Source organism: Pelophylax lessonae (assembly GCF_965119305.1).
Source record: "Pelophylax lessonae genome assembly, chromosome: 8".
Lineage (NCBI taxonomy): Eukaryota > Metazoa > Chordata > Amphibia > Anura > Ranidae > Pelophylax > Pelophylax lessonae.
The window spans coordinates 181,806,259-181,938,308 of NC_138775.1; the positions used below are offsets into that span (position 1 = coordinate 181,806,259).

The window sequence follows — 132,050 nt, forward strand, 5'->3', positions numbered from 1 at the left end:
TCAGTGTAGAAGAGGGACTGCCAAAATTGGATGCCGCATAGTAAGGCTATGGGGGATGTCACCACCCAGGCTTGGAAGCCATTGATGACGATCTCTTCCCTTCATTGAAGATGAAGAGATCATGTGACCGAACCAGAGTGCCCTCAGCATAGGTAAGTATAGACAACTTTCCTTTATAGGGTTGTTAGAATAGGCTTAGAATGGGGTTGGGGGCAGGTTTAAATATAGTTAGGTTTTGACTGAACTTCTATTTTAAATTCAATTAAAATTTATAAAGAATTCGTACAGGCATTCGCCCAATCGAAGTACATGTACATCCATACTGTGCAAATGGGGCAAAAAACAAATAAGTAGGATATATCCTGTGCTGTTTGTCATTGATATAAATGAAAAAATACCACATTTTGCCACTAGATGGAGTTAAGTAATATAAGGTGGCAGACCTGATGGGGAACTACTGTGTTTCCCCAAAAAAAGGACAGGGTTATATATGAATTTTGGCTACAAAAAACACACTAGGGCTTATTTTCAGGGGATGTCTTATTTATTTACAGTATGTAACAAAAAGTTCCTTCCCCTGTCCGCTCAGGAATCAGCATTGTGAAATTCTGTAATCCCAAAAATAAACCTTAGTTAAAGACCTTGTAAAATGATGTAATCAGTTCTGTTAAAAGATCATATAAAATGCAGTGTGTCTCCTTGTGTAACTTTATTGTGGAAAATACCTTATTTACAGTGCTGCTGGGCGCTCACTCCCAGAAACTCACGCTAGGTCTTATTTTCGGTGTAGGGCTTTTTGTGGGGGAAACACGGTACTCTCAGAGTTCGCCATCCGGGTCCTCCCACCACACTACACTTGGCTAAGTGTCTTCAGTGAGCTGCACCATGTTCTACCAACTCCTAAGCCAGATTTATGTACCTGTTCCTGGAGGTGCAAAGAAATTCTAAAGGCAATTCCCCCATTTTCTAAAATAGTGGGCAACGCATACTGAAAGAATGCAACCATATGGGAAATTATCATTGGCAATGTTTTATTACTACTGTTACCACAACTATTGTTGTTACTGTTTATTTGACAATAGTTTGTAACTTTAGTCAGTAAAAACATGGCTATTGGGACAAATGGCGAACATATTGGACATATACTAGGACTACTTTTACAGGATGGTTTCTCCTTGCAAGTATATCTTACTGTATATATTACTGCTTTAAAGTTTTATGTACTTTAATTTGTACGAAAATTTTACAGCACCACAAGAGATGATGATGCTTTATAATTCATTAACAATAGTAATTAGCTCTACTTTAAACAGAAAGATGATGGAAAGAATTTTAATAACACCTATACTATATTATTTATCCTGTAATTTCAGTGCAATCTTTCCTTTAACAAGCTAATAAATATTATTACTTGTTAAAGTTACACATTCTTTTTATTTGAAATGCGGTCATTAAATAAAGCAAAAGGCATTCTGTAATTTCATGTCTCTGCATTTTTTGCAGGGATATCTGAATCAATGTACAGTACCGTTTGTTCAAAAATCAAATCACAAAGACTATCACACAGGTTCTTGTTCCTTACAGCGCAACCAAAACATACTTTTAGGGGCCCATTCACACCTGTGAGTTGCAATAATGTGCTGTAAAATACATGCATTATGTTATGTATGGTTTGTTGAAGTGCCATTCATTGTGAAAGGAACCCCAATTAAATATACAGTAGAGGTCAATGCATTGCGTACAACACCACAACTCTGCTATGCAATTAGGCCCCATTGACCACCAAAGTACCCTTCTGGCTACTACTAAACACCAGTGTACCTCATTAGCCCCCACTGATGATTGATTTACCACTTCAGCCTCCACTGACCACCAATGTACCACTCCAGTCACCACTGACCACCAATGTACTCCATCAGCCCTCACTAACCACCACTGCATCAGTCCCCCCCTCCCCCCCCAGCCCAGCCCTCACCGACCACTATACCATGGTACCCTCTTTGCCTCTGCTGATCTCCACTGTACCCCTTCAGCCCCTCTTACATCAGTGCCCCCCTCCCATTGTCACCACCTTTTTTTCCCCAATGGTCCCCTCTGACCACCAACATATTCCTGACCACTGTACTCTATATGCTGTGTGGTATGTCAGATTTCAGAATCAACCATTTTTATTAAGTTCTTTGGGCAGACTCAAAGTATTAGCGCTCTGTATTTATCCATTTTTTTTTTAAATGATTCTTTCGATTTATTTGTGTGAGACTGTCACTCGCAGCATAGTAATTTAAGTGGACCTTCACTCTCTTCCATCCTGCAGAAGTATTGTGCTGTTTTTTGTTTTACCTTTTTTTGCAAAACTTTCTGGCTCTGCCTCCCTATGCACGTGCCTTAGGTGAATAACGTGCACACTGCCCGCTGTACCTCCCGGGCAGGGCCGTTTGAAGGAATTTGGGGGCCCCAAGCAAAATGGACATGGAGGCCCCCCTGCACACACGCAAAGCCTACAGGAATGACAGCATAGCCACAGCATAGCCATACATACATTTTAAGTTCACCCACACTTTATATAAATGAGGAGGAGGATGTGATGACCGCCGCCGCGCACTCTACGCCTAGCGAGCAGGTGCCGCGTGATGTCATGCCGCTCCTCCGCTGTGCGCCCGCCTGCCGGCCTGTCACAGGCCGCCTGTGTGTTGTGAGGCCGGCCTGCGTGTGTGAGGCGCGGCGGGCGGCCGCGGCGTTTGTTTTTGGGGTTTTTGGGATAATGTCAGTCTGTGTCTTGGGGCCCCAGGCCAGCTCGGGGCCCCAAGCAATTGCTTGTTTTGCCTGCCTTGATGCGACGGGCCTGCTCCTGGGATATACATGTCACATATCCCAGTAGACATAGCCTTTTATTTAAGGAAGGGGCAGGCCTATTGGGGTGTCCTCAAGAGGCCTGCCTGCTGAACCAGGAAGAGCCGGCGGGCCTCTCAATGATATCAGAAAGAGCATTGCGGCGCTGGACAAAGCGGTGGCAGGGCATCGGGGGATCTCAACGGGACAACGCTGGATCCACTGGATGAGTTAGATTCTGACATGTGCACATACCACCTTCAAATAAGCGTGTCCAAAAGAAAAAGAAATGGGGGGCAGGGGTCAGCTGGGGGTCTGCTTTAAGCACTTTAAATTGGTATTTTTTTCTAGAAAATTACTTAGAACCACCAAACAATATATATATATATATATATATATATATATATATATATATATATATATATACAGTATATATATATATATATATACATACACCGTATTTTTCGCCGTATATAAGACGCACCCAATTTTAAAGGAGGAAAATCTAGAAAAAAAAGATTCTGAACCAAATACTGCAGTAAAATATTTTATATCAGCAGGTGAGGGTATAGGCATGGCACAGGTGATGGTATAGGCATGGCACAGGTGATGGTATAGGCATGGTACAGGCATGGCACAGGTGAGGGTATAGGCATGGCACAGGTGATGGTACAGGCATGGCACAGGTGAGGGTATAGGCATGGCACAGGTGATGGTATAGGCATGGCACAGGTGAGGGTATAGGCATGGCACAGGTGATGGTACAGGCATGGCACAGGTGAGGGTATAGGCATGGCACAGGTGATGGTATAGGCATGGGACAGGTGATGGTTTAGGCATGGCACAGGTGATGTTTTAGGCATGGCACAGGTGATGGTACAGGCATGGCACAGGTGATGTTTTTGGCATGGCACAGGTGATGTTTTAGGCATGGCACAGGCGATGGTACAGGCATGGCACAGGTGAAGTTTTAGGCATGGCACAGGTGATGTTTTAGGCATGGCACAGGTCGGCTTCACTTACCTGCTCTCCTGGGCTGCCTGCGAGACGTCCACGGCGCTGCTCCTCTCCTCTCGTCCTCTTCTTCTGACGGCGGCGGGATTCCGGGAACCGTCCACGACGCTGCTCCTCTCGTCCTCTTCTGTCTTCTTTGATGGCGGCTCTCTTGGTCTTCCGATCGGTCCGGCGGGAAGGAGATCGGGCGGTGACGGTGTGTGACTGGCGCACGCACCGGCACCGCCCCCATTGCGACGTCAGCAGGCAAAATGTGTATTTGTCGTATAAGACGCACCAACTTTTCCCCCCCAGTTTTGGGGAAGAAAAAGTGCGTCTTATACTGCGAAAAATACGGTATATATATATATATATATATATATATATATATATATATATATATAATTTTTTTTTTTTTTTTTTTAGCAGAGATCCTACAGAATAAAATGGCAATCATTGCAATATTTATTGCCACAATGTATTTGCACAGCATTCTTTAAAATGCAATTTTTTGGGGGAAAATACATTTTAATTAATTAAAAAAAAACAGTAAAGTTAGCCCAATTTGTTTGTAGAACATGAAAGATGATGTTATGCCGAGTAAATAGATACCTAACATGTCATGCTTTAAAATTGCACACGCGTGGAATGGAGACAAACTACGGTACTTTAAAATCTTCGTAGACGACGCTTTAAACATTTTTACAGGTTACCTTTTTAGAGTTAGGCCCCTTTCACACATAAGGTCCGTTCAGTTCATCAGTTCAGTCATGTCAAAATGTATCAGTTTTTCATCCGTTTCATCAGTTTTTCGTCCGTTTTCATCCGTTTTTCATCCATTTTTCATCCGTTTTTTTTTTAACATCCACTACCAATGCAAAAACGGTAGTCTGTTTACATCTGTTTTTCGTCCGATCCGTTTTTTTGACGGATGAAAAATAGGGCATTCATCCGTTCCAAAAAACGGACATTGACGGAAGCGGATGAAAACGGATGTTAACGAATGATCATCTGTTGTCATCCATTTTTACATAGAGATGCAATGATGTCCATTTTTTATCTGTCAACGGATGGATGAAAAACGGACAAACGGACCGTATGTGCGAAAGGGGCCTTACAGAGGAGGTCCAGTGCTAGAATTATTGCTACTGCACATGTGTGGTTTGAACACCGTTTAGATATGCGGCACGACTTACGTATGTGTTCGCTTCTGCACATGAGCACGGAGGGACGAGCTCTTTACATTTTTTGTTTTTGCTATTTATTTAACTTTTTTTTTTAACACTATCCCTTTAATATATATATATATATTTTTTTTATCACTTTTATTCCTATTACAAGGAATGAAAACATCCCTTGTAAAAGAAAAAAGCTTGATAAGTCCTCTTTTTTGAGAGATCTGGGGTCAAAAAGCTATCTTGCCCTCACTCGACTTCTTGCCCAGGCATCAGAGGGATCGGATTGGCTCTGGGCTTACCGATGGATCCGGTAAGCTCAGAGAGGACCAGGAAGCAACGGGAGGGTGGGGGGGGGGGGCACCTCTCCTGCCGCCTCCAAAAAGTGTCGCCGTGGCAAATCCAAATCCCCTGCTGGGACCACTTTTGTCAGACGCAGAATCGCCCACAGTACAAAATAATACTGGGGTTATGGCAGTTAGCTGCTGCCATAACAATTGTACTTAACCTCAAAGTAATTACGTAAATGTACTGTGTGCGGATAAGTCCACCTTATCCTTTATTCAGGGTGTAACATGTCACAAATGTACCAGCCCCCGATCCCCCGCTTTGGCAGCAAGCAGGCGATCTTCTCTCCCCTCTCACTGCCACAATCTAAAGAAAACGTGTCTATGCGGGGCTCCACCCACCAGGCTGCGTCATTCATTCACAGTCTTCTGTGAATGGGAAAACTACAATTCCCGACAGACTTTGCGGCTCTCAATGACCTGCCATGGCACTGTTGAGCGCTGTGGTAGTTCATTGATTCTTCCTGTCAGTGTAAAAATGCCATTCCATACAATGTACGGGCCAAAAGCTTACATTGACGGTCTGCAGGAGACCTGCATGTCATCAGTAATCTGCTGATTGCTGGTGCAATGCTTTCTAGCTTTCTAAAACAAAAAATAGTATATGCACATTTTTTTTACCTGCAAAAAAAAAAATGTTCATGTATTACTTTTGTTAAAAAGTAAACTTTATCCATTAAAGTGTTACTAAACCCACAACAGTAAAAATCAGTATGTATATGCAGTAAAGCATGCTTGGTAACTCACTGTAGAACCTAGGGGCTTAATCCTGCGCATTGTGTAAAAAGGCTGTTTAATCTTGTCTTCACTGACCCTCCCCTCCTTCCACTGTCCCCAATCCATCTGCTGATAGTACAGAGCCTTGGGGGGGACTCTGCACATGCTCAGTTTGGTGTGTATTGCTAGAGAGCACAGGGCCAATCAGCACTATCCAGACAGAGGGTCAGGGGTCATGCAGCTCTATAGGACAGTCAGAGGAGAATGGAAACTCCTCCTACAAGCTTTACCCAGCCTCAGCCAAACACTGATAGAAGTCACAGGACTGCTATATACTGTGCTGATGAGAAAAGGTATTTAGCAGTTTGTATTTACTAAAATAATTGTATTTCCATGTTCTGTGTGCTGTGGGAGACCAGATATAGTGAATGCGGTTCTGGGTTTAGTAACACTTTAAGGGGTATTTTGTGGGTACGTGGACTGTGCGCAGTATATACTAAAGCTATGTAGTGTAATGTTCCGGTACCTTTGGTACCCTAAATTACACTTTCCACAAGTGTATGCGCCCTACCATTTACTTTTGGAAAGGTGCGCATACACCTTTAAGACTGGAGCTGTCATCACTCAGCGCCGGACTAGATGGCTATTTAAGGCGTCGGTTCTCACTCACATGTGTTCGTTCAAACACCTTTACCTGGATGCTAACCTTGCTTGAAGCTTCCATGCTTGCAAGCTTACTTCGCTGACGGAACCTCGCTGCGCTGATCCCTGTATCCCTCTACTGGATCATCCGCCTCTCCTGAACCACCCTTCGGCTGTATCGCTAATAGTGCTAAGTACCCCGCAGGGGAATTCTCTATAAACTTATACTAAGCTTACACTATCTAGCTCTGCATAGTAAAGACTGTTTATCACATCTGCATAACTAGATTGCTAGCTCTTGAGACTACTGCTACTTTTCTGCACTGGGTTGATCTCTTTTGTATGTCCACCTGCTATCCTATCATCTGCTATCATACAACATTGCTAAACCTTCCTGCATCCATCTGCTACTGTCTCACCTTCAAGTGTCTATCACCTACCACCTCCACTCAACCTATCCCTCAACCTTCATCATTGTGTTACCACATACATAAAGTCACTCTAGGAACCAGCTTGCTAATTGTGTGTATTTACTGGCTGAAATAAGACCTTCCACACATGATGAGTCATTGAGGTTGGGAATGGTATCTCAGCATATCTCTTACATGACTACTGACGTGGAACTATTTCTGCAGCTGAAAATCCACACCATATAAGAAACGCAGAAGCGTTACATGTAGTGACTATAACCATGCTCTTTTAAGCCACACCCAATATTTAGACTAATGTAGCCACACCCATTTTCACAGCGGTGCACAACATGTGTTGAATATCTTCTCCCCCCCCCCCCCAAGGTATCTCTCTATAAGTTCCAAATTTGGGAGGTATGGCTTCAATACTAAGCCCAATCATTGACCCTGAACAAAATGAGCTGCCAGCTTTTTTCAGAAACAAGTCAAAAATGGCATTCCCTCTTCTTTTTTCATGACAAATTTGCTTTCAGAGTTTTATTGAAAGCCTCTCCAGCTTGTTACGCATATGGTATTTAAAACAATTGCAAAGTATTGCTCACAGTAATTTGATGAGCAGCATAGCATTCTATACAGTATAGCACATGAATATGTATACTTACTAAATTTGCTTGCATAATAATAAACCTGTTTTTCTTGATTATGTACAATATAATAATATCAGTTTTGCTTCCTGTTTTGGAATAGCTCTGGATTAGATCCAGTTCATGAATTGTAATGTTATCTTCTATGCACAGGATTAGACTTCCACGGATTTCTTGTTAAATAGTCCAGAACAGATTTTAGAGACATCTGAAGTTCACCTTTTGAGCTAATTAAAGCATATATATATATAATCAAAATATAAAATCATATATTCATTTCCACATCATATTTCAATTCATTCTAGCCTACTCCTGTTAATCTGAAAGATGCTAAAGTTTGTAAAATGTATGGTTTAAAGTTCCCAACAATTTTAATCTCTTGAATTCTATGACACAAGTTGTATTATTTATTTATTACAAGTACTTATATAGCACCGTCAATTTTCGCAGCGCTTTACATATACAGGCGCATCTCATAAAATTAGAATATCATCAAAAAGTTAATTTATTTCAGTAATTCAAAAAGTGAAACTCATATATTTTATATAGATACATTATACACAGAGTGATATATTTCAAGCATTTTCTTATAATTTTAATGATTAGAGCTTACAGCTAGTGAAAACCCAAAATTCATTATCTCAGAAAATTAGAATATTACGTAAGACCAATAAAAAAAAGGATTTTTTATACAGAAATGTTGGCTTACTGAAAAGTAGGGCTATGCACTGTATAGTATGCACTCAATACTTGGTCGGAGCTCCTTTTGCATGAATTACTGCATCAATGCAGTATGGCATGGAGGCGATCAGCCTGTGGCACTGCTGAGGTGTTATGGAAGCCCAGGTTGCTTTGATAGCGACCTTCAGCTCGTCTGCATTGTTGGATCTGGTGTCTCTCATCTTTCTCTTGACAATACCCCACAGATTCCCTATGGGGTTTAGGTCAGGTGAGTTTGCTGGCCAATCAAGCAAAGTGATACCATGATAATTTAACCAGATATTGGCACTTTTGGCAGTGTGGACAGGTGCCAAGCAGTGTTGCCAACCGTCCGTATATTTACGGACAGCCCGTAAAATCAGGGCACTTTTCTCCTGCCCGTAAATGCCCGTAGCAGGAGAAAAGTGCCCGTGAAATACGGCAGCAATCGGCTCGGGTCGGAACTGCGCATGTGCAGTTCCGGAAATGCCCGAGATGACCCGATCATTTCCTGTATTCGGGCGGGCGGGCGGGCGGAGCCCTGGCCAGGGGGGTGGGTCTGGCTGCTGTAAGGCTCAGGAGAGTCAGAACGAAGCTGTGAGTGCGGCACGCCGGCACGCCTACTGACTTGTGATGACAAGGCGCCGGCGCCGCAAGTGCTGCTGAGCTGATTGGATCATCGGATGTCATCGTCATGGCGCATTTCCCGAATCCCGCCACACCACCGCCAGGGCCAGGCCAGGCGGCAGAATTTAAAAATCAGGAGCCAGCCATCCGAGCCAAGCTGAGCTTGAAGTTCAGCAGGCGGCGGCGGAATATGGACACCCATGTGAGAAGGGGACACACACAGTGACAGGACAGTACTATGGGAGGGGAGGGGGGGGGGCTGAAGGGGACACAGTGACAGGACAGTAGTACTATGGGGGCTGAAGGGGACACAGTGACAGGACAGTAGTACTATGGGGGCTGAAGGGGACACAGTGTCACAGTGACAGGACAGTACTATGGGGGCTGAAGGGGACACAGTGACAGGACAGTACTATGGGGGCTGAAGGGGACACAGTGACAGGACAGTACTATGGGGGCTGAAGGGGGCACAGGACAGTGACAGGACAGTACTATGGGGGCTAAAGGGGACACAGGACAGTACTATGGGGGCTAAAGGGGACACAGGACAGTACTATGGGGGCTGAAGGGGACACAGGCAGTACTATGGGGGCTAAAGGGGACACAGTGACAGGACAATACTATGGGGGCTGAAGGGGACACAGTGACAGGACAGTACTATGGGGGCTGAAGGGGGCACAGGACAGTGACAGGACAGTACTATGGGGGCTAAAGGGGACACAGGACAGTACTATGGGGTCTGAAGGGGACACAGGACAGTACTATGGGGTCTGAAGGGGACACAGGACAGTACTATGGGGGCTGAAGGGGACACAGGACAGTACTATGGGGGCTGAAGGGGACACAGGACAGTACTATGGGGGCTGAAGGGGACACAGAAGGACAGTACTATGGGGGCTGAAGGGGACACAGAAGGACAGTACTATGGGGTCTGAAGGGGGCACAGAAGGACAGTACTATGGGGTCTGAAGGGGGCACAGAAGGACAATACTATGGGTTCTGAAGGGGGCACAGAAGGACAGTGCTGTAGAGGGTATATGAAGGTGGGCAGAGGAGGACTCTGCTGTGGGAGGGTGATGTAAAAGGTGGCAGAGGTGGACACTGATGTGGAGGGTGAAGGGGGGCAGATTAGGACACTACTGTTGGGGGGTGTCTGCAGCCTCTCAATACCTCCTGTACCATGTCCGCGCAGCCTCTGACCATCTCCTGTAGAACGTCTGCAGTCTCTGACCTCCTCCGGTATGATGTCCACAGCATCTGACCACCTCCCGTATCATTTCCGCAGCGTCTGACCACCCTCAGGTAAGTGACAGCGCTGCCAGGACAGTCTAAGGGGGGGGTCACTGATGTAAGGGCTGGGTGAATACAATAATGTAAGGGGGAACTGATATAAAGGTTTCCCCCTTATAGCAGGGAACCCCCCCCCTTACCTTAGTGTAATTAATCTGTGGAAGGTGGTCTCTGGTCACCAGAGTCCCCCCACCCCCCTATCAGAGTTCCTGGTATTCCTCTCTACATCAGAGTCTGCAGGATTCCCCCTTACAGTGCAAAGGGGGAACTCTGCAGACCCTGATGTAAAAGGGAACTCTGATGTAAAGGGGAATGCAGTGGACTCTGATATAAGGCGGTTTCTGGTCACCAGAGCACCCACTTAAATCAGAGTTCCTGCTTAAATCAAGATCTGCAGCATTCCTCTTTACGTCAGAGTTACACTGTAAGGGAATCCTGCACACTCTGATATATGGGGGAACGCTGTGCTGGCTGGGTTATATTAATCTGATCTTCTTGTAAATGGAGAAATATGGTTTTTGACTTTTGTTTAACTTAAACACATTGCTAATAGCACTATCTACATGTTTATAGTTTAAGTATTGATATTTGCACGGTTTAGCACTGAAAACAGCCTGTTTATGTACATTTTTGCAATGCCAGTAAAAAATTTGTGCCGTCCGTAAATTTTGGACGTTCTGCCAGTAAATTTCCCTCCGGTGGGTTGGCAACACTGGTGCCAAGTCCTGCTGGAAAATGAAATCAGCATCTCCATAAAGCCGGTCAACAGAGGGAAGCGTGAAGTGCTCTAGAATTTCCGGGTAGAGGGCTGCGCTGACTTTGGACCTGATAAAACACAGTGGACCAACACCAGCAGATGACATGGATCCCCAAATCATCACTGACTGTGGAAACCTTACACTGGTCCTCATGCAACTTGGATCTTGGATTTTGTGCCTCTCCACTCTTCCTCCAGACTTTGGGACCTTGATTTTTTTAATGAAATGCAAAATTTTCCACAGTCAGTGATGATTTGGGGAGCCATGTCATCTGCTGGTGTTCGTCCACTGTGTTTTATCAAGTCCAAAGTCAGCGCAGCCCTCTAGCAGGAAAGGGGGAATAAGAAAGGGGGAGTTTTGGGACTTTAAATGAGGCATATGACCCATAGATTGGAGAAATGTATTGACATGGTTATTGATGTGGACATAAGGCATAACATATTGCAAATTGTACATACAAAAATGGTGGTTTATTTTAAATATATATATACACAGAAGTACAATAAAAGCATAAAATCATATATATATATACACCTAAATCATACTAAGCACATTATTGTACCTGTTAATGTAAGCCAATAGTATTGTATGGTCAAGTAAAACAAAACAGTCATTTGAAAAAATAGACTATATGTTAAAAACATGGCTGCATCCAATAAGCTTGACGCATTTCGTGGATAAGTTCAACTTCCTCAGAAGCGGACGCAGACCATATCTGTAAAAGACAACAATGAATACCTAAGGAAGTGGAGTATGATATTAGGCTAATGATATGCCACTTGTAAAACCATGCCCAATTTAAGTGAATGCCCCACCCCAAACGCAACTCCATTTTCTTTTTTTTTTTTTCAGTAGATTTCATATATGAGTATTGCCGGTTGTAGGAGGCAGCACATGGAGAAAAAGTCATTACCTGCAAACCAATGACAAATCTTTGAAACTTTTTTCCTAAGCAAAGCCTATGAAGATGTTTTGTATTTTTTTTTTTTTTTTTTTCTCAGAGTTTTTTTTTCATTGATCAATTCTGCAGTAATTTATTTAAAAAATATGGTACTGAAATACTGTATCCCAAAAAGCTATTTACCACTTTCTGGATAAACTTTTAATTCACAAGCCAGCTCTAGTTATCTATGTATTAGCGCCACCTAGTGGACATTAACAGTTCAAATTCCTGTTTCTACTTTTATATGTTATTCATACTAGCAACAGAAAAGTTTTTTTTTTTTTTTCCTTATTCCTTCTTACTGTGGTGCTGAGAAAGCTTCATATTTATAATTGAATTAACCACTTCAATACAGTGCACTTTCACCCCCTTCCTGCCCAGGCCAATTCTCAGCTTTCAGCGCTGTAACACTCATTTTTCTCCTTCACTGATGTGCGCTGATGAGGTGGCACATTTGGGCACTGATGAGGTGGCACTGATGAGGAGGTACTAATATGCCGCACTGATGGGTACTGATAGGTGGCACTGATAGGCAGCACTGATGAGCACTGATAGGCGGCACTGCTGGGCACTGAGAGGTGGCACTGAGAGGGGGCACTGACGGGCGGCACTGATGGGCACTGACGGTGGCACTGATGAGCACTGATGGGCAGCACCATCAGTGCCCACAATCAGTGCCCATAGTGCTGCCAGTCAGTGTCCATCAGTGCCTAGATGAGCAAGCACTGATGGGCACTGACTGGCAGCACTATGGGCACTGATGGTGGGCACTGATTGGCACTTTATTTAAATTTTCTGTAATCAGGGCACTGATGATCGGTGCCTGATTACCTGTCTTTGTCTCCCCTGTGAGGAGGAGCTGACTGGCTCTCCTCGCCTCACACACTGACAGTGTGAGGCGAGGAGAGCCGAAAAACGGTACTTCCTCATTTACATGTGACCAGCTGTGATTGGACACAGCCGATCACATGGGTAAAGAGTCATGTCATTGACACGATCGCCGCTCTGCGCACCCCCGCAGGCGCACGAGAGAGGCAGTTCTGATGAGCCGTCATATGACGGCGTCCCAGAACAATGGATGCACCGCTCTGCCGTTATTTGACGGCGGGCGGGTAAGAAATGGATAATAATAATTAAAAAAATACTAATAAAAAAAAATACCAATAAATGACTTATCACCTAGAGCCCCACATTGTACTAAATCCGATACCTGAAAAGTATCTGTAGTGTGTAGTGGGTCCTTTGAAGACGCTGTGTGTGACGGCGAAACGCGTTGACGCACTTCCGGTTGCGGACGTAACGTCATTTCTGGTTGGGAACTTCCTGTATGTGGAACGCACGCTACGAGCGGCGCCACTTGCTTTGTTTGATACATGCATTTTTAACCTTTTTATCCTGTAAGTATTGAATCGCTTTTTGGGGAAATAAAATATATCTATGTACTTCACGATGTATGGCCCTTTTTTCTTTTAATGGTGACATCGGAAGACGATTTCAACTTGGAGGTCACATCGGAGGAACCCCACATCAGATCCTGGGCAAATGTGCAATAAAACCAAGGGCTTTTTTACAATCTTAATCCGGTGAGTGGGGAACCAAGAGGGCACCTTCACCTATAAGCATCTTTATTCACTTGGCACTTTGGCACCTATTGGATCATCAATAAGGACTTTTTTCACCAAATTATTTATTTATGCACTTCTTCACTTGAAAATTATATTCAAAATTTTTTTAGTTTATCATGCACTTTATATAATTATTGCAGTAATCTTATGCACTTAATGTGATTGATACAATATATTATTATTCTTTGAATTTATATGATATAGATTGTTTTTATCATAATTTCATATTTTCACTTATTTATTGCTAGCGCTGCATAAATTTGTTTTTATTCAATATAAAAGGCAAATACGGAGATGAAAGCAGGTACCAAGAGGAACCATGGAGCTCTGTATGAAACTATTGGTTTATTAGCTCACATGTGTGAGAATGTTTTCTTGGTTTAGTTATAAAGCAATGTTCACTTTGAATACCCAATCGTCTGCAAGAAAAATTAAAAGGGGAGCTATACTCATATGCGGCGGGCAGTCCATTACTGGCTGTATATACGCTGACCCCTATGTGTTATATATACACTGATCCCCCCATCACCCCATGTATTATATATACACTGACCACCAATATATTATAAATACACTGACCCCCTTATATAATATATATATTCACTGACCCCCACGTAATATGTATTCACTGACCCCCATTGTATTATATATACATTGATCCCCATTGTATTATACAGTATATAAAATGACCCACAAATATTATATATACACTGACCCCCATATATGATATATACAATGACCCCCCCCCCCCGTGTATGATATAAACATTGACCCCCCATGTATGATAGATACACTGACCCCCCATGTATTATATATTTACTGACTGATCTATCATGTATGAAGCACAGAGCAGACAGAAAGCTCTGGGTGAATGTTGGTAATGATGATTTCCCGGTCTGTGTGAATGATGAGTGTATGTGTCCCCGTGTGACCTGTCCCCCTCCCTGGATGTATAGTGAGGTGTCCCAGATGTGGTAGAACTAGAAGTGCTGCACTCAAATGAACTTCCTCTCTCATCTCATTCCATTCCAGCCTGGCAGAAACCGTGCTACCCAGGCCCGGATTGGCTAATCGGGAGCACCGGGAGAATTCCGGGTGGGCTGGTCGGTATTTTTGGCCGCGAGGGCCGTTGTCATGGCAGTGGGTTGATGCTGTCCCTAGGCTGCCTGCACTCACAGCATCCCCACACTTTTTTTATTTATTATATAACCACAGCGGCGCCGGCACAGCCCCACATCTCCCAGGGTGAAAGAGACCAGTGACCCGAGTGTTCGGCTCAGGTTATCTCGGGTCAGCCGTCACCTTCCAGCGGGCGGCGCTCGGCCAGTAGTAGGTAAGCTGTGCCGTGTCTCTCCTTACGGCGATGTTTGCAGCAGCGGCGTGGGCAGTGTGAGGATAGGAGAGACCGGCTGGATCCCGGACTGTGTGTGTGAGTGTGTGCGGCTCCTCTCCTCTCCCCGGCCGCCTCCCTCCTTCCTCACCATGGACTATGACAGTATGACTTCAAGCTGAAGCTGACCGGAGAGCGGGAGCGGGTGGAGGACCTGTGTTCAAAGCCAAGAGGAAAGATGGGTAAGTGACTGATGGCCCTGATCAGGCCGGGGGCCCCTGGTGAGCCATGGACGGGCCTGACCCATGTGCAGGGGGCCACACTGAGCCCCAGGAAGGGGGAGTGGTAGAAGGACATCTCCATATTTTTTCATATATACCCCATCATTATATATATATATATATATATATATATATATATATACACATACAATTCTCCATAACACCCCATCATTATAGCTACACCCCACTATACATACATCAAATTATGCCCCACTGTACCCATTATACCACATAGTTATATATATATATATATATATATATATATATATATATATACACCCACTATAGAAAAACACCCCATAATAATATATATACACACCAATACACATAACACCCCATGATTATATGATTATATGTATCCTACTATATACAACTAATAACCCGTATATATCTACACGCCACTATATACATAACCCACAGTGATATATACCTCACTATACATAATGCCCCAAAGTGTGTGCCTGGGCATCAGGCTTTTATTTTTGTTTCCTACTATATACGTAATACCCCATGGTGTTCCTGGACATTAGGGGGGATATTGTATTATATATTTTCACACCACATGCATGCATACATTGCTATTCCACTATTTTTTTTTTTTTTTTTACATACTATCCTATAATTGGTTTGAACACAGAACTGGTATATATCCCTCTACATATTCATGATGCCCCATTGTGTGCCAAGACAGACAGACAGTGACAGAACTGGCATATATTATATATACACCATCCCCTATAGTGTAACTGGGCACAGAGCTAGCATACTGTATATCCTACAATATTAAGATCTAGTGCCTTGTGGTGTACTTGAGACACACATCTGGGGAATATATTCCATTATAGAATGCCCTTTATTGTGTCCGGGCACAATGGTTGCATATATCCTACAATACTGTGTATACATAATGCCCCCAACTTGACACTGTGCTGGTGCATACACACAGAAAACTAATTCCTAAAGAAAATAGATTGTAACACTGTACTGTTATTTTCTGTTCTAATAAATCTTCACTGTGAAGCAAAACTTTGGGCTCTTTCACACAGGCGATCCGATCAGATCCGCCTGTCAGTTTTTTAGGAGGATCTGATCGGATCCTCCATGCAGCTCTATGGGGCAGCGGATGTCAGCGGAGACACCTCCGCTGCCATCCGTATCCGATCCTGTCCGTGAAATCTGGACGGATGGAAACCCTATTTTTCCATCCGTTCAGTAATCGGAGCGTATCTGATGAGAGCGGACAAGCGGTCCGCTCTCATCCGATCCCCCATAGAGGGCAGCGGGGGCTGAGACACCTCCCTCTCCGCTCTGCAAGCGGAGACGGAGCTGTCATCCGCCGGCTCAGCGGGGATCGCGGATCGATCCCCGCTGAGTCAACACGGATCCGTCTACGGAGGCGGACCGTGTGAAAGAGCCCTTAGGCTGATGATATTTTTTGAAAAATACAATGAATTACAAGGCTGTAGAGAACAGTGCACCATTGCAAACTTATATGCTGCGGTTTTTAATTACATTATTTTAATATAGTCAGTCATGAACTAAAGTGGGCCAGTCTAAGGCATGAAACTCCAGGGCTGAAAATGAGTCCCACTCCGGCCCTGGTGCTACCCCAGATGTAAATCCCGCCATCCCCATCCTACCTGATCTGATCATCTCACACAAAGGACCAGCGCTGTCTGGGCAGCATGTACACAGAAAACTTCTGCAACTCGGAAAGGAGGAGGGCAGAGAGACTCTACACGGCATGTGCCTGCTCGCCTGCTGCCCTTTGATAATTTTTAGGTCTTGTTGAAGATGCTTCACTGCTGCTGCCACATAATTTGCATGTCTGCATATTGTGGTCCCCTGGCCCTGCCGAGCTGTACATGTGACCATGGGCTCTTGTGCAGTGAGGCAGAAGGACCTGGTCAGGCCAGTCACCGGCCGGCAGGCCCGGATTGGCCAATCGGGAGAACCGGGAGAATTCCCGGTGGGCTGGTCGGGTTGAGGGCCGGTGTCACCGGTGTTCTAAAATTTAGAACACAGCTGACAGAGAGGAGGCAGGACTGGTTGCTTAATGCTTAGCAGAGAGGAGGCGGCACGGATAGAATACATCCTCGGGTCTGAGAGGAGGCGGGGCTGAGGCGGGACAAACTGCTTAGCTGGGAGGAGGCGGGACGGAGGTAGAGAAAAAATGTAATCAGCAAGCTCTGCATTATTACAATTATGCTCGACCTCCGTCCCGCCTCCTCCTAGCTAAGCAGTTCGTCCCGCCTCCGCCCCGCCTCCTCTCAGACCCGAGGATGTCTTCTCTCCCTCCCACCTCCTCCCAGCTAAGCACTTCGTCCCGCCTCCGCCCCGCCTCCTGTCTCAGCTAAGTAATCTGTCCCGCCTCCTCTGTCAGCAGTGACCTAATGACGCTGGGGGGGGCGCCATTTTTAAATCGAAAGAAAAAAACTGCAGTGGCCCAGCAGTGGCGCTCGCCTCTCATCACGGCCAGGTAAGACCCCTCCACAGCCTCTAACCATCTCCCCTTGTACCATGCCCACAGCCTCTAACCATCTGCCCCTGTACCATGCCCACAGCCTCTAACCATCTGCCCCTGTACCATGCCCACAGCCTCTAACCATCTGCCCCTGTACCATCCCCACAGCCTCTAACCATCTGCCCCTGTACCATGCCCACAGCCTCTGACCATCTCTCCCTGTACCATGCCCACAGCCTCTAACCATCTCTCCCTGTACCATGCCCACAGCCTCTAACCATCTCTCCCTGTACCATGCCCACAGCCTCTAACCATCTCTCCCTGTACCATGCCCACAGCCTCTAACCATCTCTCCCTGTACCATGCCCACAGCCTCTAACCATCTGCCCCTGTACCATGCCCACAGCCTCTAACCATCTGCCCCTGTACCATGCCCACAGCCTCTGACCATCTCTCCTTGTACCATGCCCACAGCCTCTGACCATCTCTCCCTGTACCATGCCCACAGCCTCTGACCATCTCTCCCTGTACCATGCCCACAGCCTCTGACCATCTCTCCCTGTACCATGCCCACAGCCTCTAACCATCTCCCCTTGTACCATGCCCACAGCCTCTAACCATCTCTCCCTGTACCATGCCCACAGCCTCTGACCATCTCTCCCTGTACCATGCCCACAGCCTCTGACCATCTCTCCCTGTACCATGCCCACAGCCTCTGACCATCTCCCCCTGTACCATGTCCACAGCCTCTGACCATCTCTCCCTGTACCATGCCCACAGCCTCTGACCATCTCTCCTTGTACCATGCCCACAGCCTCTGACCATCTCTCCCTGTACCATGCCCACAGCCTCTGACCATCTCTCCCTGTACCATGCCCACAGCCTCTGACCATCTCTCCTTGTACCATGCCCACAGCCTCTGACCATCTCTCCCTGTACCATGCCCACAGCCTCTGACCATCTCTCCTTGTACCATGCCCACAGCCTCTGACCATCTCCCCCTGTACCATGCCCACAGCCTCTGACCATCTCTCCTTGTACCATGCCCACAGCCTCTGACCATCTCTCCCTGTACCATGCCCACAGCCTCTAACCATCTCTCCTTGTACCATGCCCACAGCCTCTGACCATCTCCCCCTGTACCATGTCCACAGCCTCTAACCATCTCTCCCTGTACCATGCCCGCAGCCTCTGACCATCTCTCCCTGTACCATGACCACAGCCTCTAACCATCTCCCCCTGTACCCCATAGACATGCATTATGTCCGTATATCATCCGCAAACGGATAGGATGATATGCAGACATACGGACCGGATGACACAAGTGTCATCCATGTCCGTAAAAAAAAAAAAAAAAATTGCCACAGCGGACAAAAAAACCGGAGCGGCCGTGTGAAAGTGGCCTTATGCCCCATACACACGTGCAGATTATCTGCAGACTTTTGTCTGGAGACTTGCCAAAACCATATAATATGAGGTCAAACCTAAACACTTTCAATTTGTATGCAATCCGGCAGGCCCTTGCACTACATAGAAAAGGTAAGTCTGCAGACAAAAGTCTGCAGATAATCTGCACGTGTGTACGGGGCATTAGGCTACTGAATTTGCACTGAATTGTAAATATTTTTTGAAAAATACAATGAATTACAACGCTGTAGAGAATAGAGAACAGTGCACCTTTGCAAACTTATATTCTGAGGTTTTAATTACATTATTTTAATATAGTCAGTCCTGAACTAAAGTGGGCCGGTCTAAGTCATGAAACTCCAGGGCTGAAAATGAGTCCCACTCCGGCCCTGCCGGCCGGTATTATCATACCAGCAGCAGTGCGGCCGCTTTATGGGGGCGCCAGACAGATTTTCCTCCCGACCCAGTCCACCCCTCAAGACTTAAGGACATCTTTTGCTGCCCCCCCACAAAGTGCCGTCCTAGGCCTGGGCCTTGTCGGCCTAGGCCAAAATACAGCATTGTGAAAACTGCTCCGCAGCGGTCCCAGAGCTATGTGAACCGGCTCTATTGAGAGCCGGTCACAGTCTCCTGACGTGCGAATTGGATGCGTGAAAACCCGCATCCAACTCGCACAAGTGTCAACCCAGCCTTAAGGTGGAAGTGATACCGGAATGCTATCTTACTGAGTACATTTATCTAGAGACTGTGTTTTCATTGACAACAGTGGCCTACATGAGAATATTGTTATTTATAGACATTGAATCTATATGCGCACAGTGTTTGAGGGAGCGCTGCTAATGCTTTGAAGATTTTCTTTAGAAATTGGAATTTCCCCTAAAATGGGACTTTATAGGCACCACAGACTAAATATATGCAAGAATATATGAATTTTATTAAACAAATATACAAAGAATTTTTGTGAAGATTAAAAGTATTGCAAGCAAAAATAAACAACACAGTGTCAAACCATATAATACAGAAACCAAGACCCAACGCGTTTCGAAGACTTTAGATCTTCTTCCTCGGGGGAGGTTCTGAATAATGTTCTGTTGACATAAAAGTGTAGTCAAAACATCATATATTTAGTACATAGAATACAATTTTAACACTCCAAATCAAAATTGGATAATTCAAACCGATACAATGTGCTTAAACACTTACAAGGTTAACTGTGTGTGAGATATATAGCGCTTGCAAAGGATTAAAATCAACAGGTTAGCCGTGGTCCAATTTGCAATGTCCCCTTAATCATAGAGGTATGTCTGCCCAATGATCAAATTTAGTAGTTTGTCAGAAGATGAAGCCAGCCAGGTGCCTCCTAATATAGACAACTGAAGTCCGATTATGGTAGATGCTTACGCTGGATTATGGCCATAGAATACTAAAGAAAAAGGTAAAAAAATATAGAATGAGGTATTCAAGGAACAAACTATATCGGAATAGTATGTCCAATTTAGTCTATCCTAGCATTGAAACAATATGGTAAATTGCCTCAATTAGAATATAAAGTATAGATTGGATCTTATTTACTGACATAGGCAAGCTTTTATGGGGGTGATGAAAAACCAACAATAGAAGCAAACTATATAATATATGAATATAGTTTAAATGTTTTAACCAGATCATATAGATAGTAATAGTAAGGACACCCCAAAAGCAAATGCCTGGTACATATAACGATCCCTTGCTATGTCAAGACGATAAAAAGTCACCCGCCAGCCTCACCTTTACAGACAGAGAGCGTTTTCCAAAAGAACTCTCGTGGCTTCCAACCAGCAAGATGTATGCTGCGGAACGCCATGAGTGCTGTTTAAATAATACCTTAAATTGAGATAATTGGAGTATATGGCCAGCAGCTGGCCTCCACAGCGGGCTTCCTGGATCGGAGGGGCCGGGTCCGCCCTCACAGTGCTACGTATGCCATACGGCATGACGTAATGGGGGCGGAGCCGGCGTCTGCGTTCCACCGGCACGGAAGAAGATCCGAGACCGTGGAGCGCAGACGGATCTAACTGGCCATTGCAAAACACTCCCATATGAAGGGTGTGTTGCATAGATGAAGAGCAGGCCAATCGTGGGCGTCGATGGGACACGGCGCCTCTCACCGTGCCGGGATGGCCATAAAGGGGACACCTACGGGCATACATCAAAAACTGACACTTTGTACAGCATAACACTGCATATGAATACTACGGTCATTGATTATGCCAGACAGAGGGCAATATCAGCAATAATGATATCGAACAATATAATATTAACCATTTAATGTAATGGACACTGCAATGGACCACGGTATATCTGTTGGACTGACAAAAACAAAAAGGGCATACATGGCACAATATACACTGGGGGGGGGGGGGGGGTCAGGTGCACAAGTTTGGGACCTGAGAAAAGGAGGATTGAGGCTACTCTGTGCAAAACCATTACACAGAGCAGGTAAGTATAACATGATTGGTCATAGTAATCACATAATTACAATGTTAACAAAACAGTCATGAATGACTTCCATTCATGACTGTTTTGCTTAGTAATGTGATGCTGCAATTGGCCCACAGCTATCTCATGGTACCTGGTCTAGTCACAGCACCCTGTACTATGTGATTAGCTCAGAGCACAGATCACAATAGTAATCAAGCTGTCATGTATGAAAGCCAGCTAAAACTATTGCTTATAAGAGTGATCATCACAGTTATAGCCAATAATAGTGTAAAAAAATCCCTGATCCCCCCCAGAGTAGTACATTGTCATTATGGTGACACTGAACTACTCGAATGACAGGATTTTTAAATAATAAAAAGAAAATATATATATTTAACACTAGTCATACAGTCATTTAAAGACGATGTACTGCCCTGGTGACAGTATGTAAAAAAAAAAAAATGTAAAGGGTAACTCCACTTTCTTGGGGAAAAAATAGCAGATAGAGAAAAAAAAAATAGCGTATACAATTTCAACACAAATCATAATTTAATTGAATGTTATTAAAAATTACCTTTCCTTTTCAATCTGCAGCTGTTGTAATTGTCTGAAAATCCAAAGCAATATGGCTACCTGGAGCTGTTCTGTGCACAGAATGTGTACTGAACTCACCCCAGAAACATCAATTCCTGCTTGTGTGATTGGCTCACCAATTTTCCCAGAAATCTGCCTAAGATACAAGTCAGATCTCTGGCATCCCTGCAACAAAAATGTGATTTTTGGTGAGATACTCCCAATAGGAACACGTCTAAAGGGATGCAGACCCAGCAGCTTTCCTCGTTAGAGCCCTGCAGCTGCCACAGCTGACAGATAATTATGAAACCACTCCCATTAGACCCACTCAGCACAGAGGCACAGAAGAACAAACAATGATTTCTTCAGAATAACAAAAAGTAGGAATCTGCAACAAAGTTTGTTAAAAATCGGTTGTAATGTACAGAGATCACCCAGAGGGGAATGTTTTTTTCTCAACAAAAGTGGAGATACGCTTTAAGCTCTTCAATTTCTGAAAAATTATAACAAAAAATTACAACTTCAAATAAATTCAAATAAAACTCGGCATGCCTCTTACTATATACCATGGACTGTCTACTTTCCAAAAAAGTGGGGTTATTTGGGGGGTATTTGTACTGTCCTGACATTTTAGATGATGACAGTCAGTACATGAGATGTTTCCAGGCCTGTGGCCTGATGTGGGTCTGCCATTGTTACCGGTTACCTCTCCAGCCCATGTGAGCTGCGACCCTGGGTGTGAGAACTGAGGCATTGACAACTCCGGCATCTTTGTTTGGTTGTTTTATTGTAGTTTTAGGGGATGGGAGAAGGGAATGGGTGGGATACTCCTTTGGCTTGACTATGTACAATACTGGGATTTTTGTAGCAAAAATGCCCGTTAGCGCTGTCTTGACGCCAGCCGACGCTTACTAACGCTTTGAAAACACTGTATCTCTGAAAGCTGTGCTGGAACTCTGACTTAAGTCCAGAAGATCCAGGACTGTGGAACATTGAACATCTGACACTGCTTGCACTGCAAAGTTGCTGACTACTCCCTCCAGCCCTGCACTGGCTTAAAGCCCCATACACACGATCAGATTACGAACGATCTGTCGTCCATTTTTTGTGGCATGCTAGTCTGATGTGGAAAGTGAAGAGGTTATTTCCATATGAATTTTCCCATACGACAGAATTCTACTTCAGAAGTGATGTCATGTGTTGGATTGCTTTGTATGTGTTCTTTCGTCTCTGAGCATGCCTAGTCTTGCTCTTAAGATTTTTTTCCGTCGAAATCTGTACTAATGAGACGAAAGTCGGATGTTGTATTACGGACGACAAAAATTTTATAGCCTGCACATCAGGATTTTGCCAGCCAAAAAGTCGGGATTGGCTGTCGAAAGCACCATACTAACAATCCAAAAATCAGCAGATCGGTCGTGGGACAAATTTTCCCTACAGATTTTCTTATCGTGAGGTAGCTTGCTGTATACTCCTGCATGGCTGCAACTCTCAACTGATGCACTCACACTGTGCATTAACTCCTCAGGGCCCAAACTGCAGGCGCCCCCTTTACCACTTCAGGGTCCTCAACCTAAGTACCCCCTCTATCACTTCAGGGTCCTCTGACTAGGTACCCCCTTTACAGCTAGCTGACACTTGGATCCTAGAACCTTCTCCGGAGTGGTCCCCACTGACTTTAGGCAGACCCCCAGGGGCAATCCTCAGTACTCACGACCTGTTTAGGTTTTCCTGGGACTGGACCCCTCTCGCTCTCTGCTGGTTCTCCACCGGATCCCCCTCAGCTCAACTCAGCATTCTCTGGATTCTCAGGCAGCACCTGAGACATCCACCTCCTCTGACAGGAGGAGAGACAGCCGTTCTCTCCCTCCTGGGACTCTGCTTCCCGCCAAAGACGCTGAGTCACGCACTCCCCTCAGACTTATACCCACTCCCAGAATCCTTTGCGGCAGAATCTGCCTTTTGGGGTAGTTACAAGCCTGAATGTATCCCTGATTGCATTTCCTCCACTGCCCTATGAGAAGCCTCTTACAGAGCCAGTGGGGAGACTCCCCCTTCAGCCTACACACCTGGAAACCATGACACTCTACCATAAGAAATCATGGCCCTGCTGTTAGGCAGACAAGGCCCACTATACATTTACCTAGCACCTACCTGTAGGGTGCTACACCTGATTAATTTTAAAATATATATACCATAGTTTCTAGACTCTAAATTTCACATATACTAAATATTATTTGATTACAGATTTGGGTTATTTTTTTATCAAAGAAATATAGCAGAATACATGTTGGCCTAAATTTATGAAGAAAGTTATTAGCTTGCAACATTTTATAACAAAAACAGAATAAAAAAAAACTTTTTGTATTTTTATTTTGTTTATATATCCAAGTATAAAAAAAACCCAGTGGTGATTAAATGCCACCAAAAGATATACATTTCATTTGGGTACAGAGTTGCATGACCAAGCTATTGCCAGTTAAAATAGCACACTGCTCAAAAGCAAAAAAAAAATGCATCGGTCATGAAGGTGGTAAAACCTTCCAGAGGTCAACGTCTCCAGCAAGCTGTAAAGTCTGTGGGACTGAATCTGCCCTCTAGTGGCAATGAGGAGCAGTGTTCTCATCTATATAGCAGATTATAAATAGACTAGCAGACACAAGCTGCATCTCATGTGTTATTTGAGCAGATTTCAAGGCACTGCCAAATAAACTGCATTAAACATTAATTTACACTTTTGATAAACTAACTGTCATTTACAGTAACTATTAGTTGCTCGAGAAATAGAAGATCTATTGTTTTCAATAGGACTTGTTCACACCACTGCGTCTTGTCATGTTGCATATCATTGGAAAAATGTCCATATGATCTAGAGCTGTCTGAGATTTAACGTGGCAGCTGCAGTAGGAATGATCTCACACAAGAAAGCATGACAGTGTCTGCCCAACAAAGAAGAGCAAAGAACAGAAAATATATGCAAAGTATATTAGCTCCAACATTAAAAAACAATGGACAATATTTTAATAGGATCAGACCAGTGAAATATAAGTTCTGACTGTTTGGCAATATGAGAATTATTCTGTGTCTTTTTTTCTTATATTTCCTTTTTCTTTATATGAAAACTACAAAAAAATTGTCATACATACTTTATTACACCATAATAATATGTTTAAAAGCTTTATTTGTTTTACTATGTCATTTTTGTGCCACTAATTACAGGTGACAGTATGAATAAGTAGATACTGATGCTTCAATTGAATCAGTTTAGTGAATGGTATAATAGCATATTGCACAAGTATCAGTAGAGCTTTAATACAAAGGGTCCATTCAGCCAGGTCAGTGCCATTATAATGAATACGTATACGTACCTTACGATTTTGAGATCAAAAGTTCCCAGCAGAGGGAAGTCAGGTGGTAAAGCCTTGAAGTACCAGAATAACAAATATCCATAGCATGCATGTTGGTATATAGCAGGAGTCTCCAAACTTTCTAAACAAGGGGCCAGTTTACTTTCCTTCAGACCTTAGGGGGGCTGGACTGGGAGTAGAAAATGTCCAGGCATCAATGGGAGAAAATAATGCCCCATCTTTGCTGTCAGTGAGAGGAATTGTGCCCCATTGTTGGTGTCATTGGGAGGAATTGGGCCCCATCATTAGTGTCATTGGGAGGATTTGTGCCCCACTGTTGGTGTCATTGGGAGGCACTGGCCCTATCATTGGTGTCATTGGGAGGAACTGTGCCACACTGTTAGTGTCCACTGGTAGGAATTGTGCCCTATCGTTGGTGTTATTGGGAGCAATTATGCCCCATCGTTGGTGTCAGTGGATAAAATAGTGCCCAAGGGCCCGATAAAAGCAAGCAAAGGGCCCAATCTGGCCCCTGGGCTGCATAATTGCAAACATAGGCATAATTGCAAACATGCTACAACAATTTGCAGGCATTAATAAAATTATTATAATTATTATTACTATAATTCTTTAGTAATTTTCACCTTTGGGACTTTATCTGCCTTTGAGTCTGAATAGAATAGTAGAATGAGTAGAATTTTATGCTAGGGCCAATTTTAGACAGGAGCTAATTAACCTATCAACACTCTTTGGAGTGTGGGAGGAAATACGTAGGAGTACCTGGAGGATACTCCCTCAAGCACAGGGAGAACATGCAAATCCCATGCAAACAGTGTCCTGAATGGGACATGGATCATGCATCCCAGTGCTTCAGGGCATTTGTGCTAACCACAAAGCCCCTGTGGTGCCTGATATTTACCAGATATTCACTAAAACAAAATTACCAATTTTTTATTTTAGGATGTACAGCTTTTAAAGTATCCTAAAAAGTTAGTGTAGTATGGTAAGCAACGGGTTAAGTTGCTGTCTGCAAAATGTTACAATTATGTATATGTCTGGGAGCTGGGTGTGGCTGAAGTTTAGTTGCATGCGTGATGTTCAGTGAATAAAGAAGCAACCTGTACAGCCTGGTCCGTGTTAATACACTACATTTTGGCGACGAGGATGGCTAGCTTTCTGGATTTACCGGCTATCGGACCGTTTGATGTGTCTGGAGACCACACTATTCTCTCACAGCGCTGGGACAAGTGAAAGAAGGGATTTCAGCTCTATGTTATAGCCACAGGAGTGACTGCACCTGCTCAGAAGAGAGCCATGCTGCTGCATCTAGCTGGACCTCAAGTTCAGGACATTTTTGAAACCCTGGAAGCAACAGGGGATGATTCAGACTATGAGACAGCCATGAATAGACTGAGTGAGTACTTTGAGCCAAAGAAAAATATTCCCTATGAAAGATATAAGTTTAGACAGGCTGTGCAAGAGCCGGGAGAAACCACAGACAGTTATGTGACTAGGCTGAAATATCTGGCAAAGTCGTGTGATTTTGGGACTGTAACTGAGGAGATAATCAGAGATCAGGTCATAGAGAAATGCACATCTGTGCACCCCAGGAGGAGATTATTGAGAGAACCTAGTCTCACACTTACTAGTCTGCAGGAGATTGCAAGAGCCATTGAACTGTCTGAGCTCCAGGCTCTGCATATTGAAACCAAGGACACTGCATCTGTCAATACAGTCTCCAAACCTACCTATAATAATAGGAATATCTGGAGTAGGAAAGAGAGTTTTCCAAAGAGGACTTTACATGTAACCTGCAGTAACTGTGGCAGAGAGGGACACACAAGTCAGGACTGCACTGTGGTACAGAATAAAATGTGCTATGCTTGTGGCAAGACAGGTCATTTTGCAGCTGTGTGTAGAAGTACACCCAGAGATAACAAAACCAAAGGACCATCAGCACAAGTAAATGTTATAGCTGAGGATAAAGAGAGTGCTCCTGACTGTGAATTTATATTCTCCCTGTGTTCTCTGCAAGCTGGGACATTAACCATTAAGATTGGAAATACAGATGTGTCAGTGTTGATTGACTCTGGAGCTACATGCAATGTTATGGACTTAGCTTCTTGGCACAGTCTTAATGGCAGAGAAAATCACCTTAAATTGTGTAACACCACTAAACAGATTTATACTTATGGCTCCAGTACACCACTACAACTTAAAGGCAAATTTTATACCTCTGTTCAAACACATGAGACTGGTCCTCCATTGCAGACCGAATTCTATGTTGTAGATGGCACAGGGTCGCCTCTGCTTGGTCGTCAAACCGCAATGGCACTAGGGGTGTTAAAGATTGGCCGTGATGTAGGCAGCGCAAGAGTGAATATGGTGTCTCCTGCTATTTCTGCATTGACAGAGGAATTTAAAGATTGCTTGTCTGGGTTTGGAAAATTAAAGGATTTTCAGTTGGAGCTTCACATTGATCCACATGTAAAGCCTATTGCACAGCCAGTACGCAGACTTCCTTATAGCCTGAGATCACCTGTTGAGCACAAACTGGCAGAGCTGCTAGACCTTGACATTATTGAACCTGTAGAAGGACCCACTCCGTGGGTATCGCCGTTAGTTGTTGTACCAAAGGGCACAGATATTCGGATTTGTGTGGACATGAGATGTGCTAACCAAGCTGTGCAGAGAGAGAGACATCCAATTCCCACTATTGGAGATGTTCTACATGCAATGAATGGGGCAAGTGTCTTCAGTAAACTGGATTTGAAATGGGGTTATCATCAGATTGAATTGACCCCAGCATCTAGAGTCATCACTACATTTGCAAGCCATAAAGGTCTTTTTAGATACAAGAGGTTGATGTTTGGCGTATCGTCAGCACCGGAGGCCTATCAACATGTGATTCAGCAGGTGCTACATGGTTGTGAAGGCACGCATAACATTTCTGATGATATAATTGTGTGGGGAACAAACACACAGGAGCACGATGAACGCCTCCGTGCAGTGCTAAATCGCTTGAAGGAGAAAGGGTTAACATTAAATGAGAAGAAGTGCACATTTCAAATGAATAAAATGACTTTTATGGGCCATGTGCTGTCTGACAGGGGCATTGGTCCGGAGGACTGTAAAATTAAAGCTGTGTCTGATGCCAGAAATCCTGAAAACCCTGCAGAAGTACGCAGTTTTCTTGGGCTAGTGAATTACTGTGCCAAGTTTATTCCAGATATGGCGACTGTCAGTGAACCTTTGAGATTGTTGACTCGCAAAGCAGTCCCTTGGAAGTGGGGCCTTTTGGAACAAGGTGCATTTGATGAACTTAAGAGACGGCTGACTTGCGCCACAACTTTGGCTTATTTCAATCCTACTGCACACACCCAAGTTATTGTCGATGCTAGCCCTGTGGGGTTGGGCGCCATCTTGGTTCAGAGACAATGCACAGGCGATTACAGGCCTATTCAGTATGCAAGCAGATCCCTTACTGATGTAGAGAGACGTTATTCTCAGACCGAGAAAGAAGCTTTGGCTGTTGTTAGGGGATGTGAAAGGTTTCACACCTATCTCTACGGCCTTGATTTTGAAATCATCACAGACCACAAGCCTCTGGAAGTGATATATTCGCCACGCTCAAAACCATCCGCCAGAATTGAAAGATGGGTTCTCAGATTGTTACCGTATCGATTTACAGTGCGGTACAGATCTGGACCGACTAATGCGGCAGATGCACTTTCCAGATTGCCTCAGTCTTCAGCACCTGTTCATAACCTAGCAGACGAGTACATTCTTTTGTGGCTACTAACGCCATGCCTCAGGCATTGACACCGCAGGAGGTTGAAGAATTGGCATCTGTGGATCCGGAAATTGCTCGGTTGAGAAAATGTGTAAGACAAGGGGTTTGGGTGGATTGTGACCCAAGCTATCACAGAATCAAACAAGAGCTGAGTATTGCAGGACAACTAGTTTTATGTGGCAATCGTATTGTGATGCCTAAAGACTTACGGAAACGTACATTACATTTAGCCCATGAGGGCCATCAAGGCATTGTACGCACCAAACAAAGATTACGTGAGAAAGTCTGGTGGCCAGGAATTGACAAGGATGTGGAACGTTTGGTTTCTTCATGTCGAGCATGTCAGTTGGTGGGCAGCAAACCTAAACCAGAACCAGTAACTCACACTGTTCTACCTGAGGGACCATGGGAAGATTTAGCCATTGATCTGTGTGACATTCCATCTGGACACCATCTTTTAGTTGTTGTGGACTATTATTCAAGGTGGCAAGAGGTGGTAGTTCTCACTAAAGCTACATCATCAACTGTAATTGAGGGGTTGGAGAGCATCTTTGCGTCTCATGGGTTGCCTAAACGGATGGTGAGTGATAATGGTGCCCAATTTACTTCTCAGGAATTTCAGGATTACCTGAAATCAAATGCTATTGAACATCATCGTACAACTCCATACTGGCCACAGGCTAACGGGGAAGTGGAACGCCAGAATCGAACCTTGCTGAAAGCTTTGCGGATTGCTCATTTAGAGAGAAGAGACTGGAAAAAGGAACTGTGGCGTTTTCTTTTGGCTTATCGCACAACTCCGCATACTGTCACTGGAGTTAGTCCTGCGGAACTTCTTTGTGGTCGCAAATTCAGGACAAAATTGCCAGACATTGGGGGTCCTCCTACGAGTCAGAAACCTTTTCGGCATATTGATGAGGAAAGGAAGACCCGGGCTGAACAGTATGCAAACCACCGCCGCCAGTGTCAACCTAGTGGCCTTCAACAGGGTGATAAGGTGTTGCTTCAAAATGATCGGTTTAACAAACTGGCTCCGTCCTTTGAACCTGAGCCTTATGTTGTAAAGGAGAAAAGAGGTACTCAAGTGGTTTTAGAGGATTTAGATGGACACACAAAAGTGCGTAATTCCTCATTTGTGAAGAAATTTATTGAGTCAGAAGGTCAAGTATCGGAAGACGGCGAACAGGCAAAGAGTAGTGATGATACTGCCAGTGATCCAGACTTCAATCCACAACCATCCACATCGGAATGGCCAAGAGAAAAACGAGCAACTAATCCACCGGCCTACCTTAAGGACTATGTGTATAGTCAGGAGTTTATAGTTTAAATTTCTAGTTGTTCATCCATGCATTTTGTTAATCTTATTAATACGTTGTGCATGTTATGTTTTATTCAAAGAGAGGAGGAATGTAGTATGGTAAGCAACGGGTTAAGTTGCTGTCTGCAAAATGTTACAATTATGTATATGTCTGGGAGCTGGGTGTGGCTGAAGTTTAGTTGCATGCATGATGTTCAGTGAATAAAGAAGCAACCTGTACAGCCTGGTCCGTGTTAATACACTACAGTTAGTTAAATGTGATTATTTAATAGTAAGCTCCATTTATCATTTTGACACTGATCCAAATTCATAACCAGGTGCCACATTTTCAGTGAAAAATCACAGAAAATTTGAATTGTTTTTTTAAAATAGATCTATATCATTCTGTGTGGGGTTTAACTGAGTGTCCTTCACAGATCTCTGACCTTAACCATACTAAACACCTTTGGGATGAAATAAAACACAATTGTAGGCCAGGTATTCTCATCTAACATACTAAGGGCCTGATCTCACAAATGATCTTTGAGCAGAAAGGGCACAATCCCAACACACACACTCCTAAATAATGTGGAAACATATTCCAAATGCCCGTTATGGCCACAAATGACAACCAATTCTATATTAAAGTGCCACTAAACCCACATCATAAAAAAACAATAGTAAATGGTGTATTACATGCTGTTCATACTCAGTCACTATGAGACTGGTTGACTGTATTCTGCAAAAAAAACCTGGTTGATCCTGCTGCTCGCTATTTCCTCCTTCTGTCCATGCCCCCAATGCAGCTAGGGATTTTGCAGAGCAGGGTTGGCAGCTCTGCACATGCTCAGTTTTCAGTGAGTTTCTATGCTGAGCATTTCCTCCCTATCACATCTGAGCAGCCAATGTGACTATAGAGTCACGCATGTGGGTGTATACACAGTGGAAAATAACAGCCCACTCCCTCCCTCCTCCTCCATGCCCACTAACCAGCTAAACACAACGGTGTGGGATAATACATGTAGATTGATGGAGGCTTCACCTCCCTCTTATTTTAAGACAAAGGCTGGTTGGGCATGGCACAATCTGTGACTGACAGAATCTGCCCACACCATGCACTTTAATACTCATGGTTTTGGAATAGGTTGTCTCGCATGGGTTTGATTTTGTATATATATATATATATATATATATATATATGTATACACACACACACACAGACACATACATCTAACAAAATAAATCAATGAATCAGTGTAAACAAGCTAATAAATAAAGGGGAAAATGAGAACAATTTATATATCAGCATACTATTCATATAATAAATTCATGCAAACACATAAACAATAAGTGAAAAAAGTTAATGTGTCTTCATAAAGTGAAAACGTCTCATGCATAAACATTCCTTATGTAGCATTTTCCTAGGCAGGTGCTACTGAGAGAGTATAGTTGGCTCTATCTGCTTACCAGAGGGGCTAGGGAGGCATGTTGGACAGTGGGAGGAAACCGGACGAATGGGTGTATAGGCTTTTGATACAGTCCTAGTGATTGGCAGAGAGCAGGTTGCCTCGGTGCATTTTGGGATACTGTATAAAAGCCAGGAGCACATGTGCTACGGGGTCTTTGGCTGGAGAGCAGAGCCCTGGAAGGAGGGGGTGGCTGCTTCCTCCTCTGTATAGGTGCCATGCGGTCGCAGGAGGTCATCCTGAGGGCCTGAGGAATGGGTGAGAGGGGGTGAACCCAGAGGTCCAAGAGAGCTGACTGAGAGGGGAGACACTGGAGACCCTGGGACCACAGTATCGTGAGTACAGGGACTTGTGTCAAGGGGCCTGACCTGAGGGGGGCCACCCCTAATTGTAGGATAGTTAGTGGATGGGTGTCAGCAGTGGAGTAGAAAGAGGATACTAGTGAGAGTAACCGGAAGATAATTGTCAGTTCACCAAGTCATCTTAAGGAAAGAGACTCAATCCAAGTTCACCCATAGTGGCAGGGTAAATCAGCAGCCTGGCTGTATCAAAAGATAGGAGTCCTCAGGCATTGTCTGTAGTTCAAATTGGAGTATCCCACTATTCCCTTCTCCTATCCCTATTTAAAATAAAACAAAACCAACAACCAAATATGCCATGGACTGACTATTGGAGCGAGCCAAGGAAGGAGAAAGTAAGAACTTGAAACTGTCATTATTGTATGCTGGTAACTCAGGGGGGACCCGTAAAGTGAAATCTGCTAGTCCTTATGGGGGCAGTGCTATACTTACGTGCAACAATAATTTCTCTGATGGCAACAATACTTCTTCTGATTTATCTGGCGGATCGGATAGGATGAAAGTTGGATGGAAATGTACAGGCGGTCTGTTTCAATCAGACAGCCCATAGAGGACAACGGACTGTGTTTGTGTCTGCATCAGTGGAGGGGACAAGGACCTGTTATCTGCCTGCTCAGCCGTGAATCAAGACTCCGCCAGTGTGAAACGGGGCCTTGGGGTTTCATGAAAGAAAATGCAATGCTTTGCTACTTGATAGATTTAGGGCTTGTGTAGGGGATTCACACTTGAAGCTATCACAGATTAAAGGGAGGTCAAACACATAGATATAAGCTAAGTGACCTTGTGCATTTATAACGACCAGTGGATTTCCAAACATGAAGGGTTGCTGTGCGACCAATTATATTTAATTTATGAGAGAATATCCAGACAGGTTATGATGACATAGGCCAAAAGAAATCAAAATGCCCTGGGATTTGTGGCTCGCCGCTCTACTGTACTTCACACAGGTCGGGTGGAGGATTTTTTAGTTCCTTTACATTCATCTCACCATAACTTGTCTGGTTATACAGTAAAACCTTGGATTGCGAGCATAATTCCTTCCAGAAACATGCTTGTAAGCCAAAGCACTCATTTATCACAGCGAATTTCCCCATAAGAAATAATGAAAAATCACAACTATTTATTCATAAGTCCTTCAGTCCATATAGTCCATATAAAAATATTATAGCAATGTGATAGGTTGTGTAACCATAAAATGTCCATCCACAAATGGTAGCCTCCACAAGGGGATTAGAAGCAAAATCCAGCAGGAGCTACAGTGCATAAAAGAGAAGAGAGGTGCCTCTAAGGCCCCTTTCACACATGCGGACCGTTCAGATCCGCCTGTCAGTTTTTCAGGCAGATCTGAAAGGATGCCCCATGCATCTCTATGGGGCAGCGGATGTCAGAGGAGACATGTCCGCTGACATCTGATCCGATCCTGTCCGTCAAATCCGGATGGATGGAAACCCTATTTTCCATCCGTTTGGTGGATCAGATCGGATTAGAACGAACAGGCGGTCCGTTCTCATCCGATTCCCCAATAGAGAAGAGTGGGGACCTGACAGTTCTGTCTCCACACACAGCGTGGAGACACAGCTGCCATCCGCCTGCTCAGGGGGGATCGGCGGATCGATCCCCCGCTGAGATAAACGGAGTCTGCCGACGGAGCGGAAAGTGTGAAAGGGGCCTAAGTGTACCAATATGATTACATTTAGTGAAGATACAATATTTAGCAACTCACATGGTTGATGATCAAAAGAGAAACATCTAAGTATGCCGGCATCTGGGGTACAGATGTCCACAAAGACCGTCTTCTTCACCACCAGTTCTCACCACTGTCAGTCTGCAGTCGTGATCAGGAAGACTACCCTGCAGTAGAGTGATCTGAAAGCGAGGCTTGAAATGCTCATGGAGCGCAGTGTAAAAGGATGACGTTGATGGCGGTGCGAAGGATGGTCTATGTGGACAACTTTACCCCAGATGCCTGCATACCTAGATGTGCCTGTTTATATCATCAACCATGTGAGTTGCTAAATGTTGTATCATCATTAAATGTAACCATATTGCATATTGCTATATTGGTAATAATTAAGCACAAGATGTATGTGTAAAATGCGTCTACGTGACCCTATGTTGGTGTCTTTGCTGCCATTACTTTCTCATCACTTTGGAAATTAAAGGCGATTGGAATTCCTGGATGTGCGGCCGTTTCTTTTCTTACAACCATATTGCTACACTTAGAGGCGCCTCTCTTCACTTTTATACTCTGTTGTGACTTGACGCTACTTGTATATCAAGACATCGCTCGTTTATCAAGTCAGAATTTATTTAAAAATGTTTGCTTGTCTTGCAAAACGCTCTTAAACCAAGTTACTCTCAATCCAAGGTTTTACTGTGCTTTCTTGTTGCTCCTCAAGCCTTATTCCATAAAAGCCATTGGTTGCACTGCACTGATGATGGACAACAGGCTTAATGCAGTTTAGAATAAATGGCCCCTTAGAGGTGACACAAACAGCTACACACCTCAACAGGGCTACTAACCCTTCCAATTTTATCCAAAACTTTAAAAATGTTATTGTGCTTGATGGCCTATAGATGTCACTGTGTCTTTATAATATACAGTATTTTGCATGTACAAATATGTACAAAAGATATTCATAGACAAAGGTAGCATCAATTACTTTTATCCACTTATGCTTATAAAACTTCAGTAATTACATGGAAATGTATTAAAATTTGAAAAACACTAAAGTAAATAATATATTTAAACTTCTTTATTGTGCAATCCTTTTTTTGTATTTTTATGCAATATTTTATGCTGTGTTTTAAAAGCAGAATTTTTTTTGTATTTTCAGGTGTATTTGAATTTTTTCATCTACTTTCTACGGTCTTAGAGATTTTAATTAAGCAGTTGTTTTTCTATATGTATGCAATTTTATATTTTGTTTCAGGTGCTTTTGGATTTTGGGTAAAGTTATCATGCATTTTCAATACTTTTTGGATTTTGTAGTTTTTTATATTTTTTCAGATGCAGTCTTTTCTGTGTTCTGTTAATTGCATAATTTAACTGCTTTTTTTCCAGATGCAATCTACTTGTAACATGTAAAAAGTATGCCCAAAAAAAATATTTTTTTTTAGTTTTGAACAGAATGGGGAAGAATTACTGTTATGGGGGCTCCGTTTTAGAAATTTGACCTTACTTCCTGTACTGCTGACAATGTTTTACCAGACAAGTGAACTCTTCACCATCACAGATAGAAAAAAAAAACAAAACAAAGTTTGAGCTTGACTTAAACACTAAAGAATTCCATGGACAATGTTTTTCTCTCATGCCATGGGACTGTGCCCGCACTGCATGGGTTAGCTTCTTGCAGCTCACCAAAAAGCTATACTAACCCCAATCCTTCGATCCTCTGGAAAACAGCACTCCCCCACATCCAGTAGTGGACTGTCCCTGCCATTCTCACTTCCAGAGCTGTTCTATGGGTGTGATGACGTCAGGAATAGAGTTGAGCGGACACCTGGATGTCCGTGTTCGGCGGGTTCGGCCGAACTTGAAAAAAAAGTCCGGGTCCGTGTCCCGAACTTTTACCGAACTTTACCCGGACACCGAACCCCATTGAAGTCAATGGGGACCCGAACTTTCAGGCACTAAAATGGCTCTAAAAAACCAATGGAAAGGGCTAGAGTGCTGCAAATGGCAGCAAAATGTAGTTAAGAGCAATGCAAATGCTCTGCAAACAAATGTGGATAGGGAAATAACTTAAAACAACAAAAAAAACAGAAAAATAAAACAATTTTCTTCATCTGTGAAGGACGAGGCCCATATGGAGTAGGAGGGAGGTTGAGGTGGCGGTGGATGTGGTGGTGTAGGTGGAAGTGGTGGTGGAGGGGGACGAGGTAGCCAACACTGCTTTTTTTTAGTCATTTTAAATTAGGGTACACCCCAAAAGAGTGAGAAAGATCAAAAATATAACGATGGCTGGGTAAGGTTGTCTCTGGACAGGCGGCTGCGCCTGTCTGTGATAATGCCCCCAGCCGTGCTAAATACACGTTCAGATAATACACTGGCTGCAGGGCACGCCAGCACCTCCAAAGGCGTAAAGGGCAAGCTCAGGCCATGAGCCCAATTTGGAGACCCAGAAGTTGAAGGGGGCAGACCCGTCATTCACTACATGTAGGCGTGTGCACACATACTGCTCGACCATGTTGGTGAAATGCTGCCTCCTGCTAAGACGTTCCATATGAGCTGCTGGTGCTGCTGTTTGTTGTGGCGTGCTGACAAAGCTTTTCCACATTTCGGCTATGCTAACCCTGCCTTCTGAGGTGCTGGCGGTGCCCTGGTTGCGTTAGCGACCTCTTCCTCCTCCTCCTCTGCCTTGGCCTTGTGCTTCCAATGTGGCCCCGCTGTCAGGTGGGAATGCCAGCAGCATCGCGTCTACCAGCGTGCGCTTGTACTCCCGCATCTTGCGATCAAGCTCCAGTGAGTGAATTAAGGACGGTACGTTGTCCTTGTAACGGGGATCCAGCAGCGTGGCCACCCAGTAATCAGCACAAGTTAGAATGTGGGCAACTCGGCGGTCGTTGTGGAGACACTGCAGCATGCAATCGCTCATGTGTGCCAGGCTGCCCAGAGGCAACGAAAGGCTGTCCTCTGTGGGAGGTATATCGTCTGTGTCCTCTGTATCCCCCCAGCCACGCACCAGTGATGGCTATGAGCTGGCCTGGGTGCCACCCTGCTGTGAACATGGTTCCATCTCCTCCTCCTCATCCTCCAGAACTGTGCCCCTGCTGGACAATTGTGTACCTGGCGTTTGTGGGTGCAGGAAACCACCCTCGGAGCCACTTGTGAATGACTGCCCTGAAAGCCTTGGAAATGATCCCTCTTCCTCCTCCTCCTCCTTCTGTGCCACATCCTCTTCCATCATCGCCTGAATCGTTTTTTCAAGGAGGCATAGAAGTGGGATAGTTAAGCTGACAATGGCGTCATCGGCACTGGCCATGTTGGTGGAGTACTCAAAACAGCGCAACAAGGCACACAGGTTTCGCATAGAGGCCCAGTTATTGGTGGTGAAGTGGTGCTGTTCCGCAGAGCGACTCACGCGTGCGTGCTGCAGCTGAAACTCCACTATGGCCTGCTGCTGCTCACACAGTCTTTCCAGCATGTGCAAGGTGGAGTTCCACCTTGTGGGCACGTCACATATGAGGCGGTGAGTGGGAAGGCCGAAGATATGCTGCAGCGCTGCCAGGCGAGCAGCAGCAGGGTGAGAACGCTGAAAGTGCGCACAGACGGCCCGCACTTTCTGCAGCAGCTCTGACATATCGGGGTAATTTTTAAGGAACCTCTGCACCACCAAATTCAGCACATGCGCCAGGCAAGGGATGTGCGTCAAACCGGCTAGGCCCAGAGCTGCTATGAGATTTCGCCCGTTATCGCACACCACCAGGCCGGGCTTGAGGCTCGCTGGCAGCAACCACTCATCGGTCTGCTGTTCCATGCTCCTTCACAACTCCTGCGTGGTGTGTGGTTTTTCCCCCAAACAGGCAAGTTTTAAAACTGCCTGCTGTCGCTTACCCCTGGCTGTGCTGAAGTTGGTGGTGAAGGTGTTACGCTGACCGGATGAGGAGACGGTAGAGGATGAGGAAGCGGAGTAGGAGGAGTTAGGAACAGGAGGCAAACTGAAGCGCCGTGCAATCCTTGGTGGTGGAAGGACATGCGCCACATTGCTATCTGCCTCAGGCCCATCCGCCACTGCATTTACCCAGTGTGCCATTAGGGAGATATAACGCCCCTGACCGTGCTTACTGGTCCACGTATCGGTAGTTAGGTGGACCTTGCCACAGATGGCGTTGCGCAGTGCACACCTGATTTTTTCCCCCACTTGGTTGTGCAGGGAAGGGATGGCTTGCCTGGAAAAGTAGTGGCGGCTGGGCACGACGTACTGTGGGACAGCCACCGACATAAGGCTTTTAAAACTGTGCGTCTCCACCAGACGGAATGACAGCATTTCAAAGGCCAAGAATTTTGAAATTCTGGCATTCAGGGCCAGGGATCGCGGGTGGGTAGGGGGGTACTTCCTCTTCCTCTGAAGGGTTTGGGAGATGGAAAGCTGAACGCTTCCACGGGACATTGTGGAGATGGTTGGTGACCCAGGTGGTGGTGTTGCTGACAGATCGTCTGTTTGCGGGGTGGCAGGTGCCGGTATCATTACAGAGGTGGATGAAGAGGCCGAGACTGCAGCAGAAGAGGAAGCAGGAGGAGCCAGAGACCTTTCTTGGTTTTGAAGGTGTCTACTCCACTGCAGCTCGTGCTTTGCACTTAGATGCCTGATCATGCAGGTTGTGCTCAGGTTGAGAAGGTTTATGCCTCGCTTCAGGCTCTGATTGCACAGGGTGCAAACCACTCGTGCCCTGTCATCAGCACATTGTCTGAAGAACTTCCATGCTAGAGAACTCCTTTGAGCTGGCTTTGGTGCGCTCGGTCCCTTGCTGCTTTGGGCAGTAGCAGGCGTAGTGTCTAGGGCACAGCCGCTCCGCTTCTGCACCCTGCTCCCTCTTCTGCTGTGCTAGTGGCTCTGTGCGACCACCTCCTCTTCCTCCAAACTACTCAGGTCACCTGCATGACCTTCATTCCATGTGGGGTCGGGGACCTCATCGTCCTCCACATCATCTTCCACCCCTGCCCTCCTTGTCGGTCTCCACAATTCTGAGTGCCGAAGCAGTTGGCACCTGCATTTCGTCATCATCGGAGACGTGCTGCGATGGTCCTTCCATGTACTCATCTTGAGAAATAAGTGGTTGGGCATCGCTGCACTCAATCTCTTCCACTTCTGGGGCAGGGCTAGGTGGATGGCCCTGGGAAACCCTGCTGACAGAGTCATCAAAAAGAAGAAGAGACTGCTGCATGACTTGGGGCTCAGACTGCTAGCCTGATTTGCAAGGGGGTGAGGTGAAAGACGGTTGGACATCGGCTGCAGGTGCCAACTCTGACCTTTCTGCAGTAGACTGGGTGGGAGACAATGTGAAGGAACTGGAGGCACTGTCAGCAACCCAATCTACTATCGCCTCTACTTGTTCTTGCCTCAACACTTGTAGAGGCGCATGATGCCCTACCAAATACTGCTGCAGGTTCTGTCGCCTACTCACACTTGAGGAAGGTGTTTCACTTGTGCGTGTAGCTGGCACAGATCGACCACGTCCTCTCCTTGCAACAGCAGCTCTACCAGCAGCACCACGACCCAGGCCACGGCCCCTATTTGACGTTCTCCTCATATTTCTGTAATTTATGATCTTGCCCTAGAAAGGTGTTTATTGAATAGCGGAACAAAACAACAACAACAGTATCGCACGGTGTATCTCACAGTCAAATATGCAAACTATGCCGCAATTTAATTTTTTTAACCCCAAAAGGGTGTTTATTAAATAGCGGAATAGAAAAACAGTATACAAATACAACGGGTGTATCTCACAGTCAAATATGCAAAGTATGCCGCAATTTAATTTTTTTTTTACCCCAAAAGGGTGTTTATTAAATAGTGGAATAGAAAAACAGTATACAAATAGAACGGGTGTATCTCACAGTCAAATATGCAAAGTATGCCGCAATTTAATTTTTTTCACCCCAAAAGGGTGTATATTGAATAGCGGAATAGAAAAAGGATATAAAACGGTGTATCTCACACGTACAAACACAGACTAGACCCTGATTACAATTTTTTGTACCCTAAAGGGAGGATGAGGATGAGGAAGAGGAGTAGGAGGAGTTCGGAACAGGAGGCAAACTGAAGCGCCCTGCAATCCTCGGAGGTGGAAGGAGATGCGCCAAACAAATTTAAAAGGTGTATCTCACACGTACCGATACAGACTATGCCGCAATTTAATTTTTTTTACCCCAAAAGGGTGTATATTGAATAGCGGAATAGAAAAAAGTATATAAAAAGGTGTTTCTCAGACGTACAAACACAGACTATGCCGCAATTTAATTTGTTTTACCCCAAAAGGGTGTATATTGAATAGCGGAATAGAAAATTTTTATAAAACGGTGTATCTCACACGTACAAACACAGACTAGGCCCCAATTACAATTTTTTGTACCCTAAAGGGAGGATGAGGATGAGGAAGAGGAGTAGGAGGAGTTCGGAACAGGAGGCAAACTGAAGCACCCTGCAATCCTCGGCGGTGGAAGATGCGCCCAAAAAATTTGAAAGGTGCAATTTAATTTTTTTCACCCCAAAAGGGTGTAGATTGAATAGCGGAATAGAAAATATGATATAAAAAGGTGTATCTCACACGTACAAACACAGACTAGGCCCTGATTACAATTTTTTGTACCCTAAAGGCAGGATGAGGAAGAGGAGTAGGAGGAGTTTGGAACAGGAGGCAAACTGAAGCGCCCTGCAATCCTTGGCGGTGGAAGATGCGCCCAAAAAATTTGAAAGGTGTATCTCACAAGTATCGATACGGACTATGCCGCAATTTCATTTTTTTCACCCCAAAAGGGTGTATATTGAATAGCGGAATAGAAAATAGTATATAAAATTGGTGATTTTTTAATAGCACATGTGAACACAGCAGTGTCTTATGTTTTATGTCATGGTCAGCAGTAGACTATGAAGGGAAAAAAAAAATTCCCCTTTAAATTTGTAATTTTTAAATAGCAGATTACTACAGACTATGCCGCAATTTAATTTTTTTTTTACCCCAAAAGGGTGTAGATTGAATAGCGGAATAGAAAATAGTATATAAAAAGGTGTATCTCACACGTACAAACCCAGACTAGGCCCCGATTACAATTTTTTGTACCCTAAAGGCAGGATGAGGATGAGGAAGAGGAGTAGGAGGAGTTCGGAACATGAGGCAAACTGAAGAGCCCTGCAATCCTTGGCGGTGGAAGATGCGCCCAAAAAAATTGAAATGTGTATCTCACACATATCGATACAGACTATGCCGCAATTTAATTTTTTTCACCCCAAAAGGGTGTATATTGAATAGCGGAATAGAAAAAAGTATATAAAATTGGTGATTTTTTAATAGCACATGTGAACACAGCAGTGTCTTATGTTTTATGTCACGGTCAGCAGCAGGCTATGAAGGGAAAAAAAAAATCCCCTTTAAATTTGTAATTTTTAAATAGCAGATTAGTACAGACTATGCCGCAATTTAATTTTTTTTACCCCAAAACGGTGTATATTGAATAGCGGAATAGAAAAAAGTATATAAAATTGGTGATTTTTCAATAGCACATGTGAACACAGCAGTGTCTTATGTTTTATGTCACGGTCAGCAGCAGGCTATGAAGGGGAAAAAAAAAAATTCCCCTTTAAATTTGTAATTTTTAAATAGCAGATTAGTACAGACTATGCCACAATTTAATTTTTTTTACCCCAAAACGGTGTATATTGAATAGCGGAATAGAAAAAAGTATATAAAATTGGTGATTTTTCAATAGCACATGTGAACACAGCAGTGTCTTATGTTTTATGTCACGGTCAGCAGCAGGCTATGAAGGGGAAAAAAAAAATTCCCCTTTAACTTTGTAATTTTTAAATAGCAGATTAGAATAGCAATCTGTAGTAAAATATAGCTGAACGCTGCACACAACAGACTGATAAAAATATATTTTTTTCTCCCTCCTCCTCCTCCTCCTCCTCAGTGGGCTCAAGTGAGGGCAAAAAGATCATTCACTGCACCACCCCCCACACAGCAAAATCGATGTAGATCGCTAACGGACGCTTGTTCTGTCCTGTGTCTCCTATCTGTCCCTGCCTACTCTCTCCAGCCTGTCCCTAAAATGCTCAAATATCTTTCCCTGCCTACACTCCGACCTGTCCCTGCATTCTTTTCGGGCACAATGTTGTTTTTCCCTGTCTGTCCCTAATCAGCAGCAGCCAGCACCGTTCTGTGTGCTCTCTCCCTACACTACAGCAGACTGACGCACCGCGCTGTGTCTCTCGAGCTTATAAAGACCTGGGTCACATGCTTCAGCTGGCCAATCACAGCTACTAATACATTAGTAGGCATGGCTGGGATGGCTTCTAAGGCACACCAGTTAATCGCTTGTTGATTGGCTGTTGAAAGCCCGCCATTAAAAGCGCGCCATTACATACAAAACAGGAAATAAAATTACCGAACACGGATTTTAAACCCTAACATACAGTAAAGTTTTCGGAATAATACAGTCCGTGTTCGCTCAACACTAGTTGTCAGGCATAGTAGCCACAGTCTATGTTACCAAGGACGATTTGGCATCTGCATTAGCCAGTCTAGAGGTCAAGATTGCTGACATGATTGCAGCACCACATGGAGGAAAGAAGCGGATCAGATCCCCCTCTCCTGAGCTGCCCCCCGGAATACGTTCAGGAGTGGGCAGAAGATGTAGCTGAAGGTCAAGCTGAAATTTCCACTTCTGGGGAGTCAGAGGAATCTCAATCCCAGAGATTGTTTATTCAGTCTGTTGCTGAGATGGTCCGGGCTGAGTTTAAACTTCCACCCTTAGAGACAACTGAAATGTATTGCGCCCTCCTCAGAGTCCTCGGTCATTTCCCATACATCCACTCTTGGAGCAAGAAGTGTATAATGATTGGGGTCATTCTGATAGAATGTTTGTTCCTACTAAAAGGGTTTCATTGTTATATCCTATGGAGGATAAGTTTTCTAAGAGATGAAAATTTCCACTGTGGATGCAGCCATTTTTTCGGTCAGAATTTAACATGTTCTGTGGATAATGCCCAGGTTTTTAAAGATCCAGCGGATAGAAAGTTGGAATCTTTATTGAAAGCCTCCTTTGCGGTTGCAGGTTCTGCAGTACAACCAGCAGTAGCAGCCATAGGAAGACTGCATAAAGTGAGTGGCCAAGACAGTTCCTTCTCAAGGAGAATCTATGGAAGATCTGTCAGATCAACCTCGTACTTTGTGTTTTGCAGGAGATGCTCTTACGGACTCCATAAGGCAAATGTCACAGTTTGCTCTGATGACAGTGCATATGCGCAGAATCCTTTGGTTAAAGAGCTGGTCTGCAGAATTACTATGTAAAAAATTACTGGCTAGCTTTCCCTTTCAGGGAGAATGCATTTTTGGTGATGATCTGGATAAGTATATCCAAAAGATCTCAGGGGGGGGGGGGGGGGGAGTATGTTTCTACCTGTAAAGAGGAAGAGCAGGTGTCCTTTCTTTAAGATCCCCAGCATACATAATACCAGTGCTTCCAGTTCCAGGCAGTGGCGACGACCTCAACCATCTGCATCCAGACCCAAGCCTTCGGGCAAGATCAGAAAAAAGCCATGGGCCCAGAGATCAGCCAAGTCACCTGGGTGGGGTGAAGGCTCCTGCAGTTCTCATGGGTATGGGTGGAGTTGATTCAAGACAACTGGGTCGTCTCCACCATTTCACAGAGATACAAGCTGGAATTTGGGGTGTTCCCGCATCCTCAGTTTGTGAGGTCAAGTATACCAACAGATCCCGGAAAAGAAAGATCTCTCTTTCAGGCATTGGACCAGCTAGGAGCTCAGAGGGTTATAACCGAGATACAGTAAACGAAAGGTTCAAGGTTTTTTTTTTCTCAAACCTATTCATAATCCCCAAACCAAACAGGAATGTGAGACCTATTTTGGGTCTCAAGGCGCTGAATCAGTTTCTGAACGTTCGTTCTTTCTGCATGGAATCAATTCGTTCAGTCATAGCCTCTCTGCAGGGAGAGGAATTTCTAGCATCCACAGACATCAGGGATGCATATCTTCATGCGCCTAGAATTCAGACCCATCAAAGGTTCCTTCGTTTTGCGATTGGAAACCATAATTTCCAGTTTGTGGCCCTGCCCTTCGGGTTGGCCACAGCACTAAGAGTGTTCACAAAGATCCTAGCTCCAGTATTGGCTGTTCTAAGGTCGATATCGATAATAGGATATCTGAACGATCCTTTACAAATACTAATAGATCGATCGGCCTCGGCTCTAAGCCAAAATATCCTTCAAACTGTACATTTTTTTAAACGTCTGCTTTGGATACTGAACTTAGCAAAGTCAGCATTACAGCCAGTCCAGTGTCTGGAATACCTGGAGCTTCTTGTCGACATGGTACAGGCAAAGATATTCTTTCCAGCAAGAAGGGTCTCAGACCTGAAGTGTCAGGTTTGGTTTATAGTAAGGCTGAGATATCCGTCTATACGTCTTTGCATGATGTTACTGGGGAAGATGGTGTCCTTTTTTCGAGGCAATTCCCTATGCACAATTCCATGCCAGACGCTTGCAGAACAACATTCTGTCTGCGTGGAATGGAAAAATTCAGTCCTTGAACCGGTCCATATCTCTGCTACCAAGAGTACGACAGAGTCTGAATTGGTGGTTGTTGACCAAAAATCTGGAGAAGGGGATATCTTTTCTTCCAGTGGCCTAGAAGGTAGTGACTACAAATGCCAGTCTCTCTGGCTAGGGAGCGGTTCTGGAGGAAGCTACTGTCCAGGGGAAATGGTCTTGGGTAGAGAGTCGTCTCCCAATCCACATTTTGGAAATTTGTGCAGTCAGTCAGGCACTGAAATTCTGGACGCCCAGACTTCGGGGTCACCCTGTCAGCATGCAATCCAACAATGCCACGGCCGTGTCTTATGTCAACCATCAAGGAGGCACAAGGAGTCGATCAGCCCAGAAAGAGGTGGATATTATCCTGTCCTGGGCAGAGAAGTTTGTGCCATGCCTGACAGCAGTGTTCATTCCAGGAATAGAGAACTGGCAGGCAGATTTTTTGAGCCATCAACAGATGTTTCCGGGGGAATGATCATTACATCCTGAAATTTTTCAATAGATCTGCCTGCGCTGGGGGGGGGGCATAGATTTTTGGCATCCAGGTTCAACAACAAGTTGGAGAGATTTGTGTCCAGGACCAGGGATCCACTCGCAGTCGGAGTGGATGCTTCGGGGACTCCTTGGGAGGAGTATTCCCTGATCTATGCCTTTCCTCCGGTACAGCTGATATCGTGTTTGTTGCGCAGGATCCAGCTGGAGAGGAAACCAGTAATTCTGGTAGCTCCGGCTTGGCCGAGGAGAATTTGGTATCAACAAATCCAGAAGTTGGCGTTGACGAGGCCTTGGGTTCTTCCACTTGCTCTCTCAAGGTCCAATATTCCACCCTGCTGTACAGTCTCTAAATTTGACGTCTTGGCTATTGAAGCCTTAATCTTGGAAGAGCAGGGTGTATTTGGCCCCACAGTTCATACACTGATAAATGCCAGGAAGCCAGTCTCTAGAAATATTTATTACAGGGTCTGGAAATCCTACATTGATTGGTGTGAAGCCAGGGAATGGCATCCCCGCACATACTGTATATTATTGGGAGAGTTATATCCTTCCTGCAAGCAGGGGTAGATATGATTAGCCTAAGCACGATTAAAGGGCAGATTTCAACTCTGTCCGTTTTTTTCCAGGAACCGATCGCTTCCCATTCCTTGGTTCAAACCTTCGTCAAGGAAATATTGCATTTGCTTCAACCACTGAAGCACTGGTCCTTGGGACCTAAATTTGGCGTTGACACTTTTGCAAAAACAGCCTTTTGAACCTCTGGGGCAGGTTCCTCTGGTTCTTTTGACTGCGATAACTTCGGCTAGAAGGGTATACGAACTGGCAGCTCTTGCTTGTAAAGAGTCGTTATTGATATTTTATCAAGATAGGGTGATTTTACGTCCTCACCCAGATTTTTTGCCCAAGGTGGTGTCCGCCTTTCATTTAAATCAGGACATTATACTACCTTCTCAGAGGAAGAAAAGCTATTGCATTCTCTGATTTAATGCGTGCACTTAAATTTTATTTACAGGAAACAGCTCAAATTCGTAAGACCGAGAGCTTGTTTGTGCTGCCAGAAGGGCCCAGAAAGGGGTTGACAGCATCTACTATAAATCTATGATTTTGGTTTTGCCAGGGTTTAGTAGGAAAGGTTCCACCTTTTCCTGTAAAGGCACATTCTACCAGAGGAGTAGGTGTCTCTTGGGTGCATCGCCATCAAGCCTCTATGGCTCAGATTTGCAAGGCCGCGACCTGGTCGTCAGTACATACGTTCACTCATTTCTATAGAGTGGATGTTTGGACCCAGAAGGAGTCTGCGTTTGGCCGGCGTGTGCTGCAGGCAGCGGTGTAATCCTTCTGTTAAGGGTCAAATGGCTGTATTTTTTGGTGTCCCCTCTTCCCTCAGATGCATTGCTTTGGGACGTTCCACATGTTATGATTTATGGCTTTGTGTCCCATGATGTACGTAAAGTAAAATGGATTTTTAATTCATACTTACCTGTAAAATCAATTTCTTGAAGTACATCACGGGACACAGAGGTCCCTCCCCTCTTCTATGGGGTCTTTTTTGCTTGCTACAAAACTGAGGTACATCCTGTGTGGGAGGGGTTATATAGGGGGTCATCAATTCTGATTGGTTGCCAGTGTCCTTCACCTATAGGTGGCCTATATAACCCATATGTTATGATTTATGGCTCTGTGTCCCATGATGTACTTCATGAAATTGATTTTACAGGGAGGTATGAAATAAAAATCAATTTTTTTTGCAATTACCTGGGTATGGTTTATCATCATGCATTCTTTTGCCTACTTTATGATTAAAGAACGCATGAAAACACTTATCATGCTAGTTAAATACAGATCTGTTACAACACATCAAGTTCTAATCTTATAATTATGTTTATGGAAACTGCTTTCTTTGCAACTTTTGATATATTCCAGATAAATGCAGGGTGACTTGGTGTTTAATATCAAAACACATTGTTAATTTTATTTGTCACACTAAGTCTGGCTTCTGAAATTTGAAGATGGTTTCACATACAGACTTTATCCAACCACCAAAGTATTATTTTTTTCAGACTGTGTCATAAATATTTACCCATGAACTGCCCAGGGGGGCATGCTTATAGAGGCAGGAGCACCACCAGTCACCCTCAGCTTTGTCTCAGAAGCCAACAATAGCAACTGGCTAGAATTTTCTGACATACTTAAAAGGACTGGATCTAGCCTGTCTACTCTAGAGGTGCAGTAAAAAAGTCAAGGGGCCTGCTTTCCAAACCAAAAACATTACATAACAAACTGCTAATGTAATTTTACAAAGACAATGCAGCTCTCAAAATTTCCACTCGCCTGCTCGCATTTGGCTAGTGAAAATAAGCTGAGGGCAAATTTGTAAGAAGAGATCAGCCAGGAAACTATGAGGAGGATGTCCAGTCGGATCACAAAGAGTGGGGATCTCACGCTGTGACACAGCTTGGATCTGAAATGCCCAGCCGGCGCTTTAATAAAGTCACACCTCCTGGACTGGCTCCTATGATAGACAGCACACTGGTCCAATTCCAGGAAATTGAATCAGTGTGATGTCTATCATAGGAGCCTGTCCAGGAGGCGGGACTTCATTTTACAGAAGTCGCTGGGCAATTCAAACCCAAGCTGTGGCACAGGGGGATATGGCCGCCCCCCCCCCCCCCGATTTCTCCCTGAGATCCCAGTGCAGTGATAGGCTGCATTGATGGGCACTGACGAGGCTGCACTGATAGGCTGCATTGATGGGCACTGATAAGGTTGCACTGATGGGCACTGATGAGGCTGTACTGTTGGGCACTGATAGGCTGCATTGATGGGCACTGATAAGGCTTCACTGATGGGCACTGATGAGGCTGCATTGATGGGCACTGATAGGCTGCATTGATGAGCACGGATAGGCTGCATTGATGGGCACTAATAAGGCTGCATTGATGGGCACTGATGGGCACTTATGAGGCTGCACTGATGGGCACTGATAGGCTGCACTGATGGGTGCTGATATGCTTTATGTTAATATTGTTAAAGTCATTGTTAGTATTTATTTTTGTAACTTAATTGTGCATAAAACATCAGTGCCCATCAATGCAAAATTGAATCAGTGTGACGTCTATCATAGGAGCCGGTCCAGGTGGCGGGACTTCATTTGACAGCAGCCACTGGGCAATTCAAATCCAAGCTGTGTCACAGGGGAAGATCCCCGCTCTGTGTGATATGACCGGCTCTCCTCCTGATTTCTCCCTGAGATCCCAATGCAGTGATAGGCTGCATCGATGAACACTGGTGGACACTGATAGGCTGCATTGATGGGCACTGATAGGCCGTGAGCTAAACTATAATTTGTCTTATTCTCACTCCTAGCACATACTACAGGGTGCTACACAAGAAATGCAAAAAAATTGAGCATCACAACAGCTGCTGATTAAAATGAAAAGTTACAAAAAGGCTTCCATAGCAACTAAATAGTTACCGTATATTTGTTAAAAAGAAGAGTTTTGCTTTGAGATAACCTTTCTACCCTTAACTTTTTTTTCTCAGTTTTAGGTTCCTACTGCTGTCAGTGGCTCTGTTAGAGAGATCTTGATCTGCTGATAATGCTTTTATCAGGAAGGGAGGGGGATTATCCAGCAGCAACATAGACAGAAATAAAAATATGTTTCTTTAGAAGAATAAGTGAAAAATAAACCGCTGTCACATTTTTTTTCCATGTGTCTCTTGTGCACTTCCTGTCTGGTGAAACCAGTGTCAACAGAAAAAGGGAAGAGGGTAAATCTCTCTAACTGACCCCAAATTAAGGCCAGCCATAGGCTTCAGCAGGAACTGGCCGAGATTCCAACCGTGTGTGGGCAGGTTGTATGTACCAAGTTGATCAATCGATCAACTTGAGTACAACCAACCTGCCGGATTCACTTGCGATTATATCTCGAGGGGCTGCTATAGCTGCTAGCACTAATCACTGGTTTCTCATGATGGGGAGGCCTTCCCCCGCCCCCCTGGTGGAAACAGACAATGGCTCTGCAGGAGGGATTCCCATGTCAGCACTGTCTGTGTTGATGGGGGAATCATGCAGATTTGGTTGCAGGAAAGAAATTTTCACGTCCATGGCCTACCATACACTAAACCCCCATGCACACTTTTGGCCAGCGTTTGGCCAGCTCTTCTAAAGGCCTTTCTCCTGGCAGGAGAAAAGCAGCGTCAAAAACAAGGCCAAAGCCACGTTTTTGCAAATGTGTTTTGGTAAGATGGAGCCTCTGCTGCGGTGACAGCACGCCGCTAGAGGGCTTTGTTTTAAGGTAATTCCTGGTACACACAATGAGATTATCAGATGTTTGATCGCCTGATTTTTTTTTTGCACGCTAATCTTATATCGAAAATTAAGAGTTTGCTAAAGTTACGAAAATTCACAGAATAAAAATGTGGAAGTGATGTAATGTGTTGTAGTTTATTTATATTGTATTTTTGAACAACTGTACTGATTAAAGGAAAATCGTACAATCTGGTATCGTACGATACAAATTTTCGTGCTTGTCCAATCGGAAAATATCTGATGAACTGACGTTATCGGCTCTCGAAAGCTCTGTACCAATGATCAGATTATTGTATGATCACTTCGAAAGCGGTATTTTTCGTATGATTTTCTGATCGTGTGTATGGGCCTTAAGTTGCATACTAACACATTATAATATTATCTTTCAGGAAGAAACTTTTTTCCTAACAAGAGTTTACTACTGCTTTAAGAATCTGCGTTGATGGGTTTGTTGTTGGTATCAGTTTGAGATGCTTTTGAGATCATTTACAATTATTATTATTATAATATAGGATTTATATAGCGCTGACAGTTTATGCAGCGTTTTACAACTTGAGGGTAGACAGTACAAATACAATACACTTTAATACAGTAGGAATCAAAGGGCCCTGCTCATTAGAGCTTACAATTTAAGAGAATGTCTAAAGACAATTCATTGACAAGTGCATCTGACCTGTCCATTCAGACAGGGAGCCGCGACCTGGCCCCGTCCCCCCTCTCTCCTGATTGGCTGAATGATTTTGATTGACAGCAGCGGGAGCCAATCGCGACGCATTGCTGTCTCTGCCAATGAGGAGGGGAGTCCCAGGCAGCTGAGACACTCCTGCAACATCGCTGAATAAAGATGGGCTCAGGTAAGTATTAGGGGGGCTGAAGGGGGCTGCTGCACACAGAAGGTTCTTTTTTATCTTAATGTATAGAATGTATTAAAATTAAAAAAAAAACCTTCTGCCTTTACTATCCGTTTAACTGTCTTCTGACATGTATTTGACCTGCTTTAGGTGGGATTTGCATGCCTATAGAAATGCAAAACACTCTTCAAGCATGCAAGCCCACACAGGTTTGCCCAGCAAATCCGTTTAAGTGGAAGTTTCAGATATTTGTCTTTACTGTACCTGTTGCTTGCTTTATCCCATGGCTTTAGTGTGAAACAAAAAACAAACTTGTGATTTTGTAAATTGCTGATTTTTGCAAATACCTGGGTATGGTTTATCATCATGCATTCTTTTGCCTATTTTATGATTAAAGAACGCATGAAAACACTTATCATGCTAGTTAAATACAGATCTGTTACAACACATCAAGTTCTAATCTTATAATTATGTTTATGGAAACTGCTTTCTTTGCAACTTTTGATATATTCCAGATAAATACAGGGTGACTTGGTGTTTAATATCAAAATACATTGTTCATTTTATTTGTCACACTAAGTCTGGCTTCAGAAGTTTCAAGATGGTTTCACATACAGACTTTATCCAACCACCCAAGAATTCTTTTTTCAGACTGTGTCATAAATATTTACCCATGAACTGCCCAGGGGGGCATGCTTATAGAGGCAGGAGCACCACCAGTCACCCCCAGCTTTGTCTCAGAAGCCAACAATAGCAACTGGCTAGAATATTCTGACATACTCAAAAGGACTGGATCTAGCCTGTCTACTCTAGAGGTGCAGTAAAAAAGTCAAGGGGCCTGCTTTCCGAACCAAAAACATTACATAACAAACTGCTCATGTAATTTTACAAAGACAATGCAGCCCTCAAAATTTCCACTCGCCCGCTCGCATTTGGCTAGTGAAAATAAGCTGAGGGCGAGTTTGTCAGAAGCGATCAACCAGGAAACTGTCAGAAGGATGGCCAGCCGGATCACAAAGAGAGGAGATCTGGCGCTGTGACACAGCTTGGATCTGAAATGCCCAGCGGGCGCTTTAATCAAGTCCTGCCTCCTGGACTGGCTCCTATGATAGACAGCACACTGGTCCAATTCTGGGAAATTTAATCAGTGTGACGTCTATCATAGGAGCTGTTTCAAGAGGCAGGACTTCGTATGACAGCAGCCGCTGGGCAATTCAAATCCAAGCTGTGTCACAGGGGGAGATCCCCGCTCTGTGTGAAATGGCAGGCTCTCCTCCCGATTTCTCCCTGAGATCCCAATGCAGTGATAGGCTTGGGTTTTGAATACGCTAGAGGGAAAATCTCTCTGGCTACTAGTATCTTCTCCAGAATTTTGCATACTTGCATACATCTCCAAATATATTTAATTACTTCTAAAGGCATTCCATTTTTTACCATACTACATCCTACATGAAAGTTGAAATTTACCCATAACAACTTGATAAAAAATAATGTTATTTAACAAGAAACATATGTTCCACATGAATTATTAAGCTACCAAAATTAGTGTGTGCTGTAAATTGTCTCCAACCGTGTTCCTGTTTCTTCTTGCCGGAGGCTGTTATTTTGCAGCAATGTGCATAAAAATAGAGAGAACCTGAGCATGTGCCCAGCAGGGTGAGATAACGTATTACTGGATTTTAACCACTTCAGCTCCGGAAAGGTTTTGCCCCCTTCATGACCACAGCATTTTTTGCGCTACTTTAACTGCTTGCCGACCGCCCACCGCATATATACTGTGGCAGTCTGGCTCAGCTACGCGAATCGACGTATGGGTTCTTCGGTTCGCTGGAGTGGTGCTGGGGGCAAGCGCGCGCCACTGGCGGCGCACTCCCGCCCCCACTAGGCAGCGGGGATGCCGATCCACGGGGCCGGTGGCCGTGATTGCCGCCAGGCACCTGCGATCGCTCCCCGCTGTGAGAGAAGGACGGCCAGCTGTTGTAAACACAGCTGACCATTGTTCTCTTTGAAATGATCACAGAACGCCTGTGATCCTTCTATATAGGATCACAGATCTCTATGATCATTTCACAAGTCCCTCTCCTCCAGTTAGAAAACGCTCCCCTAGGCTCATAATTAACCCTTTAATCACCCCTAGGTTAACCCCTTCCCTGCCAGTGTTATTTTTTTAGTAACAGTGCATATTTTTAGCACTGATTACTGTAGTAATATCACTGGTCCCCCCAAAAGTGTCTAGGGGGTCCGATCTGTCCGCCGCAATGCCGCAGTCCTGCTAAAAATTGCAGATCGCCGCCATTACTATCAAAAAAAAAGTAAATAAATAAATAAAAATGACATAAATCTTTCCCCTAGTTTGTAGACGCGATAACTTTTGCGCAAACCAATCAAAATATGCTTATTTCAATTTTTTCTTACCAAAAATATGTAGCAGAATACAAATTGGCATAAAAGGATGAAAAATTTAGATTTTTTTAGTTTTTTTTGGGGGGGGGGGGGGCGGGGGGATGTTATATAGCGGAATGGGAAAAATATATATATATTTTTTTTCAGAATTATCGTTCTTTTTTTGTTTATAGCGCAAAAAATAAAAATCGCCCAGGTGATCAAATACCACCAAAAGAAATCTCTATTTATGGGAAAAACAGGACATCGATTTTATTTGGGTACAGCATCGCACGACCGCGCAATTGTCCGTTAAAATAGCGCAGTGCCGAATTGCAAAAAAATGGCCTGGTCATTAAGGGGGCAAATCCTTCCGGTCCAGAAGTGGTTAACTGGCAAATATTCGGTCATGCAACACTGTACCCAAATGAAAATGTTATCTTTTTTCACACAAATAGAACTTTCTTTTGGTGGTAATTGATCACCACTGGGTTTTTTATTTTTTGCGATATAACCAAAAAAATACTCAAAATTTAGAAAAAACAACAATATAACTTTCTGTTATAAAACATATCCAATAAAAAATCATTGCAATGCCGAAGCTGATGGAACTCACATGCATGCACTGGAGTGATGTCATGTTGGCCAGGCCAATGACAGCGGCCGGCCAGGGTCAAAGTGGGGGGCAGACTGAGTCAATTTTTGCCCTGATCAAGACATCTTTGGGCAGTCGGGAAGTTCCAGGTCAGCGCATCACTGGATAGAAAGTGAGAATATTTCTGCTTTAAGCAAGAATGATAACAAGGCATTCCTCTAAGGCAGTGGTCCTCAACTCCGGTCCTCGGGGCCCACTAACAGGCCAGGTTTGCACAGAGTTGTATAAAGTACTTGAAACCCATACTTGAGTAAAAGTACAAGTGCACGATCAAAATGTGACTTGAGTAGAAGTGGAAGTGCTCGATCAAAAAGTGACTTGAGTAGAAGTACTAAAGTATTCAACATTTTTTGTACTTAAGTATTGCAAGTAGTTTTTTAAAAAAATTTGCTACTCAAGTACTCAAAGTAAAAGTACCAGTAGTTTTGAAAAAAAATTGCTACTCAAGTACTGAAAGTAAAAGTACAAGTACTGTGTCATGTAGTTATTAAAGAAAGAAGTCAAAAGTTTGAACATCATATTGTTTTTCATTATTTCAAATGCAGCTTTTATTTATACATACAGTAGCATTTATTTTCGTATGTGCTGATAATACACATGTTTTGAGCTTCATGAAACCTGACATCTACTGTTCTGGCTGTGGTAATTTTTATAATTGTAACGAGTAACTATGCAGCACAAAAAAAAAAATATCGGAGTAGAAGTATTGAAATCATTGAAAAAATGTAGTGAAGTAAAAGTGGAAGTAGGAGAAAAAAATACTACTCTAGGAAAGTACAGATACCGCCTTTCAGTACTTAAGTACAGTAGTGAAGTAGTTCTACTTAGTTACTATACATCTCTGGGTTTGCAAGATAACTAAATTACATCCCAGGTGAGCTCATTTGCTGCTCAGTGATTGCAGTATTCTAGTCTGCATCTCCCCAAGGTAATACTTAAAATCTGGCCTGTTAGTGGGCCTCGAGGACCGGAGTTGAGGACCACTGCTCTAAGGGACCCTCTCCTTAATTTCTACCTGCCAACATGCGCAGTGTGGAGCCTGCTTTGATTCCTCAGGAAGTAACAACAGTGAGAAGAATTGCGCAGAAAAAGCTGCGGGAAGACAGGGCTGAACTCCAGGCACTGGTAAGTACCTGATATTTAAGGCCCTTTTCATTCGATCAGGTCCGCCTGTCAGTTTTTTAGGTGGACCTGATCAGACCCTTCAGTCTCTTCTATTGAGCGGAAACCCACCACTGTCCACTCCGATTCTCTCTGCCAAGAACAGACAGGTGGTGGTCCTATTCCCCATCCGATCAGATGGCATTGGATGGAAATGGACAACCAGTCCATTTCCATCCAATTGCCCAATAGAGGAGAGTGGGACTGTGTCCGTGCCACTCTGCTTAGCGGAGCGGACACGGACCTGCCATCCGCTGCTCAGTGGGGATCAGCGCTGAGCAAGCAGATTCCGCTTCAAAGAGGCACTTGTGTGAAAGGGGCCTAAAAGTCAGAATTTGTAGCTGATGATTTTTCTTTTTTTAAGTTTGAAGTTTTACTTTAACATTTAGGCATAGCACGGCTCAATCACATGTGTTCAAGAACAATAGGCAGCAAAAGGTTGCTTTTGACCTGCCTAACCTGCAAGCAAACATTATCTCAGTAGAACACGCTCCAAAGCAAAAGCAATGCAAAGCAGGTCATAAAATAAATGGAAAAAATCTTTCACATTATTTACAACTCAACGAAATTCTATGATAATAAATGGGATCCTTGGTTTGATCATTCTAACCTTCTATTATAACCTATTAACCTCTAAACATAAATTTATATAAAAGTTGTAATTGTTAATAATATTAGTTTCACTTTATTGCCCATTTATACTCAACAATATATGTCTTTATGTTATGTAAGGTATTCCTGTTTTATACTGATCTTTCGAGACTATAACATATCCCTAAGTCCTGGTTCAGTGCGATCTGCAAGTTCGCACAGAATCGGATCGCATGGTGGTTCACACTAGTGCGATCCGATTCTGTGCGAACTTGCAGATCGCACTGAGATATGTGATCTCAACTGGGGGTGTCGTTAACTTTTAATTGACACCCCTGCGTACCCCATATGGCAGTGTGAACTGCCAGAGGTGCGGATGCGATGCGGGAACACGCTGCATATTCGCAGCATTCCCGCATCGCAGAAGTGTGAACCGGGACTTAGGGATTCTGCTGCGGATAAAAAAAAGGGTCATGTGCGTGTTTAGTGCGGATGCGGTGCGAATTCAGCCATACAAACTGTATGGCTGAGATTTGTACCGCACAGAGATCGCATGTAATTTAGGAGCAGTGCGCTCCGAATTACATGCGATCTCTGTGATCGCACTAATGTGAACCGGACCTAAATCGTTACTACTCATGCAGAGTTTTTTTTTTCTTGATCCTGATGTATAAGCATACTTGAAAAATAATTTATTTTTATTCTCTGTTTTTGTAATAATAGCTGTAATTTACTGTTTGTTGACTTCATTGCTATCTGTTTTCTGTACCACAATTTTTCACCTCAATAAAAAAGTTTTTATACAAAAAAATAAAAACTGTCATCCTCACTACATCATTGAAGTAAATGGGAATCTGATGATATATGTTTGATCTGCACTGCAATGAACATCAAACACAGTAAAAAAAAAAACAAAAAAAAAAAAAAACACCCGTGTACGCATGTTAACAAGGTGGTAAGTATATCCAAGCATAAAAACAAATATAGATTAATATATATTTAACTCATTTATACAATTTTTCCTGGAGTATCCTTTGATGCCTATTGTTGTGAAAGGTAAATGATCTTTATTCTCTATTGTAAATGGCATGATCCCCTGATGTCAACAAGTAAATAATTAAACTGGCCTTAAAACTGACATATGCTCAAGAACATGCTGAGCAGTTATCAGAACTGTGTACAGCTGGTATCTCCCTACACCAGTGTCCCTTATCTAAGAGCACAAATGTAAGCTAGGAGCACTTATCAGCACTAAGGCCCAGAATGATGCTGGTATCTGGGAAACAAGAGTCTCTAAAGAGGATCAAATGGGTAATGTTTGCTGCTGGTCTGGCACAAGGTACCCCTTCATCCACTGTGTGCCATGGAAAGGCATATCTGTGAGTGCCAAATAATGGAAACTACTTCTGGGACATGCATAAAACTGGAGGATCCACTGCCTTTATTTTCAAAAAAACATTACCACTGCTTTTACCTAATCCCCTAATTTACTGATCTTCTCGTGTTTCTTTAACCACTTAAGCCCCGGAAGATTTTACCCCCTTCCTGACCAGGGCCTATTTTGCGATTTGGCACTGCGTGACTTTACCGGACAATTGCGCAGTCGTGCGACGCTGTACCTAAACGAATTTGACATCCTTTTTTTCCCACAAACAGAGCTTTCTTTTGGTGGTATTTGATCACATGTGCGATTTTTTGATCATGCGCTATAAACAAAAAAAGAGCGTCAATTTTGCAAAAATAACAATATTTTTCACATTTTTTTATATGAAATTCCCCAAAAAAATGTAAAAATCAAAATTTTTTAACATTTTAGGCCAATTTGTTTTATGCTACCTATGTTTGGTAAAAAAAATCGCAAAAAGCGTATTTTGATTGGTTTTCGCAAAAGATATTGCGTTTACTAACTAAGGGAAAGATTGTTGTCATTTTTGTTGGTTTTTTTTTTAACGAGTAATGGCGGCGATCTGCGTTTTTTTTTTTGTGGGCTTGCGACATTGCGGCGGACAGATCAGACCCTTGACTGACATTTTTGACACTTTTGGGGTTACCAGTGACATTACTACAGTAATCAGTGCTATATATATGCACTGTTACTGTAAAAATGACGCTGGCAGTGAAAGAGTTAACTTTATTGGAGAGGGAGGGGTTAAGTGTGTCCCTAGGGGCGTGTTTCTAACTGTGATTGGCTGTGGCTACATGTGTAAGAACAGAGATCAACGGTCCTACATAGTAGAACCGTGTGATCTCCATTCTTACACAGGGAAGAATGACAGGCGGCTTTGTTTACATTAGCTGCCTGCCTTTCTTCCGGTGTAACGGAAGATCGCGAGTGCCCGGCGGACATCGGGTCCGCCGGGCACACGCGCGGGGGGGTCTGTAACCGCGCGGGAGCGCACCTCCAGCGGCGCGCGCTCGCTCCCTAGAGCCTCACAGGCTAGCGACGTAGACCTACGTCGCTTTGCCTGTGAGGGGCTGACCGCCGCAGTAAATAGTCGTGCAGCGGTCGGCAAGCGGTTAAAAACGGTGTTGCTAATGCTTCTGTTGAAACTAGAGCTCTGCCTACGGCTGGGTGCTACCATCTTGGTCCAGTGGTAGCAGCCTCAGCAGATATTGAGTTGTCGCTCCTGTAACTTCATAATTTCATTCCTTCATTAATTTCATGAATAAAGGAATGAAGGAACTTCATTCCTTCATAATTCTAAACGTGTTGCATTGTGCATGTTGAGTTTACAGACCCAAAAGCAAACATTTATTATATTTCAGCTTACCAATTCTTAGTTGTGATTTCTGTATTAGTTTTCTTTTTTAGGCTTTCTTACTTCTATTTTTACCTGGTGATTCAGCCCGTAAATCATTTTTTTTTTTTTTTTTTATAAAGAGCAGGTTCTCCTCTAGATGTATACGTTTACAGAGATAATACAACCAATTTAACACTGGCAGAGTGCCTACAATGATCAACTTTTATTTATTAGTGTAAAACATTTATCCCCCCCCCCCCCCCCCCAAAAAAAAACTGTTTGCTGTAACTGATAATAAAGAGTGAGCTGAAGCTTGGCTTTAATTTTGTTAGTGTATTTAATCTGCTATTGCTTCTAACACCACTCCCTTTGCCCTGGACTGACAATGCTCCTGTCTGCTGTGCCCCCTGTGCTTCTTCATCCAGAATGGCTCTAAAACAGGGAGTGCGTTACTGGCATGCATGATTCTAATTGTAAATTGTACCTGTAATGAGAAAATTTTGAAAAAAAAAAAAAAAAACCAACAATGTTTTTTACTTTCTGCTATAAAACATAGCTAGTAAAAAATTTGAAAAATCTAATTTATTTTTGGCCAAAATGTATACTGCTACATATCTTTGATAAAAAAAAAAAAAAACAATAAGTGTATACTGATTGGTTTGCCTGAAAGTTATACTGTCTACAAACTATAGTATATATTGGATTTTTTTTATACTACTAATGATGGTGATCAGCGACTTATAAAAAGACTCCGATAGTGTGGCGAGCAATCTGGCACCAACTGATGCTGGGGGGAACTGACTAACTGCCACTGACATCACCAGTGACACTAATACAGTGATAAGTGCTAATAATATACCCTGTCACTGTACTAATGACACCTGATGGGAACTGGTTAACATCAAGGGGTTAAATATGTGCCTAACAATGTGTAATGTGTGCTGTTTTTTTATTTATGGCTGTGTACAATCACAGTCCAGAGCCCTGTATTGACAATTAACCATGGCTCTGCGCAGAGAAGAGAGGAGTAATATATAGCGTTATTCAATTTATTTGAATAATACTAAAAACGCAATATTGCACTCACTTTTGTACAAGGTAAAACAAGAACTGGAAGTACGCCACCACTTGCGTGTCACCAGCCGGTGGTCAACTGACGCATTTCGTACCTCTCACAGGACGTTATTAAAGGCTATCACCTTTGATCAGCCTTTGTGTTTTTAGTATTATTTTATTAAACTGAATTATGCTTCATATTCCTCCTCTCTTCTGGCATTATACTATACATGAAGGGAATCCGCACCCACAAAGAAGGAGCTCCGTTGGAGGACTACTAATCCCAGCATCTGAGATGTTTTGCAAAGCGCACATGACTTCTGTTATGACAGTCTATGACAGCTGGTGAGTGAGCGGGCACACGACGGGAGTACGGACTGCACCAATTTTGTTTACAGCATTTGCCACCTCAGCACTTTAAATATGATGATGGAACTGCAATAATTTTCACCAATATGATGGACTTTTATTGATTTTGATTTCTATTGATTTTTTAACTTTGATATTGTGTGTATACATATTTAGTTTATGTATATAAACTAATATACTATATATATAAACTTTATATAGAGTTTATGCTATGGTTTACACATATTAGGTTTTCATAGTGGGAGCGCCCTTTTTACACATACATATGATTTAAGGTACTACACCTTTTAACCACTTTCAGACCGGACGAATTGGCTGCTCAATGACCAGGCCCTATTTTGCGATTCGGCACTGCTTGATTTTAACGGACAATTGCGCGGTCGTACAACACTGAACCCAAACAAAATTGACGTCCTTTTTTTCCCCACAAATAGAGCTTTCTTTTGGTGGTATTTGATCACCTGTGCAGTTTAAATTTTTTGTGCTATAAACAAAAAAAAGCGACAATTTTGAAAAAATAACAATATTTTTCACATTCTTTTATATGAAATTCTCAAAAAAAAAAAGTAAAAATCACAATTTTTTTAACATTTTAGGCCAATTTGTTTCCTGCTACATATTTTTGCCAAAAAAAAATTGCAATAAGCGTATTTTGATTGGTTTGCGCAAAAGTTATTGTGTTTACTAACTACGGGAAAGATTTATGTAATCTTTATTGTTTTTTTTTTTCTAGTAATAGCAATGATCTGCGATTTTTTGCGGGACTGCGACATTGCGGCGGACAGATCAGACCCCTAACTGACATTTTTGACACTTTTGGGGGTACCAGTGACATTACTACAGTAATCAGTGCTAAAAATATGCACTGTTACTGTAAAAATTACACTGGCAGGGAAGGGGTTAACAGTACTGGTGATCAAGGGTTTAAATGTGACCCGAGGGGCGTGATTCTAACTGTGGGGGGGCGTGGCTTGTGAAGTCATCACAGAGACATGTGATACTATATAGCAGGATCACATGACATCTGTGACAACTTCAGTAAGAAGTACAGACAGCTGTGTTTACATCAGCCGTCTGTCCTTCTCTGTCAGCGGCGGGAGATCGCGAGTGGACAGTGGCCATCGGAGCCGCCTGCCACATGCACTAGCTTCTCCGCTGACGAGTGGGGGCGGGAGCGCGCCTCCGGTGGCGCGTGAACGCCCCCTAGCTCCTCCCAGGCGAGCGCCGTACATGTACGGGCTTTTGCCTGGGAGCGCCAGCCTTCCGCAGTACATCTGGGGCTAAAGTGATTAAAGGAGCAGCAACCTCACCTACAACATTCACTATTTCACATAGTTTATTTATTATTATTTCTTACCACATCCATTAGTCCAGGTATCACGTATACTGTATATATTTATTTACAATATAATGATCTTTATGCAAATTCTAAGCCATCCCACCATTACAGCAAACAAGTGCTGAAAGTGGTGGTCATGCTTTAGAAGTTTAGAGGAAAGTTAGATTTAGACACAAATCTTAATCTACCCTTATATAAACGCTTTAAAACTACTTTTTGTTTTAAAAAAAACAACTACAAAACAAATTTTCTTTCTGAAACCTTATCTTTCTGAAATTGCTAGACCAAAGTCAACTGTGAAGGAGGCTGGTAGAAGATACAGGTTGCAAATAAGAGCACACAGGGAGTTATTGGGAATAAGTTGTAAGTCACTGGAAACACTGGGAAAAATAAAAACACACTGGAAGACACTGGGAGATGCTGCAGTCACTGGGTCCAGCTACAGGGTCACTAGGAATGTCAGGGTCACCTGGAGTCTCTAAGAAAGTAGGACACTAGGAGTCTTCTTGGAAAGTTGGGGACACAAGGCAGCTCTAGGGGTCACTTGGAATCCTCTCAGAAAGTCAGGGAAACTAGGAAACACTGGGGGTCACTCAGAAACCTCTTGGAAAGTCAGGGACACTAGGAAACACTGGGGAACTCTAGGAATCTATTTGGAAATGTAAAGTCACTGGGGGAAGCTGGTGATAGGAACACTGGCCATAACTGAGGGAATGATCCCAGCTTAAAGTTGTTCTAAAAGTTCGAATTAAAATAAAAATAAAGATAAATAACAGATATTATGGTTTTGCACAGAGCAGCTCCCATCCTCTTCTTTTTGGGTCCCTTGCAGGTGGTCCTGGCTCCTTCCCCCTGTCGAGTGCCCCCAATAGCAAGCTTCTTACTATGGGGACACTCGAGCAGGCTCGCTCCTGAGCCGCACTCCTGTGAATGTACATTGTGTATTTTTTGTGCATTAATATGGTGTATATGTGAGCCAAAGATGACTAACACTAGCTTTCATTTTTGTTCAGACGGCATCTGCATCCAAGGATGTTTTTTTTTTACTTTACCAGTATTGACAATTACATTTTATATACTTAATACTTAATTATATTAAAACTAAACTCTTTGTGAGCTTCTTAGTGTAATCAGTCAGCATACTACAGTGTATAATGTTAAGTAATCCCACTCACATAAATTAGTGCCTATTCTGGACACAAGACAGTCAAGTCAGCCTTTATGTGTAAACAGGAGTGCAGCCGCTGAGAGTCTGGTGAAAGCGAAATGGTGGCACTCTTGTTTACACATAAAGGCTGGCTGTCTTATATGATAAATGTGAGTGGGATTACTCAAAGTGGATGTAAATCCCATTCATGAAATCTGATCTGGCCACATATACTGTTTCTGTAGTGTTTACTTATCTCTCTGCAAAGTCCTAAGTCCTGTGTCTTTCTGCTGCTCCATTCCTCTATCAGCATGATCATTTCTGACAAGTTCTCTGACACAGGAGATAAAAGCAGCTGGAAATATGTAACTTGGGTAACTTAGAGACAGATAAGCACAGAGCTTGTCTACTCAGACTTTAGCTCTACAAGTTTCCTCCTTCCTCTGCCTATGTGGAGGTGGTGCCTTTCCCCCAATCAGCTCACACACAGCGTATGCCTGGACTCCCCTCCCACTGCTGAAACAGGAAGAAAAATTTCTAACACGATTCACACTTTTTAAAGAGTCCAAAAAGCTGAACACTGCAGATCTACATGTAAAACGTAGGTAGGGAGATTTGTTTCATCTCTGTGGATCATCTGAAGCTGTTCACTTCACTGGGTATATGAGGGTTTTCATCCACTTTAACACAGTACTATTTTATTTTACTCAAAATAAATACTACACTATGAAAATATATTCTGGACCGGATTCATGTGTGTGTGATGTCCAATTGTGAGGAGGAGATAATGAATCTTTTCCTTGGAGTTCCTTGTGGATCAGTATAATGGGAAAGTGAGCGGAGGGGAGGAATTGACCTAACCTTGCGTGCTTATTGACCTTTACAAAGAGGCCATTGACGTCTAGTATGGTGAGGTGAGTGGGGATCACTGTGTGGTGGTGTAAGGAGATTACCATACTGGACTTTTTGCACTTTCAGTGGAAATGAAGGAACCTTTAATACCAAATAACAAAAGACTCACGGCACAAAAAGGTTTCAAGCTAGATTTATTTATGATATGCATGTTCTTTTCATTTATAAACGCTGATATCTATAAAATTTTTTGCATATTAATATTTGTGCATAGCGCTATCTTTGTATTATAGAAGTTTGCATAGGCTGGTGGAAAAGCTTGAGTCCACTGTGGGACAGGCTTCTAGAATGGGCAGAATTAACAAATGGACATAGTTACATAGTTACATATAGTTACATAGTTAGTCAGGTTGAAAAAAGACACAAGTCCTTAAGGTTCAACCAAAAAAAAAAAAAAAAAAAAAACATATTGAAAACCCAACCATACAATCCCATATACACAATCCTATACCTGCTGTTGATCCAGAGGAAGGCGGAAAAAACCCCAGCAAAGCATGATCCAATTTGCTACAGCAGGGGAAAAAATTCCTTCCTGATCCCCCGAGAGGCAATCGGATATTCCCTGGATCAACTTTACCTAAAAAAAATTGTAGTACCCATTTATATTATGTACACCCAGGAAAGAATCCAGGCCTTTTTTAAAGCATCTTCATCACAATCTAGTGAGCTAGCCAGAACCACCTCTGGAGGGAGTCTATTCCACATTTTCACAACTATTACGGTGAAGAAACCTTTCCGTATTTGGAGACGAAATCTGTTTTCATCTAGACGTAAAGAGTGCCCCCTTGTCCTCTGTGTTGACCTTAAAGTGAACAACTCAACATTCAACTCAACTCAGTTCACTATATGGACCCCTTATGTATTTATACATGTTGATCATATCCCCCCTTAATCTCCTCTTCTCAAGAGAGAATAAATTCAGTTCCTCTAATCTTTTTCTCACAGCTGAGGTCCTCCATGCCTCTTATTAGTTTGGTTGCCCTTCTCTGCACTTTCTCCAGTTCCCCAATATCCTTTTTAAGAACTGGTGCCCAAAACTGAACTGCATATTCCAGATGAGGCCTTACTAATGATTTGTACAGGGGCAAAATTATATCTCTCTCTCTGGAGTCCATGCCTCTGTTAATACAAGAAAGGACTTTGCTTGCTTGTGAAACAGCAGCTTGGCATTGCATGCTATTATTAAGCTTATGATCTACCAGAACACCCAGATCCTTCTCCGCTATGGATTCACACAGTTCTTCTCCACCTAGTATGTATGATGCATGCATATTCTTAGCCCCCAAGTGCATAACTTTACGCACAACATGCTTGTGAAAACGTCAGAGCTGACCATGGCATGGGTTGGTGGAAAAGTCAGTGTTAACACAGGATGGTACATGCACAGGCAGGCTGGTACAGGTACAGGCTGGTGAAAAGGCTGAAGTTGACCGCCATGTAGGCTAGTGGAAAGGCTGGAGTCATCCCTGAGAAAGAATGGTGGAACGGCCAGGGATGACCACTTGACAGACTAGTGGAATAGTTAGGGTCGATCCTGGGACAGGCTGCTGTGAACAGCAGGACAGGCTGGTGGAACATCTCTTTTCTTAAATTTATTTCACTCTTGTCAGAGATTATAGTTAATTAAATAGTAACATTTTAATAAGGCTCCTTTCACACGGCTGTCCTGATCAGGTCCACCTGCCAGTTTTTCAGGCGGACCTAATCGGATGGTCTATTTATCACTACGGACCGATGGTTGTAAATGGACTTGTGACCTGTGTCCATTTACACCCGCCTACCTCCAATCCGATCCTACCTTTACGATCCGATCCGGTCTGGTCCTCGAAAAACAAATGTGAGGTAGTTGGGGCTATGTATAAACTGAACAGACATGGCCCAGTCATCCACCTGCTCTGTTCTAAACAGCGGGGGATCTGTGAGTGGATCCCTTGCTGATCAGAATGGAGTTCACCCCGTGTGAAAGGGGCCTCATGGGTTACTGGACAGTGTACACTTCACAAATATAACAATTTAAAATGTTAACAAATAAAGTAAGGACATAATAAATTGTACAGCCTCTGTAGATTTTCCAGAGCTCCTGAAGGTGGAGATGGTTGCACTACAGACAATGCCCATTGTGCAACCTTTGTGTTTAGACTTCAGATGGAGGTGTGCACATTACAGCTCTAGATCTTCTCTATATAAAACCTAGAATGTATGTTTCCCCAACTTCCTTGAATTTGGTATTGTTCTGCAGCCTTCCTCAGCTTAAAGTGGAACTAAACCCTCCAATACTGTACCATCTCACATTGTATAGTCATAAAAATGGGTAGCAAGGGTTGAAGTGTTGAATGGATTATATGACTAAGACCAGTCAGAGTACAACATATCCAGTTAAAAGACTATCATTTGTTGGATCAACAGTAGAACATTTATGAAGCCCTAAATTCCTAAAGAGGCTTTTTCCACAATGTGAGGATCACAATCGCCACAAGTCGTTCCAAGCCAGCCGTATATGGATAGGTAAGAGGTGGTGTATTAGGTGTATTAAAAGGTTTAATTACATCTCTTTGATCTTATATGGTTTTATTGATGTGAAATTTGTTTTGTTTTGAATAAACTTTTTGGGCTTTTACACACATGTACCTAAAAAGTCCATGTTGTTTCAATATAAACATCATCTAGTCAAATAGGATGTGGTACCTATTACCATCTATCTCGGCACCCACGGTACCACCCCGTGTTGGTGTAACTCTTATGTAAGTTACTTTAAAGTGGAACGTCACCCTCTCAGTCAACATTGACTATTTTTGATCCCTGTGCTGCTAGCATTAGTATATGGATAGGAAAGTATATCATGTTTACCTGTTTCTTTTTTTTTTTTGTTATTTTTTCAGTCACTTCCAGGTTTCTAGCCTAGGCAAATGATGTTATACATCCCAGGAGTCTTCAGGAAGGGAGGAGGTTTTTTTTTTTTTAGCTGAGCACACCCACCTGCATGCATGCCTGAGTTAAGGGCAGATGAAATTCCAGGAGGCAAATGCTACATGAATCATCTGCCCTTACTCAAGATGGCCCTTGACAGAAATGTTAGGGGAGTGTTGTTCAAAGTAATTTATCAGCAACATAAAACATGGACACATGGGTGGATGACTGAATTTGCTTTGAATATTAAAAATGAATTATACATCAGTTTGTGCTTGTGGTGCTCAGCCTCAGATGCAGTGAAGTCCCGCTTTATGCAAAATGAAATCGTCAACAGATCTCTATGGTGGATGTGGTCTCTATGGTGATCCTGGGGGTCCTCTATCCATACCATCTGCAGTTTTATATATATATATATATATATATATACATGTGTATGAAAGTAGTGTAGTATCATTTATAAAGGATTATTAAAAGCATAACGGCTATTACTCACATTAAAACAATGAAACTGCTCGAAAATCCATGAGTGCCAAACTCATATCCTTGCTGACATCACTTCCCGTATGCTTCCGCTCACACCCTACACGTTACGTCACGCCCACGTGACTTTTTCAGGGGAAGGATCACCATAGAGACCACATCCACCACAGAGATCTGTTGACTGGGAGGAGAAACAGAGGACCCCCAAAGGCGAGCGGATGTGTGAGCATTACCGGCTTTGAGATATTATTACATGCATGTTATCTAAAGCTGTACCAAGATGAGAAGCTAGTGAGTACAGAGGTGACGCTACGGTGGAAATGGGAAGATAATACCTCTTTATGGACACTCACAGTTAATGGTGAAGGGATGCACCATTTATGAAAAAGGCAGTCTTCTAGTTGAAACAGTCACTCAAAGGCTGGCCATACATTATACAATTTTCTGTACAATTTTCTTTAGATTTACCTTCAACTATGTAATACAAAGACCTGCCCTAAAGGATACAATTGAAAGTGGTGTTTAGTTCTGACCTCATATTATATGGATTTTGGTAAATCTAACTGAAAATTGTACAAGAGAATTGAACATGTATGACCAGCCAAAGTTTACGTTATTATTTCTCATTACTTTATACTGTGCTATTTGATACGATTTGTACCCACTATTAACTACAGATACAATAGTATATACATTTTTCCTTGCGGATTTGCATACCCTTATTAATTATCTGTGGTTTTGCACACTTTGTATCTTTACTTGAAGTTTTATATTAGTCATTCACTTCTGCCAGCTTTGCAGGATATAGAAGTTAGTGGATTTGCATATTATTATATTCATCTCAAGTTGCACAGGTGTTATTTATTCCTATTTACTTTGCTGACCTTGCAGGACATACATAGCACTTTGCACATTTTATTTGGCAGAGCAGCACTATTTGATTACAATAGCTAAGAATAAGCTATAGAGTGCTGGCAGCAGCTGGATCACCTTTCACTATTATTTACATACAGTGATAGCGTGAGAGTAACTCACTATACACTGAAGTTCCGCTTTAGGCCCCTTTCATACTTGTGGGACTTGCCGATTCAGCAGCCGTTATCCTAGGGGTCGGGAGGGGACGCCCCCCACGCAACTCTGCCTAGGTCTCCCATCCCACTGGTTGGAGTTCCAAACGAAGCCGGATTCGGTTTCGATTGGCTCACAGATCATGTAACCCAGAAGTGACGTCACAACATCACTTCTGGTTTACTCGGCTGCCAATGGCACTGATTTAAAAAAACTGTCAGTATTCAAAAATTCAGATTTTAGCGTTTTGAATACTTTGAAGTGCAGTGGAGGGGTCTTTTAGACCTCCATAAAGAGTACCTGTCACTGCCTATTACTGTCACAAGGGATGTTTACATTCCTTGCATAGGTGTGCACAGCCTATTGCATTAGGGTGTGCACCTCAAAGCTCAAACACATATGTGTGTGCATGTGTATATATATATATATATACTGACGGATGGTGTCAGTAGAGCAGTGAACAGTGTCAGTAAGGCAGAGATTGGTGTATTTTTTATTTGTATCTTTTTATTTTTTATTCTTTTTTACACTTTTTTTTAAAATAATGTTTACACATTTTTTAAGGGGCCCATTAGGGGACTTTGGGTTTAAGCAAGGGGAATCTGTGCCACCCAGAGTGATTAGGGTGTGCCAGGTGTGCACACGCCTATGATTCCTTAAGACAGCAATAAAAGTGATCAGATAAAAAAAAAAGTGGTAAAAATAAAAAAAAAAATAAAATAAATAGGAAAAAAATGTAAAAGTTTTAAAGCGCCCCCGTCCCTGGGAGCTCACACACAAAAAAAACCCCCAAAACGCATATATAAGTCGTGCCCACAAATGAAAACGGTGTTCAAATCACACATGTGAGGTATCGCCGCGATTGTCAGGGCAAGAGCAATAATTCTAGAAAAAGACCTCCTCTGTAACTCTAAACTGGTAACCGTTAAAAATTGTTTAAAGTGTCGCCTATGGAGATTTTTAAGTACTGTAGTTTGTCGCCTTTCCACAAGTGTGCGCAATTTTAAACCGTAACATGTTAGGTATCTATGTACTCGGCGTGACATCATCTTTCACAATATACAAAAAACAAATTTGGCTAAACTTTACTGTTTAGATTTTTTTTTTTTTTAATGCATTGAAATTCATTTTTTTCCCCAAAAAAAATGCTTTTGAGAGACCACTGCGCAAATACTGCGGGACAACAAATATTGCAACGACCACCATTTTATTCTCCAGGGTCTTTGCTAAAAATATATATATATATATAGATGTTTGGGGGTTCTAAGTAATTTTCTAGCAAAAAATACTGATTTTAACTGGTAAGCAACAGGTGTCAGAAATAGGCTTGGTCCTTAAGTGGTTAAATAATAAGGATCCCTATCCTAGTGGGATGTAATAGTGAGTGAATGCAGCCTAACAGGTTACAGAACACTGAATCATTACACACATAGCGCTGACATTGACAGGCACGCCGCACGGATCTGTAGTAGACAAAGGCTGCCTAGAAGACACGCCCACCACAGAATGCACCCAATGATCAGAGAAAGGCTGCGGCAGACACGCCTCCTGAGGTTTGGTGTCCTGGCTGCCGGGTGTGTTGGTGGAAGTGGAGTGTGGTCGGTCGGTCGGTGTGTCCCCGGTGGAGACTCCTGTGTGGGAAGGTCAGTACATACATAAGATTTCTATAGAGCAGTCCGCGCTGTGTCTCCCTATATTACCTGATAGAAGGAGCTCATTGTCTTGTAGGTGGGACTGGAGTTCCTGGCATTGAGTGTTACTTCCTTATGTCTGTATACATTGTGTGTATACGGAGCAGTATGGTCAGGACTGGCATGGTGCTGACTCTATACACCTACAGCACTCTCAGAAGTCCACAACAGTGTTTCCGAGTTATACTGTAATAAATACAAGCATCATTTCTTCCCTGTGTCTCCTGGTTTTTGAGGTCCCCTGGGTGTGGGTTCACCAAAGGATCCCCAGGTGTGAGTCTCCTAGCTCTAAGGATCCTGAGGTGTAGGTCACCTGACTCTGTAGACCCCCCCCCCCCCAGCTGTAATTCATTTGATTCTGTGGATCACCCAGGTGTAGGTTCCCCCCATTCTGTGGGTCCCCTAAATCTGAGAATCTCGGGGTGTAGGTCATCTGGTTCTGTGGGTCTCCCTGATTCTGTGGATCACCAGGGTTTTGGTTCCCCCCCTTCTCTGATTCTGTGGATCACCCAGGTTTGGGTCCCCCCCCCCCCCCGATTCTGTGGATAACCCGGGTGTGGGCTCCCCCTGATTCTTTGGACCCCCTTGGTGTGAGTTCTCCCAATTCTGAGGATTTCCGAGGTGTGGGTCCTCTGATTCTGGTGGATTACCCGGTTGTGGGTTCCCCCAGTTCTGAGGATCTCCCAGGTGTGGGTCCTCTGATTCTGTGGATTACTCGTTGAGGATCTCTTGGGATCAGAATCTGATTCTGTGGGTCCCCCAATTGCGAGGATCCTTCAGGTGTGGGTCATCTGATTCTTTGGGTCCCCCTGATTCTGAGGATCCCCAGGTGTAGGTCATCTAGTTCTGTGGGTCCCCCGATTCTGAGAATCCCCCCCCCCCCCGTGTAGGTCACCTATTTCTGTGGGTCCCCCCATAAAGATCCCCAGGTGTAGGTCACCTGGTTCTGTAGCTCCCCCTGATTCTGTGGATCCCCTTGATTCTGAGGACCTCCTGGGTGTGGGTGCCCTCCCCCCAATTCTTAGGATCTCCCAGGTGTGGGTTCTCTGATTCTGCTGATTCTAAAGAGAGCCCTTGGTTTGGGAATTGGGATCCCCTGATTCTGAGGATCTCCTGGGTGTACATTACCTGATTCTATGGGTCCCCCAATTGTGAGGATCCTCCGGGTGTGGGTCATTTGATTTTTTGGGTCCCCCAATTCCAATGATCCCTGTGTGTGTGTGTGTGTGTGTCACCTGATTCTGCGGATCGCCCATGTGTGGGTCCCCCAATTCCTTTGGGTGTGGGTCACCTGGTTCCATCTGCTTCATATACATGGTGGTATAAAATAGCCATAGCATCCCACAGTGTAGCTATGGGTCCTGGAGGTGGAAGAGGTCCATAGTAGGGGAGCTGCTGAGGCAATTTAAACATAGAAAATCTGTGTGGCTCTGATCATGCCTCACTAAACTTGGCCACAAAACTCCCATCTAGTTATTCTCCCATCCAGCCTGGTTGCTAGGACGCTCTGTATGTTGGACACTCACTCCCAGCATCCCAGGAGTAAGCTCTCTCTCTGGTTCAAAACCTGTACATGCACCACCATTTACTGCACACCCTTCTATACTTGCTGTGATCAATGGTACAGGATAAGATGATGAATACATATGAATTGCTCTGTCCAGATGTGATGCTGAGCTTCAGTGATTAAAATAAATAATGAATGAAAGGACTTGGTCAGGGACAGTAAACATGGGGAGGAAAGAGATTGATGATTGTGGATGTCCTACAGCCAGGATATGATGAGGGCTACAGCTGCCTTGCTGCAGCTTCTAATTGTGATTGGCTGTGCAGAGTAATCTATGTTAGTACAGGAGAAGAGCCTGTACTAACTGGTCAAGCCTGAAGGAAAGGCTGAAGTTCTCCTTTGAAATGAATGCAATATAGAAATAGAGTAGTTGTATGCACTTACCTCAATAGAAATAGAATTCTATTGGTTGAAGTGTTCATCTTTCAGAAAAGGTGAATTAACACCCTCCCACCCCTCTGGTTCTCATTGAACTTGCCTCCTAGAAGGCTGAGCTGCCCAGCATTCTGGGATTTGAAATCTCGGCTATTCTCTGTGCAGCGCTTCTGGGACAGATCAGAGTGATTCTGATTGCTCAGCACTTGCATGGGAAATCGCTGTGATCGGTCCCTGAAGTGCTGCACAGAGAAGAGAAGGGGGTTTAAATCCTCAGGACTCTGGACCAGCTGTGTGGGCACTGACAGCTCCGCATCCCTGGAGGTAAGTACAGGAGGGACCAGGGGGGTGGGCAGGGTGAAGGGTGTTTTAGTTCACCTTTTTCTTTTTCATTTTTTTTTCTGTGACTTTTTTTTCACACTTTAAGTGGCTTTCAATGACACTTAAGGGCCACTAGTAAAGCACAAGAAACAGGATAAGATAGGGCGGATCAGAAACCTAGGCACTGGTATCATGCACACAAGTATATGCCAGTGCCCGGGATGCACAGGTGACACACTGTTTGCAGCCCTGTCAGAATCAATGATTGTCTGAAATACATGGTGGCTGTACAGTGTTTGGGGGGGGGGGATGTTGTTATCTGTGAGGCTAGATTCACACCTTTCATAATGCATGCAAAAATGCATAAAAATGCACTATCAGCAATCATGATTTAATTTTTTTTTTTCACACTGCCAATGTCATCAAGAGGCCCTATGGCATGCATCTTACTGACACATGTCATGTGCACACTATCCGCTTTTTAAACAATTGCCAACCTGTTGACCTGCGCTGTCATGCAGTCGTTGGATATTTGTTGGCAGTCGTAGGTTCACTTTAATGGGTGAAGTTTAGAGCTGCATGATTCTGGATAAAATGAGAATCACATTTTTTTGCTTAGAATAAAGATCACGATTCTCAGCGTAACATCATCTTTTACATTATATACAAAAAAATTGGGCTAACTTTGCTGTTTAGTTTTTTCAAAAATTAAAGCGTTTTTTTTTCTTCAAAAAAACTGAAAGACTTCTGCACAAATAGTGTGACATAAAAGATTGCAACGATCGCCATTTTATTCTCTACAATCTCTGCAAAAAAATAAATATATGTATGTATATGTATATATATATATATATAATGTGTGTGTTTGGGGGTTCTAAGTAGTTTTTTTAGCAACAAATAATGATTTTAACTTTTAGGCTCCATTCACATCTAGGCATTTTTTGGGAGTTTTTCTGCTCTAGGATCAGCTCTCAAAACGCCCAACAAGACAAATCCTATTCATTTCAATGGCCCCTGTTCACATCTGAGCGTTTTGACGCTGTAAGCAAAACGCCCAACGCTCAAAAAAGTACATGAGCTTCTTTTTGGGCAGATTACAGGCGTTTTCCATTGGTTTCTATTCAATCTAAAAACGCCTGTAAATCGCGGTAAAATCACGGTAAAAAACGCGCGAAAACGCTATGCTCGGGTGTGAATGTAGCCTTAGCCCCCGTTCACACTAAGGCGACCTGTGAGGCGACCTGGTCGCCTCACAGGTCGCCTCCCATAGGGAAGCTGCGGACCCATTCTAATAGGAGCGACACAAGTCGCTCCGACTTAGAAAAAGGGTCTGGAGCTTCTTTGGGGTGACCAGGAGGCGACCGCCATAGACTTCAATGTTATGAAGTCCGTGGCGGCCGCTCCTAGGTCGCAGCGCGCTGCTCGCACCGCGATCTCGGAGGTCGCCCCTGGAAGTAGCGTCGCGGTAGTGTGAACCGGCGCTCAAACAAGTGTCAGAAAAAGGCTTAGTCTTTAAGAGGTTAAACTGCCCTCACAGACAGAATATCATTCCTTTGATCTAAAAGAACAAAACGATACATTGTAAAACAATGTGTTTATAGTTACATAGCATCCTTAACAATGTTGATAAACACTTGCCTGGGCTTTTTATTTTTTTATTTTTTGACAGCTGTGAGTGAGCAGAGAACAGCTCTGTAAGAATCCAAGACATGCAGTTAAGATCATGAGATCGTAATTTTTTTAATGATTAATCGTGTAGCTCTAGTGTAGAGCTGCATTTTTTTTATTTTGCATCTTCCAATGATTATCTATGGTTTTATAAAGTTTTATAATAACCACAAAGAAAAAAAATTAGGCTTACTTGCATAAAATGTGTTTGTTTATTAAACACTCATGCTAGTAACCTGCATTTTATTTGACAAGGAGAAAAGCATTTGTAGTACCCCTGGGGGTACACACCTTCTTCTGACTGAGTACCTCTGTTATATAGCAGTCATGCATTCAGTCTTTACCTTAAAGCCACAATGAAGCAATTCTTTACCACACTTATTCATATTATTAGTCCTTTTGATGCAATCTAAAAAGTTGAATTACTAGACTTATTGTGTCTTTTATTGCATAGATGACTCCAGTGGCTGCTGCCCTTGTCCTTTGTCTTCTGACATACGTTACTGCACCGGTGGACAGCTACCCAGATGGAAAAGTAACGCGAGCCTGCGACTCAATGAGGCCCCAGCATGATCATCAACCACAAACAGGGATCATTCATAGTATAACTGTGGATAAAACCACATTTAAACCTGGAGATCGGATTAAAGGTAATTGGTATATGTGTTTGTAGCAGAGATGTATAGTAACGAAGTAGAACTACTTAAGTACTGTACTTAAGTACCGAAATGCAGTATCTGTACTTTCCTAGAGTAGAATTTTTTTCTCCTACTTCTACTTTTACTTCACTACATTTTTTCGATGATTTTGATACTTCTACTCAAGTATTTTTTTTTTTTGTGCTGCATAGTTACTCGTTACTTTTAAAAAAATTACCACTGCCAGAACAGTAGATGGCAGGTTGCATAAAGCTCAAAAAAATGTGTATAATGTCATTTGTAAATCAGCGCATACGAAAATAAAGGCTGTGTATAATAAAAGCTGCTATACCAAATCTTTCCAATAAAAAGAAAATATGAAACAAACAAATAAATGGTGCTACAGCGCTTAAAGTGCATCAAGAAACTACTAACAAACACAGGTTAATCATTTGAATAAATCATTTGAAATAATAAAAAAACAATATGATGTTCAAACTTTTGACTTCTTTCTTAAATAACTACATAACACAGTACTTGTACTTCTACTTTCAGTACTTGAGTAGAAATTTTTTTTTCAAAACTACTGGTACTTTTTACTTTTTAGTACTTAAGTAGCAAATTTTTTGAAAAAACTACTTGCAATACTTAAGTAAAAAAAATGTTGAATACTTTAGTACTTCTACTTAAGTAACTTTTTCTGCGAGCACTTCCACTTCTACTCAAGTCACTTTTTGATCGAGCACTTGTACTTTTACTCAAGTAGAAATTTCGAGTACTTTATACAAGTCTGGTTTGTAGTGATGTTTTTACCAGAAAACAGAATAGAACTTTTTAATATAGATGTATGAAAACCTATGTAACTCATGGCAGGTTCCTCCACATATGGTGGGAATGTCGCAAAATCAGCCGGAATTTGGACTCTATGCATCATCCCATAGGAGACACAACATGTCATCATTTATCTGACAAGCCTTGGACAGTTTCTTTTCATCTTGCCCCTCTCTCAATAAAGCAATGAAAAACGTAATGGTGATTTACTAAAACTGGAGAGCGCAAAATCAGCTTCCAGGTTTTTTTTTTTTTTTTTCTTTTGCTTAATTAACCCTTAATTAACCCCTTTGCACTGTTGCCTCACAGTCCTTTAAGAGGTTTCAGATGCCAGGAGGCAGGGTTTATGATCTTGTTACCACTGTGATTGGCTGTCAGGGCGATTTACATGATCGGAAAGCTCCTGATCGCAAGAAGCGAATGGGAGCTTTCTGTTAGCCGCCAGTAACTGTGCTGGCAGCATGCTCTCAGCACAGCTGTGTCTGATAATCGGTACGCAAATATGCAGCCACTCATTGGCAAGGCCCACTCGCCATATTTGCATACTGTCGGCACCTAGGGGTTAAAGTAATTGTAAAGTCTCGTGTTTTTGTTGTGTGTGTGTGTGTGTGTTTTTTTTTTTTTATTTTATTATAACAAACATTTTATAATTGCCTCCTCTGTGCAGTTTGTTTTGCACAGGATGGCCTGGATCCTCCTCTTCTCAGGTCCCTCTTCGCTGCTCCTGGCCCCTCCCTCCTGTCGAGTGCCCCCACAGCAAGCAGCTTGCTATGGGGGCACCCAAGCCGAGCTGCAGCTCTGTGTGTCCATTTAGACATGGAGCAGTTCGGCACCGCCCCCTCTCTCTCCTGATTGACTAACTGATTTTGACAGCCGGGGGGAGCCAATGGTGCCGCTGCTAAAGCTGGATACACACTATACAACGTTTGATTTCCTTTAGATTTACCTTCAACTATGTAGTGCTGGGGCCTGACTGATTGAAAACAAATTGAAAGTGTTAGGTTTGACCTCATATTATATGGTTTTGGTAAGTCTAAAGGGAAAAATTTAAAGAAAGTTGTATAGTGTGTATCTAGCTTTAGTCTCAGCCAATAACGAGGGAGAGTCATGGACGGCTTGAGGGATTTGTGGACATTGCTGGATAGAGATGGGGCTCAGGTAAGTATTAGGGGGTGCTGGGGAGGCTGCTACACACAGCATGCATTATGGTTAAAAAAAAATCTGACTTTACAACCCCTTTAAACAAACTGAAGTTAGAAGCTGATTGGCTATCATGCCCAGGTGCACCAGATTCTGAGTGCGCCCCCCCCACACCCATACATGCAATTTCTCAGAGGGGATAATGCCTCTCCTTTGAAAACTGGATCAACTTCCATTGAACCACAAATGTATTAAAAAAATTGAATGAAATTCTGGAAGCAGAGAGATAAGTTTATCTTGATAATGCACGAGGTATAAGATCATACTACTGCTTTGCAAGGCAATTCCTGTGTTTTGCCTACAAGCCTAAATTGGTCTTTAATCTCCCCCACCCACCCCAGATACAGACCTTCAGGTCCCGTGTGTCATTATCTTCTCTCGTCTTCCCATCCTCAGTTATTTTGTTGATTAAATGTTACTCAAAAGGCCAGGTTTGGACGAAAGAATTGACAGCTCATACAAGTTGTTGTACAATTTCAATGTGAAATAATAGGGGTTGAAGCGTGTATGCAGGTAAGTAACCGAATCCTAAAAAGTCCATTATTCTGCCAGTGATGGGGTTTTATTGCTACTGCCAGTAATGGGGGGGGGGGGGGGGGGGGGATTCTGTTATTCTTGGTGCCACTGTCACTAGTGAAGATTTGGGGGTTATTCTTGCAGCCACTGACACCAATACTGTATTAGTAAACCGAATTTATGATTATTAATGCTGACTGTTTTTGTTCTATGATCAGGGTTATTATTTCTGCCTCTGCTCTGGGCTGAATGCCACTACCAGAAAACATTGTGTGGCCACATGTGTGACAGCAAATCGCTTCCATTCAGTCTGGTGTTAGAGGGAGATACTATGGCGGTTGGTACACAGGTGATCAGAGGGTCCCAGCTTCTTGGAAGAGTGTTATCCCTGTAATCTGCATGTCTGTTCATACATACATATACAGGGAGTGCAGAATTATTAGGCAAATGAGTATTTTGACCACATCATCCTCTTTATGCATGTTGTCTTACTCCAAGCTGTATAGGCTCGAAAGCCTACTACCAATTAAGCATATTAGGTGATGTGCATCTCTGTAATGAGAAGGGGTGTGGTCTAATGACATCAAAACCCTATATCAGGTGTGCATAATTATTAGGCAACTTCCTTTCCTTGGGCAAAATGGGTCAAAAGAGGGACTTGACAGGCTCAGAAAAGTCAAAAATAGTGAGATATCTTGCAGAGGGATGCAGCACTCTTAAAATTGCAAAGCTTCTGAAGCGTGATCATCGAACAATCAAGCATTTCATTCAAAATAGTCAACAGGGTCGCAAGAAGCGTGTGGAAAAACCAAGGTGCAAAATAACAGCCCATGAACTGAGAAAAGTCAAGCGTGCAGCTGCCAAGATGCCACATCACTGGAGTGCCCAAAAGCACAAGGTGTGCAATACTCAGAGACATGGCCAAGGTAAGAAAGGCTGAAAGACGACCACCACTGAACAAGACACACAAGCTGAAACGTCAAGACTGGGCCAAGAAATATCTCAAGACTGATTTTTCAAAGGTTTTATGGACTGATGAAATGAGAGTGAGTCTTGATGGGCCCGTGGCTGGATTGGTAAAGGGCAGAGAGCTCCAGTCCGACTCAGACGCCAGCAAGGTGGAGGTGGAGTACTGGTTTGGGCTGGTATCATCAAAGATGAGCTTGTGGGGACTTTTCGGGTTGAGGATGGAGTCAAGCTCAACTCCCAGTCCTACTGCCAGTTTCTGGAAGACACCTTCTTCAAGCAGTGGTACAGGAAGAAGTCTGCATCCTTCAAGAAAAACATGATTTTCATGCAGGACAATGCTCCATCACACGCGTCCAAGTACTCCACAGCGTGGCTGGCAAGAAAGGGTATAAAAGAAGAAAAGCGAATTACATGGCCTCCTTGTTCACCTGATCTGAACCCCATTGAGAACCTGTGGTCCATCATCAAATGTGAGATTTACAAGGAGGGAAAACAGTACACCTCTCTGAACAGTGTCTGGGAGGCTGTGGTTGCTGCTGCACGCAATGTTGATGGTGAACAGATCAAAACACTGACAGAATCCATGGATGGCAGGCTTTTGAGTGGCCTTGCAAAGAAAGGTGGCTATATTGGTCACTGATTTGTTTTTGTTTTGTTTTTGAATGTCAGAAATGTATATTTGTGAATGTTGAGATGTTATATTGGTTTCACTGGAAAAAAAAAAAAATTGAAATGGGTATACTGTATATTTGATTTTTGTTAAGTTGCCTAATAACTAGCACAGTAATAGTCGCCTGCACACACAGATATCCCCCTAAAATAGCTAAAACTAAAAACAAACTAAAAACTACTTCCAAAAATAGTCAGCTTTGATATTATGAGTTTTTTGGGTTCATTGAGAACATGGTTGTTCAATAATAAAATTAATACTCAAAAATACTCATTTGCATAATAATTCTGCACTCCCTGTGTGTATATGTATGTGTGTGTGTGTGTGTGTGTGTGTGTGTATATATATATAAATTATACAGACATGTAGATGTGGGAAGATATTTGTGATTAGCCGCAAGCCCATTATATACTTTGGCAATACCTTTATTAATATATAATGCAATCAATGAGGGTGAACAACACTCAGCCGTCAAGTAGTGCATAGCAATCAGGCCGTCCCATAGGCCATATATAAAGGAAAAAGTCAAAGGGGTTTGCTGCACATAAAAGTTTTATTGGACAAATCCAACCAAGCAGATGTAATACAGAAGTCTGTCAGAACATGTCCATAATTGCGGTTTCGGGCTTGACCGACTGCGCCCTTCTTCAGATCAGAACATATAGAAGATAGCGCCCTTCTTCAGATTGGAGCATATCGGTCAAGCCGAAACCGTAATTATGGACATGTTCTGACAGACTTTTGTATTATGTCTGCTTGGTTGGATTTGACAGAAAAAACTTTTATGTGCAGCAATCCCCTTTTGATATAGATATATAATTGTGTGTGTGTGTGTGTATGTATGTATGTATGTATGTATGTATGTATGTTTTTTTTTTTTTTTTTTTTTTTTTTTTTTTTTTTCACTTTCACAATAGTGGCGAGGTGGTATTTGCACATAATATTTTGAATGCCGCCATTGCCACTAAAGATTTTGCAATGCAACACTTGCAGGAGTGGAAGATTCCTGGTCCCATGCTGTGCTCAGGGGTTTGATCCACTGACTCCCTAATTCACTACTGTGTATTATGGTGAAGTAAGGGCATGTGGGAAAAAAAACCACCGATTATCTGTTTAAGTTTAACCAACTCCCTATTTTGCACTGCTAGTGTAACCGGGATAATCCAGATCTGCACTGGACAGCCCTACAGCTAATAAGTTGACAAACAGGGGAGCTGTAGTACCTGTTGGGTGAGGAAGGGATTGCCAGAGGGTGTGATGGTTTCCGTAGTGTGTGTGTGTGTACACAGTACCTTACAGAGTTTAGTTTCTATTTTAAGTCTGACGTTAGTTCTGTATAATGCATTTATCTTGTGCTCCAATCATTATGGCTCGGTTTCCACTAGTGCGACTTGCGGTGCGACTTGACACATGTCAAGTCGCACAGCAAGTCAAAAGCCATTGCTTTCAATGGGGCCCGTTTCCACTGCCGCGGCTTCAATTGCGGCGACTTCAAACGTAGATTGTGCACTACTCTATATATGAGGGACGAAGCCGCAGTTTACTTTCGCTACAAAGTTGTGCTAGAAGTAGCACGACTTCGTAGCCGCACTAGGGGAAACCAAGCCTTAATGCCTAATACACAAAGTATGATTTGTTCAGGTTAACCATTGTTGGTACCCTATCTGCTGGGGTAAGAATGATTTACTCTTCTGCACTGCAGTTAATCGTTTCTTTACGTTTCAGTCACATTATCTGGTCCACAGTTTGCTGGATTCTTTATCCAAGCAAGGGATGCCGATCATTTGGAAGGCAGTGCAGTTGGCTCCTTCTCCTTAATTGATGATAGAATCTCCCAGCTTCTTACTTGTGGCACTGTACAGGTAAGGTTCTATGGATGTTTTGGTTTGTGTGCACTTGTATTAAGTTGGTTTAAAAACAAAATACAGATGGCAACACCGATTTTTTTTAATTTGTTAGAAAAAAATATTATTCCATAAGTCCACCCCTGTGGTCACACTCGTGAGCTGGGCTGTATGCATTTAAAGACACAGTGCAGTTCAGCCACACCTCCCCCCCATCCCCGAGTTATCCAGCAGGAATTGACAGATTTGACTGACTGGCAGCAGCAGTAGCCTATAGCTCCCACTGCTGCCTGAGCCACCTCTGAGACTAATGCCTCGTACACACGCAATGATTATCGGCCGACCGATCGTCCGACTTTTGTCCAAGTTGTGTTTTGTTGGTTGGAATGTGCCGAGACTGCACACAAATTTTCTCGGCCAACAAAAATCTACTTCAGAAGTGATGTCATGTGCTGGTTTACTTTCCGTGTGTTTTTTCTTCTCTGAGCATGCCCAGTCTTGCTCATCAGATTTTTGTCTGCCGAAATCTGCACTGACTGACGGAAAATCGGCCGTTGTGTTGACGGCCAACAAAAATTTTATAGCCTGCACACCAGATTTTTTTCGGCCGAAAAGTCGGAGTCGGTTGTCGGAAGCATCATACTAACGAGCCGAAAATCGGCCAATCAGACGTTGGCCGAAAATTCCCGGCCAACTATCGATGTGTGTGTACGAGGCTAAAGGATGAGTTCACATTGGCATTAAAAGCAGGCGTTTAAGAGGCCTTAAAAACACACCCCAAAAAATGCCTATGCACAAGATACAATAGACAGCACACAGTGCTGTTCACACTATCAAAACATGATGCTCATGTCAGGGGGCATTTTGAAGCCTTTTCAACGCCTCCCATTAGGTCTATGGTAACGTTTCGCAAATTCTCTGGCAGGCAGTTGTGGGGCGTTAAGATTTGCTTAATAACTAATGGAATAGGCATTTGACGAGTGTTAAAACTGCTCCACAAACGTTTCAGAACTGCCCATTGGGCTTTTGGGTAGCATTTTTAACTCCTGAATAAAACTTGTAAAACGCCTGTCTAACGCTCTTTAAAGCGAGTCTAATGCCCACACTAACGCTACAGGAGTGTTTGTTAAGCGTTAGAAATTTAGTCAAGGGAGAACAAGCCCTAAGAAGTGAAAGGAGAAGACCTGCAGCCGGGACAGCGCTGGAGCCTGAGAGTGCCTGGATTATCAGTGCAGCCCCATCAGTGCCCATCATTGCTTCTTATCAGTGCCCATTGGTGCTGCCTCATCAGCGCACATCAGTGAAGGCGAAAACATACTTCTTTATGACATTTTTTAACAGAAACTAAGAATTTTTATTTTTTTTTACTTTTGTTTAGCAAAAAATAAAAAACACAGTGGTGATCAACCACTTTACAACCGGAGGATTTTGCTGTCTTACGTCCAGGCCACTTTTTGCGATTCGGCGCTGTGCGAATTTAACTGACAATTGCGCGGTCGTGCGATGCCGTACCCAAACAAAATTTACGTCCTTTTTTTTTCCCACAAACAGAGCTTTCTTTTGGTGGTATTTGATCACCTGTGCGATTGTTACTTTTTGCGCTATAAACAAAAAAAGAGCGTTTATTTGAAAAAATAACAATATTTTTAACATTTTTTTTATATGAAATTCCCCCCCAAAAAAATGTAAAAATCTAATTTTTTTTTTAAAATTTTTGGCCAATTTGTTTTCTGCTACCTATGTTTGGTAAAAAAAATCACGATACGCGTATTTTGATTGGTTTGCGCAAAAGTTATTGCGTTTAGTAACTAAGGGAAAGATTTCTGTCATTTTTTTGCATTTTTGGTGTTTTTTTTTTTTTTTTTAACGCTTAATGGCGGCGATCTGCGATTTGGGGTTTTTTTTTTTTTTTTTTTTTTTTTTTTTTTTTTTGCGGGACCGGACATTGCGGCGGACAGATCGGACCCTTGACTGACATTTTTGACACTTTTGGGGGTATTAGTGACATTACTACAGTAATCAGTGCTATATATATGCACTGTTACTGTAAAAATGACACTGGCAGGGAAGGGGTTAATTTTATTGGAGAGGGAGGGGTTAATGTATGCCTGGTGCTTACTAACGTGTGGGGGGGGGAGGTGACTGAGTGAGTAAGGGACAGATTGGATGTTCAGCTATGCTGAACCATGCTATCTGTCCCTGCCTGTCACTTAGGAGATCTGCCCGCTCTGTTTACACAAGCGGGCGGATCTCCTCACTCGATTCCCCGACGTTCGGTGAAGAGCGGCGGCGATCGCCGCCGCTCCTCCTCTGGCCCGGCTCCCGCTGTGACTGAAAACAGCGGGAGCGCGCCTACAGGGGGAGGAGTCCAGTGACGTAGGTCTACGTCGCTGGACGATAACGAGCCACATTGCTGCAGTAGCAGCAATGTGAGCAGTGGGAAAGTGGTTAAATACCACCAAAAGAATGCTCTATCTGTCTAAATAGAAATGCTAAAAATTTCATTTGAGTATAGTGTTGCATGACCACGCAATTGTCACTCAAATTATGACCGCACAGAAAGCTGAAAATTAGCCTGGGGAGGAAGGGGGTAAAAGTGAAAGTGGTTAAAGTGGAAGTCTAGCTTTAAAATACTGGATGCCATAATGATTAGTGGACTCGGAGTTATAAGTACCTGAAATTATATGCAGATAATACCTGTCTAGCAAAAAATGAGTTTGGCTCAACCTTGTTCTGCCAGAATGTCTCAAATAAAAGCCAAGACTTGCATGTAACAGATTTTTTGGATATAAATGTTTGACTTGTATGACTGATCAATGATCTGTGACAAGGAAGAAACTGTAGCTGAGGAATCAACATCCACTTTATCTTCAGTAATCACAAACAGGATTCCAAGTAAGAGTAAAATTACAGCTTGCTTGCCATGCAGGAAAATGCATTAATTCGCTGGCGGCACCTCGCTGTTGGAACACCGGTTGTGTTTTGACACACGCCTCCAAGGCTTCTCTTGTTCTACTTTTCACTAAAACTTCTTTGGTTTGTTGTTACCTCTGATATTCTTTAAACACACCACAAAAACCCATATTTAAAGAAAAAAAAATGTAAACTCTTCCCCCAACCTGATTTTGCACCCTTTTTGCGCTTCACTGCCAAATCTCCAATAAAGCGGTATTAAACCCCAACAAAAATGCATGTATTGCAGCTTGACAATCCTTGTGGCTGCATTAATTTGTTTCAGGTACTGGTCAAACTTTGATCTATAAATGGCCATTCCCACTCTTAACAACTGACTTCTGCTAACCTGGAATGGTGAAAAACTTTGTCAATCAGTGGATGCAGTAGTTGATCAGCGTATTCTGGCAGTGTCCCACTCTCAGATTCCTCCATACACTTTGCCCCTATTTTTAACTTTTTTTTTTTTTTTGGGCCAGCAGGTCCAAAACACACACACACCAAAAAAAAAAAAAGTTAAAAATCAGGGCAAAGGGTATGGAGGAATCTGAGAGTGGGACAACTTTGCGGTCAGAATACGCTGATCAACAGCTTTTTTTTTTTTTTTTTTTTTCTTTGTGTATGTGTGTTTTGGACCTGCTGGCCAAAAAAAAAAAAAAAGATTTAATGTAAGCTGGTCCTAGATTGATCAAAATCTTAGCCAAGTCAGTAGCTGAATTTTGATTCATCTATGGCTATTCCTGCACAACGGAAGTCGATCTAACGAAGGACTTCAGTCGAACAGGAGTTTTGGAAATGTATGTTGATTAGCAGCTCCAACCAATGGTCAGTATATACAAATATTTCAGCCTCCACCTTTTCCCTCCCTTGCCCCTCGATCGTCCGACTTTTGTCCAGAGTGGTGTTTTGTTGGTTGGAATGTGCCTAGACTGCACACAAATTTTCTCGGCCAACAAAAATCTACTTCAGAAGTGATGTCATGTGCTGGTTTACTTTCCGTGTGTTTTTTCTTTTCTGAGCATGCCCAGTCTTGCTCATCAGATTTTTGTCTGCCGAAATCTGTACTGACTGACGGAAAATTGTCCGTTGTGTTGACGGCCAACAAAAATTTTATAGTCTGCACACCAGATTTTTTTCGGCCGAAAAGTCGGAGTCGGTGGTCGGAAGCATCATACTAACAAGCCGAAAACCGGCCGATCGGACGTTGGCCGAAAATTCACGGCCAATTATCGACGCGTGTGTACGGGGCTTTAGGCTGGCCATTCATGTTCAATTCTCCTGTACAATTTTCTGTTTTACCAAAAACCATATAATATGAGGTCAAAACTAAACAACACTTTCAATTGTATCCTATAAGGCAGGCCTGTGTACTACATAGTTGAAGGTAAATCTAAAGAAAATTTTAAGAAAATTGTATAATGTATGGCCCAGCCTAAGTCTCGCTCTTTGCACATTCAAGGGGACTACTTATAAATATTTCTCCCAAGAATCAAATAAATATTTCTCCCAAGAATCAAACAAATTTCATCCATTTTCTGAATGGAATTATAATTCAAGAATCAAATGCGGAAAAAGGCCATGGTGGGTTCCCTGGTGTCAGGTTCTTGGGACCCTATTGGTCCTTTCCACTGCGAGAAGCTATGAGCGATTCTCTTTGCTAAACACTTCCAGCTGAGGTGCATTCATGTGGTATGATAGAAGATATGTCTCCTTAGACACCCTGACCCTGGGGAGTGCACAGCAGGCAGAACTTCCTCCAGTGTTTTTGTGGTCTCTGGGGGTTTAGAAGATAGATGAGGTGTACATATGGAGTTCCCACTTTCACCCGGCCAGCCTTTTCCCATAACTTGTGTGCCACAGCCTGGTTACTGATCTGGGGCTGAGGCTCCAAGGGGATTTTGGTGGTTCTCCCTGGTGGGTCTGAGGTGTGTCTGGTGAAGCGTAATAAATAATCTTTTGATACCTAATGAGAAGAAACCTATTTTGGGAGTACTATCTCTGTTTTGTTGTAAGAGAAAATGCTCCTTGAGCTAGCTGTGGAAAATAATTAGAGATATGCTGACATTACTGTGGAAAGTAAATATTTGCTAAAAACTGCCATTGGTGCATTTGTGCATGTGTGTAAATGAGACCTGTCAGCAATTAGTAAGCTGTAACCTCTGCATACCCTGTTTCTTTTTTTTCCGTTTAGGATTCTGCAGTAAGTCAGACAAACAAGCGGAAGAAGTCTATGGTGGAAGTGTATTGGATTGCCCCCAGCAATGCTCCACAGCATGTCCGGTTCCTGTATGTGAACAAATTGCCTTAAATCCATCTTGCTGTATTGGTACAGGGATATATCATAGCAAGTTACACAAGCACACACAATGGGGGAGATTTACTAAAACTGGTGCACACAGAACCTGTTGCAGTTATGCATAGTAGCCAATCAGCTTCTAACTTGAGCTTGTTCATTTAAGCTTTGACAGTAAAAATGAAGGAGAAATTGGCTGCACGCCACCAGCTGCTAGGAAGAGGAATCTTTTATTAACATACGTCAAAGGTATATAGGGTACAGAGATAGACGCGTTTCACACTTTCAAAGTGCTTGTTCAGGTTGGCTCGGTTCACACTGATGCGACAATTGCCCTGACTTTGGAGCATTTGTAGCATCAGAAGTCGGACCCCTTTCTCTGCAATGGAATGGTTCTAATCAGTTGCGACTTAAGTCGCTGCGACTTAGAAAAAGGTTCCTGCACTACTTTTGGTCCAACTTTGGGACAACTTGCTTTGACTTCTGTTACAGAAGTCGCATGCAAGGCATGCCAAAGTCGCGCTGGGGTCTGACTTTGAAGTTGGGAGCAGTGTGAACTTGGGCTAAAATCTAGAAGCTGCTTACCATTCACAGCTGCACCACATTCTTTCTACACCAGTTTTAGTGAATCTTCCCCAATGTCATTGAGCTTTTAATCAATTACAGACCTGCAATGACAGTGTGTTGGTATTACAGAATGGATTTACACGTACTTATCGTTGTGCATCATAATGTAACATGAAAAAGGTATGTGGGGGGGGGGTCTCCAGTTTGCAAAGATTGACTGTAATATTTGCTATTTAAAGTGTTGCTAAACCCACAACAGTAAAATCGTTCTGTATATGCAGTAAAGTACCATTGTTATACTCACTGTGGAACCTAAGGGGTTAATTCTCTGCATTGTGCATAAAGGCTGCTTGATCTTGTGTGCACAGATCGTCCTTTACCTGACTCCAACCCATCTCGTGATAGAACAGGAGTTAGGAGTCAGGCTGCACATGCTCAGTTTGGTGTGTATTGCTACAGAGTTTCTCCTTTTTCTTGGGAGTGCATGTGATCAGCACAGGCCCAATCAGCACTGTCCAGACAGAGGATCAGGGGAGAATGAAAACTCCTCCTACAAGCTTTACTAGGAACTGATAGAAGTCACAAAACTGCTATATACGGCTAATGAGAAAAAGGTATTTAGCAGTTTATTTTTATTAAAATAATTGCATTTCCATGTTCTGTGTACTATGGGAGACCAGATATAGTGAATGCAGATTCCTGGGTTTAGTAACACTTTATGGGAGAACTGGAAAGTCCATCTATCTGGTATCTTTGTACTTGGCAAACTTTATGGATGATCTTTAGGTATAATGCAGTTTATTAAATGTACGAGGTGGTATCAAAAACTTTTGAAACTAGTTTTGTAACACTCCGACAGAATGTAGCACAAGGCTGCACGCACAGTCACAGGGAGCACCAACCTTCATAAGTTAGTGTACCAAAAGTCATTGTGCTATGTAAATTGGGAGCTGTGCAACTGCTGCTATTCTGACCACGTGCGTTACCACATCAATTTCATCATGGACAGCAAGTCAGAACAAACGGGAGTTTCTTGCCAGAAACAACATGATCTCACCCACCCTACTCTCCAGATTTGGCTCCTGCAGGCTTTGCCCTCTTCCTGAAGAGGAAGATCCAGCTCAAAGGTTGCCGTGTTGACACCATTGCGGAGATCCAGCACAAATCGCAGAAGGTTCTTGACATGCTTTGAAAAGAAGACTTCAAGGACACATTCCCGAAGTGGCAGGAACACTGGAGTGCTGTGTTGCTGGGCAAGGGGACTATTTTGAAGGTGATGGTGTGTAAACGTAGAGCAATAAAGTACTTTCTTGTAAACACAGCTAGTCTCAAAACTTTTTGATGTCACCTTGTACCATTAGAAGCCATACACTTTTTCTGTTTGTCACTCTGTCCCCTTTTCTCCCTAATTTAAACCTATGTATGGAGAAAAAAGTATGTAGATCCCATATCCTACCACATTAAATCCCCGTATATTCCCCCCCCCCCCCTATTCCTTCTCACAAAAAAAAAAATTAGAGACTTTATTTGCTAAAATGTATTTGGTTCAAAACTTGAAAAATCTCCAAAATCAGAAAATGTTAAACTCTGCTCCTATTGGGGATGTTGTGGTCCTAAAGTGGTTAAAGAGTATCTGGAATCAAAACCTTTTTTTTTTTTTTTTTTTTTTTCACTTTTAGATACAGTGGTAAGAGGGAGGGTAAGGGTTAAAATCCCTTGTAAGGGTAAGCGTTTTTTATTGCCGCTGCTGGAGAGATTCACTCCATTTGTGCTGATGACCATTGTCACCTGGACTGAAAGTGGGGGAAAATCCAGAATTGTAAATTTTCACAAGACTAGAATGGAGGACAAAAATCTTTTTGATGAGTACGGTAGATTTGTTCGAGAGGGCATTTCCCTCTCTTAAAATAGATTGGTTATATAATTTTCTTACGTAAAAAACAGAAATAGCTTCAGGCAATAGTAATATGTGTATAAAAAAAAAAGGAGCACCTACATCCCAAAAATATACATGAGAAAAAAAAACAAAGCTAGGGGCAACAAAAAAAAAGGAATATTTTTTTTAATGGTACTGTTCCCAGACAGGTAATCAAACCAGAAAGCAGATGTATAAAAAAAAATATCGAAATTTTATTATATACAGAATAAACAAATTACAAAAAAAAATCATCAAGCACATCCAAATTTTTTAAGAACATTAAAATCAGCATAAGTCGTATTCAACCCCGAGGGGAGGTAATTCCTCTGTGAACTGCTCCAGGTGTAGACTAACAATCAACTAGACATTCCCAGGAGTTCCCGACATGTTTCGCGGATAACCACTTCCTCAGGGGAAAAGGAAAGAAACAAAGAAGAGAAAAAAAAAAAAAAAGGAACCAACAGCATGGGTAAGATATGTACAGATGTGCGCAGTTGCAAGCAAAACAGTTGTTTTGCTCATAACTGCGCACATCTGTACATATCTTACCCATGCTGTTTGTTCCTTTTTTTTATAGTTTCTTTCCCATTTCCCTGAGGAAGCGGTTATCTGCGAAACATGTCGGGAACTCCTGGGAATGTCTAGTTGATTGTTAGTCCACACCTCGAGGAATTCACAGAGGAATTACCTCCCCTCCGAGTTGTATATGACTTACGCTGATTTCCACAATATCGCAATAAATATCGTACCGTGAGGTCAATATCGAAATTGTATCGTACCGTGAGATTTTGATATCGTTACATCCCCATTGCACATATTAAACCTATGATTGTTTTTTTTTTTTCTGCTTTCTAGAGTCACTGTTGTTGCAAAATACTCCATTTACTGGGTGAAAATTCCAGGACCAGTTGTTTCTCAAACTACTCCTCCACCTGTCATACAGATTTCAACTCCTGCTGCATTGCCAATGCCAACCAAGTCAGCTCTAACACAGCGGGTACAACATGATGTCTTGTATAGCTGATCACCTTGCTCAGGCTGCATTTGGATGATATATAAGTAGTAGTCTTTTACCACATCAATTTAAAGTGGTTGTACAAGTAAAAGGTTTTTACCTTATTGCATTTAGATAAAAAAAAAAAGTCCTTTCAAAAGATCTACCCCCCCCTTTAAACACTTACCCGAGCCCAATCTTGATCCAGTTCTGTGCCCGTCTGCAGAAGCTTTTCTCCTCTCTCTTCTCTCTCCTCACTCATAGGCTCCTTCTGCTATCGGTCAAAGCCTGTGAGGAAGGAGCTGGGGGTGGGACCAAGCCAGGTTGTATGTGTAACAAACAGAAATAGCTTCAGGCAATAGTAATATGTGTGTAAAAAAAAAAAAGGAGCACCTACATCCCAAAAATATACATGAGAAAAAAAAAAACAAAGCTAGGGGCAACAAAAAAAAAAGGAATATTTTTTTTTAATGGTACTGTTCCCAGACAGGTAATCAAACCAGAAAGCATATGTATAAAAAAAAAAAAATAAAAAAAAAAAATCGGAATTTTATTATATACAGAATAAACAAATTACAAAAAAAAATCATCAAGCACATCCAAATTTTTTAAGAACATTAAAATCAGCATAAGTCGTATTCAACCCCGAGGGGAGGTAATTCCTCTGTGAACTCCTCCAGGTGTAGACTAACAAGATTGAGCCCAATCTTGATCCAGTTCTGTGCCCGTCTGCAGAAGCTTTTCTCCTCTCTCTTCTCTCTCCTCACTCATAGGCTCCTTCTGCTGTCAGTCAAAGCCTGTGAGGAAGGAGCTGGGGGTGGGACCAAGCCAGGTTGTATGTGTAACAAACAAAAATAGCTTCCCTGGGGGTGGGACCAAGCCAGGTTGTATGTGTATCTATAGACACATAGCCGGGTTTGGGTTTGAGCCCGTAGGAATGCCCCCATAGCAAGCTGCTTGCTATGAGAGCACTTGGAGAAGAGGAGGAGCCAAGGTCCCTGGCAGGGGACCCCAAAAGAGGTTTATTTTATTTTTTTTAAAAAGCCTTTACAACCACTGTAATGCGGAAAATTTTGTGTTCAAGTGATAACTTGTTTCGAAAGCCTGAATCTTTAATTGCTTAAGTTGACCAAGAAAGGGTATTGCCTAAAGAGGAGCTCCCCCCCCCCCCCCCCCCCAAAAAAAAAATGAAGTCAGCAGCTACAAATACTGTAGCTGCTGACTTATGCTCTTGGGCACTTACCTTTCCAGGGATCCTGCGGTGTCCTCACGAGAGCAGAGTCTTAAATCACCTCTCAGGTGCTGGCACCACCATCTTGGCTAAGGGAAACCAGCAGTGAAGCCTCCACAGCTGGTTTCCTACTGAGCATGTGCGGCTCATGCTGCGCTTTGTGAATAGGTCGTGTGTGGGGGCGGGTGAAGGAGGGGGGTTGATCTTCCGGTTCACTTCCCTGCAGAAAACTGAGTCGGAAGTGGAAGCGGGTACCTGTCAAAACCAGGTACCCACTCCCCCCCCCCCCCCCAAAAGGTGATAAATGTGGCAGCGGAGGAGGAGAGGAGGCAGCTCTGCTTTAAAACTTCAAACTTTTCACATTCTGGTCTGACCTGCATGCTTGTTTCAGGTCAGTGACTTAGAATTTATTAAAGGCAGAGGATCAGAATGACAGTTTTCTCCCATGACAGGTTTTGTCCTTTTTCGATTAAAATTAATGTATATTGAATTTGTATATCTTATGGTCAGGACTAGGAATGGCTGGATCTGAACAGAAGCGATTTTGTCAGTTATTTTTATATATAATATATATATATATATTAGTGCCTTGCGAAAGTATTCGGCCCCCTTGAACTTTGCGACCTTTTTGCCACATTTCAGGCTTCAAACATAAATATATAAAACTGTCATTTTTTGTGAAGAATCAACAAGTAGGACACAATCATGAAGTGGAACGAAATTTATTGGATATTTCAAACTTTTTTAACAAATAAAAAACTGAAAAACTGGGCGTGCAAAATTATTCAGCCCCCTTAAGTTAATACTTTGTAGCGCCACCTTTTGCTGCGATTTACAGCTGTAAGTCGCTTGGGGTATGTCTCAATCAGTTTTGCACATCGAGAGACTGACATTTTTGCCCATTCCTCCTTGCAAAACAGCTAGAGCTCAGTGAGGTTGGATGGAGAGCGTTTGTGAACAGCAGTTTTCAGTTCTTTCCACAGATTCTCGATTGGATTCAGGTCTGGACTTTGACTTGGCCATTCTAACACCTGGATATGTTTTATTTGTGAACCATTTCATTGTAGATTTTGCTTTATGTTTTGGATGATTGTCTTGTTGGAAGACAAATCTCCGTCCCAGTCTCAGGTCTTTTGCAGACTCCATCAGGTTTTCTTCCAGAATGGTCCTGTATTTGGCTCCATCCATCTTCCCATCAATTTTAACCATCTTCCCTGTCCCTGCTGAAGAAAAGCAGGCCCAAACCATGATGCTACCACCACCCTGTTTGACAGTGGGATGGTGTGTTCAGGGTGATGAGCTGTGTTGCTTTTACGCCAAACTTGACCTTTTGCATTGTTGCCAAAAAGTTCAATTTTGGTTTCATCTGACCAGAGCACCTCCTTCCACATGTTTGGTGTGTCTCCCAGGTGGCTTGTGGCAAACTTTAAACAACACTTTTTATGGATATCTTTAAGAAATGGCTTTCTTCTTGCCACTCTTCCATAAAGGCCAGATTTGTGCAGTATACGACTGATTGTTATCCTATGGACAGAGTCTCCCACCTCAGCTGTAGATCTCTGCAGTTCATCCAGAGTGATCATGGGCCTCTTGGCTGCATCTCTGATCAGTCTTCTCCTTGTATGAGCTGAAAGTTTAGAGGGACGGCCAGGTCTTCGTAGATTTGCAGTGGTCTGATACTCCCATTTCAATATTATCGCTTGCAGTGCTCCTTGGGATGTTTAAAGCTTGGGAAATCTTTTTGTATCCAAATCCGGCTTTAAACTTCTCCACAACAGTATCTCGGACCTGCCTGGTGTGTTCCTTGTTCTTCATGATGCTCTCTGCGCTTTAAAGGGACCTCTGAGACTATCAGAGTGCAGGTGCATTTATACGGAGACTTGATTACACAGGTGGATTCTATTTATCATCATTAGTCATTTAGGTCAACATTGGATCATTCAGAGATCCACACTGAACTTCTGGAGAGAGTTTGCTGCACTGAAAGTAAAGGGGCTGAATAATTTTGCATGCCCAATTTTTCAGTTTTTTATTTGTTAACAAAGTTTGAAATATCCAATAAATTTCGTTCCACTTCATGATTGTGTTGCACTTGTTGTTGATTCTTCACAAAAAAATAGTTTTTATATCTTTGTTTGAAGCCTGAAATGTGGCAAAAGGTCGCAAAGTTCAAGGGGGCCAAATACTTTCGCAAGGCTCTGTACCTGTAGTAGTAATAACAAAAATCTGCATCTGCTGTGATGTATCTGTAATCAACTCTTTTGGAATAATTTGTCGTGTATTGAATGTTAATTTTGTGTAGTTAACCCAAACCCTGCTCACTGTTCAATCTTAGAATGAACGGTTTGAGGTTTTCAAACCCATAAACTTCCAGTATTCTGTAATATTTGATTTAAAAGTTGCATATATTCGATCTAACAGCATGTTTATTATCATGTAATATAAAATGTTTGACTAAAGTTTTGTTTAATTCATATTTTTAGTTCAGTGCATCTGGATGTGGCCACAGTAAATTCTGCATAAGGAATCCAACTTCTTGTGACCCTGAGCGGGATGTACAGTGCTTTTTCCTGTCCTTCCAGAAGAAAGCGAAGTCCATGCAGATTGAATTGAGCGGACCAGGAAAAGGTTATGTGTCGTTTGCCTTGTCACATGATCAGTGGATGGTTAGTACTCAGCCTATAAGCAGGTTCATTCACCAGTAACCTGCTACAGATTGTAACCCTTCATACTAAGTAATTTTCAGATTGTGTTCAACTGTTTGCCGTGTCTGGAGAGCTTGATACCCAAAGGAAGGTCCAAAACGTTGCTTAGGTTCCAGATTTCTCAGTTTCACTCTTGGTTTTCAGTAATGTTTTGTGTTGTTGATTGTTGACCTTGGGCACCACCAAAATGCTTTTTTTGTTAGACATTTTGAGGTCTAAGATGGAACCTCCTAACCAGGTTTGAGCATTTTTTTTTTTTTTTTTTTCCGGCCACCTGCATTACATTGAAAGTCTGCCATTTGGTGTATCAATTTATTCAAGTCTATTACAGAAACTGCTTGTGTACATTTTGTAAAACGTCATTCAGTTCCTGAAGGGGACTGATTACATAGATGGACTTAACCCCCTTGGTTGACGCACCTCGTTTCCGTTTGCATTTCTTCTACCTGGCAAGTGCTGGGAGCTTTGGACAGGCGCTCGCTATCAAAGCCGCTGTCTCCTTGCTAGCTGCAGTGTTGGGTGACTGTGTGCCAAGAGGGGGCAGCCTGTCTGACATTGCAGCTAGTCACAAGGCACCTAGCGTACTACATGTACTTTGTCACATCAGAAACTGAATAATGAAATAAAGTGATAATTCTTGGCATGACTGAAGAAAGTTGTATGAAAAATCTATTGGCCTAAGGTGTGTGTGTGTGTGTTTTTGCAATAGTCAAAAGCTTGGTGTTTAATGGGGGGAAAAAAAAAAAAAAAAGATTAAGAGGGGGAGGATAAATGAGGCTAACTATACACCGCAGTAGTCTGAATTGTAATGTGGGAAAAACAGATTAGCACCTGCAAAACTGGTGCTTGATGGAGCTTTTGGACAAATGGAAAAAACCTTCTCTTCTGGTATGATAATACAACATTGGATTTGTGACCTGTTTTTGTTGATCTGAAGTTACCACAAATGGTTTTCTCAGATTAAACCATTGACTAACACTTTCACACTGTGCTCGGTTCCCTTCTCGCATTTTAGGCTGCTTTCACACTGATCAGTTTTCTAACACTGGTCAGTTGCAGGTCCGTTTGTGTTTCAAAGCCCTGCAAGCTGCATTTTTGGTGCTGTAAAAAAAAAAAAAAACGCACCTCCCCATTGAAATGGATGGAAAACGCATCAAAAACAGTGGTGTTTTTACTGCGTTTGAGTCGCATGCACTGGATATGCATTTTTGACCATGTTTTTGCAACAGCTGTGTGAAAATAGCCTTAGTTTTAATGGAGATTTTATCCTGGCTATTCACCCTAAATAGCTAGTCAGAATAATCTGTGATTCATTGTATTTTTGTGTATGAAGTTATGAGACAGAGCTAGTCACAGTGCGAAACGCGTCAACTTGTACTGTACCCCACATTGTCTGTGATGTCTTTTGCATGAAGGCTCAATAAAGGTGAAGTGTAGTAGGAAATTCCGGATTTCTTTTGATTGTGTATCTGCAGACAAGCTGTGTTAGCGCCTTCACCTAAACCCTGGCTATGCTGTGGATGGATGGCTAATGTGCTCACCTGGAGCAGCTTTCTCTTCAGTAAATAGCTAGTCAAGTTCAGGGTAAACTCCTAATTATTCAGAAAATAAAACAGTATTCATTTAAGTTCATATTTTTAGCACTGATTCTGTATTAATGGCACTGGTCTTCTCAAAAGTGTCAGGTGTCTGATCTGTCAGCCGCAATGTCGCAGTCCAGCTAAAAATCGCTAATCGCTGCCATTACTAGTAAAAAAAAAAAAAATATGACATAAATATATCCCCTAATTTGTAGACACGATCACTTTTGCGCACACCAATCAATATACACTTGGGATTTTTTTTTACCAAAAAATATATGGCCGAATACATATTGGCCTAAATTGACTAAAATTAGGATTTTGATTTTATTAGCAATGTCTTATAGCAGAAAGTAAAAAATATTTTTTTTTTTTTTTTCAGAATTGTCGCTCTTTTTTTGTTTGTAGCGCAAGATATAAGACTGCAGAGGTGATCAAATATCACCAAAAGAAAGCTCTCTTTGTGGGAAAAAAAGTCATCAGTGTTATTTAGCTACAACGTTGCATAACCGCGCAATTGTCAGTTAAAATTACACAAAAAATAGCCTGGTCGTTAAGAGGCGCGTAACCTTCCGGTCCTTAAGTGGTTAATTTGGCTCCTGGATAAATTGACACTAGTATGTGTGTATGTATGAATGTGAGCTATGAGTCTTAAATTGTAAGCTTCTTGAGGGCAGAGACTGATGTAAAGTGCTGCAAAAATTGACAGCGCTATAGAAGTACCAATAATAGATAAAAATATTATGTTATGCCAAACAGGTATTCCTAAGGCTACATTCACACCTGAGCGTAGCGTTTTCGCGCGGTTTTTAGCGCGATTTTAGCGGCGAATTTTACCGCGATTTTTACCGCAATTTTTGTGCAGGCGTTTTTAGATTGAATAGAGACCAATGGAAAACGCCTGTAATCTGCCCAAAAAGAAGCTCATGTACTTTTTTGAGCGTTGGGCGTTTTGCTCACAGCGTCAAAACGCTCAGATGTGAACAGGGGCCATTGAAATTAATAGGATTTGTCTTGTTGGGCGTTTTGAGAGCTGATCCTAGAGCAGAAAAACTCCCCAAAAACGCCCCAAAACGCCTACATGTGAACGGAGCCTAGCCAGTAATCTCTTGCTTTGCATTGTTGTGAAGTCTTATTAGGGCACATATTGTCCCAATTTGGTGTCTTTCAAGCTTTCCTGTAATGGAATAGCTGGAAACATGGATTCATTCATAATGATGGCAAACTCACAAAATTTTACTTTCCCTATTCACAACCACAGGAGGTTGGTATTTCGGGGGAAGTAGCTGGTTGGGAAATTTCCTCTAATAAAGCAGAAATTATTAGAGAGTCTGACCCAATGAGGAACCAATACTGTTTGTGTGGCAGTAATGGGGGGGGGAGAGAGAATCGCCTTGTATACGCTGAATAGCGGTTATGTATGGGCAAGTTACAGAAAGACCAGTAGTCCACACTAGGTGTTTGGTTTGCCCGTTTTATGTACTTGGCAATGGCGCTCTTGTTTATCTTTTCTTGTTGTGCTGTTTTTGATTCCCCATTGTGTACCTGCATCTCATGACAACTTAACTGGGTAATTTCTAAGCTAATGGGTATTATGCCTTTAGGTGTGGCAGCTAAAAATATCATCATTATTGTATTGCATCCTTCACAATTTTACAGTTTATTCCTACAATTTGAGCAGATTTTTATTATTGCCATCTGCTGTGGTTCTATACGTGGTAACTGATTACTTGCTGTCCTACAATCTCTGTTTTTTTGCTTTTGCAGGGTGATGATGACTACTACTTGTGTGTGATAGATGGCAACACAGTTGATGTAAACCCAGCATACACTACAGGACGGATGCACCCAGAAATGGCATCTCCGGTACTGTTGGATTTTCTGTATTTTGGATTCTGCCCCCCCCTCCCTTTATTTTACTTAAAAAAAAAAAAAAAAAAAAATTGTTCACATCTTAATTAGTAATGCTAATAATACTAGGAACGATTGTCCTTAGGTCCGCCCTCCTTTTTTTAGTCTGTTTTATTTAACCCCTTTCTGGCAGCTTTTTCATATTTTGGGAAAGGGCCAAATGCTCAAATTTGGGGTTACTTCAAAGGTATTGATGAAGGCAGCCAGAGCGATGTAGTTAGCATCGCTACCAGTTACTGATAGGTTGGGTTCCCCAACGTTGCATTCATTGCAGGATTGACAATGTAGACTTCATTGAACCTTTAAAATGAACATAAAGTGTATATTAAAATATTATATATTTTTTTTTAATTGCAAACTCCAGTTTCAGCAAATACAAGGTGGTAGCAAAAGTTTGCGATCTATTGTGGGTTGAATTTGGGTGATGTGGGAAAAGCTATACACACAATTAATTCCATACTAGTAAGCACTGATTTATTATACTTGCTGTATATGAAGTTTTTGAAGAATGGCATAATGTGCTACACATCTGATCCCTTGAAATCTTTTTTGTCAATGTATCGGTAAGCTATTACTCTTTCTGGTCTATGACACTTGGTCGTAGGATGTTGTCACAGCTACCATTTTGCCACTGAAACAATTCACTTGACTTTGCTGAGGGTAGGTGGGTATGACTGTAACCCTTCTACCTCTTTTAGTAAATAAATTAACAATGTCAAGCAGGAGATGAGAGAAGGTATCTGAGGTAGCCTGTATCTGAAGAATTGGGAAGGGTTAAAAAGACTGACCTAGAAATATACCTGTGTTTGAGGGATATTCAATAATGAAAATGGTTTCTGAGAGTATGGCATTTGTATCCATTAAATTTGGAAGATCTGAAATGAGCCAAAAAAAAAATGTGTGGCCATTTTAAGTGCACCTGTATCCACAAAGTAGTGCATATGGTTGGCAAAAAAAACTTGCAATTCAAAATTGTGATCAGATGGAATAGCCTTGTGTGGTCCTAAAAGACATTCCCCAGATTCTTACATAACCAGTATCTTGAACTGTTCCCACTGGATTGAATGTACCATGGATTCATTCTATATATGCTACAACAAATTTTGGTCATACCATTTACCGCAAATGCTGCTGGCGTATAAGACGACTGGGTGTATAAGACAACCCCCCTCATTTTCCAGTTAAAATATAGGTTTTGGGCTATACTTGCTGTATAAGACTACCCCCCCCCCCCCCTTCAGCCATTTACACCCACTAATCTGTCAGCCCAAAACAAATGTCCTTAGTCTCTCAGCCGGCTGGAGGTGCGGTAATACTGTATGTACCGTAGCTTCGGCTACATACAGTATATTGGGCTGAGCCAATCACAGCGAACTATGTACTCCTAATAATGAATACAAAGCCAGTTTGGATTGGCTGAGTCAGAGGATGTAACATCATCAGCCTGCCTCTCTGACTCCGCCAATCCGAGCAGACTTTGTATCCATTAATAGAATACATCACTCAACGTGATTGGCTCAGCGCGGTATACTGTATGTAGTCGAAGCTACGGTATATACAGTATTACCACACATCCAGCAGGTTGAGAGATTAGGGACGTTCGTTTTGGGCCAGCTTGGAAGAACCTAATTCTCTTTGCACTTCTGAGACTGCCATTTGGTTGAATTGGAGACCTTCCTTCTCTCTCTATCCTCGTTGCTATATCCTCTGCGAGGCGTTTTTCTGAACTGATAGCCTTATCTTGCAATGAAACCTTTTTGGTGGTAAGTTTTATTAAAATCAACATGTAAAACAATTGCACTCACATATTCCAGTGCCACACATTCTGAGCACTAAGAGCTAAAAGCCTATTCCTTTAGCGCAATGGTTCTCAACTCCTGTCCTCAGGACCCACTAACATGCCAGATTTTAGGTATTACCTTGGGGAGATGCAGACTAGAATACTGCAATCACTGATCAGCAAATATCACCTGTGATGCATTTCAGTCATCTTGCAAACCTGGTCTGTTAGTGGGTCCTGAGGACAGGAGTTGAGAACCACTTCTTTAGAGGGAGTGGCACCACTTCACACTGCTATCCTTGAAGCCAGCGTGTGTTTCACAAACCCAGAAGAAGTTTTGGCCGAAACATGTCAAGGCTTGGTTACTGCATGTGACGTCCCTTCCGGTTTCTGCTTCTGGGTTTGTGGAACACACGTCCGCTTCAAGGATAGCAGTTTGAAGTGGCGGCACTCCAACAGAAAAAAGCTTTCATCTCTAATGCCTCGTACACACGCATCGATTATTGGCTGGGAATTTTCGGCCAACGTCCGATCGGCCGGTTTTCGGCTTGTTAGTATGATGCTTCCGACAACCGACTCCGACTTTTCGGCCGAAAAAAAATCTGGTGTGCAGGCCATAAAATTTTTGTTGGCCGTCAACACAACGGCCGATTTTCCGTCAGTCAGTACAGATTTCGGGCAGACAAAAATCTGATGAGCAAGACTGGGCATGCTCAGAGAAGAAAAAACACACGGAAAGTAAACCAGCACATGACATCACTTCTGAAGTAGATTTTTGTTGGCCGAGAAAATTCGTGTGCAGTCTAGGCACATTCCAACCAACAAAACACCACTCTGGACAAAAGTCGGACGATCGGTCGGCCGATAATCGTTGCGTGTGTACGAGGCATTAGTGTGCGGAATGTGTGGCACTGGATTATGTGAGTGCAATTGTTTTACATGTTGGATTTTAGTAAATATACTTTATGGTTTTGCCCAATGAGGCCCCTTCTTTGTGATTTGTATATCCTGACATTAATAGGAGGAATCAACTGAAGCGATGTGTATGGATGTGAAGGTTTCTCTACTGTCTTGACACTGTGGCACTTTGTGAAATACAAATTCACAAGATAAAAAGGACTTGCATATATTTGGCATATATTTTCTAAGATAACTTTTATTTTTGGCACAATTTTAAGGTTTCCAAAGCACATTGATTGTTATAGAGACTTGATTGGAATTGTATGCACAGTTCTCTTTTAGCACATTGATTAATAGAGCGATTTGATATTACTTTCATTTATTGTTTTTGTTTTATACATTTTGTTTTTCTTTTTGAGATGCTTACCAGTTTAATTTTGCCTGTCCATACTATAATGATAAATATTGTTTGATGTCATGGCTACAGGATGTTCTGCAGGACGTTGCATGGCGTGTGGCAGACGGAGTCCTTCAATGTTCTTTCCGCAGGGCCATCCAAATTCCATCATCTTTAGAGAGGTTTCCTTTAAATGGCAGTTACTACATATTCTTAGCTGATGGGGATGCTGAAAATGGTATGGCTCTGTACATTTAATCTTGTAGCCGTATTTTCACAAACCACACTGTAACTTTTATAAATATTATTTTTAAGGACTGATCAGAAGACATCATAGACAACCCCTAATAACCAACAAAATGTTTAATGTTAGCGGAACTCCTGAGGATGTTGGAGGATCACGAGCTCCGATACTCATCAAATTTCATGGTAAGTTCATGCTTTTTATTTGACCATTACATTTTATAAGACCTTTTATTTACCTTGAGCATGATTACATACAATACAGTGTACAATTCCACAGTTTGACCATACTCTTGACCACCCTCACCTGAGCCAGTACTATAGGCTGGGAGTCTGTAGGTTACAGACCCAGTCTAATTTATGTCCCTCAAGTATTGCAATTCAGGTCATGTTGTCCAGGGCCCCGCAGGTTAATCAGAAGATCTTTACTACAGCGGCTTTAAAAATGTAATGTAAAGTGGCCTATTACAGTTCAGTTAGTATTTTTGTATAGCCAGAAGAAAACTTCCCTTCCTAGAAAAGAATTGAACAATCGACATGCCCTTTACTGGCAGTGTTATGTTGTGCAATATGTATTCCATTATCAAAATTATGCACCCTTTCAACACCGTTGCACTCATACTGTATGCACTTGCAAACTATGAGTGGCTATGTGATAAGACCTCATAATCTTTGTGCTGACAATAAGAAATGATTCTTGGAAAATTGTAATTTGTAATTGTAAATTGAAAAAAGTAATTGAAAGTGTGTATGTGTATGTGTGTGTGTGTGTGTGTGTATGTATATATATATATATGTATATATAATATATATATATATATATATATATATATATATATATATATATATATATATATATATATATATACAGTGGGTACGGAAAGTATTCAGACCCCCTTAAATTTTTCACTCTTTGCTATATTGCAGCCATTTGCTAAAATCATTTAAGTTCATTCTTCTTCCTCATGAATGTACACATAGCACCCCATACTGACAGAAAAACACAGAATTGTTGACATTGTTGCAGATTTAATAAAAAAGAAAAACTGAAATATTACATGGTCCTAAGTATTCAGACCCTTTGCTGTGACACTCATATATTTAACTCAGGTGCTTTCCATTTCTTCTGATCATCCTTGAGATGGTTCTACACCTTCATTTGAGTCCATCTGTGTTTGATTATACTGATTGGACTTGATTAGGAAAGCCACACACCTGTCTATATAAGACCTTCCAGATCACAATGCATGTCAGAGCAAATGAGAATCATGAGGTCAAAGGAACTGCCTGAAGAGCTCAGAGACAGAATTGTGGCAAGGCACAGATCTGGCCAAGGTTACAAAAAGATTTCTGCTGCACTTAAGGTTCCTAAGAGCACAGTGGCCTCCATAATCCTCAAATGGAAGACATTTGGGACGACCAGAACCCTTCCTAGAGCTGGCCGTCCGGCCAAACTGAGCAATCGGGGGAGAAGAGCCTTGGTGAGAGAGGTAAAGAAGAACCCAAAGATCACTGTGGCTGAGCTCCAGAGATGCACTCAGGAGATGGGAGAAAGTTGTAGAAAGTCAACCATCACTGCAGCCCTCCACCAGTCGGGGCTTTATGGCAGAGTGGCCCGACGGAAGCCTCTCCTCAGTGTAAGACACATGAAAGCCCGCATGGAGTTTGCTAAAAAACACCTGAAGGACTCCAAGATGGTGAGAAATAAGATTCTCTGGTCTGATGAGACCAAAATAGAACTTTTTGGCCTTAATTCTAAGCGGTATGTGTGGAGAAAACCAGGCACTGCTCATCACCTGTCCAATACAGTCCCAACAGTGAAGCATGGTGGTGGCAGCATCATGCTGTGGGGGTGTTTTTCAGCTGCAGGGACAGGACGACTGGTTGCAATCGAGGGAAAGATGAATGCGGCCAAGTACAGGGATATCCTGGACAAAAACCTTCTCCAGAGTGCTCTGGACCTCAGACTGGGTCGAAGGTTTACCTTCCAACAAGACAATGACCCTAAGCACACAGCTAAAATAACGAAGGAGTGGCTTCACAACAACTCCGTGACTGTTCTTGAATGGCCCAGCCAGAGCCCTGACTTAAACCCAATTGAGCATCTCTGGAGAGACCTAAAAATGTCTGTCCACCAACGTTTACCATCCAACCTGACAGAACTGGAGAGGATCTGCAAGAAGGAATGGCAGAGGATCCCCAAATCCAGGTGTGAAAGACTTGTTGCATCTTTCCCAAAAAGACTCCTGGCTGTATTAGTTTAAAAGGGGGCTTCTACTAAATACTGAGCAAAGGGTCTGAATACTTAGGACCATGTGATATTTCAGTTCTTCTTTTTTAATAAATCTGCAACAATGTCAACAATTCTGTGTTTTTCTGTCAGTATGGGGTGCTATGTGTACATTCATGAGGAAGAAGAATGAACTTAAATGATTTTAGCAAATGGCTGCAATATAACAAAGAGTGAAAAATTTAAGGGGGTCTGAATACTTTCCGTACCCACTGTGTGTATGTATATGTGTATGTATATAATATATATATATATATATATATATATATATATATATATATATATATATATATATATATATATATATATATATATATATATATATATATATATATACACACACACAATATCTCACAAAAGTGAGTACACCCCTCACATTTTTGTAAATATTTTATTATCTTTTCATGTGACAACACTGAAGAAATTACACTTTGCTACAATGTAAGGTAGTGAGTGTACAGCTTGTATAACAGTGTAAATTTACTGTCCCCTCAAAATAACTCCATTAATGTCTAAACCCCTGGCAACAAAAGTGAGTACACCCCTAAGGTAAAATGTCCTAATTAGGCCCAAAGTGTCAATATTTTGTGTGGCCACCATTATTTTCCAGCACTGCCTTAACCCTCTTGGGCACTGGAGTCCTCTTCCACTCCTCCATGACGACATCACAGAGCTGGTGGATGTTAGAGACCTTGCTCTCCTCCACCTCCCATTTGAGGATGCCCCACAGATGCTCAATAGAGTTTAGCTCTGGAGACATGCTTGGCCAGTCCATCATCTTTACCCTCCGCTTCTTTAGCAAAGCAGTGGTCACCTTGGAGGTGTGTTTGGGGTAATTTATCATGTTGGAATACTGACCTGCAGCCCAGTCTCCAAAGGGAGGGAATCATGCTCTGCTTCAGTATGTCACAGACATGTTGGCATTCATGGTTCCCTCAATGAACTGTAGATACCCAATGCCGGCAACACTCATGCAGCCACAGAACATGACACTCCCACCACCATGCTTGACTGTAGGCAAGACACACTTGTCCTTGTACTCCTCATCTGGTTACTGCGATACACGCTTGACACTATCTGAACCAAAGAAGTTTATCTTGGTCTGATCAGACCACAGGACGTGGTTCCAGTAATCCATGTCCTTAGTTTGCTTGTCTACAGCAAACTGTGGGCTTTCTTATGCATCATCTTTAGAATAGGCTTCCTTCTGGGATGACAGCCATGCAGACCAATTTGATGCAGTGTACGGCGTATGGTCTGAGCACTGACAGGCTGACCTCCGCTCCCACCTCTTCAACCCTTGCAGCAATGCTGGCAGCACTCATACGTCTATTTCCCAAAGACAACCTCTGGATATGACGCTGAGCACGTGCACTCAACTTTTTTGGTCGACAATGGCGAGGCCTGTTCTGAGTGGAACCTGTCCTATTAAACCGCTGTATGGTCTTGGCCACCACACTGCAGCTCTGTTTCTGGGTCTTGGCTATCTTTCAGATCCTCAGAGTTTTTTGCCAGGAGTGGCCATGTTGAACATTCAGTGACCAGTATAAGAGAGTTTGAGCGATAACACCAAATTTAACGCACCTGCTCCCCATTCACACCTGAGACCTTGTAACACTAACGAGTCATATGACACAGAGGAGGGAAAATGGCTAATTGCCCCCATTTTGGAAATTTTCACTTAGGGGTGTACTCACTTTTGTTTCCAGTGGTTTAGACATTAATTGCTGTGTGTTGAGTTATTTTGAGGGGACAGCAAATGTACACTGTTATACAAGCTGTACACTCACTACTTTACATTGTAGCAAAGTGTAATTTCTTCAGTGTTGTCACATGAAAAGATATAACAAAATATTTACAAAAATGTGAGGGATGTACTCACTTTTGTGAGATACTGTGTGTGTGCATACACCCCTCACATTTTTTAAATATCTTATATCTTTTCATGTAACCACACTGAAGAAATGACACTTGTATAACAGTGTAAATATGCTGTCCCCTCAAAATACCTCAACACACAACCATTAATGTCTAAACCGCTGGCAACAAAAGGCCTAATTAGCCATTTTCCCTCCCCGGTGTCATGTGACTCGTTAGTGTTACAAGGTCTCAGGTGTGAATGGGGAGCAGGTTTGGTAAATTTGGTGTTATTGCTCTCACTCTCTCATACTGGTCACTGGAAGTTCAACATGACACCTCATGGCAAAGAACTCTCTGAGGATCTGAAAAAAAGAATTGTTGCTCTACATAAAGATGGCCTAGGCTATAGGAAGATTTGCTACAATATAGGAAGATTGCCAAGACCCTGAAACTGAGCTGCAGCACGGTGGCCAAGACAATACAGCCGCTTAACAGGACAGAATAGGCCTCGCCATGGTCGACCAAAGAAGTTGAGTGCATGTGCTCAACATTGTATCCAGAGGTTGAAGCTTCGCTTTAAGCATTTCCCCTCATTGTCTCATTTAGGTTTGTCAAAAAGACAAATAGGGATGGTGGGAGATGAAGCCTTCTATATTCAAAATTTTTAAAGAAATTTACAAATACAATTTAACTGTATTTGAAACCAAAATTGCAAATATTGGACAACAGGTACAGTCGTATTGGGGCAGATTTTCCCATTACTTATTTCTTTAATAGGTGCAATGATGTTCCTGGCCTGGATGACCACGGTTAGCATTGGTGTTCTTGTCGCCCGCTTCTTCAAACCTATCTGGCCAACATCAACATTGTGTGGAGTGAAGATTTGGTTCCAGGTGAGGAACAGATTATTATATTAAACAAGTCCTTGCTCCTTTTTTTTTTTTTAAGCTAGCATTAAATATACAGTATGGCTCTTTTAGAAGATGGGTCACTTTTAAGTAAATTTGCAAAGTTGAAAATAAATTTAAAGGAGAAGAATGGCATAGTACAAATAAATAGCACTATCTACCTGGCTTCGTCAAACCAATCTGGCCAACATCAACATTGTGTGGAGTGAAAATTTGGTTCCAGGTGAGGAACAGATTATTATATTAGACAAGTCCTTCGTCTTCTTTTTTTTTTTCTTTTTTTTTTTTTTTTAAGCTAGCATTAAATATACAGTATGGATCATTTAGAAGATGGGTCACTTTAAGTAAATTTGCAAAGCTGAAAATTTAAAGGAGAAGAGCCTAGTACAAATGGCACTACCTACCCTCCCCTTAGATAAGCTGTTATTTCTTTCATCTGTTGCTCCGTTTTTGCTGTGTCCCCATTCGAAGTCCTGGTTAGGGCTAAGTAGCAGTCTACTTCAGGTTTGAAAGTTTAGAGGGGTCGATTACGCCACAAGCTTGAACGCGCATGCTTGTCATGTGGCTCTGTTTCCATGGCAATGTGACCTCCCACTGCCAACAAGAAACGGGAGGCACATAACGGTATGCTAAGCTGGGGGAGGGGGGGGGTGCAACTCCAGGAGACTGCACTGTACAAGAAAAATATAATTTAATTTTTCTTCAGATGAGCTGAAGCACAGCTGAACTTCAGGGAGTGCTCAGACTTGCATGAGGCAATGTCAGTCATACAGAGGAAAAAAGAAGGCGGTGGATCCTGACATGATTGTCGAGATGATGCTGGGTGATAGACCTTAGCCCCTCCCAGAATACAACTTTTTTTTTTTTTTATTGTGGTCCTTTGAAAGCGACAGTTGACTTGCCAGCACAATGGCCTTGTCAGACACCTGGTCCCCTGCCCTGTGTTTTGGTTCCTCCTACTAGCTCCTACATCACTACTAGACTCCAATAGTGATGTCCTCAGAAGGACCCATGGCACAGCAAGCCAGGTTTGACTAGGTGTTCCTAAAAAGCTGCATACTAGTTCCACAGCAGTTGCCTTACCTCCAATAATGGTTTGCAGCTTCTTTGTTCCCCTGAAGCTAGCATGTAGCTTTTGAGTTAGACAAAGTTCCCCCATGTCATCGGTCCAATGAAACAGTTGAAACCAGTCAAATGCTTCCCCTTATGTAACCAGTTATTTTAAAATAGACCAAGAGTCTACAAAGTTTTTAGAGTCTTACATTTGTTGTTTCTTCTTTTACCAGGTGCATCGTATTCTTATGGTGACCACAGTGATGCTAACAGCAGTGGCTTTTGTACTTCCTTTCTTATACCGTCGTAAATGGAGTAATGTAAGCAAAAATATGATCTCTGTAAAAGCACAGTTCATAATGTGTCAAGTCTGAAGTGTACATTAAGATGAAACTACATGCATTATAGGGAAATCGTAGTCTATTTTCAGTTATTGCAGTGCTTGCCTTAAAACAGAACTGGAACTTTTTGCATTGGAGCTCCCCCACCCCCATGCTGCCATTTGTAATTCCAGGACATAAGCGTTATTGTCTTGAATTGAGACAGCGCAATGATGACTTAGGTGGATTGCAAAGACAGTTTTTTTTTTTTTTTTTAATCTTAACGCATTAAATGCATTAAGATAAAAAAAACCTGTGTGCTGCAGCCTCCCTGAGGCCCATCTTTATCCAGCGATGTTGCATGAGTTTCTCAGCTGCCCGGGACTCCCCTACTCATTGGCTAAATAGAGCAGCACAGCGCTATTGGCTCCCACTGCTGTCAACCAAAATCAGTCAGCCAATCAGGAGAGAGAGGGGGCAGGGCTGGGTTCCGGCTCCGAGTATGAATGGGCACATGGAGCTGCGGGTTGGCTCGGGTGCCCCCATAGCAAGCTGCCTGCAGTGGGGGCACTAAACAGGAGGGAAGGGCCAAAAGCACAGAAGAGGGACCCAAGAAGAGGAGGGGTCGGGTCACTCTGTGTAAAACCACTGCACAGAGCAGGTAAGTAGAACATGTTTGTTATTTAAAATAAAAAGAATTTACAATCACTTAAAGCTAGACAGGAGAATTTTTGTGGTTGGGGGATTTCTTATGAGATCTGATATATCGACCAGCTTGACCTGGCATTAGAAATCAATTTAGGCTCCATGCACACTAGTGTTTTTTTCATTAGCTCAAAAAATGCTTGATGAAAAATGCTGACAATAGCATTTTAGTAGCTTTTATAAGATTTTATGACCATTAGCCTTTTATTAGTGTTTTAGCTGTACATGAAGGAAAAAAAAAAGCTCTAAAAAGCTGTTAGTAGCATTTAGAAGCAATTAGGAGCATTCAGTGTTTTTTTCTGCTTGAAAACGCTCCAGAAACTGCTCCTAGGCACTAAAGCTCAAAAAATGCTAATAGCCTAAAGTAGTGTCCATGGACACATAGGATAACACTATTTTGCTTCTAGAAACAGAAAGAAAATGCTACAAAAAGCATCTAGGAACCTAAAAAACCCTAATGTCTATTGGAGACTGGGATGGAAGCATGGGATTCCAGCTTTGACTATGGCCTTCATATTAGTATTTGCTTGCTCTTTATTATTTTTGTTGTCCTAATTATAGAGCTTGTTAGATGACCCCAGTAAAAGGTGATCCCTATGCAATTCTCCTATTAAAAATTGAGTTGCACTGTCGGCCACACAGGGTGGGCATTGTTTTTAGTAATTGACCTGGCCCTGACTTGTATTGTGAGAAGTAGTCTCACCTGTATAACCAGTTGTGAAGCACCAAAGGCTGTTGTTGCTATCCTCTTGAAAATTCTAGGTTCCTGTTATGCTGATCCAGAACAAGTAACCAGATCAAGAATGTCAAGGTAAAAGCAGAGGCCTTTTTCTACATTCTTGTTCTGACTCAAAATATTGAAGCCAGAATGGTCAGCAGGACAGCCAGCCTGACAGCTAGCATTTGCAAGGAGGAGTGTTTTTATATCAAAGGGGTAAATTGCCTTTACCAAAATAAAGGTGTAGGCTATTAACTTGACTCCCAAGTCTGGCCAAAAAACTCCCAGAGACGGGGTCCTCCCGTTTGTCCTTGTTGTCTGGATGTTGCGATTGGAATCAGAGAGAGAACTCACTCCTGTGATAGTGGGGGCGAGCAGTAATGGCTGGGAGTGTCTTGACAATCTCCAAGCAGTATGGGGGGACACCATCACAGAGTTTTTCTGCCAGGTTTCAGGAGGTACATAAATAGCCTACACCTATAGCAAGGCATTTTTTGACTTGGTCAAAGGTGTACAGTTGTTTTTTATCTACCAGCGCCCCTTACCTGCATAGGCAGTTTTTTTTGTAAATTATATACCGTGCCTTGCGAAAGTATTCGGCCCCCTTGAACTTTGCGACCTTTTGCCACATTTCAGGCTTCAAACATAAAGATATAAAACTGTAATTTTTTGTGAAGAATCAACAAGTGGGACACAATCATGAAGTGGAACGAAATTTATTGGATATTTCAAACTTTTTTAACAAATAAAAAACTGAAAAATTGGGCGTGCAAAATGATTCAGCCCCTTTACTTTCAGTGCAGCAAACTCTCTCCAGAAGTTCAGTGAGGATCTCTGAATGATCCAATGTTGACCTAAATGACTAATGATGATAAATAGAATCCACCTGTGTGTAATCAAGTCTCCGTCTAAATGCACCTGCACTGTGATAGTCTCAGAGGTCTGTTTAAAGTGCAGAGAGCATTATGAAAAACAAGGAACACACCAGGCAGGTCCGATATACTGTTGTGGAGAAGTTTAAAGCCGGATTTGGATACAAAAAGATTTCCCAAGCTTTAAACATCCCAAGGAGCACTGTGCAAGCGATAATATTGAAATGGAAGGAGTATCAGACCACTGCAAATCTACGAAGACCTGGCCGTCCCTCTAAACTTTCAGCTCATACAAGGAGAAGACTGATCAGAGATGCAGCCAAGAGGCCCATGATCACTCTGGATGAACTGCAGAGATCTACAGCTGAGGTGGGAGACTCTGTCCATAGGACAACAATCAGTCGTATACTGCACAAATCTGCCCTTTTTATGGAAGAGTGGCAAGAAGAAAGCCATTTCTTAAAGATATCCATAAAAAGTGTCGTTTAAAGTTTGCCACAAGCCACCTGGGAGACACACCAAACATGTGGAAGAAGGTGCTCTGGTCAGATTAAACCAAAATCTAACTTTTTGGCAACAATTTAAAACGTTATGTTTGGCTTAAAAGCAACACAGCTCATCACCCTGAACACACTATCCCCGCTGTCAAACATGGTGGTGGCAGCATAATGGTTTGGGCCTGCTTTTCTTCAGCAGGGACAGGGGAGATGGTTAAAATTGATGGGAAGATGGATGGAGCCAAATACAGGACCATTCTGGAAGAAAACCTGATGGAGTCTTCAAAAGACCTGAGACTGGGACGGAGATTTGTCTTCCAACAAGACAATGATCCAAAACATAAAAGCAAAATCTACAATGGAATGGTTCACAAATAAACATATCCAGGTGTTAGAATGGCCAAGTCAAAGTCCAGACCTGAATCCAATCGAGAATCTGTGGAAAGAACTGAAAACAGCTGTTCACAAACGCTCTCTATCCAACCTCACTGAGCTCGAGCTGTTTTGCAAGGAGGAATGGGCAAAAATTTCAGTCTCTCGATGTGCAAAACTGAAAGAGACAGACCCCAAGCGACTTACAGCTGTAATCGCAGCAAAAGGTGGCGCTACAAAGTATTAACTTAAGGGGGCTGAATAATTTTGCAAGCCCAATTTTTCAGTTTTTTATTTGTTAAAGTTTGAAATATCCAATAAATTTCATTCCACTTCATGATTGTGTCCCACTTGTTGATTCTTCACAAAAAATTATAGTTTTATATCTTTTATGTTTGAAGCCTGAAATGTGGCAAAAGGTCGCAAAGTTCAAGGGGGCCGAATACTTTTGCAAGGCACTGTACAACCTATTATGAGTGGAATATATAGGCTATCATTGCTGACCTCCTTTAGAAAATGGTGATTCTCCTGTTACAGTAATTTCTGAGTTACTGACCTGGAACAAGCATGCAGTAATTGAATCAAGACATCCCTATTCTGCATATTTTTTGCTTTAGAATGCTTAGTAACCTCAGCATTCTAAATTAGCCATCGGCTGTAGAATTTATGTTGATGACAGTTGCACCTTTTTAAAGTGGTTTTATAGGCTCAAGTTCTTTTACCTTCATGCATTCTGTGCAGTGGACGCCCAGCCCCCCCCCCCCCCCCCTAATATTCACCCGAGCTCCTGCTCAATTCAGCAGTGTGCACGAGAGCTGAGATTCTCATTCCTCATCGGCTGAGCCAGCAGTGTACGTGCAGGAGTGTGCTACGTGCAGGGTGCAGGAGTGTGCTACGTGCAGGGTGCAGGAGTGTGCTACGTGCAGGGCGCAGGAGTGTGCTACGTGCAGGAGTGTGCTACGTGCAGGGTGCAGGAGTGTGCTACGTGCAGGGTGCAGGAGTGTGCTACGTGCAGGACTGTGCTACGTGCAGGAGTGTGCTTGCTACGTGCAGTAGTGTAATGTGTGCAGGGTTGAGGAGTTTAATGTGCAGGGTTCAGGTCTCTTTCACAGGCTTTCCACATCTCATTTTCACATCAGCACCTCTCTCCCCCAATACCCCCCCTCTGAACACATCTCCGTCTATAGCCCTCACCTCTCTCTCATCTGTCCCCGCCAGTAGTGCATTCAGGGCAGGCAGGTATATGTAAGAGCTGTGCGCTGCCAAGGGGAAAGCTGTCCTTGTAAACACAGAAGGCTTCTGTGTGTTTACAAGTGATGGTGGGGAGAGCCAGAGGTGGCAAATGGGAGTTCTGCCACATTCTTGCTGAAAAAAAAGCCCTGGCTGCAAGAGCCACACGAAATGGCCTAGAGGGCTGGATTCGGCTCCCGGGCCTTGGGTTTAACACCTGTGCTATATATAAGGCCTTATGCACACAGGAGGTGAGGAGGATGAAAATATATATGTTCTGTTAAAAATTCCCTTGTCTGGGGCGTTACAAGCGCCGTGTAAAGCAATTCACTTCTATGGAGGCTGTGTGCCACTTGCAACTCATCTTGCGTGGAATTTTGCACTGGACAAATTTTCAGCTTCTCACCATCCGTGTGCATGAGGCCTTATATCAGCAGAGCCATCTCGATAAGTCATCAGTGATGGAACAGAATATAGTGTGATTTGATATACTGATTGAGGAGATTTGCCTTGAGCCCTTATGTTCACAAATGTTAGGGCTCAGCAGGTAATGGTTGCTTTTTCATATTTCCAAAGCTGGTATTTTCTTTTGAAAAAAAAAAAAAAAAGCAAGCACTAGTATAGCTGCATTCTTTTCTAGTTCAAAGCAGGTAGCCTGAGTTTTTTTGCTATCTGTGTCCCATTGGGGAAATTTCCCTTCACTTCCTGTGCCATAGCCAAAACAGAAAGTAAGAGGAGATGCTGCAAATTAAGGGAATCCATTGGGGCCTGGTCACCAGAACTATTGTTTCCCATTGGAAGATTTCCCCTCTATTACTATTCTAATGTCAACCCAATATTTGGAAATTTCCTAAATCCGACAAATAGAGAGGGTGAATTTCCCTAACTGGGGCAAAAGTAGCAATAAAAACAGGTGTTCTAATCCCTCTCCGCTCTATCTATGGCTTTTATACTTGAATTTTACTGCGTCAGGCTCTGGGTCTTCTGATCACTGCCTACAGATTAAAATGACCTTTTAATACTTAGATGCTATATTATTTTGCTATGCTTACAAGAGTACATGTGTCTGTGCAATAGAAAGGTAATTGGTAGGGGTGTGTCTGCGTGGGAAGTGCTGCTCTGGGGGACATTAAGTTATCCCCTTTTTACTGATGTATAAGATTTTGGAAGACCATTTGTTTTTGTATTGATAATGAATGAAATGTTCTTTGTTTGCAGCGGGCAGGTTATCATCCGTATTTGGGCTGTGTTGTTATGGCTTTGGCAGTTCTACAGCCTGTGATGGCAATCTTCAGACCTCCACCTCGTAGTCCCAGGTATAAAATCTGCTACAACAAATTTCTTCCAATAAAGAATCTGTTGATTTACCATGAGAGAAATGCAGAGGCTGCTGTAGATAACATGCTTCTGGAAAGGCAATCTGCCTGGTTATCATGTTGTGACCCTCTGAGTGCCTCAGTGTTTCTGATCCAGAACAAGTATTCATCAATTTAAGTCAGAACTTCTGATATGTATACTTGTTTCAGGTCAGCAACTCAGGGTTCAAGTTGGGGCAGCCAGGCAACTATCATTTTTAGGTCTGCAGTGGCAGCCTGTTCTTTTAAAATGGTGCAGCGCATAAATTAACAATGTGAATAAATTTGGAAACAAAATAAACACACCGTGATGAGCATTAATAAGTGCAAAAGTGAATCAAAGATAAAAAATCCAAAGTGAATCAAAAGTAAAAAGTGCCAAATATAATTCCTTATGTGCTTGAAAAAAGATCCAGGAGTAGCCAAAGTGACACTCAGAAGAAAGTCCACACATGAGGCTTACCAGAAAACCAGTGACCCCCTTATGCAGGGTGGTCAATGCTCGCTTGTATAACCAGAGGAAAACGAACACCAGCATATGGAAATCCCAGTGGAAGTATGTGTGTTATTCGATGATCAATCTCCTGTTTGTTCTCAGCAGACCAGAACGTATGCAAAATAACCTGCCCTAAGCTTTTTATGACCTCTCTTGTCTATTTCACAACTGACCTGCCCTAAGCGATCAGAACCATCTCTCAGCTTTCCCAGTTTCAGATAACACATTCACACCCCGACGGTGCTACCGTCACAGTATGTGTACAAATTTCCTTGTGCCTATTCATGGTTTTGAGGTATCTTTTTTTTTTTGTGCTCTAACCTCAACATCACTGTTCCTAGCGGACAACCAGCAAAAGTTGAATGTTTTAGGGGCATAAGGCAATAAAGGCTGATTTTATAAAAGTTGATGCCCCAACCCAAAATAAGAGTTTAACCGCTTGCCTACCGTCCGCCTCAGTTGTACGGCAGCAGTCTGGCACTCCCAGGCAAAGTGCCGTACATGTACGGAGCTAGGGGGCGATCGCGCTCTGCCGGAGGCACGCTCCTGCCCCCGCTCATTGGCTGGGGAGGCAGTGCGTGTGACCGGCAGCTCCGATGCCCGCCAGCCACTCGCGATCTCCCGCTGCAGTGAGAGAAGGACAGACGGCTGATGTAAACACAGCCGTCTGTCATTCTCACTAAAGTAATCATAGAGGCTATGCGATCCTGCTATGTAGGATCACGTGTCTCTGTGATTACATCACAAGCCATGCCCCTCCACAGTTAGAATCACGCCCCTAGGGACAAAAACGTAACCCCTTGATCACCAGTAAAGTTAACCCCTTCCCTGCCAGTGTCATTGTTACAGTAACAGTGCATATTTATAGCACTGATTACTGTAGTAATGTCACTGTTACTCCCAAAAGTGTCAAAAATGTCAGTCAGGGGTCCGATCTGTCCGCTGCAATGTCGCAGTCCGGCAAAAAAAATCGCAGATCGCCGCCATTACTAGTTTAAAAAAAAAAACAATAAAAATCACAAATCTTTCCGTAGTTAGTAAACGCAATAACTTTTGCGCAAACCAATCAAAATACACTTATTGTGATTTTTTTTTTTTTTTACCAAAAATATGTAGCAAAAAACAAATTGGTCTAAAATGTTAAATTTTTTGTTTTTTACTTTTTGTTTTGAGAATTTCATCTAAAAGAATGTGAAAAATATTATTTTTTCAAAATTGTCGCTCTTTTTTTGTTTATAGTGCAAAAAATAAAAATCGCACAGGTGATCAAATACCACCAAAAGAAAGCTCTGTTTGTGGAAAAAAAAGGACATCAATTTTGTTTAGGTACAGCATCGCACGACCGTGCAATTGTCTGTTAAATTCATGCAGTGCTGAATCACAAAATAGAGCCTGGTCTTTGAGCAGCCAAATCTTCCGGGGCTAAAGTGGTTAAAGGGCCTTTTAAAGTACCAAGTCTGTACTTGTAGGAAGTCCAGTATAATTCTGTCTGTTGACTTTTTCTGCATTGCCCAAAATAAAATGTTTTCAAAAAAAGAGCAAATGTGTTCAGTCCCTCTTGCCTACCACTTTGCAGTGCTTTGTGTCCCCGGCAGGGGCTTAGTCGATTTTATGCAGATACTGATTTTTTTTTAGGCTCTTTTTGCATAGGGTTTTTATGGGATTTTGGGGTGGATCTGGGTATTTTGTGCCACTGAAAAACCAAGGATGAACAGGTAAGGGGTTTGTTTATCTTAAGCTAGGCAAATCATATTTTATATTGTAATGTAAGATGCTTAGCTTTACTAATGATTGTGAACGAAAATACCCATTGAAGAGCTGGGAACCACTGGACTGGACAAAAATTCATGTCCATGTCAGGAATATTCCTGTTGACCCATTACTCTGAGTTGGACAGTTGAGTAGACCGGTTTGAAATCCTATCTGACTTTTAGTCTTTTGTCTGCATTAGACAAAATTAACATAATAAACTGGCTGTAATGCTCTTCTTGATTCTGTTCATAAAGTTTTTGTAAAATAAATCCAATCTGTCTGCTGTTATCTTTTAGTATATTTATATGAAAGTAATTTCATTTTGTTACTGGTTTCTCTAGTTACATCCAACAAATTGGTTATATCCATTTTTTATGTGTTTTCAAATTTACTAAATGTTTTTTTTATTGATACAGGAGGTCTATTTTTAATTGGACACACTGGGGAGGTGGCACAGCTGCCAGAATTATAGCAGGTATGTCATATAATTTATAGTCTTTACATTCCTGAACTGTCACAGTAAGGACCTGCGTTGATGGGCTTTGGACATGTTTTAGGACCGATAAATCTTGTTTTGAGGAGCGTTCAGCCTGTATTTGACCTTCTTTAGACCTGCAGTTGATCTTTCTATGCTGCTTCAGCCTGTCTCCTACTGCTTTTGCAATCCCAAGTAAAGTCTTATTTTTAATTGTACCTAGAGGTAAGCCTATAATAAGGCTTACCTCCTAGGTACTGTGAATATCTCCTAAATTTGCACAGTTCAAGAGATATTCAGAGTGCATGCAGCAGATGACGTCATCGGCGCATGTGCTCTGAAGGTCCGGCCTACCGTGCCAGGCCTTCAGAGCCCATGCCGTAAACGGCAGCTCCCGCACGCATGCACAGGAGTGACATCATTGTGGCTCCAGCCACTCACATTGCTGGAGCCCGCAAACCCAGAAGAAACACCGGGGGAAGATATCCGCTGTCTAAGCTGTGAGCGGGCCCCACTGGAGGGCTTTGTTCTAAGATAGGTATTTCATAATGAGCTTGTATGCGATGCCTTTGTCTTACAGGTTTTTTTTTTTCTTTTCTCTCTGGGTTTACAACCTCTTTAACTTGTATGGGAAGTTTTGACACAGAACAAAATTCCAAGAGGGGGTGGGTCACACAGTTGCAGACAATTTTGCCACCTAAAGTTTATGCAAATTTAAAATTAAACAAGCATGACAATTTAATTATTTCTGCATATATTTTCTCAATTTAGGACAAAATACATTTTTTTATTGGCTAGATATGAAATCTTGTAAATGAATATTTAAGGTATTTCATCTTCCAACTAACAGTTGATATTGTAGTCTATTTTTACATTTACCAAGCTGAACCTTAAAGCTGGAAACTTCTGCTTTAAGTGGTCCCAACCCCCTGACATGCCACATTTGGCATGTTTTTTTTTTTTTTTTTTGGGGGGGGGGGGGGTACCTAGTTTTGACAGGTACCCGCTCCCACTTCCGCTCGGGCTGCCTAGGCGGCTCGGGCAGAAGTTCTCCCCTCCCCCTTACTCCCTGCAATCATCTGGGACACGTCGCAGGTCCCAGAGGATTGCCTGGCAATTCACAACGCGCAGCACAACTCGCGCATGCGCAGTGCGCACCCGGTTGTGAAGCCGCAAGCTGTCATAGCTGGGTGCCCACACTAGAGATACAGGCGCTGTGGGGAGAAGACAGGGAGTACTGAGTCTCCCCCCGGCCGCATCGCTGGACCGTGGGACAGGGGAGTGTGTGTTTATTAAAAGTCAGCAGCTACACTTTTTGTAGCTGCTGACTTTTAATAAACACAAAAGCCAGTGGAACTCCACTTTAACTGCTTAACTGAAAAATGTTTTATCACAAAGCTGAATGTCTTAAAGCTGAAAATCTCTTTAATGAGGGTTGATCCATGAGTGCTGCTGCTTTAGGTAAAACTCTTTTCTTTTTGATCAACCTGTACTACTAATAAAGCGCTAAAAGGTACAATCCTCTAGTACAGTGAAGATTGCGGGTTTCCCGCAATCCACCATGTGCATTCACAAAACGTCTTGTATTTCCACAGAGTACAAAGCATTCTTTGAATGGACAAGGGAAGATGAACGTCCTAATCGCCCCTTATCCATTCACAAAACAGATTACCCAACCCCATCCTCCCACCCCCATATTGTATGGGTAAGGGCTCTTTCACACGGGCGTTCCGTATGTCCGTTTTTCATCCCATCCGTTTGCGGATGAAAAACTGACATAATGTATCTCTATGTAAATACGGATGTCATCGGATGATCATCCTCTGACATCCATTTTTTGTCAGTTCAGTTCAGTTCAGTTTTTTTGAACGGAGGAGAACCCTATTTTTTCTTCCTTTCAAAAAACGGAACTGAAGCAAAAACGGATGTCAGTGGTGTCATCCGCAGACATCCGTATTTACATAGACATGCATTATGTCAGTTTTTTATCCGCAAACGGATGGGATGAAAAACGGACATACGGACCGGATGACACAAGTGTCATCCGTGTCCGTTACAAAAAAAGGACCTGATCGGGCAAAAAAAAAGGAACGCCCGTGTGAAAGAGCCCTTAGAGTCTAAAAATTTGTGAGCGCACATATTCTAGGTTTAGAAGCATACATAACTTTTGTCTACTCCTATTAGGCTCCAAGCCACATGTGTTACAGTAGTAATTTTTACATCACTGTGGAATGAAGTTCTTATCTATGTAAATAAAATAAGCGTTAGATTTCCTTAACCAATATTTCCTTTTATTTGTAGTGGCTGCAATCTTCTTGGGTATGGACTTACAAGCTCTGGACCTCCCAAATCCTTGGGACACCTACACGATGGTTGGCTTTGTACTGTGGCATGTCTGTATAGACATTTTGCTGGAGCTGCACAGTTTCTGCCTCCTGCGCAGCGGTGAGCTTTGTTGGTAGCACTCTGTGTTCTCCTGGCTGCAAAGCGCCCATAAGATCCCATAACATATGTTTTGTTAGGAAATTATACTGTGTTTTGTTCTGTCAGGTTCAGTATAGAGAAACGCTGCTTTTATTTAGGTGGCTTTTCATTGGTTTCTAGTTAGAGGCCCTCGATAACTGAAAACTGACAAAAGTAGGTTTTATTTAGTAGGGAAAGAACAACAGACATTGCAGCAGCTTATAATGTCCAACTAAAGTGGCCCTTTTCTAGTCTAAATTCTGCTTTAGATTATTGCACTGCACAATTTGTTTCTTTTTGTAAGCCCAATAATGTCTCCAACGTAATGTCAAACAATCACTTATGTTGAGACTTTGCACCAGTGGCATACAAAATGGTGGCATTTAAAGTGTTTAAAAAAGCAGCTAGTATATAATACCTGCATTTGACATTGAATTCAGAATATTTTCTCCTGTACAGCAATATTCAGACTGGGGGAGGTAATGCAGGTGCCCAGGGAGGAGGCGACCTGCATTCACATATGCTCACAAGGAACATGCTGACAGGAGGAATGAGCAGAGATGTCATACATTTTTTGTTGCTCCTTTTAATGTCCAGATACAAGCTGGGGGTGGCAAGGCGACCCAGCTGGTTTTCTTCTCATCAACAGAGAAGCATCCGTTCACAAGGCTGGCTGTGCAGTTTAATAGGGCTTTGTACCCCATGGCATGTACACCTAAAAGTATTGGATATGTGTGTTTTAATTATTATTATTATTATTAACCTATGCTTGTTTGCCTATAGCTAAGCTTTTCTAGAATTATTCCAGGCCTCTGAGCCTTTTTTCCCTGGCTTTGATGCAAAATAAGACCAACTTCTAGCATGGATTTTGTGACTATTCAACATCTCCTGACATCACTATTACTGAGGTACAGCATGGCTACCTCTGCCATGATTGCTGCCCTGGAATATTTACTGCCTTGGTGCCTACTGGTGCCTTGCATATGATTAAAATACCTTTGGTGATAATGTAGTCTGACGATCAATAGCTGTTTTTACACCAGTCAATCCTATTTATAATCTCAAAATGCATTCCTATCTTTTTGTGAAAATTCACAAATGTTTTATTTCTGCTTCTCACAGAATCAGAAAAAGAAGATGATCAAGCTTGGATACTAACTCCTTCCTTTACCAAGGAAGAGGTATGTCTTTTGCTAAAATTCATAAATGTATGTCTAGATCTTTGTCAGTTCTCTGTTTGCAAGAAAAAACAATACACACATACCAGGCGCTCCTGGGGTGCCTGTGGGCTGGAGGGTGAAAAGAAGCCTGTGGGACTCCCCGGAGATTGCTATGCTGTCAGCCAACGAGCATGGGATGGGTGCTATCACAGCTAAAACATGAAAAATGGCAGTGCCAAGACATACTGGAATACAAACACATAGACCCACCGGGATACAAACACATAGACCCACCGGGATACAAAAACGCAGAGACCCACCGGGATACAAACGGCAACGCAGAGTCCCACTGAAATACAAACGGCAGCGCATAGACACACCGGGAAACACTTTGTGTCCCGGGTTGCTATGCACTGCCATTTTTTATGTCTTCTCCATTTGCAAGAAGCCTGTGTATTGCTTCTCAAAAATCAACCTAATTCAGATTTTCATTCTTCATTTATTTTTTTCTTTCCAAGTTTGATTTATGTAGAACAGTAGTTTGTGTGTCCTTTTTAAATGTGAAATTCCTGTAAGTCAATAACAAAAAACAGGTTTTCTGCTTATTCAAAGAGAAAGCTAAACCCTCAGCTTTTCAGCTTTTACAGGAAAATTAAGAACATAGGCACCGTCCATTCACTCAGTATAGCGTTCCCATAGTGCACTGCTTTTGTGTGATTTCCCACATAGGACAGCAGGCTGCCATAAACTTGATGTGCAAAAAATGCATTTGTACCATGCAACTCCAGACAAAACTTACATTAATGAATGTCATCTGGAAGGGCTAAAGAGTAAAGACCCCACTGGTGTGTGGTTTTATTTATTTTTTTTTATTTGCTGTAACAACAGGAAGTGATGGGAAATCTCTCCAATAGTGGGGAAGGTTTGGAACTTCTGACCAAACTTTATTGCTGTTCATGTCTTCGCTCTTCTCAATTTTTGTATATGCTTCAACAGGAAGTGTGACAAAATCTGCTCAATGTAAGGTCAAATACCTGGCAGAAATTTTAACTCCTTCCAACACTATCCAAAATTTTAAATTGGAGGTGCACTGGATGGAAATGTTGGTACCGAAAATTCAGGATGCACTTGGCCAAAACCAAAAAGGACAGTTTTTAAAATACATAATTGTATTGTATTCCAGTTTTTAATTAATATCATGAATTTAAATGAATATGAATATGAATTTATTGTCAGGCACTTTTTAGTACAAGAAAAGCTCAAGAAAAATGCATCACTTTAAATTCTATGTAGGTCCTCACACAGGTTCATTGCGCTTCCGTTGTGGTGTTAAAAATCTTGCTTGCTGCATTTTTGGTCTGCTAAAAAAACCCACCTCCCTGTTAAAATGTATTAAAAACATAGCAATAACGCACCCGTGTCACTTTTATTGATGCAATTTTTGAGTCGCATGACCTTTGAAAAACACACCATAAGCAAAGCAAAATCACAGCAAAACCGAAATTGCTGTGCATCTCTAATTTCTAATGCTTTGATTAGAGTTAGGCCTAATTCACAGTTCTCCCATCCTGTGGTCAGCATCACGGTTTTATTTTAAGGTTTCTTGTATCGGCTTCAGTGCCTGTAACTCTCATATTCATCACCAGAGGGCGCAGCTGTCTTTCTGTATTGTTTTTTGTGTGGTGCTGGATGCCTATTACTGTCTAATATGCTAAATGCTATTTTTATATTATCAGGGACACACCTTTAAGAAGATTGTGCTGACAATATACATCTGTGGAAACTTTGCCTTTTTGATAACGTTCCTGGCTGCAATCTACCAACTTTGACCATACTCAGGAAAACGTGCCTTTATTACTGCTGGAACTGTGCAAATCTGTTTAGCATCGGCCTGCGTGTCATACAAGTCTGGACATTTGGTGATGCTGTAAGAATCACTCCAAGCTACCGTCTGGAAATAACGTGAAATTTGCCTAAATCCTCAAGTGACTGTTTTTTTAATCAAATCATGAAGTGCTTTTAAAAAGTGATAACCATGTATGGGTAATTTTATTTTTTTTTTCTTGGGGGAGGGGGGTGCTGTTCAGGTGTTAAGTGTGCAAGGTCAGGAAAATCTGATCTGTTCATAGGAGGAAAAAAATAATTCTGAATATTTGTAGTGTGCCTATAACAAAGAAGCTCTTGTTTCCAAGCAAACAGAAGATGAAAGGAACCCTGCACTTATATAGTATATGGAGACTGTCTTTGCTGAACTTCTTAAAATTCTAGTTACCTGGCTGTCTCAGAGCTTCACAACTGGGTTGGACACCCAAAACAAACATATGGAAAATGAAGTCATAAATCATCCACTGCATAATTGATTCCTGGTCTAGAAGTATTGAAGCCATTGGAATGATGTGACTTTTAGGACAGTTGAGCAGTAGTGACCCCCCCCCCCCCCCCAGTAATTTATTTTTTATTTTTAATAATTATTACAGTATTTGTTCGGAAGTACCTATTTGCAATCACAATGCAAAGTAGCATAATTTTATATTTACCAATCCAATTAAAGGGAATATCTAACTACTATGAATTATTGCATAGGTGTGAATGGGACTGAAAGTACGTATCTGTCTTAATGCTTTGCATTGATTGCATGCACATTAACAAACATTGTGCACCAGAATGAACAGCAAATCGACCACGCACAATTTTTTTTATTTTTAACTAATGCAGCGCACTACAACATATGGTATTGTGTTGGTGTGTTGCAACACATGTGCTTCAAAGGTGCATTGGATTATTGCATAGGGGTGCCATTAACAAAGAAAAGCACCTCAACCTGCTAATACATTTAACCTGTGTCAATGTGCATTGCCTTAATGTGTGCATTTCTACAGCACACCACACTGGAATGGTGTGAAAAAGTCCTTAGCCTTGTAAGCTAGTGCTGCAGATTGTCCTTAGACTTGACAGATGGCAATCTTGAAAATCTAGTTGAGTATGTGTTTTATTAAAGTTGATGGCCAACCACTATATACCTTTTTTCAATGTGTTCACCAATGTGGGTAGGTCTATCGAGGGGGGCTAGGTTTGACACTTCTGGCAACTTGTATTGCTCAGGCATTGCCCGATCAAGATCTCCATGCACTGCATGTCCATTAGGTAGTTGAATGGGGAAGTCATGCTGTTTGATGGGATTATTTTTATTGTAAAATAAATGAATGATCCGTGCAAAAAAGTGACACTTTTTAATTTCTGAAGGGTATCCAGCAAGGTTGGCTCAAACTGCTCTTTTCCACCTAAAGTTAAAATGGATTTGTTGCTGGGAAACAAAGAATTGCCAGTTGTTAATGTGTCACGCATCCTATAATTTATTCCCTCTGCTTTGGCCTGGTGCTCCTTGGCAGCCTTATACTTGCCTCCTCCCTCCCTTCCCAGTCTGTCAGGAACAATTTCACAGACCGCATTGCAATCTAGTCCGTAAAATACTGTATAGGCCTAGACCATTGACAGAATTGGTGATTACAGTATATGTATAACTGCATACAAGGTGTGTAGTTTTACTTTCAAGCTACCCTTAAATGGGTATTTTAGACCAGGGTGGACAAACTATCATGGAATTCAAGAGCAAGTCTATCCATTCCGGGAACCAGCACCATTTTTTAGGAGCCAACTCCATTGACCACAAGTAGAGAAAACCTCAAAAGTTAGGTGTCAGCTGTAATTTTTTAAAAAGCATTAGTTACCTGGCTGCTGGGATTTGTCCATCCCTGATTTAGGCTTTATTTGCAAATCAGACTTTCTTTACCCATCAAATCCTGCATACAGTACAGGCAGGGGCGTAACTGCAGGGGTTGCGATTGCTACCGGCCCCATGCTCTAGGGGGCCCGGTAGCAAACCAGTGGGTGAACTTCCAGGATCGCAAAGGTCACACTTGTGACTGGGCCCTGGCATTGCACCACTGTGGGGAGGCCCCAAGATTGCAGGAAGGGAGCCCACTGCAGAACTTGTGAAAGGATCCTGCTGCGGGACCGTAATAAAAGGCCATGCAATGAGAGTAAAGAGCCCCAGGATTAGTGGAAAGAGCCCTGGGCTTGAAGGGAAGGGCCCCGGCCAGGGATCTGGGGGGAGCCTTCATGGTTTCTTGCATCGGGGCCCTGAAGGTTCTAGTTACGCCTCTGAGTACAGGTGTGGTGTGTGTGTGTGTGTGTGTGTGTCTAGCTAATCTGTCAAACATTGGCCTTTCTGAGTTGGGTCAGACAACCCGATCTATACATGTGTGGCTGGCTTTAAGCCCGGTACACACACACTGAAAGTTTGCAGGTTCAGCTGGAACCGACCGACTTTCGGTACATGTGTACCACTATCTGTTCAACTTAAGCTGGTCTAATGGCAGGTTTCTATCGAACAATCTTGCTGGAAAACCAGCATTCGATTAGCACTTGCAGGCAATGACTGCAAGCACCAATCACAATAGCACAGCGGGAGAAATCCCTGCATCACACATTTCTGTGTTGTGCTGTTGCAGGGATCTGTCAAGTTTTTATTTATAAATTTTTTTTTTTTTCTTGCTGGTTAAACAAAAAAACTATGTTTATACTTATTTATATTCATTTTAACAGTTTAGCCATTATCAAGTTTAGAAAACCATATGAAGGAGATTGTATAAAACAAATCAGTGATTTAAAGTGATATTAAAGGCTTTCGTTGTGTTTAAAAAAAAAAAAGAAAAAAATGTCATACTTACTCTGTTGCAGTGGTTTTGCACAGAGCAGCGAGATCCTCTTCTCAGGTCCCTCGCTGGCACTCCTGGCCCCTACCTCCTGCTGAGTGCACCCAGAGCAGGCAGCTTGCAATGGAGGCACCCAAGCTTCGGCTCTGCATGTCCATTCACACACAACCACAGCTCGACCCCGCCTCCCTCTCGTCATTTGCTCACTGGCTGTAATTGACAGCAGTGGGAGCCCCTGCTGCTCTCTCAGCCAGTGAGGATGGAGAGTCCACGGAGAGGTTGTGCACATCGCTGGAGAAAGTATTGGGGGTGGGGAAAAAAAAAAAACCTTGAGCCTTTAGAACCACTTTAAGTCTGCTTTATTAACAGAAGTATAAGGTTTGCTTTAAAAGCAGTTCACTTGTGCCAGTGAATATGAAATATGAAAATTATGCTAATGAGCAAATGTCTGGTAGCCTTTAAAAACCTTCAAAATTCGTATTTCCTTTTCAACTGCATAAATGATATTTGGAAGCTGATTGGTTTTTCTGCATCGACAAGAACATTTTTTTTATCATTACATTTTTCAATACTACTTAATTGTATAGAATTACTATTCATTTTAATAAAGTGCTCAGGAAATATCTTTAAATAATTTATTTGAAATGTCTTTGCTAGATTTGTAATACAGGTTCATGGTATTTCAGAGCCTCTTAGTCTCTTAGACATGTTCTATATGAACTATTAATACAGGCTGTTAATATTTGTACAAATTTCATATGTAAAATAAAGTACCCATACCTGTAAAGAAATGTAGATCCTGTGTTTGATTACTTTTCCTGTTTTTAGACATTTTAGGCAGAAGAGGTGTATACAATTGACACATAATGGTACATTTTCATGAGATTATTAACGTTTATGCCAGAAAATACATTTAATATTTTACACTTTTTTTTTTTTTTTGTGTTTTTATTAACTTTAATAAGTTCCCAAAGTGTGTAGATATTGGTGCACTCAAAATGGGGCCTGTGATGTTTTCCAGAAGGTTGCAGGAGGGGTGGAGGAGAACTTCCAGTGGATCACTGCATCGATTGGACTGGAAGTGGGAGTAATTACTGTCAAAACCTCTTTAGGGTGTCCTGGTATTAAAGTCCCTGAAAACTAAAAAAGATTTTATTTTCAGTGTGCTTTGGGGCAGGACTAAGCATAAATAAGGCCTGGTTCACATGTGTGCGAATTGGATGCGGTTTTCACCACATCCAGTTTGCATGACATGCCAGTGTGGCCAGCTCTCAATGGAGCTGGTTCACACATGTCCAAGGTGGCCGACATGTTGATTCCAAAAGGTTCCTATGTGTTTTTGGGCCCGGTTAGGGTGTGAATTCAGGCAATAATTTGGACCTAAGCTGGTGAACAGAAACGCACCGGCGGTGTGCCCAGAACTAGCCAACTTCACGGTCGGCAACCAGCTGCCGGGCGCACAGAAAATATATGTCCAGTGCGTCTGGCCATAGGTCATTGCACAGGCCTGGGAATGGGCTGACAAAAGCCCAGGTGCCAGGTCGCAATTTCTAGTTGCACTGGCTCATGTCAGAAGGCCTAGGCTCCTGGTCATGTGATCTCCTCTTCTGAAGTGGAGAACAAGCCGACTGCATGGTCGGCAACCAGCTGCCGGGCGCACAGAAAATACATGTCCAGTGTGTCTGGCCATAGGTCATTGCACAGGCCTGGGAATGGGCTGACAAAATCCCAGGTGCCAGGTCGCAATTTCTAGTTGCACTGGCTCATGTCAGAAGGCCTAGGCTCCTGGTCATGTGATCTCCTCTTCTGAAGTGGAGAACAAGCCGACTGCATGGTCGGCAACCAGCTGCCGGGCGCACAGAAAATACATGTCCAGTGCGTCTGGCCATAGGTCATTGCACAGGCCTGGGAATGGGCTGACAAAAGCCCAGGTGCCAGGTCGCAATTTCTAGTTGCACTGGCTCATGTCAGAAGGCCTAGGCTCCTGGTCATGTGATCTCCTCTTCTGAAGTGGAGAACAAGCCGACTGCATGGTCGGCAACCAGCTGCCAGGCGCACAGAAAATACATGTCCAGTCTGTCTGGCCATAGGTCATTGCACAGGCCTGGGAATGGGCGGACAAAAGCCCAGGTGCCAGGTCGCAATTTCTAGTTGCAATGGCTCATGTCAGAAGGCCTAGGCTCCTGGTCATGTGATCTGTTCTGAAGTGGAGGGGCAGAAAACGGATTCTGCTTCCTGTTTGGCTATGGGACAAGAAGTGAAGGGTTCTCTCCGCAATCGGAAACAGATGGCAAAAAAAAAAAAAAAAAAAAATCTAACGGGTTTATAACCCTTGCTTGCTCTATCCAAATCTAAATTTTAAAAAAAATTTGCCCATAGTTCTACTTTGACACAGATTTTGGCTAACCAATAATTACAGGGGCATTATTAGAGAGAAAATAAAAGAATGCTTAAAACTAACTGAAGAGTAATGTCCAAAAATACACCATTGTTCCTTGTGCACCATTTATTCCCCTGATATTTGGAAATCATTTAACACCAATAAGTAAGAGGAGGCAAGCAAAGCAGATAACAATACATACAAGACAGATTAGGGCACAGTCCCTTTTAACAATATTTCAGCGTAAATATGAGTCATTTCTTTGGCATAATATGTGCTGGTCACGACAAGTACTGGTAATTAATGCAAAACAATGGCAGGGAAAAAAAATGTAAAGACTTCACCGGGGGATTTTGGCTATTGTATTTAATGCCCAAAAAAATCTCTGCAGGTGAATGTTCAGAATGTAAGTTTGTTTTACTGCTAGATCTAATACTTGTGAAGGATGACGATAAAAGTGTACATGTTAGAAAGGACTTTAACACTGTTAAGCATAATAAAATAACTAACAGAAAATATAGTAGCGTGTACGCATTATCTGGCTTTGTTGGGAAACTTCTTATAGCACAAGCTTAGAATTTTTTTTGGAGGGGATTAGGTATTGAAGGGTTTGAACTAGGGATCGACCGATTATCGGCAAGGCCGATATATCGAAGGCCAATATTGACCTTTGCCGATATATCTGTATCGGCCCCGGAACTGGCCGATATTCCAAATATTGCTAATTTGAGGGTAAAATGATGTCACATAGCATAATTACGTTTACAAATGTTTTTGAATATGCCACTCACATATGTACAAATTAAAGATATAAGCAATGAAGTGATGTCATGACATCACTTCCGGGTACTCGGCGCCAGAGTCAAAAAATGACAGCATTCAAAACAGCCAAACTTTGCGTTTTGAATGCTTTTAAGTGCAGAGGAGGGGTTTGGGGTCTTTTAGACCCCCCAGATCCCCCCACAAGAGTATCTGTCAAGTGCTGATAAAAAAAAAATAATAATCTTTTAAATGTACGGAAATATCAGCCCATACCGATATGCAATGGCCAAAATATCGGTATCTGTATTGGCAACGAAAAACCGATATCGGTCGATCACTAGTTTGAACCTCTGTTAGGTTTTTTGAAGTCTGTCTCCAATGGGGCAATTTCTTCTCAATTCCTGTCCATTGGTGTTACCTGGATGAGGAATCCAATACTGCACTGAGGATAGCAATGAAAGACATTCTTTTTGTACACTTAAATGTATTTAGAAAGCTATAAATATTAATGAGAATAATGTACTCTGTAAAATATCAGATGATTGTATTATCTGCTCACTAGAGATCTAAGGTTACTATGTTGCTGATAAAAGCGGGACTAATGTTCTAAATGAGAATGAGATCATTAGGCTGGTAGTATTTCCCATGAGAGGTGGCACCCTTACTTTGGTCATCAGCTATCAGGCTATTTTTCCAAAAAGTCTTCTAGTGCAGAGTTTCCAACCTAGGGTAGATATACCCCAAGGGATACATGGGGGAAAAAAATGTAATGGCAGAAAAGGACAGTGGCAGTATCATGTACTTAAAGAAGTAATAAACCCAAAACCAAAAATGTAATGTATTGCAGCTTACCAATCATTAGATGCGGTGTCTGCATTTGTTTCCTTTTTATTACGGTTTTCCCCCTCTGTTTTCAACCCGTGATCTGGCCAGTAACACACCTCCTGTATTAGAATACACCCAACTCTGGATGAAGGAGCACAGAGGGGACAGCAGCATTGTCAGATTTAAGTAAACAAACAAATTGATGCTAACACTCTTTAATCAGTTACAGAAAACCGGTTTCTTTCCCTTTTAGGATACAGGTTTTACATGACTATATAAAAGCTGATCATTGTAAGCACCCCTGCCAGTGTTAAAGCGATTGTCTCATCCCTGTAAAGCGATAGATCTGCAGGAGAGCTCGTTCTTTTGAAAAATAGACTTACTGAATGGATAACCAGGCAAAAAGAGAAGAAAAAATGCCTACAAAAAGAAAACGAATGCAGCCATCACATCTAAAAATTGGTAAGCTGCAATATAATGTTTGCTTTTGGGTTTAAAATGGCTTTAATTTTGTTTGATCCATGGAGTAAAAGGCTGTGGCAGAGGGAAGTTTGTGCAAAAGATCCACAGGGCAATCCTGCGACCGTGTTTTCTGTTACTTATTCTATAGTTGCAGCTGCCATCACCTCAATTGGTCCCTGCTGGAGTGATACATCATTTGCCTGGTGTAAGTGTGGATGTTGCTTTTTGCAATCTAGTGTGAAAAGGAAGTAGCATAGAACAAAGGCTGTGAGACCCGAGTCTTTAGCTGCATGGCAATCGGCATGACCCACCTTACCTCCAAGTCCATTAAGTTGCCTCCACCAGATAAGACTCACTCCACTAAACTTTCCATGGAGCATTGAAAGCATTGTTGAGCCCCTCCCTAAATTGCAACATGCAGATGAGCCACCAGACTTGTGCCCTTGCTCCATCTGCATCCTCCATTGCCCAGACACCCATTGTGGAGGAATGCATAGCCTTCCAACCCACAGCAGCCAAAAAATCCAGGAAATCTATTTCTTGATCCCTCTGTGCAATTTCTTGTAAGGTAACTGGAGAACCATTTATACGGAGAGAAGAATCTTGCAGTACCACCGTTTAGATCTTGATTCCTGCAAAGCACAGCTTAAGAAGGCAAAAGCAGCAGAAGCCAAAGCCACATCCTACCATCCATTTGGACGTTGCTACGTAATACATACCTGGTTGGTGCCATATTGAGAGGACCACTTCCTTAAAGGGACTATCCTTAAAGTGTGAATTGCTGGGACCTGGTGATTTCTACAGTGCCTCTTTGCTGTTCACATTTCTGTGGAGCCATCTGATCTGGTGAGTGCATTGGATTGCTGGTGATGCACACCGTGGAGAAACTTTTTTTACTATAAATTTTTTGTTTCACTTTTACTTTTACTTTTTATTTGATCCTTGTATTCTTAAAATACTACGCTATATATAAACTCTTTAACTCTCTCTTTCGGGGAGCATCTGTTTCACATACTCCTGCCGCTCATCTGTTTTCAGTGGTGAAATAGTCTGGCCGTTGCCATCTCCAGACGGTCATCTTCTTAAAGGGACGGTCTCCAAGATCATACTGTTGGTTTTTGGATGATGTCATTGAGCCCAGTTTGCTGCCTATAATTTGTGTAGCTATATGCTCTGGTGAGTGCATTGGATTGGTGGTGGGACACATTGAGGAATTTGTTGGAGGGTTCAGAAAGACTTGAATATCCCTGAAAGGTGTTACCAATCCCTATGAACTGTCACTATCAAAGATTTCTATATACATGGACTTATTATTTTATTCATTGAAATATTTAAAAACCTCATTTTGGTAAAGTTTGCACTTTGACATATTCCTCGCTTTTTATTATAATCCAGTGTCATTGGCTGTACCCCAAAGAGGCCCATATATAACACTGGACACACCACTGCAATACGGCAAACCCCAAAGAACTCCCCAGCCTCTGTCTTACACTAGTATAGCTCTATTTTTTCCTTACGCCAACATAGTGGCATTTTACCTCCTACTTTAAGTTCTTCCCACTGTGCAATTTAGTCACATCCGTCATTCAGTTTGATGTGATATTTGCACTGCTATTGGCCCCACCGCCAGTGAAGGGTACAATCTATGCAAATGGAATGCCAACGGGTAGCCACGTGGGGAAAAAAAAAGGTTGGGAACCTCTGGCTTAGTGAGTCTACTTTACTTTTCTGTTGGTATTGGGAAAATGTAATTTTATCTCACCTTTTTTTCAAAGATCCTGTTGTCGGAGGCAGCAAGGATGTGGATAAATAATAGTGAAGGAGCAATTCTAATTGGGACAAAATTTGCAAATAAACTTGTACATATTGTATAATAGCAGTTAAAAAGCATTGTATAAAGTATTGTATAATAGCAGTTAAAAATCATCCACGTTCACTCTCCTTTAGCATTTGTGTTGGTAGAGAATAATTGTGGTCAATTAAATGTCTTTGTGACATCATTTGTAGCTCGATCACTGAAACTAGCAACAAAATCTCCTGCTTCAGTCAAAAATCGAGTTATCCAATGTACCCACTGATGGTCATGGTACATCAGCCATTGGTAGCTGCCAATATAAGACTTGCAGGCAGTTTGTGTTGTCTACTTTTTACTGTAGAGCTCCAGTAGAAATAAGCCTAAAGTAGAACTATAGGCAAAACTTAATTTTTGTTTTGTCATTATGGATAGAGTAAGGGAGGGTTTTAACCCTGTAAGGTTTATTTTTGCCATATTTGTCCCATTGGGGGAATTTACCTACACTTCCTGTCCCATAGCCAAACAGGAAGTGAGAGGACATCTCTGCAAATTAAGGGAATCTCTTGGGGACCCCCAGGTCACCAGAAATAATGTCCCTATTGGAAAATTTCCACTCTATTACTTTTCTGGGGACAACCCAAAATATGGGGTTCTTTTTTACGTTCACTTTCTATAATAATGGTAAATTGGATAAATAGAGAGGGGGAATCTACCGAACAGAGACACAGATAGCAATACAAACTCACAGGTGTTCTAAACCATCTTCCCTCTATTCAAACTAAAAAAAAAAAAAGTTTTGACTTTAGTTATACTTTTAAGGTCAATTTGAATACCTTTCTTTAGTGTCAGGTTTATGTTAATGTGCTGTTTTGCAAGTGCTTAACAGTTTTTTTTTTTTTTACTAAAGGTGGATGTAAACCCCATTCATAAAATTTGACCTGGGAACATCTATCTGTAGTGTTTCCTTATCTCTCTCCAAAGCCTTAAGTCCCATAGCTTTCTCCTGCTCCGTTCTTCTGTTATCAACATGATGATTTCTGTCTGATAAGTTCTCTGTCAACTGAGATAAAACCAGGCTGAAATTTGTGTTGGGGTGGGTGCTATAAATAAATAAGCAGAGAGCAGGTCTAGTCACAGCACAGCTCTGCATGATTCTGCATGGAAACGGGGTGTGTGCCTTTCCTCCAATCAGCTGTCTTACAGTGTATGGACAAACTATCCTCCCACAGCTGAATCAGGAAGCAAAAATTGCACATTAGGGACCCGCCAGTGAAGCCGCAAGGCTTCACTGCTGGGTTCCCTCACCGGCGATGGTGGCAGCAGCACCCGACAGCCGATGGAAACATTGGCTGCGGTGCCGACATCGCTGGACTCCAGGACAGGTAAGTGTCCTAATATTAAAAGTCAGCAGCTACAGTATGTGTAGCTACTGACTTTTAATTTTTGGAGGGGGGGGAGGATGGAACACCGCTTTGTTATTTTCTGGAATAAATGTGGATATTTTCTATAATGGTACTTGTGATTTATAGGAGGATCTACTGTTGAATTAATCGATATTGTGTGCAATCGAAAGTTTGTGTCTCAGGCTTCTGAATCACCCAAAAAAATTGTTGAGATTATTTTTCTTCCAACGATGCATCTTGAAACGGATAATGTGATTCACAATAAATATTTATGAGGAGTTTTGTCTTGAGTTCTTCTGTGACAATAAGCTTTATTGTTTAAACCAAGTAGAAAGAGCAATCTACCCTGAATGCCATATGAGGGTATGGATTAATGTGTGAGCAGAAAACAGAGTCAATTACATTTAACATTTTTAACACTGATGCTAAAATATGAAAGCAGAAGAAAAGAAAAAGAAAATTGATTTAATTGTCAAGTAATATCTTCTGCAATGGCAACTGTCTATAGTCAGAAATAGTTACATAGGAGGAATGGTAATGATATATGCCCATTGCCATACTGATTATTGTCTGGAGCAAGTTGTTTCACACATGGAACGATCCTGCTTGCAATGCAACTGTATGGAGAACATGGAATGACTGAGTCTTGGTGATGGGTTCATCCAAAGATTTTCCACCAGATTTTATTTCTTTGTCTCATGAGAAAACGGAATGCCTGTCATGCTAGATCAGCCTTTCTCAACCTTTTCAACACAGAGGAACCCTTGAAATAAATTTCTGGTCTCGGGTAACCCCTGCTAAAAATGTAATATCTACAACTCATGACACATTACCGTGACAGTCAGTGGGAAGAATGCTCCTTACTCTTGTTGTCATTGGGAAGAATTACCCCCTTACAGGTAGCTAAAAGGAACAATGGTGTCATTGGGAACTAATCTGAGAGGTAGAAATTGCCCATTGCTCAAGGAACCCCTAGCAACGTCACAAATGAACCCTAGGGTTCCATGGAACCCTGGTTTCAGAAACCCTGTGCTAGAGGCACACCAAAACTATTTTTGCCTACAATCTGCCTGTTTATGCTGAACTTTAAAGGAAGCCAATGTCTTCTTTTTATTTAATTAATTAGCTGGGTAACAGTATATAATTGTGTGCATGGCTGTGGCTATGCCAATTAACAAAAACTGGCTTCATGACCAACAGAGGCCAATGCCTGACTGGAAAGGGGTCTCAGGAAAGTATCAGAACTACTTTCTAAAGGTGTTGATACACAAGCAGGTTGGGTCATGTAGCCCTACTGCTTCTCGGTTGGGAATAGCCAAGTTACAAAGCATTCGGCTACATTCCTATTTAACTGCATGCGCTTGCCAATTTGGACTTTCACACAAAGGCTTCCCAAATCTCATAATGGCTATAGTTCCTCAAAAAAAGGTAGCATTTATAAAGTCGACAATAATTGCACTTATGTGTGGTCACCTTGATACCTATCTTTCCAGTGACATCATATTATATGGGAAGCCAATAAAAGCAATAGCTTCGGTAAAGATAATGGGATTATGACCTATATTGTTCTACAGCCACCCACATGCCAGTTTTGCTCTAAAGATTATGCTCATGGTGATAATGGGATGCAATAAATGGAATAATCCATTTACTTACTGCCTTCAGCACTACTATTCTTTATGTAGTAGCTTTACCTTCTCACAGCTTGGGCATTTTGAAGATTTAGTGAGAAAGAGGCATTACTGAAATCTGTAACCTGATAATGTACTGTTAAGAATTTATGAAGGGCTTTTTGAAACTCTCATAGTAGTCATGGTAGCTCACAGAGTTGTTTTAACACCAATAATCAAACAATATATGGGATGAAAACAATTCTCACGACTTGTCAAAATCAATTCAGACATTAACTAGACAGAATAAAACATCTGGTTATACAACAGCATCTGTCAAGTATATATACAGTTATCCTACAGCTGTTGCCACCATTTCATGTGCAATTTAAAAGTTCAACTTAAGTACTACACATTTGAGTTTTTCAGACATGCTAATATACATTATATTGTCAAAAGTATTGGAACACCTTTACACGCACATGAACTTTAATGGCATCACAGTCTTAGTTCGTAGGGATCAATATTGAGTTGGCCCAACCCTTTGCAGTTATAACCGCTTCAACTATTCTGGGAAGGATGTCTGCAAGGT

General features: G+C 42.4%; 1 protein-coding gene across 1 annotated transcript; it reads left to right on the forward strand.

Annotated features, from left to right (window-relative positions):
* The first annotated feature begins 68,794 nt into the window (after nt 1-68,794).
* FRRS1 (ferric chelate reductase 1) lies at nt 68,795-119,454 on the forward strand. Its single transcript, XM_082266133.1, has 16 exons — nt 68,795-68,862; nt 73,296-73,491; nt 79,391-79,527; nt 84,653-84,747; nt 88,095-88,236; nt 91,948-92,130; nt 95,517-95,615; nt 98,828-98,975; nt 99,053-99,166; nt 103,908-104,023; nt 105,325-105,411; nt 111,024-111,121; nt 113,825-113,883; nt 116,185-116,328; nt 117,469-117,527; nt 119,243-119,454. The coding sequence occupies exons 2-16, from the start codon at nt 73,296-73,298 to the stop codon at nt 119,333-119,335; spliced, it is 1,770 nt and encodes a 589-aa protein (XP_082122259.1). The 5' UTR covers nt 68,795-68,862; the 3' UTR covers nt 119,336-119,454.
* Nucleotides 119,455-132,050: the final 12,596 nt, after the last annotated feature.

Excerpts from the sequence above, each read along its gene's own strand:
- FRRS1 (XM_082266133.1), top strand. The coding sequence starts at position 73,296 with ATGACTCCAGTGGCTGCTGCCCTTGTCCTTTGTCTTCTGACATACGTT. Across the intron at positions 104,024-105,324 it reads GAGTGAAGATTTGGTTCCAG|GTGCATCGTATTCTTATGGT; the intron begins GTGAGGAACAGA and ends TTCTTTTACCAG. Across the intron at positions 117,528-119,242 it reads CTTCCTTTACCAAGGAAGAG|GGACACACCTTTAAGAAGAT; the intron begins GTATGTCTTTTG and ends TTATATTATCAG.